This window comes from Martes martes (genome assembly GCF_963455335.1).
Source record: "Martes martes genome assembly, chromosome: 10".
Taxonomy (NCBI): domain Eukaryota; kingdom Metazoa; phylum Chordata; class Mammalia; order Carnivora; family Mustelidae; genus Martes; species Martes martes.
Window position 1 is genome coordinate 7297659 of NC_137898.1, and position 121896 is coordinate 7419554.

Consider the following 121896-nt stretch of genomic DNA (forward strand, 5'->3'; position numbering starts at 1 on the left):
CTTTGCCCAAGGTCACAAAGCTAGGACCACAGACCTCCCAGCCTGAATCAGGGGGACACCAGCTCCAGCCTCCCCCAACCGCAGTTCCCCGGGTGCTAGTGTCCTGAACTCTGAGGGTCTCCAGGCCAGAATGAGTGTGGAGAGGTCATGTTTTATAGAAAGGGTGTGCTCCGTTTGAGGATTTGGGGGCCTGAATGGTGGAAGACATAAGACTTCTTATAAGAAGTGGCATTTGAACTGGGTCTCAAAATGGATACAATGTCACCTGGGGGGGAGGGTATTGGGTAAAAATTCTTTTTTTAAATCATCATTATTGAGATATCATTCACATACTATACAGTTCACCGATTTTGGCACTGGCATTTAATGAGTACAGAGTTTTGGTTTTTCAAGATGAAAAAGTTCTGGGGGCGCCTGGGTGGCTCAGTGGGTTAAGCCTCTGCCTTCAGCTCAGGTCATGATCCCAGGGTCCTGGGATGGAGCCCCGCATCGCATTGGGCTCTCTGCTCAGCAGGAAGCCTGCATCCCCCTCTCTCTCTGCCTGCCTCTCTGCCTACTTGTGATCTCTCTCTGTCAAATAAATAAATAAAATCTTAAAAAAAAAAAAAAAGAAAAAGAAAAAGTTCTGGATATTGGTTGCACGACAATGTGAACATCCCTAACACTACTGAATTGCACACTTAGAAATGGTTAAGATAGTAGAATTTGTTATGTATATTTCACCACAATTTAGACAAAATACAAAATCTAGGCCTTCCACCACGGACCAAGTCAAAAGCCACAGCCCCCAGACTACCTTCCATGATCCCTTCCATAGCTATCCAGAGGCCACTGAGGGAATTCCCAGAGGGGCTTCTTCTAAGTGGACCATCCCTGGAAAAGGGAGAGCCTCCCCACAAGGCCCTTGAGGTCTCCAGCACCCCGTTCGCCTGTTGAGTTTCTTTCTTTCTTTTTTCTTAAGATTTTTATTTATTTATTTGACAGAGATCACAAGTAGGCAGAGAGGCAGGCAGAGAGAGAGAAGGAAACAGGCTCCCCGCTGAGCAGAGAGCTGGTTGTGGGGCTCGATCCCAGGACCCTGAGATGATGACCTGAGCCGAAGGCAGAGGCTTAACCCACTGAGCCACCCAGGCGCCCCGCCTGTTGAGTTTCTACCTAAACTAATATGGAGACGCACCCAAGGAGCTCCATAAACCCTGACCCTCCCCCCTTTAATCTCTATGGAGAGGAACCATGGCCTGGGTCTTCATCCCAGAAATATCCCTGGGGGGTCCCCACACCACCTTCCCTCCTGAGAACATACCATTCTCTTTACTCTGTATTTTTTATTCTCCCTTTCAGCTCCTACTCCAATGCCCCAGCCAGGTTCTGGAACTACTATGTCTTTGGAGTTGGTCTTCTGTGGATCTCATGGCACACTGGGGGAGGCAGCAGGAAAGATTTTTGTGCCCCTCTGAGTCCTGTTTATCCCTCTGCTGTGGTGCAGACACTGCACTATGTCACAGATGTGGGTACAGCCTCACTGGAGGGAAGCTGGTCCACGCAGCAGCCACCCCAGATCAGGGGCCTGGGCACTGGGAATGGCTCTGTGTTCCCAAGCTTTGTGCATGACGCACCCCATTCTCACAGCAGGGGAATGACCACCTCTCTTAGTCTGGACATCAAGACAACTTTCCCTAGACTCCAGAATATACCCTTCCATCCCCACTGCCTTGGGGAGAAGAGATGTTTGTTCATTCACTTGCTCCATAGGCTCTTAGACGCATGGCCTCAGTTTTCCTCTCCTGTAAAATGGGGATTTTAATAGTACCTCTTTTAATTTTATTTAATTAATAAATTAATAAATTGTATTTATTTATAAATTTATAAACTTAAATTTGTATAATTTATATAAATTTATATTTTATAGAAATATATAAATTTAAATTTATAAATTTATAAATTTATTTATTTATAAAATTTAATTAATTAATTAATTAAATTAGTTAAAATTTAATTTTTTTAAAATTTTATTTATTTATTCGACAGAGAGAAATCACAAGTAGGCAGAGAGGCAGAGGAGGAAGCAGGCTCCCTGCTGAGCAGAGAGCCCAATGCGGGGCTCGATCCCAGGACCCTGAGATCATGACCCAAGCCGAAGGCAGAGGCTTCAACCCACTGAGCCACCCAGGTGCCCTCTCTCCAAGGCACCTCTCCAATAGTACCTCTCCCCAACAGTACCTCTCTCCAAGGTATCTCTCCAATAGTACCTCTCCAAGGGTGTGCTGAAGAGCAAATGAAGTAATGTCTAGAAAGTGACAAGGCCGTGGCCCAGGACATCACACAGGCTCCATTCATGGTGTCTGTCATTTTAATTATTACCAACTTAATACATGTGTTATGAATACAACACTGCCCCTGGCCTGTCATGGGGAAAGGCTGATCTTTTAATTCATTCCACAAGCATTTTCCTGTTAGCCTGCCTCCTTGAATGGAACCTTCCCAGTGCTTCCCCGAATTCTCTTTGAGGTTATTCCTTAGTCCCTTCCAAGAAAATGAGCTATACCACCTACTAACCCAACCCCAGGTGACAAGCGGATCAAACAGGCTCCTGGAGGAACAGTGACTTGCCTAAGGCCACACAGGACTGGAAACCAGGTCCCTGCCCCTCAGGCCAGGGCAGCTGCCCTTGCTTCCGGCTGACTTCCAGCATTAGACTGCAGTAGAGTCCACCTCCCTAGTAAGGCTAAAATAGGATTATAATTACCTGTGAGTATCCTTTAAGTCACCCATGATGTAAGAGGGCTTGGGTGACCAACCCTGTTGAGCAGGAGTTGGCAATCTTTCTGTAAATGGCCAGAAAATAATTATTTGAGGCTTTGCAGCCCGCGCCCCCCCCCCACCTTGTGCCAAGTGCTCAACTCTGCTGCGGGACCCAGACAGTACTTAATCGAGTGTGTGTAGGGGCGTTCCACTGAAACTTTATGGATACTCACATGTGAATTTCAGGATATTTTCAAGTATTATGAAATCCTATTTTTTTAACTACTTAAAAATGTAAAAAAATTTTTTTAAATAAATAAAAATTGTACAAAACCAATAGAACCCTGCTCAAGGGATTTAGAACCCATTCGTTATTAATTTTAGGTTAGAGATAAGAAAAACTATTGTTTTTTTCAGAGGAGCTGGAGGCCTGACCCAATGCAGAGAGAAAGGAGGCTGGGTAAATCTCCAGATCGGCATTCCAGGCGAGGACTGGTGAAAAAAGATTTCCTTGGCGATGAACTCACAGCAACCTTTGTAAACTTGCTTTCTTATCTCTAAGATGGTTTTCTTATCTGTAAAACCGCCACCTTAGAGGATGGTAAGGATTGAATGAAATAAAAGTTGGAAAGCGTTTTGTAAAATGCAAACGCTTACTCACTTAATTGTTTCTAGGACGCGTGCTGGAGGAGTTTTCACACAGACTCATTCCCCCGGGAAGCTTGCTATTAAGTTTGATGAGACACTGTCCCTTTAAATACTCCCCAACTACCTCCAGGAGGTGGACGAGTCGGCACATGCGCACTCCTCTGCGGGGCTGGCACTTCACGTCCCAGCCTTACCAGAGCCCGTAGAACCGAGGCTAAAGGTCCTCCCACACAGAATTTTTACGCAGGCGTAAATCAAGCTTGGGAGCACTATATCATGCAGAGAGCCCAGTCCCTTTTTCGTGCTCGAAGACTCCGCCCCCCACGGCCAATCAGTAGGCCTCGCCCTTTACAATGGCGAATGGCAGTGAGCGTGGGGGGCGTGGCTGAGGGTCCGGGGGCGCGGCCTGGCGCTGAGAGAAGCGGCGGGGACAGCCGGGGGCTCTAGTGAACTGCGAAGCCGGACAGGGTTCGCCGGCGGTCGGCGAGCAGAGGCGGCCTGGGCCCGGCGGTCTCCGAGATGTCACGATGGCTGTGGCCGTGGTCGAACTGTGTGAAAGAGCGGGTATGCCGCTACTTGCTGCACCACTACTTGGGTCACTTCTTCCAGGAGCACCTCAGCCTGGATCAGCTCAGCCTCGACTTGTACAAGGGCAGCGTTGCCTTGCGGGATATCCACCTGGAGATCTGGGTGAGGAACGAGGCCCGAGATCGGGAAGCCGGGGCGGTGCGCAGAGACCTGAGGATCCTGGCCAAAGGGTCAGGCTGGGGGACCGGGCAGAGGGCGTGGAGAGGCCGTGGGAGTCAGGCCCTTTCCAGGCGACTGATCGGCTTCAGAGCCCGAAGCTGGGTGGGAAGGGGGTCCCTGCCTCCACTTCACCGTAGGAGAAAGGGAGGCTGAGGAGGGGGATGTCACTTGTCTGGGGAATGCCAGAATAAGCACATCGAGTTTGGGGCCCGAGTTGAGAACTGTGGTCCTCGGGGGCTGAGGAAGGCGAAGGAACTAGGGGGCTCTGACGGGACGGGGCCAGGGCGGTGACAGAGCTGGGGCCGTGCAGCTAGCCGGTCAGGCAAGGCTGGTGGGGGTCTGGAGTCCTTCTGGGAGCACCTGTAGGAAAGGTGCTCTGACCTCCTGACCCTCGGATCCTGGGCCAAGTGGGTGGCGTTCGCCTCAGGATGTGGATGTCAACAACCTCGTCAGCACCCGTGTTGATCAACACCTCGTGTGACTGCTGCGGGCTGCCTACTTCCTGCTTTGGGGAGAGTGGGATGGACCCAGTGGTGTTTGGGGAGGGGCTTGGGAATCGGCCTCCCTACCTGCGGGCAAGCCCCTGAGGAAGGGTGGAGAGGTTTGTCTTCAGGTGGGGAGGAGGCCTAGGGAGATGCTGAGGAGGCCGGGAGGAAGAAGGTCTGGGTCAGAAGCCTGAGGCTGGGGGCGGTGAGGGGCAGTGACTCACAACTCAGCCAAACTGGGAAGTTGCAAAGGAGCCACCAGTTAGAGGTGTCAGGCCAGGGCTAGCACTGGGTCAACCCCCGCCCTCCAACTCCAGAACAACAGGGGTGGGCATGGGGTCAGGGCTTCTCAGCGAAATTTCTGTCTGGGCAGACAGGGTCCTCCGCCTAAATGCAGTCTGGGACAGGAAGAGCTGAGCTTTAGGGGTAGGCCAGGACTTGCGGAGCAAATGTAGGGGCAGAGGGAGACAGCCAAGCCCAGAGTTGGGGACACCTCCTGATAACCTCTTGTCTGTGAATCCTAGTGAAGGTCTTTTCTGACCTCTGACTTTTAGGCTGGCCTGAAAGAAATGGCGAAGACCTCTAGGCTGCCTCTTTCTAGTTCCAGTTCCAGAAAACGACTCCCACCCTGCCCTGCCCTGCCCAGCCCTCTTGGAGGGGAGTGAAATGGCTCCCAGCTAGGCTGCTTTCTGGGCTGGCCTCCAGGGAGGACTTTCCCCCCTGGTGCAAAGCAGGTCTTTTCATAGCCAGCCCCTCCTCCCAGCCGCTCAGCCTGTAACCCCTGCCAGGAAGACCCCAGACGAACCCCAGTACCTGGGGAGCCTGGGATGGGGTGAGGAGAGAGGCCTGTCTCCTAGTTGCAGTCCTCACAGTACACTGAGTGATTAAACTAGTTCCTTCTCTCCAGGCCTCAGTTCCCATCTGTGGATCTCTGGGTAAGGAGTTTCAACTTGACCTCTATAAGCCTTCTAGTTCTGCCATGTGTTTGTTTATTCTTGGATCCAACAAGTGTTTACTGGGAACTTCTCTGGGTGGTACCATACAGCACCTGGGATCACACGGAGCAGGCAGGTGGCTTCCTGCCTTCCTGGAGCTCCAAATGGTAGTGGTGCTCTGTCCCCACTGGTAACCAAGGGCTCTCAGCCTTGTATCTCAGAGAGGTACACCAAGTGTTTGGAGTTGGGGGGCGGGGGTCACCTCTGGCTCAGTTCAGTCCTCTGCCAGCCTCCCCTTGAACTCCATACTTGCCCAGAGAGAACATGGGTGCTGCACTCTGCTGGGCCTTTGCACATGCTATTCCTATGCCTGGAGCATGCTACCTTCCAGCCTCTCTGCCTGGCTTCCTCCTTTTCATGCTTCAGGTGCCCCTTCCTCTGGCTTAAAGGATGAAACACGTTTGGATGAGCCAAGAGTAGGAACCAGCTAAAGCAGTGGCAGAACTCTGTAGTAGCCCACGGTGGCGGCCGGGAGAACCAGGGAGCTCTCCAGGGTCAGGGCAGACCAACAAGGAGTGTGGCAGCCAAGGAGACAGCCACGTTTGGGGTTTCCCTGAGCCGGCTCTGTCTCTTCCCCGTTCCTAGTCCGTGAACGAAGTGCTGGAGTCCATCGAGTCACCCTTGGAGCTGGTGGAAGGCTTCGTGGGCTCTATCGAGGTGGCCGTGCCCTGGGCTGCGCTGCTCACCGACCACTGCACTGTGCATGTGTCAGGCCTCCAGCTCACCCTGCAGCCCCGCCAGGGCCCTGGTGAGGGCAGGGCAAGGCTGGGGTTGGGGGCGTGGGGAGCCCGGTGGTAGGAGTAGGCCTGCCTTTTCTGATACCCTCTTCCTCCTCGCAGGGCCAGGGGCTGCCGACTCGCAGAGCTGGGCCTCGTGCATGACCACAAGCCTGCAGCTGGCTCAGGAGTGCCTCCGGGATGGGCTCCCCGAGCCCTCTGAGCCACCACAGCCCCTGGAGGGCCTGGAAATGTTTGCCCAGACCATTGAGACTGGTAAGTAGGCCTCTCGTGGGTATCCTGCTGTCTGCTCCTCTGCAGCCCACAAGACCAGACAGTAGGATGGCCACACCGCCGCCCCAGCCGGGAAACTCTGCCTACCTCTTGCTGTCCCAACTGGCCTGAGACCCCTTTCCACCCCTCAGTGCTGCGCAGGATCAAGGTGACCTTCCTGGACACTGTGGTGAGGGTTGAGCACTCGCCGGGTGATGGGGAACACGGCGTGGCAGTAGAAGTCCACGTACAGAGGTAGGGGTGTGCCCCGAGGGGGTGGGCTGGGGTGCAGATGAGGGGCAGTGAGGGACTGTTAAATAGTATGGGCCCTGCCCCTGCCCCTCTCCCCAGCTTGGGCTCCGGGGAAGCAGCAGGGCAAAGCTTGGGTGGGACTGGGTGGTGGCCATGGTGGGAGGGAAACAATATTGCAAGCCTGGAGTGGTGTCCAGGGGCCAAGGGGTACCGGCGGTCCAGGGTGGCCGGGGCCCCCGAGGATCAGGTTACACACGGAGGGTCTGAAGAGCCAGGGCTGGCCCTGGAGGTCCAGTATGGTCTAGCTGTGATGGGCCAGCTCTGTCGGCCAGCCTCTCTGGCCGCAGACCCCTAGAACAGAATACTGCGTGGGGAGAGGGGCTCCAGCCTGCGGTGGCTGGGGCGAGGGCTGATCCTACACTCGCCAGACTGGAGTACTGTGATGAGGCAGTGCGGGACCCAAGCCAGGCACCGCCAGTGGACGTGCACCAGCCTCCCGCCTTCCTGCACAAGCTGCTGCAGCTGGCAGGGGTCCGCCTGCACTTCGAGGAGCTCCCCGCGCAGGTGGGCTGACTCGGATCCCCACCACTTTCTTTCTCCTCATCCCCACCTTCTCTCCTGTCTGCCTGCCCCGCTGGGCCCCATCCCTTCTGAGCATGTCTGACCTCATCTTCTCGACCCCTTCCCTCCTATACCCTTTTGCCTCCAGGAAGATCCCCCGAAACCCCCCTTGCAGATCGGCAGCTGCTCAGGGTATATGGAATTGACAGTGAAATTGAAGCAGAATGAGGCCTTCCCAGGCCCCAAGGTGGGTCCCCGGCCCCCCTGGAGGAGGGAGCGGGCCCCATCTCAGAATACTCCTCGGCAGTGCCGATCTTCCCCCACGCGCCGAACACAGCAGGCTCTTTAAGTGGGGGAAGTTACTGCCTTCTTGGCAGTAGGGAAACAGGCTCAGTGGTCAGGTTGTGGCCAGGGTCACACAGCTACTTGGTGATGGCACTCAGCCTGGCAGCTGGCATCCTCCCTCCTCTGGGTGAGGGCAGGTGGGCGGCGGCTCTCAGAGGGCCGAGGTGGCCGGTGTAGGCTCCATGGTGGGCCCCTCTGGCTCCTTCTGTCCCCAGCTGGAGGTGGCTGGACAGCTGGGCTCCTTGCACCTGCTCCTGACCCCTCAGCAGCTCCAGCAGCTTCAAGAACTGCTCAGTGCCATGAGCCTCGCAGGTGAGGCCTCCGTGCTCTGCAGAGGTTGGGATGGCTGAGGAGGGGCCAGCTGGGCTGGACTGACACAAGGGCATGTCCTCCTCCGTAGACCCCGGGGGCCTGGTTGACAAGCTGAACAAGAGCCGCCCGCTAGGTGCTGAAGACCTGTGGTTGATCGAGCAAGACCTGAACCAGCAGCTGCAGGCAGGGGCTGTGGCCGAGTCCCTCAGCCCAGAACCCCTCAGCAACCCTCTTGTCAACCTGGACAACACTGGTGGGTGTGGGGCCCGACCTGGCGGTTGTCGGGGCAGCAGGCCCGGGTGCCGGACTCACGGGGGCCAAGTGTGGCCTTTCCTGACCTCCCCTGCCCTCGCCCGCAGACCTCTTCTTCTCCATGGCGGGCCTCACGAGCAGCGTGGCCTCAGCGCTCTCCGAGCTCTCCCTCTCGGATGTAGACCTGGGATCCTCCATGCACAGCGACGTGGCCTCCCGCCGGCTCTCTGCCCACGCCCACCCAACTGGTGAGTGCTCCCAGGGCAAGAGGAGCCGGAGGAGGCCTCAGTGCCCAAGTGATGTCATGTGCCCGCAGGAGGCCCCCACCGATGCTAGCGGTCCACTGTGGGTGACTTGTTTCCCTGGGGATGCTCGGCAGGGTGGGGCTGGTACCATAGTGGACAGAGACCAGGTTTCAAAGTCAGTGATCTGGGACCAGGCACTTAAATTCTTGGAGACTCAGTTTCCCTTTCCATAAAAAGGTTCTAGTAAGATCTGGCCTTGCCGGGCTATGGGGTTTGGCCAATGTTTATGGAGAGATTGCGTCTGACAGGTGCTTTATCCCCCTGTTCCTCCAGCTCCTTGAGAGGGTTGGACTGAGCCTAGGTCGGTATCTGGCTAAGGAGGCTCTGGGTTAGCCCTGCCCCGCCAAGCCCCGCGTGGCAGAGTCACAGTCCGTCAGGGCCGGGGCTTCTTGTAGCCCCCAGCCCGGTGTCTGACCAGCCCTCTACCTGGGGTACCCATGAGCTCTGGGAAGTCCCTGGTGACACCTCTGTCCTCTCAGGCAAGACGGCCCCCACACCCCTCCCGGACACCCTGCGCCCGGACTCGCTGGTGAAGATGACCTTGGGGGGCATGACCCTGACCTTGCTGCAGACGTCTGCCCCATCTTCCGGACCACCAGACCTCACCACCCACTTTTTTTCGGAGTTTGATGCCACCAAAGATGGGCCCTTCGGCTCCCGTGACTTCCACCATCTCCGGCCGCGCTTCCAGAGGGCCTGTCCCCGTAGCCATGTCCGGTACAAGCCCAAGGCAGGGGCCCAAGGAGAGACTCCCTCCACCCCCATCAGCCCAACCTCTGATGCCCCGCTGCTTCCTCGCAGGCTAACGGGGACAGCTGTGCAGCTGTCCTGGGAGCTGCGGACGGGCAGGGGCCGGCGGACTACCAGCACGCAAGTGCACTTCGGGCAGCTCGAGGTGCTGGAGTGCCTGTGGCCCAGGGACACGTCGGAGCCCGAGTACACGGAGGTGAGGACTGAGAGCCGGTGTGCGTGGCAGAGCCTGCAGCTTCGGTGGGTGCGGAAGCCCGGCCTGACTTTGGCCTCCGTGTCCCGTCCCAGGTCCTCACCTTCCCCAGCGGCCTCGGCTCCCAGGCCTCGGCTCGGCCCTGTGCCCACCTGCGTCATACACAGACTCTCCGCCGGGTGTCCAGGGTAACCCACCCCACCCCCTGGCTGTTTGCCAGCTCTCAGCCTCCGTTAGTGCCTCCCTGCTCCCACCCTCCACCGCCTTTGCCCGGGCTCAGCCAGAGTATGCCTCCCCATCTGGGAGCCCTCGGGGGCTGGGCCCTGCACAAGGCATCCTCTGTGCCCGGTTGCCCCTTCCCTGGCTCATCTTGGCAAACCCCGGTGGGTCTCCAAATATGGGGTGGCTTTTATTAAACAAACATGGTCATCTTTGTCAGGCAACATGTTGAGGCTCTCCAGGTCCGCTGCCCGAGCTTTCCTTCCCACCACCCAGGAGGGCTCTGTGTTTCGTTTCTGCTCAGGGGGGTCCCTTCCCATCCTGCCCTCAACTGCCCCACAGCCCTCGCTGACCTGAACATCCTCGCCCTCAGAGCCGACCCCGGCGCCCCGCTGCCTGCCATTGCCACTCAGAGCTGGCCCTGGACCTGGCTGACTTCCAGGCGGATGTGGAGCTGGGGGCCCTGGACCGGCTGGCTGCCGTGCTGCGCCTGGCCACCGTACCCCCTCCCGAGCCACCTGCTGGCCTCCTGGTAAGAGACCCGACTGGGCCAGGGAGCTGGCGTGGACCCTCTGGCTCGGAGCCACAGTGGCAGGGCCCCCGGAAGTGGCTCTGATTCCCCACCGCCCACCCCCCGCCGTCCTCCCGCAGACAGAACCCCCACCAGCTGCTGAGCAGCAGACGGTGGTGCGGCTGTCGGCACCCCGGGCCACGCTGCAGCTGCGCTTCCCCATCGCCGACCTGCGGCCCGAGCGGGACCCCTGGGCAGGCCGGGCCGTGCGGGCCGAGCAGCTGCGGCTGGAGCTGAGTGAGCCCCAGTTCCGGTCAGAGCTGAACAGCGGTCCTGGTCCCCCGATCCCCACCCGCCTGGAACTTACCTGCTCCGACCTGCATGGTGAGAGCCCCCGGGGGGACAGTCCCCAGGGCAGGGCCTCACGCCCCTGGGAGAGGTGGGGAAGGGACTGAGGCACAGTTGGGACAGACTCTGGCCCAAGCCTCACCAGCTCCGTGAGGCACCAGCATTGCCTGTTTCTAGGCTTGCCTGAGAGCAGGCAGAGCGGGCCCTCTGTCGCTGGTCTGCAACAGATTGTGGGTGTGAGGAAGGGCACGGGCCTGTAAACCATAAAGGACAGTCACCGTGGTGGAGGTTCCAGGCCCCCCCAACCTTACCTCCCACGGGGGAAGAAAAGGGGAGAGGCAGCCGTGACAACGCCCACTCCTCCTCATCCTTCCAGGCACTTACGAAGATGGAGAGAAGCCGCCCGTCCCCTGCCTGCGGGTCTCCAAGGCTCTGGATCCCAAGAGCCCTGGGCGCAAATACTTCCTGCCCCAGTAAGTGGGGGGGCTCTGGAAGGCACGGGCGGGAGAGGAGCGCTTGGCTCCTGAGCTGGGATCTGGGGCTCAGGCGGCCTGGCAGGTCAGTGACAGGCCCGTGCCCTGGCAGGGTAGCGGTGACACTGCACCCCCAGCTGAGCAGCGCCCAGTGGGAAGCGGCCCCCGAGAAGGGAGAGGAGCTGGAGCGGTCAGCCGAGAGTCCGTGTGAGCTGCGGGAGCCTGAGCCCTCACCCTTCTCCTCCAAGAGGACCATGTATGAGACGGAGGAGGTAAGGCCCCGAACCCAGGGGAGCCACTTGGTGGCTGTGGGACACGAGGACAGAACCGCCTGAGGCACCAGGGGATGTGACCTGGCACCAGCAAGAACGTCATCTCTTCCATCATCTTAGACCAGTGGGGAATCAGATCCCCCCGGCTCATGGGGCCTGGGCGTGAGGACACTGGTGAGGGCAGGCCCCAGACGGCACAGGTCGTTGACCGGGAAGGTCAGAACCATGTCTGTGGACAATGTATGTTTGGACCTCACGATCCTCTTCTCTGGGGGTGCTGAGACGTGAGTGAGAGACAATAAAGGGCCTGGTGTCTGAGCCCCGTGGTCTGGGTTTGAATCTAGGCTCTTCCATTCAATGGCCTCGTCCTCTTGGAACTGGTGTAATCTCAGAGTTACACACAGATGAGTTTCCTCGTCTTGAAAGTGGATACGGTGACCTGTGTCACAGGCTTATCATCACAAGGAGAAAGGAGTTGACTTACGTGAGGTCCTCCCTCATCGCAGGGTTGGCACACGGTCGGCGTTCGCACGAGCTGGCTGGCATCCGTCCCAGCAGAGAGGGGCTCCTATGAATGAATGAGAGTAAACGAATGAACGATAGGAAGTCAAGGTGCAGCCTGGAGTCAGGTTCCCAAGCCAGCCCAGTCTCTCAGATGCCTCTCCCCGCTCGCCCGTCTAGATGGTGATTCCTGGAGACCCTGAGGAGATGAGGACCTTCCAGAGCCGGGCCCTGGCACTGTCCCGCTGCAGCCTAGAAGTGCTCCTGCCCAGCGCCCACATCTTCCTGCCCAGCAAGGAGGTCTACGAGAGCCTGTACAATAGGTCCAAACTCAGGCAGGTTGGGGGGAGTGTGGGGAGGGGTGGGGCTGGGCCACCCTCACCGCCACTGTCCCTCCACCTGCCCCAGGATCAACAACGACCTGCTCATGTGGGAACCCGCAGACCTGCTTCCCGCCCCTGCCCCCGCCACTCACCCCCCTGGCTTCCCGGGCCCCTCGGGCTTCTGGCACGACAACTTCAAGATGTGCAAGTCAGCCTTCAAGTTGGGTAAGAGGGACACCCCAGCTGGGGTCCTGAGCTCCCCACCACCCAGAGCTGGGCAGGGCTGGGACCGCCCTCCCAGGTCTCCTTCCCACTTAGCTCCTTGATCTCACCCCAGACTCAGACTCCGACGAAGAGGATGCCCACTTCTTCTCAGTAGGGGCATCGGGCGCTCCCCAGCCCCCTGCCCCTGAGTCCCCAAGTCCTCGCTCCCAGAGCACCTTCTCGACGCTGGTGACTGTGCTGCAGGGTCGGATCACAGCCCTCTGTGAGACTAAGGTGAGGGCAGCCCCAGGGAGGTGAGCCCCGCTGACTCCGGTGCCCCCACCCACCGTTGGCAGGAGAGGAAGACCAGTGTGAGCAGCTCCAGTTTGGGAATCTAGGAAAAGAAAGCCCAGTGTGGCTGAGAGTGGTGTGTCCGGCCAACAGCACCCACCCATGCCTCCCCAACCATCCCAACACACCCCGTTGGCCCCTGTTGTACGGAAGGTGCCATGGCAGAGGTCCCGGGTTGGGGGGGGCAATGTCTCTCGCCAGATGGCAGGTAGGGCAGGGATGACTCCCCTTCTGGCAAAAGACACAAGTGATGGGGTGCGGGGGTGGCTCAGCCTGCTAAGGGTCTGATTCTTAATCATCTCAAGAGCCCTGTATCAGGCTCGACACTGGGCATAGAGCCTGCTTAAGATCCCCCCCAGCCCGCCAAAAAAAAAGATTCTCTCTACCTTTCCCTCTGCCCCTTCCCACTCTCTTTCTAAAAAGAAAAAAAAAAAAAAGCATTGCTCTGGGATGTCAGCGAATCTGGGTGGAGCCAGAGCGGGTCCTATGTAGGCTGAGGCTGTGGGAGGCCACGCCCCTGGGGGAGGGCCCTGGTGAGGCCACGCCCCATGCTGTCTGCAGGACGAGGTTGGACGGCGGCTGGAGACCTCACACGGGGAGCTGGTGTTGGATGTGGAGCAAGGTACCATCTTCAGCGTCTCCCAGTACCGAGGCCAGCCGGGACTTGGCTACTTCTGCCTGGAAGCGGAGAAGGCAAAGCTCTACCACCGAGGTGTGAAGGGAGGGGACTTGCGGGAAGGCCAAGGGCCCTGGTGTGGGGGGGGGGCTGCCGGTCAGCCGGCGTGGCAGGGGGCTCACCAGCTGCTTCCCCAGCGACTGTGGATGACTCCCGGCTGCCCAGTCGCCTGGATCTGCCCAGCTTTGCCCCCCCGGCCCAGCTGGCCCCAACCATCTACCCGTCGGAGGAAGGGGTGACTGAACGGGGAGCCTCGGGCCCCAGGGGCCAGGGCCGGGGTCCCCACATGCTGTCCACGGCTGTGCGCATCCATCTGGACCCCCACAAGAATGTCAAGGTACAACAGTGCCTGCTTCTGGTCTACCCGCTTGGCTGGGGCTACTGCCTCCTGGTGCCTGATGGGCTGGGCACCCCGGGCTGACTGTGTCCCACCTCCAGGAGTTCCTGGTGACATTGCGGCTGCACAGGGCCACCCTGCGCCACTTCATGGCTCTTCCAGAACAGAGTTGGCACTCCCAGGTGAGCAAAAGTGGTGTGGGCAGGCGGGTCTCTGGGCTTGGAGAGGTGGAGGCCAGTGTGAGGGGCCTGGGCTGGGCCAGAGCTGACTTCCAAGCAAAGGCAAGGGGTATGGTAGCAGGGATGGGCAGCACGTGGGGAGCCATCCTGGGGCGGGAGGGTGTGGAGGAGAAGCGGTTAGAGGAAGGAAGAGGTTCCTGATCCTTGCCACCTCTCCTGTCCTGGCCCCCAAAGCTGTTGGAGTTCTTAGATGTGCTTGATGACCCAGTGCTGGGCTACCTGCCCCCAACTGTCATCACTGTCCTACACACTCACCTGTTCTCCTGCGCCGTGGACTACAGGTACCCAGGCTGGGTGGGCCAAGAGCCAGGGGCCGGGGGTAGGCTCTCGGTAAGGAGCCCACCCCAGCGCATGTGTTACCCACCTCTCCAGGCCCCTCTACCTCCCCGTGCGTGTCCTTGTTACCGCTGAGACCTTCACCCTCTCCAGCAACATCATCATGGACACCTCGACCTTCCTGCTCAGGTACGCACCACCTCCACCCAGCTCACGCCACCCCCACCCAGCTCACACCACCCCCCCAAAACTGGGCTGCAGCTTCTACTCCCCCAGGGTCCTGCCTACCTGCCATGTGTCCTCAGGCCCGTCCCTGAGCCTTTCTGTACATTTGGGTGATGACTCCTTGCTCAGGAATGAGAATTGATTCCACCTTCCTGGATGACAGTTGCGCTCCTTGTCAGAGCCTTAAAAGCATTTGTGCTCTCTAACCTGATCATTTCACTGACGTGCTTGTTCTAAGGATACAAGGATGACAGAGGCGGAATGCAATGCCTTTGTCGTATAATTTAAAACTTGTAAACAATCTAAATGCCCCCAAATGACAACTTGAGTCAGTAAATGTGGCTTACCTGACCCTTAAAGTCAGGTTGAAGAATGACATTGAAGAACACGAGAGCCGTCGTAATGCAGTATGTACTGAAAACCCGAGCTAGAAATCTCTGTGTGGTGGTGGTGTTTTTTAAGATTTATGAAGGTTTATTTGTATACTCTGTGGCTTCACAGAGCAGATAAAAGAAAATGCATAGGGCGCTTTTCTCAGAATTGGGGATTAGAGAATATGATTAGAGATGATTTCTTAGTCCTGTGTTTTAGAACATCTTAAAGGAGCTTGTGTCATGTTGCCATTAAAATAAGGACTGACTTTGGGGCGCCTGGGTGACTCAGTGGGTTAAAGCCTCTGCCTTCGGCTCAGGTCATGATCCTGGGGTCCTGGGATCGAGTCCCGCATCGGGCTCTCTGCTTGGCAGGGAGCCTGCTTCCTCCTCTCTCTCTCTGCCTACCTCTCTCCCTACTTGTGATCTCTGCCTGTCAAATAAATAAATAAAATCTTAAAAAAATAAAAAATTTTAAAAAATTAAAAAAAAGAAAGGACTGATTTTGAAAGAACAGTGAATGCTGTGGGAGAGTCGGTTGGGGAGCGGGGCACTTTCCTCCTGTGGCCGCCCTGAGGCCCAGATGAGGTGGAGAAGCGGGAGAAACTGGGAGAGCGCTGTCTGCCCTCTGACCGAGGCCAGCTTGCACTATTTCGGGGCCTGCGGACCAGGAGACAGGCCCAGTGTACAGAGAGGAACACTGAGGCCAGAGGGGACCCAGCGCTAGTTGCTTGTGGGTTTGGGACCCCCTGTGGATTGCCCCTCTGCCTGTCTCTGGGGGCCCCGCCCTGTGGCTCCCATGGGGCTGCACCTGCAGCGGATCCTGGGCCCTTCTCAGCCCTGTTCCCCACCAGGTTCATCCTCGATGACTCAGCCTTATACCTGTCCGACAAGTGTGAGGTGGAGACCCCGGACCTGCAGCGAGGTGGGCAGAGCCTGGGTGGGGCCCCCTCCCCTCTGAGGGCTCACAGCCCCAGGCCACACCCGGAGCAGCCAGCGGGTCCTCACCCAGCTGCTGGCCGGGTTCTCAGCACCCGCGCACGTGCGCACGCCCGTCCTCGAGGGCTGCGCTTAGATCAACGCTCGCTTCTCCACTCGGGTGCTGGGCCAGGGGCTCAGCGTGAAGAAGCGACTGGAACTTCTCTCGCTTTCTTCTGCAGATTATGTCTGTGTCTTGGATGTTGACCTGCTGGAGCTTGTGATTAAAACCTGGAAGGGGAGCACCGAGGGCAAGCTGGTGAGTGTTACCCAGAGTCCCCCAGAGCCAGAGACGTTGCAAGGCTGGGAGGCAAAGCCTCCAGGCGGTCACCTTTTCCTCTTGGGCTGTCTCCTCCCTTCTGCTCCCTGGGCCTGGGCTCAGGTTCCAGTCACTGCCTGCCTTTCCATGCTGGGCTCTGGGCCGGTCCCCCTGCCAGCAGGGCGGCCCATAATGTGAACCCCACCAGCAGGGGGCAGCTGCGGCCAGGGCCGAAGCAGGGTCTCGGGAGTCAGCCGGCCTTTGTGGGGCCTGTGTCCTCCCCGGTCAGATGGAGGTAATGGGCTACATGTAGCCAGGCTGAGGGGAGCGACAGAGGACCGGGCCCTGGAACACTGTCACGTAGAGAGGGCACTCCTGCTTCTTTGCATGGCCCCAAGGGAAGCCCACTCACTCTCGGGGCTCCATATGCTCCTTCCTTCAGCGGAGGTGTTGGGCAGCAGGCTGCCCAGCCCAGGGAAGACCAGGCCGAGCCCCATCTGTGTGTGGCGGGGATGAAGCCCCGCCTGATGGCCCTCCGCACCCCGCACCCCTCCCCAGAGCCAGCCGCTGTTCGAGCTGCGTTGCTCCAACAACGTGGTGCGCGTGCACAGCTGCGCGGACTCCTGCGCCCTGCTGGTCAACCTGCTGCAGTACGTGATGAGTGAGGGCGACCTGCACCCCCCGCCCCGGCCCCCCAGCCCCACAGAGATCGCCGGCCAGAAGGTACAGGTGAGGCCTGGCCCTGCGGGCTCCGGCTCCGGGAACTCCCCCAGAGCCCTGGCATTGGAGGAGGAGGCGCCCCTCCTTCCCGTCACTCATTCACCCTCCCCCTCCCCCGCCTGGCCCAGCTTTCCGAGAGCCCTGCCTCCCTGCCCTCCTGTCCCCCAGTGGAGACAGCCCTCATCAACCAGCGGGACCTGGCCGATGCCCTCTTGGACACTGAGCGCAGCTTACGGGAGCTGACCCAGCCTTCAGGTGCGGTGCGGGGGTGCTCTGGGGCCCGAGGACAATCAGGCACCCAAATCAGCCATCCCTTCCAAAACTGGCATCTCGCTCCACAGGTGGCCCCCTCCCTCAGGCCTCGCCCGTGTCAGTCTACCTCTTCCCAGGTGAACGGAGCGGGGCCCAGCCCCACTCGCCCCCTGTCGTGGCCCCTGCCAGCAGCTTGGGGTCCCGCTCAGAGGCCAAGGAAGATGAGAAGGAAGACGGAGATGGAGACACTCTGGACAGTGATGAGTTCTGCATCCTTGACGCTCCCGGCCTCGGCATCCCGGTGTGTGGGGGGCGGGCTGGGCAGGGCCAGGAAGTGGTAGGAGAGGGTGGCTTCCTTCACCCTTCTAGAGCCCCTGCTGCTCAAGGGGTAGGATGTGGTCTCAGCCACTGGGGAGGTGGGTCTAGGTCCCTGACGGTCCCTCTGTACTCCGGGCCTTGAAGGAGCAAGTAGATTTCCAGAGGAAGAGACAAAGAATGACACCTGCGGCCGGGGGACAGGACATCAAGGGAAGGGAGGAGGAGGAGCTGGGTGCTTAGCAGGAGGGGGAGGACCATCTGACTGGTGGGCTACTGACCGGCTGGTCCCCTGGAGCCAATAGGAATGTCATGTGCAAGTGAGACCAAGGCCCAGGGAGACAGGGTTGGCAAGAGCACGGGGTACTTGGGTCCCCCCGCCCCCCGCACCGGCCCCCAGGACAGAGCACTCTGACGCATCTTCTGGGGATGGTGACCCAGGAGAGTCATCTTTTGTCCAAAACGGGGGGAGGTATGAGGATGGGGAGGAAGTTGGGAGAGGGTGGCCTGGACTGGGGAACGTGTCTGTGCACATACGTTGACTCACCCCCCTCTCTACAGCCCCGAGACGGGGAGCCCGTGGTGACACAGCTGCATCCCGGCCCCATCATCGTGCAGGACGGGTACTTCTCCCGGCCCCTGGGCAGCACGGACCTGCTGCGGGCGCCTGCCCACTTCCCCGTGCCCAGCAGCCGCGTGGTGCTCCGGGAGGTCTCACTCGTCTGGCACCTCTATGGCGGCCGGGACTTTGGCCCCCACCCTGGCCACAGGTGAGAAGGACGGGTGTAGGTGGCGGCTAGGGCCATGGGGCCCACCCGGCCAGGAGATGGGGCCTGGGCTGGAGGCCAGCTCTGACCTTCAGCAGCTGATAATCTTGAGCCGTGTCCTTGACTCAGTGGCCTCCGTTCTTTCTCCTTCCTTGCCCCCCCCACCCCCACCCCGGGGGCTGCGGTCAAAGAGGGCTTCCTGCCCCGGGCTGAAGGGCCCGCTCTGATGGGAAGGGGGTCCCTCCGAGTCAGCTTGTCCCCTGTCCCTCTTCCAGGGCAAGAGGCAGCTTCATGGGCCCCAGGGGCTCCCCTTCCCGCTGCTCCGGCCCCAACCGGCCCCAGAACTCCTGGCGCACGCAGGGGGGCAGTGGGAGGCAGCACCACGTCCTCATGGAGATCCAGCTCAGCAAGGTGAGCTGGGGGCTCAGGACAGAAAGCCACCTGGGTGGGGGACAGGCCCGCCATGCCATCCCTGGCACCCAGCCAGCCCTCCCCCACGGCCACTTAGCTCCGGGTCCCCGGTCAGGAACCATGTCCCCAAGTGTTTGCAGGGCGTAGCCATGCCACCCCCCAGGTGCTGTTCTAGACGTTGGAGGGAGCAGTGAGCACGGCAGAAAGAAGCCCCACTTCCCTGTCACATGTGTGGTAGTGGAGGGAGCCACGGATCTGTACGGTGTGGAAGGAGATAAATGTTTGGGGAAGGCGAGCCAGGGTGGGGCACAGGGAGCACAGGGAGGAGCAGCGCGTCTTCTTGAGAAGGTGTCGTTGGCACAGAGACCTTCGGGAGGGGGTGGGTTGAGGGTGTCAGCATGAGGGCAGCGGGCTGGGAGTGTCTCCGCTATGTGTGGAGGCATGTGGCCCACGGGACCGCAGCTGGGCCAGGGAGGGTGGCCGTGGGGACCGTGGGTCTGACCAGGAGCCAGGCGGCCTATGGCCCCGCAGACCGCAGGACGGTTTTGGATTTTACCAGAATGAGATGCAGGCAGCAGGAGATGGTGGCCGCGCAGGGGCAGCCACAGATCGGGGGACAGCAGTCCGTTTCTGGAGATATTTGGACGGGGAGGAACTACAGGCTGGGTGGGCTGCCAGGCCGACCTGAGGTGGTGTGAGCGGAGGTCCTGCTCCCCGAGGGCAAGGCCGTGCGGGCCTTCTCCCCCAGCACTTGGGGCTGTCGTGCCGGGAAAACTCAGGGGCTCCCTGCAGCCTGTGGGGCTGGGGAGCCAGCACTGGGTGTGGGGGAGAGGGAAGGCCAGGGCCACGTTCCAAAGACGAGAAAGGCCTTGAGCTGTTCGAGGTGCGAAAGAGCGGCCGGTGGGGCTGGCGTGTCCAGTGCAAGGCGGAGGCTGGGCCCCTCCAGGCCCCATGGGGGTGTTTGCAGGGCACAAGGTGGGTGGGCGGGTGCTGGACGAAGATCCCTCTGGGTGAGTGGAGAAGGGGCCGAGGGGCCCAGGCGGGAGGCTGTCCTGGGCCGAGGGGGCAGCGGCCCCCAGGCCAGGTGGCAGGAGTGAAGACCGACGCAGGTGCGAGGAGATTGGAGAGATGTGCGGAGGAGCCAAGCTGTGGCTAGTGACGGAGCGGCCGGAGAGTGGTGCTGGCGCTTGGTGACACGCACACGGGGGCCTCTTAGGTGATAGGAAGGGAATGGGAGCAAGTAGATTCAGGGGGGAGCTTCAGGTCAAGAGCTCAGTGTGCCAAGTGGAGTTTGAAATGCGGAACAGCCATGGGGAGGCAGCCCGGCAGGGGGCTGAGGTGGGGCTGGGGGCCAGAAGGGTGGCTGGGAGAGGCCGAGCGCTGCCTCCCTGACTCAGGCCTCCGTCGGCCTCGCAGGTCAGCTTCCAGCACGAGGTGTACCCGGCGGAGCCCGCCACGGGCCCTGCAGCCCCCAGCCAGGAGCCAGAGGAGCGGCCACTGTCCCGCCAGGTGTTCATTGTGCAGGAGCTGGAGGTCCGAGACCGGCTGGCCTCCTCCCAGATCAACAAGTTCTTGTACCTGCACACGAGCGAGCGGATGCCCCGTCGCGCCCACTCCAACATGGTACCGGCCGCCCCTGCTGGCCACCCTGGGCAGAGCCTGGGGGTTTGGGGGCCTTGGAGAATGCTGGGGCTCAGGCAGGCCCAGCCAGGGGCGCAGCGTGTGCAGATGCAGCCACAGCTGAGCACGGGGTGGGGGCCGGGGCCCAGGGCCCGGCAGGTACCCAGAGCTTGCCCTCTGCCCCCCAGCTCACCATCAAAGCGCTGCACGTGGCCCCCGCCACCCACCCGGGTGGACCCGAGTGCTGTCTCCGAGTCTCACTGATGCCCCTGCGGCTCAACGTGGACCAGGTGAGCAGCCAGGCAGGGGCAGGTCCTGCGGTGAGCCCCACAGCCGCTGGGCCTCCCTGACCCACACTTTCCCCGGCAGGATGCCCTGTTCTTCCTCAAGGACTTCTTCACCAGCTTGGCGGCTGGCATCAACCCTGTGGTCTCGGCAGAGACGTCCGCTGAGGGTGAGAGGCTGAGCTGGGAGGGGAGGGCCCAGGCCCCCCACCTCCCGCCTCCCAGCCAGCCCTGCGTCCATCCCCCATCCGTGTCCCCCACCCTAGCTCGCCCCGAGACCCGAGTCCAGCCCAGCAGTGTCCAGGAAGGCCTGCCTGAGGACGCAGAAATGACCGGCTCCCGGGAGGCGGCGGGCGGTGGGCACAGCTCCTCGGCCGAGCAGCAGCCCATCTACTTCAGGTAGTGCGGAGGGCTGGGGGTCCTCGCCCAGGCTGCGGGGGGCGGGGGCGGGAACCAAGCCCTCTCTCCCTGCACCCCCCAGGGAGTTCCGCTTCACATCCGAGGTGCCCATCTGGTTGGATTACCACGGCAAGCACGTCACCATGGACCAGGTGGTAAGTGGGGCTGTCCCGTGGAGTGGCCGTGTGGGCCATCCCTCTCGGGGGTCCCCATTCTGCCTGGGTGTGGCCGGGGCCTGCATCCGAGCTATACTGGCAGCCGAGTCGGTCCCCAGGGCCTCCGATGGGCTGGGTGGCGCCCTGTACTGAACCGCGTCCCCTCGAATCCCTTCTCTTTCCCCAGGGCACGTTCGCCGGCCTCCTCATCGGCCTGGCCCAGCTCAACTGCTCCGAGCTGAAGCTGAAGCGGCTCTGTTGCCGACATGGGTGAGCCCCCCCATCCCCTCCAGCACCCCCAGCTTCCCTTCAGGGTCCCCCGTCTTCCCCTGCCACATCCTGACAGGTTACGTGGCCGTGGCCGAGTCATTACTCCTCTGGCGTCTCAGTTGCACTCTGTAAAGTGGGCACAGTCATCCTTTGCACTGGGCTGGGCGGCTGCTGGGGAGAGTGGGGGGGTACCTCAGGCCCTGGTACCTCAAGCCCTGGCCCTCCGTGTGGGGCTGTGCCTCCAGACCCTCCTCTCCTCTCCCCTTCCCAGACTGCTGGGCGTGGACAAGGTGCTGGGCTACGCTCTCAACGAGTGGCTGCAGGACATCCGCAAGAACCAGCTGCCCGGCCTGCTGGGGGGTGTGGGCCCCATGCACTCGGTGGTCCAGCTCTGTGAGTGGCGGCTGTGGGGGCCGTGGGAACGGCTCTGACTCTGGGGCAGCCTAGACGCTGCCCTGGGAGGAGAGGGAGGAGGTCCTAAACCAGGGTCGGCATGGGCTGCACGGCCTCGGGCATGTCTGACCGACCCCGTGCCTGCAGTCCAAGGGTTCCGGGACCTGCTTTGGCTGCCCATCGAGCAGTACAGAAAGGATGGGCGCCTCATGCGGGGGCTGCAGCGGGGGGCCGCCTCCTTTGGCTCATCCACGGCCTCGGCCGCCCTGGAACTCAGCAACCGGCTGGTGCAGGCTATCCAGGTGAGTGGGCTCGTGCTTCCAGGCTGGGTAGGGCAGAGCAGATCTGCCCCACGGCGCCCGACCAGTCCCCAAAGCGCTACTGGGGATGGCAGGTCTGGGGGCGCAGTCTCATTCTCTGAGACACAGTCGTGGACGGGAGAGGCCCAGTGACTCCCACAGCAAGCCCTCAGAGGGTGGGTGCCCTGCAGCCACCCGTGTCTGCTCCTGGCCAGCTCCTGGAGAGGAGGGAAGGGGCTGTGGCTCTGTTTACAGACAGGAAAACTGAGGCACAGACTGGCCCTCACTCATTGAAGCCCCCCGCATGTTGCCAGGCCCAGAGACAGACCCCCAGGGGAGGCGCGGAAGTCCTGCGAGCAGCTCTAGTTCAATGCCCTGAACCCCAGTAGGAGGGCGAGGAGGGAGGGGCAGGCCTCTGCACGGCGGCGTATGGCAGTGAGCGCACAGATGATGGGGAGCTCGGTGCTTTCTGGGATCTGCACGCCCAGCCCGCTGTAGGCCGGGGCGCGATCTCCAGCCCGGAGGCTGGAAGGAGAAGCAGGCCCCAGAGAGGCCCCCAAAGGCACAGCTGGGTGAGGAGGCGGGGTGAGAAGTGAGGGGGCAAGAGGCACAGAGGGGCCAGCATCAGAAGGTAGATCAGAGCCGGTGGGGGTGAGCACGGGGACCCCAGCCCTCGCCCAGAGCTGGCAGGGCCGGACAGGGGGCAGGGGAGGGGAGACAGTGCTCTGGGTCTCGAGACAGCTGCACGTGCGGCTCCTGACAGATGGGGCAAGGGTCCACGTGTGGCAGTCCACCCGAGGAGGGCTGGGGGTCCAGAGGACTTGAGGAGGATCCCCTCAGGAGGCATGCCCTCCACCTGAAGCCCCCCTGACCTGGGTGCTGGAAGCATCGGCAGGACCCCCAGGAACATAAAGTAGGGCCAAGGGGCAGGTGGAAGTGTGATGCTCACCCCCATCCCCCACCCCAGGCTGGCCAGGGGTTCCACACGCTCCTCTGGGGCTGGCCCGGGGGTCTCAGGGCTGGGGGTGTGTGCCTGGGCTGGGTCCTCATCCGGTGCCCTCTGTGTTCCCTCAGGCCACAGCTGAGACCGTGTATGACATCCTGTCCCCAGCCGCGCCCATCCCCCGCTCCCTGCAGGACAAGCGCTCAGTGCGGAGGCTGCGAAAGGGCCACCAGCCCGCTGACCTCCGCGAGGGTGTGGCAAAGGCCTATGACACCGTTCGAGAGGTGACGAGACCCTGCCCTCCTCCCAGTCCCATACCTACCTCCTCACCCCCCACCCCCCAGCGCTGACTTCCCGACTTCCACAGGGCATCCTGGACACGGCTCAGACCATCTGTGATGTGGCCTCCCGGGGACACGAGCAGAAGGGGCTGACAGGCGCCGTGGGGGGCGTGATCCGCCAGCTGCCCCCCACTGTGGTGAAGCCCCTCATTCTTGCCACGGAGGCCACGTCCAGTCTACTTGGGGGCATGCGAAACCAGATCCTTCCCGACGCACACAAGGACCACGCTTTCAAGTGGCGCTCGGATGAAGGCCAAGACTGAGCACTGGGCGCCCAGGACCCCGGGCGCTGCTGCCCTCCTAGCCCAGCCAGCCCCAGGGCCATCGTGGCTCCCGTGCCTCCCCAGAACTTTCGGTCCACAGCTGGGCAAGCCCTCAGGGGAAGGCTCTGGAAGGACCCTGCCCGGCCCACCTGCCAATCGCTGTGAGAATGAGGCCTCCCTGCCTGGGGCCTCAGCCCCGTCTCTGCACTTTTCCTCTGGGGAGAAAGGACACTGCCTCCACCACTACCTGGGCCCACACTGCCGCCTTGTCCCAGGACGGAGGCCTTTGGACCCTCAGACCCCAACCCCACTCAGCCAAGTGTCTTTCTGTGTCTGGGGGGAGGTAGGGGACAGACACTGTGTGGTTCAATGTATTTTTAAGCTCCTTGAGCGTGTGGGTCCGTGTCTGCATGACGTGGAATAAACTGCACCCACCGCCAGCCCCCTTGTCCTGTGCGCCTGCGCTGCCCCAGCCTCAGCCTTGACCTTGGCCCGTACCCAGATCCCCACCTCTGCCCCCAGGACCTCCCCGGTTACCACCAGGGGTCACCACACCTCCCCAGCAGGTTCAAACTGGCCCCAGCTGCCTGTCCGCCCCCACAGCCCTTCCCCTGGCTGTCCCTGCCCTGTGCTCCTCGCCATTCCCGGCCCAGCTTCTGTGTGGCTGGAGCCCATGTTTCTTGCTTCCAGCCCTGCAAGAGCCCAGGATCTAGCCTTGCCTAGGGCTCAGGTGAGGGAACAGCTGGGAGGACACTGAGCCGGAGCAAAGGGTCAGGCTGTGGGGTGCCCCAAGAATGTTCAAGCCCTGACCATGTATTCTGAGGCTGCGCCCTTGGTGTCTTGAGTTTCGGGTCCCTCCTGGTAATCCCTACCCGGCAACCGGTAGGGTCAGTCAAGGCCATTCCTAGAAGGCTGCGCCCTCTAGAGGCTGCTCCGGCCATCCCTAGCCGATGGCTTTCTTGGTGACCCGAGCCCCTGCCCTGGGGTCCCAGCTCCAGGGCAGTAGAGGGGAGGGACGCGGGGGCAGCACGAGCTGGCAGGGCTCCTGACGGACCTTTGCACAGAGACTTACGTGGGGTAGGGAAAATGCCCATCGTAAATCCCCCGCGCCCCCTGCACACACATACCTTGTTGCTTCAGAAAAAGAAGGAGCTAATCTGATCATACCCCACTGAGGCTCCCCATGAGCACTGCATGGAAGCAGGTGGGCCTGTGGGGAAACTGAGGCTCAGATTAAGAGGCACAGACTTAGAGAACCCTCACTTGTTATCTGCAGACCTCTCGGGTGAGCAAAGTTCCCCCCCAGTCCCCTCTGGGTCCTTGCTGTCCCCTTTGTGTCTGGGCACCAAATGAACAGAGCAGTTCTGTCCATGGTCACTGGGGCCAGTAAGCCAAACAGAGCAGGTGGGAGGGGAAGAAGACAGGGTGTGGGTGGCAGGGGTCTGATGCCACCAGAGGGAGGGATTGGGGCCCGGCCTGATGCTTCCTAGAAGTGCCCCACCCTGCCTGGGCACAGTCCAGGCTTCCATGCCCTTCGAACCACACTTGCCATCCGTATTGACAGGCAGCAGGATAATCATTAACCACCGCCAGGGGCTGGGCCAACGGCTCAAAAGGCACAGGGCCCAGGGCGTCCCCACTTCCTCCTTGCGCCCCGAGGGCCAGCCAGGCACCCAGGTAAGAGCCTGCCCGAGGCGGTCAGACCCCTACAGCCCCTCGGCCCCAGGGCTCTCCTGAGCCCAGCCACTGCTGCAGGGGGCCCAGTCCTGAGGAAAACGGAAGGGCCAAGGCAGCTGCTGGGTGACCCAAGCAAGTCCCTTCCAGCCCTGGGCCTCCATTTCCACCTGTGAGATGAGGGGGCCAGGACTCCTGCTTGGGGGGCCACCGCTACTGCCTCCACCAAGCCTGGCACTTGGCCTTGCCTGGGTGTCTTCGGGAAGCCCTTCTGGGCTTTGGCGGGTGGGCAGTGTCACCTGCTATGGTGTCTTCCTTCACAGGCCTGTCCTCCCAGGCAACGGACTACTGCCCGGGGACCTCCCATCCTACCTTGACTGCATCCCAAGAGGAAGGAGGCCACTTCGGCGAAGTTGCCAGATGGGACGGACCTCAGGGCCCGGCTCCGTGACCTTGGCAGCTTCCTTTGCCTCTTTGGGTGTCTCCACTGCCGGGAGAGGAGGGCCTGGCCCAAGTCCACTCTCAAGGCTCAGAGTCTCAGGTCCCCCTCCTCTCTAGAAGTTTTGGGTTCTCTCCAAGATGTCCCCTAGGTGGGGAGGACTGGCATTGGAGCCTGTCCCTGAAACCTCTCGGGCCAGATCCTGTCTTGGGGGGCGGGAGGGTGGGTGAGAACACACCTTGCAGGAGAAAAGTCTGCTCTCCTGGGGGTCCTGGTCTGGCTCAGGGACCACAGCAAGCAGCCCCTTCCACTCCCCACAGCAGGGATGGACCCAGAGCTTGATGGGAGGGTGGCCTTGGGAGGGTGGCTTCCACCAGTCGAGGCCAGAGGGCAGGATGACAAGGCCTGATTTGCATGTGAGGAAACAGCAGCGGCTCTGAGAGGTTAAGCCACGTGCTCAAGGTTACTCAGCTCCCAGACCCCTGCTGGCTCTCGGGCCACTGAGGTGCTAAGCGTTCGAGTTCTTCTAGACGGTAATTGCTGACAGCCCTGTTCTTAGCATTCTGCCAGCAGGGTTAGCATCTTTTCACGTTCCCTGTTCTCCCCCTCCCTACCCCCTCGCCTTTCTCAGTCCCTTTTTGCTCTGTTCTTTTCTAGTTCCCTCCTGTTCCACACTTGCCTCTCTCTTGGCCTCTTGGCCTCATTCTCCTACTTTCTGTCTCCCCCTCCCTGCACCCCCGCCCCTCTCAATCTTGCCTCCAGCTTCTCATCTGGGGCCATCCCCAGGAATCTGGGAGTCGGCGGTCCCTGGAGACTGACAGATGCCCAGGCGTCCCTCACTGTCCCTCCACCCTGTGGCCGTGGCAGGAAGGGTGGGCAAAGGGCAGAGGGTGGAGGCTGCCGTAGCCCAACCTGGAACTGAGGCCCGGCGCTGGCTGGGAAAGAAAGGAGGAAACAAGGAACTTGGGGACAGAGGGCGTGGGGGTGGCCCAGTGGGCAAAGGCTGCCCAGGAGCTGTAAATCGGAGCCACTCCCGGCTTTATGAGCCCAGCCGGGGCTGAGCCTGGACTTCGCCCGGAGAAGGAGGGCTGGTGTGGGGCCTCCAGGTGTGGGCCCAGATGATAAGGAGCCTCAATAAAAAGACATGGGCCTGCGGTCATGAGGACCCGGGCAGCCCTGGCAGGTGGGCATAAGATCCTCCCCCAGACTTCTGCCTGGGCGGGGAGGCAGGCGGGGCCCCGGCCTCCCGTCGGCTCCCACCCCCTGTAACAGCAACTCCATGTGGAAGTGCCCACTGGTTCCAGTGGGGCTGCTGTTATCGGGGACGGGGGCCAGTACCCACGGAGGAGGGGAGCCGGCTGCTGCCCAGCAGACCACCAGGGACCTCCCTGGCCACGCTCCCAGGCCCAGGATGGCCAAGGGCGCTGGGCCGTCCGCTGGCTGCCGAGACCGAGTGCACAGGGCTCTGACCTATGAATTGACAGCCAGTGCTCTCATCTCCCCTCTGGCTGCCAATTCCATAGGTCACAGGTATGTTCGCCTCAATGCCAGCCGCCAGGACCTGCGTGGGAAGGGATGGGGCTAGGGGTACCCTAGGGCAATGAGGACATGCTACCCTAATGCAGCACTCAGGCCAAACTCCCTCCTGTCCTTTTCCTACCTTTCCATTTCCTCTCCTGGGAGCCTCACTGCTTTAGGTCCCCACTTACATATGGACTGTTTGTGGCGAGCCTCTGTGCCTTACCCATGCTGTTCCCTCTGCCTGGAACACCCTTCCGGCTTTTTTTTTTTTTTTTTTTTTTGGCCAGGTTCACCCTTACTAACTGTTCCAAGCTCTGCCCAAGCGTTTGCTGCCTCCAGGAAGCCTTCCTGAACCCCACTTGATCCCAACTCCCCTAGCACCCTGCACTTCCCTAGAGGACTGAACTCCCCCAGGGTTTCTATCCTCCCCATCACCTGGGAGCTCAGCTCCCAGCCCAGGCCAGGCCCAGGTGTGTGCTCAATAAATGTCTGAACAGATCCTAAGCCTTCGTCGGGCACCCCAAGGAAGCACCACCCATGTCCCGTGTGGCCAAGAGGGGCCAAGGACCCTGGGCCCCGGTCTGTGTTGGAGCTCCCCCCAGGACAAAGACCCAGAGCGGCCTCCCTCCTCTCTCTCGGATCCCCAACCCCACAGGCTCCCCCCCCCGGGCCCAGCCACCAGCTGTGGTGTGTACCCTAGTGGGGCCAGACCCGCTAGGATTCAGACCCCGTCCCTCCACCAGCTTACCCCAGCCCCTGCGCCAGCTTCCCACATAGCCTCACTCCTGCCTGGCTTTGATACGAGGCAGCTCTGGAGACATTCTCATTTGAATAAAAAGGCTTCTGCTGCTAAAAGATACACTTTTCAAAACTGGAAACACACACCTAAGAATAAAGTTCGAGTTGCATAATAACAGGAGCCGTTTCTCGTGCCTCTCCGTGCGCTGAGCGCTTGCGCGGGTCAGCCACCTGGGGTCAGCTCGGCGACCTTGCAAATCTGCTGTCATGAGGCTGTTCCAGAGGCGAAGACGCAGACTCAGAGCGGGCACATCTTGCTGAAGCCACACAGCAGGGGCGCCTGGGGGGCTCAGTCGGTTAACATCTGCCTTCGGCTCAGGTCATGATCCCAGAGTCCTGGGATAGAGTTCCGCACCGGCCCCCCCCCCCCCGCTCAGTGGGGAGTCTGCTTCTCCCTCTCCCTCTGCTGCTCCCCCTACTTGTGCTCTCTCTCTCTCTCTCTCCCTATCAAATAAATAAATACGATTTTTATTTTATTTTTTTAAAGATTTTATTTATTTATTTGACAGACAGAGAACACAAGCAGGCAGAGAGGCAGGCAGAGAGAGAGAGGGGGAAGCAGGCTCCCCGCTGAGCAGAGAGCCCGATGCGGGGCTCGATCCCAGGACCCTGAGATCATGACCTGAGCCAAAGGCAGAGGCTTTAACCCACTGAGCCACCCAGGTGCCCCATAAATAAGATTTTTTTAAAAAATAATATGGGCACAGAGTAGTTGAACCTTCTCTCTCCACGGACTAGGCAGCAGACAAGCATCTAGGCACCCTCTCTTCGCACTTACAACGGTCACTTTTCCCAAGGTGGCTTTGCTCGCGGTGCCCTATCTGCTTCGGCTCCCTGGGCCTCCATCTCTACCGAGCTCAGAGGTCCCTCCAGTGACTGCGGGAGCTGCTCCCCTCTATGGCACCTGGGGCTCTGTGGGCCTCTCCCACCAGCCCCTTGTCTTACTCCCGCGGGGTTGAGAGCTCTGTGCACTTATCTTACCCCAGCGCTGGTCTGAGACTCCTTGAGGGCAAAGTCCATGATTCACTTCTCCAGCCTGCCCCGTCCCTCCACCCAGCGTGGTAAGTGTTCCAGATCCACCAGCCAAATGGCAAGGAGCTGAACTCAGGCCCCAGGCCCCAAGTACTGGCTTAGAGGGGAAGGTGGTGACATGTAGCAGCCCCTGCCTTAGGTGTCCAAGTCCACTGGCCTCGACAGAGCCTCTGCGGGCTCCCACAGATCATATCCCAATTCCCGAGCAAGGCAGACCCAGCTGCCGTGGACCGGCTCCTCTCTCTTCACTGGCCTGTGCCCATCTCACCTCGCCTGGATCCTGCTCTCACTTCCTCCTGAACCCTCCGGGCCCCCTGCTGCTCGTTGTCCCATTCATGTTCTGGGAGCTCCCTTACGGTCCCCATCACAGCCACCACCAATGCGTAGCTATTTCCCGCCCAACTCGGGAACCCCGGGCAGCATCAGCCACTGACTTTTGGTTTCCTGTAACCTCAGACAGGCACAGAGTAGTATCTTCGTAAACGCAAGCTGTGGGACCCATGGTGGAGGGAGATGCCTGGGGGGAGGCAGGCATCCGACCCTGGAGCCATGGTCATGGTCAGCCAGCGCGGGCAGCGGGGAGGCCCTCGGTAAGGGCCAGTCGTTGGTTTTGTCACCATCACCACACATTTGGGAAAGGACTGGCAAGCGGAGAGGATATGCAAATTCACTGTTCTGACAGTCAAGAGAGGCCAATGGGGGAAGCAAAGGTCAGAGTACAGCGCCTTTGCCTGCGGAAGTGTCCCTGAGAGGGGAGTTCGAGTCCAGCTTCTGCTGAGGGGAATCCTAGGAATAGGTGGTGAGCCCTGGAGGAGGAGGCACTAACAGGGGAAAGGGGGCAGAGAGAAGGAGGCAGGGGGCGGAGGGTAACGGTGGAGGGGAGCCGGCTCTTCCGCAAGCCTCACTCCCCGAAGGCACCACCAGGGGGAGCACTGCGCCGCGGCCCTCCCTAGCCGGGCGGGGCTCGGCGCTCCCACCCTCCTCCCCACCGCGGGGAGTCCTCCCCGGCCTTTCCAGGAGCGGGCGGCCAGAGGTCCGTCAGTGTCCTCAACACAGTGGCGGGTCCCAGGCACTAAGGGCGCACCTGGCACAAAGTGGGGGGGGTTCCTAGCTGGGATCTTTACAGCTGCTATTCATGTATAAAACATAAGTGTATGGTGTATATTTATATAATTATAAAGTAAGTCCCTGTGTAACTACCACTCAAAAAAGAAAATCTCTGGGGCGCCTGGGTGGCGCAGTCGGTTAAGCTTCTGACTCTTGGGGCGCCTGGGTGGCTCAGTGGGTTAAAGCCTCTGCCTTGGCTCAGGTCATGATTCCAGGGTCCTGGGATCGAGCCCCGCATCGGGCTCTCTGCTCAGCGGGGAGCCTGCTTCCTCCTCTCTCTCTCTGCCTGCCTTTCTGCCTACTTGAGATCTCTGTCTGTCAAATAAATAAATAAAATCTTAAAAAAAAAAAAAAAAAAGCTTCTGACTCTTCATCTCCGCGCAGGTCACGATCTCAGGCTCCTGGGATCAACGCGGGGAGGGTGGCGGGGGAGGAGAAGGGCGGGGGGGGGGGGGGTTCTCGCTCAGCCGGGAGTCTGCTTAAAATTCTCTCCCTCTCCTTCTGCTCCTCCCCCCACGCTCGTACACTCGCTCTCTCAAATAAATAAATACATTTCAAAAAAATTTTAAGAAAATCTCTGTGCGGGAGCACCTGGGTGGCTCAGTGGGTTAAAGCCTCTGCCTTCGGCTCAGGTCATGATCCCAGGGTCCTGGGATCGAGCCCCGCATCGGGTTCTCTGCTCAGCAGGGAGCCTGCTTCCTCCTCTCTCTCTGCCTGCCTCTCTGCCTACTTGTGATCTCTCTCTCTCTCTCTCTGTCAAATAAATAAATAAATAAATCTTAAAAAAAAAAATCTCTGTGCTGCAGAGCCTACCCCCCCTACAAGTGTCCTTCCAGGTGACCCCTCCCCAGGTAAGCACAATGCTGCCCCTTACAATCATCGCTTCATTGCCCTTCCCTGTTCATCCCCCCCCCACCATGTATGCAGCCTAAGACAATATGTGTTCGTTTTGCCTGCATTTGTCGCTGTTGTCGTGTTCTTATTATCCAAGTGGAACCCTGCCGACGGTCCGGCCGGCCCCGGAAGTCGCTAGCGTGCATTCAGGGCGGTGCGGCACTCCCTCGCACCAACGGAAAATAGTGGGTTTCTCCCTTTTACTATAAATGGACTTCGGCGCGCCTGTGTCCGGCAGGGGGCAGCAAATTCTCACTGGCCCAGTCCTCAGGGGGCGGGAAGGAGGAGCACCTAGTTACCGGCCCGATTTTGTTTTTGCCAAAACAAAAAAGTTGCAAGAAAACTACAATGAGCAAAAGTTACCAACGAACCCTTCGCCTGGATTCACCAATAAGAGTAACATTTTGCAACAATTGGTTTCTCTTTCTCTTTCTCACACCCTTCAAATTTCCTCGGACCCATCTGAGAGGTTACATAGGTTATGACCCTTCACCCTTAAATATTTCAACATGTACTCCCCTCCCCCCCCACAACATGACATCTCTTACACAACCGAGTTATGGTTCCCAAATTTAGGCCCGGCGACAGTGAAGCAATCCTGTGTTGTGATCGAACATGCCATCCACTTTCTTTTTTTGTTGCTTTTTAAAAAAAAAGATTTTATTTATTCATTTACTTGAGAGAGAAAGAGAGCGGTTGTGAGCAGGGGGAGGGGCCGACACAGAGGGAGAGAGAGAATCCCAAGCAGACTCTGTGCCCAGCTAGAGCCTGGCCTGGGGCTCTATCCCACCACCCTGCGATCATGACCTGCGCTGAAATCAAGAGTCGGTCACTTAACCGCCTGGCCCACCAGGCACCCCTGCCATCCCCTTTCCAATGTCACCAGCTGTCCCAATAAACGGAGATCACACCTCACAGGTGGCGGCCAGCTCCCTTCAGCCTTCTTTAGTCTGGAATTGTCCTCAGCCTTGCTTTGTTTTTCAAGATCTCAACTTTTTTTTTTTTTTTTTAAAGTACAGGCCAGGGCGCCTGGTTGGCTCAGTGGGTTAAGCCTCTGCCTTCGGCTCAAGTCATGGATCGAGTCCCACATCGGGCTCTCTGCTCAGCAGGGGGCCTGCTTCTCTGTCTGTCTCTCTGACTACTTGTGATCTCTCTCTGTCAAATAAATAAATAAAATCTTTTTAAAAAATAAAAAATAAATAAAGTACAGGCCAGTTGTTTTGTCCCTCAGCTTTCCCTCTCCCCTCAATTAAGAAAATCAAATATGTCCATTATATCAAGTTTGGGCAATATAGAAAAGTCAACAAAAATTGCCGCAGCTCCTATGATGCAAGCGTAGCAGTGTAGACATTTCCTGTGATCGCTCAAGTTAGCTGACTTTGTTTTTCTGTGCACGCTGCTCAGTAACTCCTTTACCCCTAAGACGTAGGTGCTTTCCTGACAGCTGGTCTCAGAGACCTCAAGTCTTGCTAAAGATCACGCAGTGGGTAGAACTGGAACCTAACCTTCCACTTGGCCCTTAGGCTACACTGCCTCTTGACAGTGGCTGGGTACAAGTGGGGGGTGGGGGTGTCTCAACCTTCTGTGGGCATTTGGGGCTGGGTAATTCTCTGTTGGGGGCTGTCCTGTGTGTTGTAGGATGGTAAGCAACATTTTTTTTAAAGATTTGTTTCTTTCTTTATTGATTTATCTATTTGACAGAGAGAGAAAGAGAGAGAGAGATCACAAGTAGGCAGAGAGGCAGGCAAAGAGAGAGGAGAAAGCAGGCTCCCCGCTGAGCAGAGAGCCCGATGCGGGGCTCGATCCCAGGACCCTGGGATCATGACCAGAGCCGAAGGCAGAGGCTTTAACTCACTGAGCCGCCCGGGTGCCCTGGTAAGCAACATTCTTGACTCCAGCCTGCCAGATGCCAGCAATGATCCCCAAGTTGTGACCACCAAGAATGTCTCCAGATGTTGCCATATGTTTCCTGGGGAGGGAAATCTTCTCTGTTAGGAACCTAGTGTGTGTCTTTGTGTGTGTGTGTGTGAGTGTGTGTATCAAGCCAGGCAGCACCCTGTTCAGTCTTGCAATCTGCTTTATCAGTTACTGACTCCACAATCCCTGTGACTTTCCTTTTCTCTTTGTCACCGATTGGCTGCCAGGTGTTGCCAATTGAAGAAATCATCCATTGACCAAAAGACACACCCACCACGGCAGTAGTCTTCCCACCACAAACTTAGTGGCTTAAAACAACCATTTATGGGGCGCCTGGGTGGCTCAGTCGTTAAACTCCTGCCTTGGGCTCAGGCCATGATCCCAGGGTCCTGGGATCAAGCCCCGCATTGGGAAGCCTGCTTCTCCCTCTCCCATTCCCCCGCCTGTGCTTTCTCTCTTGCTATGTCTCTCTGTGTCAAATAATAAATAAAATCTTTTTAAAATTTTTAAAAAATAGTGTTTAACAAAAAACCAAAAACGTTTATTAGCTCCTGGTTCTGCAGGTCAGAAGTCCCGAGTCTCAGATGCTGATGTTGATGCTGATGCTGATGCTGGTGCTACCCTGGCTGAGTTCTCAGCAGGAGGCTCGGGGGCGGAGGGAGTCTCCCTCCGTGCCCGTTCTTGTTATCCCTTAGCAGGGACTGGGCTTCCTTGCCACTTGTCCGCCCCGGCTCCTAGAGGCCACCACATTCCTTCCAGATGGCCACCCTCCATCTTTAAGTCAACACTGGCACCTTGACTCCTTTTTGTGCTTTGCATTTCTGACTTCTTTCCTCCGCCACCAGCTGCAGAAAACTCTGCTTTTCAAGAGCTCCTGTGATTAGGTCCGGCCCCTGGGAGACTCTCCTATCTAAAGCCAACTGCAGGGATGCCTGGGTGGCTCAGTTGGTTGAGGGTCTGCCTTTGGCTCAGGTCACGATTGCTGGATCATGGGATCGAGCCCCGAGTCTGGCTCCCTGCTCAGCAGGGAGTCTGCCTTTCCCTCTCCTTCTGTCCCTCCTCCCTTCTTGTGCACACAAGCTCTCTCTCTCTCTCAAATAAATAAATAAAATCTTTAAAATAAATCCATAAATGAATAAGGTCAACTGTGCCATTGAACATGACCTATCACAGAGTGAACCCATCATAGTCACAACCGCAGGCTCTATACCCAGTGCGTACACCAGAGTGGGAAACGTTGGGTACAGCTCAGAATTCTGCCTATCATGACTAGCAGACAGTGATGGGGCATCTCAGGACGAGGTCTTGGAACCCAAGGGGCCAGAGGCCAGGCTAGCCGAATAGGAAATAGGGGTTCGATGCCAGCTCTGGGAAGGGTCCTGCTGTGTCCCTGCCCTTGGATGAGTCCCAGCATGTGTCTCTGCAGGCCTGGGTCCTCTCATCTCCCCAGATCCCAGTCCCTTTTCAGATGGTCCATTTTCGTTGCCTGTACTTAGGGCAGGATGAAGAAGACACAGGTCAGAGGAATGTTCCAGTTGGGCCAAAAGGGAAGTGAGAGACCGCGTCTCGGCGGAGTAGGTCACCTGGGGCAGCTGCACGGACCACCCAGCTCAGTGGGACTTTCAGGGAGACCGAGTGGAGGAAGGAGGAGGGAGCTGTAGGTCAGCAGACAGGCCCGGAGGGTGGCTTTGGGCACAGTGTCTGGCCCCCGCAGAGGTGTGGGTGGTGGGAGGCAGGGCTAGAGCCCAGAGGAGCTGGCTTGTGCCTGGGTAGACATGTGTGACACCCTGTTGGGCACAGAATTGCTGTCCAGCCCCCAGCCTGTGGGGCCCATGGGGAGGCTCAGGGAACCCCCCACCCCACCGCCATGGGGGAACAGGGGCTCAAGGCTATAGTGAGGGAGAGTCGGTTGGAGCAGAAAAGCGTGCCTGGAGGGGACGCGAGGTGGGGCAGTGGCCTGTACTCACACGGGAGGGGCTACCCCTGTGGTCGCTCAGGCAGCAACATCTGAGCCCCTCAGGTGTCCCCTCCGACTGCTGAGACCGAACCTCCCAATCTTTCCCACCAGCCCTGGCAGCTTCCTAAGTGGCCGATGGCCTCCTCACGTCCTCCGTGGCTCCCACTGATCTCAGCCTCTTCCCTCCTGGGGGGGTTAGAGTTAACATAGCGCTCTGGGCTCAGCTGCAGCTCCTGGCTTGGGGGTCCCCGCGGGATGGGGGTGCTGGGAAGCCCAGCAGTGGGTGGAGTGTCTACCACAAGCGCTCAGAGGTTTCTGGGGCTCGGCTCCGCAAAGCACTACCGGGTTCTGTACCCACAGCACCCTGCTCAACCTGCAGGCTGGGGCCCCAGGGTTGCAGAGCTCACAGGCGGAGTTCACCCCAGCCTGCACTTGAATAGAAGCTTCTGGAAACCCTCTCCCACTGCGTGGCCCCTGGCCCGACCCTGACCTTGCAACTTCAAGATGTGAGCATGGAGAGGGCCATGTTAAGATTCCAAAGGCCCAGCTTCTTATTCGGCCTGAGTGACTCCAGGCCGGGCACTCACCATCCCTGGGCCTTGGGCTCTTGTCACTGAGATCAGAAAGCAGAGATCCTGAGCAGCCCTGACATTCTGTGTCACCTCTAAGCTGGGCCTGTCCCAGCCGCTGGATACCTTCAGAGGTCCATGGAGCGCAGCAGCTTGTTGCTGGGACCCTAGCACCATGGCCGCATGCACTGCTGTACCCCTTCGAGAGGATTCGCGGGGTACAGAGGATGCCCTCATGACCGGTGCTGGACACCCCAGACTGCAGAGGAACAGACCTCCCCCATTCTTTACCTTGATTTGACAAAACTCACCCGTTGGCCAAATCTGTTCCTCCTGACTCCAAGAAAAGCTATTTCTACAGAGACTCTCTCAGCAGGAAGAATGAACCACTCTTCCAGGAACAAACCTATGTGTTTTTGGTTTCTTCTCCCCAGGCCTGACTCTTCTGCCATATTTGGACAAAAGTCTACTTTTCTTTTCTCTTTTTTTAAGTTGTTTTTAGGGGCCTTGTACATAGAATCTTCGGCAGACCAGGCCATTATGGCACGGAGCAGATCACCTCCAGGTGAAGCAGATAAGCCTTTTCTCTGGGGAGACCTAGAGAACAGGGCCTGGTAGGGCAGGTGTGTGTTTGTGAATTTGAAAGAAGGAAACCCTGGGAGTGAGGGATGGGCCTCATTTCCACGAAAAAAGAAAATAGTTGAACTCTTCCTTAGTCTTTTGTCACAGCCCTGGGCAAAGACAGACAGAAAGTGAAACAGAGAAACTAAAAGTGAAATGTTTCACTTAATGATTTACAAAACCCCCACCGAATAGAATCCACCGGGCTCTGACTACAAAGAGAGAGTTAGGACGTTTTCACAATCTGGGAATTACTAGCTCAGGAAGCTGCCTAGGATCCAAGTGCCAACTCCATGAATTTCGGGAAACTAATTTCTGCCCCCCTTGAGCCCCGCTGAGGGAGAGACCCCTTCTTCCAGTCCCTTGTGTTCCTTGGAGAAAGTCAAGGGCCGTATAGAACAAACAGGGGGCTGGAGTTTCGTGTATAAATAACCCAGGAACATTTTGTTGTTTTCACTTTTATTGGGCTGGCTATTCTCAGCATAGAGGACTCTGGGGAGATGTGAGGACCCTGGCGGGTCAGTGTGAACGCTGCCGAGAGGGGCCTTCTTGGAGCCTCATTCAGGCCATTGAACAACCGCCTCTTTCAGGAGCCTCAGCCCCGAGCCCTTCCCTGGAACAGTCCAGAAACTGCATCTCCGGGGTGGACCCATCAATGCGCCATGGAGGAGGCAAGTCCTTTGGCTTCTAAGGCTGGCCCAGGAAGTCTGGACTGGGCCCACCCAAGGTTCCCGATCACCAGCTGGCACTGGGGACAGCCCTGCTTAGGAGTTCTCAATATGTTCTTTTGAGCAGGCCACCAAGAAAAGAGTCTTGTGGCTTCTGGTTTACTGGTACTGATGAAAAGAATGTTAATGAAACCCCCAAATAAAAGCAAATAAAAGTCACGGGCTTGAGAGTGCGGACAGGGCTCTCCAATGGTTAGGGAGGCAAAGGAGGGGAGGGGAAGGCAATGGAGGGAACGTTTTCTTTCTTCAGAAGACACTGAGGCCTTCCCTCTCCTCCACTTTTGTCCTCTCTGGCTCCCACTTGACCCCCAGCCTGCTTAAGAACTCCGCTCGTTCTCAGATTTGAGTTCCTGCCTCCACTCCACACCTCCCAGAAGCCAGAAGGTTGGGCATGAGGTCTTCAAGCTCTTGCACGCATTTCAGATCTACCTAGGAGCCCCCCACCCCCACCTCCCGGCTGTGCCACCCCCCACCCCCCCACCCCCGCCTCCAGTTCGGTGTCGGGATACCTAACAATCACAATCCCCAAAGCTCTGACATCACCCGCTGAAGATTCTCACCAGCCTGGCCAGCCAAGGGGGCCGATGTGTGGCCGGGAATGATGGCGGGGGAATGAGCCTAATGGAACAGCCAGGAACTGGTAAGGGGGGGGGGGCACGGGTCAGAGGGAAAAGAGGGTAACTGCTGGTGACCCTGAGAGGAAAGCAGAAGTATTTGGGTTTTTTTAATTTCCCCTAAGTTTCCCACAAGATTTCATTGTTGCCCCACATTTCCCCTCCTCCCCACATAGGGAATTTCCGATTTCACTTCCTCCTCAAAACTCGGGCCAGTGGGCCTCAACTTCCTTTGTACCCCCACCCCTCCTCCCGCAGAAGCAGCCTCTTCAGAGAGGCCATCTCGTCCCCCCCCCCCCCATGTCCTATGTCCTTTGTGTCCTCCACGCCGCGGCCCTCTTCCAAGCCCCAGCGCCACCGGCCTGCGGGGAGCTCAGGCGTCTTGCCGCCGGTCGGGTCTTCCCCAGGGACCTCTGACTCCCTCCCCATTCTTCTTTCCCCCGTCACCAGCCGGCCTTGAATGTCCTACTCCCTCAGCCTCCTCTACCGCCTCTATCTCTCCCTCCCCCAAAGCAGATCAAGAAGGGTGCGAAGTAGTATCAGGGAAGCAGGGGCGGGCAGGCGGCGGGGAAGGGCGGCTCCGACGCGAGGCGCGAGCCCCCCCTCCCCGGGGGGTCCGCCGATACTTCCGGGGATTCCGAGCCAGCGGGGGAGGGAGGACCGTTCGTGGGGGAACTGCGGGTGGGCCGCGCAGCCGGGGAGCTGGGTGTCTGAGCGTCTCGCGGACGTTCAAAGGCCCGTAGGCTCCGGGACCTCCTCGCGCCCGACTCTCGCTTCCCGCCGTCCCAACCGCAGCTCTGGCGCGCGCGGCCCCACCGAGGCAGGGGCGAAAACAGGTGCGGTTGCCACGGCAGCCGGGCCAGGGGCGGGGAGCAGAGCGAGCGGCGCTCGCGATATTTGGAATCGGCCAATGGGAGGCGGGGGAGGGGAGGACGTGGCGCGGAGTTCACGGGCGGGGCTCCTTCCTCCCCTGCCCTTTTCCCCGCGGCTCCGCGCTGCGGCGGCGGCGGCGGCTGTGGCGGCGCGCGCGCCCGAACACGGGGCCCGGCCCTATAAAGGCGGCTCGGCGAGGCGCGCGCTCCACTCCGCAGAGGGCGCTCCGCGGGCCGTGCCGTGCGCCTGCGCAGTGCGGGCCGCTCCCCGCCCCCTGCCCCGCCGCCCCTCCGCCGGCCGGCCGGGCCCCGCCTCGGCTCCGCGCCTTCGCCCCGCTCTTAGCCGCCCCTCTGCCCCGCAGCAGCCAGCCCCGTCCCCGCCAGCATGTTTAGCTGGGTCAGCAAAGATGCCCGCCGCAAGAAGGAGCCGGAGCTCTTCCAGACGGTGGCCGAGGGGCTGCGGCAGCTGTACGCGCAGAAGCTGCTGCCCCTGGAGGAGCACTACCGCTTCCACGAGTTCCACTCGCCCGCGCTGGAGGACGCTGACTTCGACAACAAGCCTATGGTGCTCCTCGTGGGCCAGTACAGCACGGGCAAGACCACCTTCATCCGGCATCTGATCGAGCAGGACTTCCCGGGAATGCGCATCGGGCCCGAGCCCACCACCGACTCCTTTATCGCGGTCATGCACGGCCCCACCGAGGGCGTGGTGCCGGGCAACGCGCTGGTTGTCGACCCGCGGCGTCCCTTCCGCAAGCTCAACGCCTTCGGCAACGCCTTCCTCAACAGGTACCCGCCCCTGGCGCCTGGGAGATGGGGGCGGTGGGGGACCCCCGGGGGGGGGCCCCGCACTCGGGTCCCGGCCGTACTGTGGTCGTGGCCCGCCCCCACCCCATCGTCCTTTGTCTCCGAGGCCCCAGCGAGCCCCTCTGCGACCGCTCCCTGGGACAGGGGCCCCTGCCGCTTCGCACCAGAAACCCACCCGCAGGTCTGGCGGTGGGTATCGCCGCCCCCTCCCCCGTTTCGGTCACCCCAGAATTTTCCAGGTTATCAGTTTAACTCCCGCACCGTCCCGCAGATCCCAGCCCCACTTTCCTCAGAACCGGGGTCGGGTTGGGAAGGTGAGAGATTCTTGTCTCCACCTCCTCCCAGTGTAGTTAGTCCCAGGCTGGATGCACCGAATTCATTCAAACCAGTCCCTGTCCTCCTCCCTTCCTTCAAGTGGCTGCTGCCTAAGTGTCCTGGAAAAATATGTGAAACTTTTAGTCATTCCCTTTGCTGCTGTGCTGTGCTGTGCTTCCCTGGGGACCGCTGGTTTTGTGTGGGAGGGACAAGGAGGATCTGCTGTGGCCTGCTGAGTTTGGGGGCCGCCCACGAGGTAGCAGACAGATGGAGTGTGAACACTCCTCCTCGGGGGCAGCTCGATCGGGCCTGTGCTCTCTTAGGGGTTTCAGGAAGCAGCCTGTCTATAGCACTGGGAGCCCGGGAATGAGATCTGGGCCCTAACTCCCTCACTAGGAGGTACCTTAACCTGTTTGGGCCTCAGTTTCCCCAGTTAGACGGGGGAAATCTTGCTTCTTCGTGATGCAGATCCTCCTCCAAGGGTCTAACCCTCATGCTGCTGGGAATGAAACACATTGATGTTTCTGTGGTGTCCCAACAGCCAAGTTCACTCTTCTCTAAAGGAACTCAAAGGCGCTTGTCAGTGGTTCTAACATCCCCATCCCCACCCCTGCCCCCAGGGACATACCAAAGGACATCGCAGATCTGCCTTTCCTGCCACCCCCCATTCAAGGAGTGACTGCACATGCCTTTCGAAGTCTGTGTCAGGGAAGAGCCTAGGAAAGAATCCTTGACTCTTGCCTTCCAGGTCTCCACCCTGTATGATCACATTCCTTTCCAGACACTGTCCAGCCGCACAGGGTGAACCAGCTTGCTCCCGATCCAGGCCAGTGGCCAGCCTACCTCTCTGCACAGAGCTGACTTTGAGAAGACAGGCAGACTCGTATTACGTTGTTTTGGCCCTTTCGGGCATTTAAGCCCGGCCTCCTGTTTTATGGCTGATGGCATTTGTGTGTCACGGCGGGAGCTGTGTAGAGCCCTTCGAGTGAGAGGCACGGCCCTCTTCACCTTGAGCCTTCCTCCGGAGAATCCCTGTGTCCCGGAATTACTGTGCCGGTGGACCCGCGGTTGGCCTGGACTGTTAGCTGGTGGGCACCAGACGGCGTTGTGCGTAGTTTGGCTGCTGTGCTGGGAATTCCAAGCATTATTAGGTCTTGACTTTCACACACAACTATGGGAAGCTAGAAGGAGGGGTGGTGCACCTTCTGTCCTTGGGCTGCTGCTTCTGATTGTGAGAGCAGACAGATTTTGAAAGGAGAAACGGAGTATGCGCTGTGTTTCTGAAGTTGGAGACCTAAACTTTCGGTCAGACAGGATCGTGGACTCATCTGGGCACACCCCCTCACCCCCAGTCTCGGTGCCCGCTCAGAGGGCTCTCCTGATTTGCTGAGCTCACCAGGGCAGCTTACTGTAGGGCCTACTGGCTGACTGGCCTTCATGTGTCGGGTCACCGCCTACTGCTGCTTCTGCCTGGGAAAAAAAGCACAGGTCAGGGATGCTGGGTCCAGGACAGACACTCTGATGATGTTGGTGCCTCAGGATTCAAGAACCACACTTTGATTTCCTTTTTTTTTTTTTTAAAGGCTCCACACCTAATATGGGGTTGAACCCTTGCCCCTGCGACCGAGTTTCAGGCTCTGCTGACGGAGCCAGCCAGGCGCCCCTTATTTCCCTCTTGCCACTTCATCTCCAGAGGGTTCTTGATCACTAAGTGGCCTTATCAGCCCAGGGGTGGGGAGGGGGTGGGGCACGGGTTTGCCCTGGAGCAGAGGCCCCAAGCTGTGTCAGCCTGTGGAGTGCACGGAGTGCCGGAGTGCCGGAGTGCCGGCCTGCGGGCCAGCCAGGGCATACAAAAGGGGCTCTTCTCTGGCTGACACAGCCTCTCCCAGCAGCTTAAAGAGACCTATTGAGTCATGAACTTGACTTTCTGCCCTTTTCACTGTTAAGTGTCTGCGCTAAGACTAAAATCCAACGGAGCAGACCAAAGCAGGCTGCAGGCAAGGTGTCCTAAGAGCAGCCTCTGAAAACTCACTGTGTGGCTGCCACCAGCCACTTGTGGGGTGAGAAGCAGTTGGTGTGTCCTTGCTGGTGGGAGATGAAGCCGCTGTGTCTGTACTGCTTGCTCCCTTTCTTGTTTCCCGCCAGGCTCCCAGGGCTCCCTCGGGGCATCTCACTTCTGGGTCTTACCCATTCCCTTACTCACAGGTCTCCTTTACAAGGCAGTCCTGTGTATTGTCACTACTCCAGCCAGTTCTACTCTAGGTTCTTTTAATTGGGGCTTCTCTCCTTGACCGTTCCCCAGCAGGAGCCCCAGGGCTGGCGCACCGATAATCAGAGTGTGCGCTGCTGCTGGCCGGGGGAATCACCGGGTCCAAGGTCTGAGGGTCAGCTGGTTCTCCCCCACTGTGCCTGCAGACACCACCCCTCGCCCTGGCCGTCTGCCCCAGGCCTGGCCACTGGTCACTTGGGGGTGGGGGTGGGGGGGCGAAACCGAGAACCTTATCAGCTCGGATTCCTCCCCACAGTTGGAAAGGCAGCTTTAAGCCTGCATCCTACAGACAAAGGGTCAGTATTTTCTTTGCTCACAATGTCTTTTTCAGAGGTTTTTAAAGGAGCCTTTTCTGTGGCCAGTAAAGAATCTCTGCTATCAGTTGGGACAGCCCCTTGCTGTTCTGGGCTGTTCTACACTTAGTGGGAACTTGGGCACACACGATTAAGCCCTGGCCCAGGAGTTACCAACCTCTCTGTGGCTTAAATTTGTTCCTCCTCCAGCCTGCTCCGGCTTTCAGAGAATGGGATCCAGACTCCCTGCCCCCCCAACCAGCCCACGCATCCCCCAGCTTTTACTGGCCACCCCCTGCCATCCCTTCATCCAAGCAGCTGGGTGGAGGGGGTAGGCTGGTCCCAGCAAGCAGTAGGGAAGCCCCTCCCCACCTTTGGGGTGTGAGGAAATTTACTAACTCCCACTGTCACGTTTATGTTTCTCTTCTGGAGTGGAATGGTGACTTAGGCTCGTGCAGTTTGCACTAACACATCAGCAACTTGAAAGCTGAACTCTTGAACGCTGGGGGAAAAGCTAATGTGAGGGAAATGCTGAGGCAGGCCAGTTTGAGCTGCTGGTTGGGTTCTCAGTTAAGACACTTCGGAGTTCAGGGGCGCCTGGGTGACTCAGTCAGTTAAGCTCAGGGTCATGATCTCAGGGTCCTGGGATCAGGCCCTGCATGGGGCTCCCCGCCCAGCGGGGAGTCTGGTTCTCTCTCTCCCTCTCCCTCTGCTCCTCCCCCCCCCCCCCGGCTCGTGCGCTTTCACTCGCATTCTCTAAAATAAAATAAAATCTTTTTAAAAAAAGACAATACAGAGGGGCACCTGGGTGGCTCAGATGGTTAGGCAGCAGCCTTCGGCTCAGGTCATGATCCCAGGGTTCTGGGATCAAGCCCCACATCGGGCTCTCTGCACAGCAGTGAGTCTGCTTCTCCCTCTCCCTCCATAATCTCTCTCACTTTCACTCTCTCTCAAATAAATAAATAAAATCTTAAAAAAAAAAAAAAGACAATACAGAGTTCAGTGGCCACCCCGGAAACACTAGAAACTCCTTTAAACTCCTTGGTTCAGGAAAAGAAGGCAGAGGTGGAGAGGAGGGTGCACAGAAAGCCCCCTGTCACTTTTAGGGCAGCGAGAGCTGAGTCTTGACATGTCCCCTCGGGCTCTTGCTCCCCTGCAGGTTCATGTGTGCCCAGCTGCCCAACCCGGTCCTGGATAGCATCAGCATCATCGACACTCCCGGGATCCTGTCTGGAGAGAAACAGCGCATCAGCAGAGGTAAACAGGCTCTGACACAGCCCAGGGAGCCTTCCATCTGGGGTCTGGGACACGGACCAGATGCTGCCCCTGAGGTCCCTCCCAGCCCAAGTGAAAACCCGTCTGACATCAGCTGGGTGTCCGCCCGGCGTGCTGAAACCTGAGGGGGCAGGCGTTGCTCTCTCCTTTGGCTCCCTGGGCCGAGGTTACAGAGAGCTGTCCGGGCGCAAGCACAACCAATCTCGCCTGGCTCTCGTGCTTTCCAGCCCCCAGGGCATGCTGGGAGACCGGCAGGCGGGTGAGATGGCACCTCGGGCTGGCTGTGAGGTCACGGGAAGTCACTCTGTGTCCGGGCTCCAGGTCCCCCAGACGGCATCGCTGCTCCCCTGGGGCTCCCTCACCTTAGTTGGGGTGTAAAGGCTTCACCTCCCGACGCCGCCATCTGAATTCCTGGCAAGCCCAGCAGGTCTGTGAGCGAGCACTTGACTCCAGTAGGCCGGCCAACAGGAGAAGCTGCAGGGGTTTGGGGGCTCCTGGAAAGGGGTTTAGTTGGCTCCGGGGTTGGCAGTCAGCGGCCTTCCCCGGGGGCTGTGCACGCTGGAAGGTTTTTGGGCTGAGTGCTGGTGCACTGGGGGCACTCCCGGCCCCCGCTTGTGTTGGCTCCTGTCTCGACTTTGCCACGCTTTCCTGAAGATCGGGTTCAGGATGAGCCTGAGCTGGCCTGTGTTTCTGCTGCTGCTCCTTTTTGTGGAGGGGCGGGGAGCCTCGGGGCCTGAATGCGTTCTGCCAGGAGCAGGGCCCACAGCTGCAGATGGGGAAAGGAAAGATCAGGCTCAGACCAGGGGTGGGGGAGAAGAAACCAGATTTGTGTATCATTTACTTGCAAATCGTTTCCAGTGGCCCTTCCCCTCTGAGCCGCCCAGCTTTGGCGAGCTTTGCATTTGAAGCCAGCAACCTGGTGTTTGGGGGATATTTATGTCTGCTGTGGCTCCCAGGGGGTGGGGGGCCCTGTTCTGGTGCTGAGAAGCCTTGCTTCTCTTTTCATCCGGGCTGTGGGCCCCTGCCAGTAAGGGCTTACCTCAGAGCTCCCTAAAACTGCTCTCTCAGTCTGGTTTAAGCTCTTAGCTTCTACACCCCAGTGAGAAAGACAGTCCTGGGAGTTCAGGGGAGCAACTTTGGGACCCCTTCTGAAAAGGCGAGGGCTAGGGGCTCCTGGCTGGCTCAGTCGGAGGGGCACTTTTGATCTCAAGGTTGTGAGTTCAAGTCCTACGTTGGGTGTGGAGATTACTTAAATAAATAATACGGGGCACCTGGGTGGCTCAGTGAGTTAAGTGTCTGCCTTTGGCTCAGGTCAAACCGCCCCCCCATCCCAGGATTGAGTCCTGCTTCAGGCTCCCTGCTCAGCGGGGAGTCTGCTGCTCCCTCTGCCCTCCCCCACCTTTGTGCCCTCGCACTCGCTCTTGCTCTCTCGCTCTCTCAAATAAATAAGTAAAATCTTAAAAAAAAAAAAAAAAGCTTTAAAAATAAAAGGGTAAGCCTGTTTTTCCTTTCCCACTGCTCTTGTTCCAAGCTGGTTTTAAGAAAATGCCTGGTAAGCATTAAAGAGAAAGACCCACAAGGGGGGATTTATCCTCTGTTTACTTCCAGCTTGAGTTATCCTAGAGGGACCTCGTTGGAGGCTCCGTAGTGGTATCTTCAGAATGATCTGGAAGAGTAGGCGGAGGGGCTGCTTGTAACTGGGGCCATCGGGTAGAGAACTAAGCCGCCTCTGGGCTGCGCACAACGCTCCCAGCCCAGGGGTCAGTCCATGCGTACAGGTCTTCGGATAGGGGCTGGGATAGGGACCGTAGCTCATAAAAAGAGGCTTATCATCTCAGGCCGTGTTCACTGTGACCTTCAGAGCTGGGAGTTAAGGCATTTGCAGGAAAGGGCACAGGGTTCCTGTGAACCTTATGATCCCCGTGAGCACTGTTTTCCCCCAAGTGCTATGGTGTGCGCTGCTGGGGGGCGTGTCTTTGACATCAGCCTGGGTCCAGGGAGCCCAGCAGGCTCATGGGTTGGGAGTGTAGGTCTTGCTGCTTTGGGCACCCTGGCCCTCTCTGCTGGGATGCTCCTCCTGTCCCTGGCCTCCTTTCCTGGTTGGCAAATGGTGGGCAGCGGTGTCCAGACCTCTCTCTGGGATGGGCACCACTGCGGCGCCTCCCTGGGCTGTCGGGGGGTGGGTCTGTGGACATAGGGTCCATGAAATGGGGGAGGTGTTTGGGGGGACATGCGGTGTGCAGGGCAGTCCCCACCCTCAAGTTGTCTGTGCAGGTGGCAGATTCTCGGTGGAGGAGGCCAGCAGGTGACGCCAGGGCTCTCCCCTGCTTGCCTGTGGCCCGTCTCTTTCCTGGGGCAGCTGCTCCCCCACCCCATGGTGGGCAGGAAGGTGGAGTGGGGTTTAATCTGATTGGGGGAGGGCTTCCTTCTGTGAAATAGTGAGAGCAAACTGATTTTACTAGACGGTTTCTTTCCCTCCAGGACCCAAGGTGTCTTGGTTTATTTTACTAAAAGTTACTAAGTTGGGGTTTGCTGTGCAATATGTTTGGTGTGAGTGTTTTATCAGCCAGAGAGAGACCATCGCTCATTACCTCTCCGCGGTGCTGGCTGTGGTCTTCGAGGGAGGTGGCCGCTAGCTGGACAGGGAAAGGAGTGGCCGTCCGCTCGGAGGCCCCACCCACCAGTCTTTGCAAACGTCCCGTGTTGCCCTGTCCAGCAGAGGAAGTCAGAGGAAGGCAGTGCGTTCCAGGCTCCGCGGCCAGCTCGCCTTTCTGCTCCCTTTGCTGACAGCATGGAAAGCAGGTGTTTCCCTCTCAGCAAGATAGGGCCAGCAGAAAACACGGGTCCTGGGCAGGCAGCGTGCATTTCTGTGGTCTGCCGATCTTGTTCCCTGGAAACGGAAGGTTCTTTTGCATTAGAGTTGTTAATTACATTTATGTCCATTTCCCACCCTATCTGCCAGGCCCCTCCTGGCTTCTTCCCCTTTTTCCCGTGGTCCACTAATGTGTGCAGGAAATACCTTCTGGAAAGATAACGCAGGGGCTGTGTGGGCCCAGAGCAATCAGGATATAGGCCAGGCTCTGCAAGAGACCCCCGAGAATTACTCCAGGAAGAAGGGGTCTCCGTGGGGGTCTCAGGCTGCACTTCCCTGGTGTGCTAATTGGAAGGACATTTTTTTTTTAAAAAGATTTTATTTATTTATTTGAGAGAGAGAGAGAAAGAGAGCATGAGAAGAGAGGGTCAGAGTGAGAAGCAGACCCCCCGCCGAGCAGGGAGCCTGATGCAGGACTCCATACCCAGACTCCAGGATCATGACCTGAGCTGAAGGCAGTGCTTTAACTAACTGAGCCATCCAGGTGCACATAATCTGAGTGACTTTAAAGATAAAACATTCTCCTGTGTCAGCAGAGAAAGGTGATTTGTGGGGACAGCATTCGTTCTTGAGTGCCATGTGACCGATAAAGGGGATTCCAAAGGGCATCCGGGGCCTGGTGGGGCGGGCGCCCTTCGCTCCCAGGCTACCGCCTGTGCCTGTGCAATCACGAGCCGGAGCAGGGATTTCCCACAGCGGGTCCCGGGATTGTGGGGGGCAGGCACACTCAGGCGGAGGCCCGAGCCTGGGGGTCAGGGGCCTGGCCAGGGCACTCCCTGCCATCGTGACCGTGTGGCTCTGAGCTGGCCATCGTCACTTTTGTGTCTTGATTTCCCCCACGCGAGTTGTGTCCTCAGGGAAGCATTCCTTGGGTTTGGAGGCTGACACCCGGCCGGCCTCGGGTGTTCCGTTCTGCACGCCGTCTGCACCAATGCCTCATGAGCCGGCACCCCTTAGCTGTCACACAGCTACACGAGGGAAGCCCTGCTGCCTTCCAGACAAAGAGGCTGAGGCTTGGGAAGGTTAAGTTGTTCGCACAAGGCTGCATGGGCAGGCGTGTGTCTGCTGGCCCAGCAGGCGCAGTGCTGCTGCCACCCAGCCGCCCGCCACCCCGTTACGGAGAGGGCACACTCCAGCCCGGCCCACAGGAGCACTGAGAGCCCAGATCGGGCATGTCTTTGACCCTGTTGGGTGGTGACATTGCGGGGCTTCTGAGCTCTCCTGATGGTTCTCTCCCAGCCTGAAGTCAGACTCTGAGTTCACAAATGGACCCGAGGTCCAGGGCTTGGAACAACCATGCGGGTGTCTTCTTCCTTTTCCCTGTTCTCTGCCTCTAGTCAGGACCACCTCCCCACCCCAGACCCTCTGTGGATGGGTGTAGGACCCCTGGCCAGGGCTGGCTTCTCACTGGTCCTTCTGCTGACTGTCCCTGGTTCCCAGGCTCCCTCCAAGCCTGGAAACCGCCCCAGTAGGCGGGTAGGGCCTTCTAGGTGCAGACCCGAAGTCCTCTGACTCTGAGGGGGGCCCGTGCTGTGGGCAGCCCCCCGTTCCTGCTGACCCTTGAGACTGCCTCCCGAGCTGCCCCGCCCCTGAAGGCCCTCCATCCAGGTCAGGGTTCTCTGCAGCCCATAGAATGCTCCATGAGATGGCCTGCAAGCCTCTGGCTAGGCCACGCGCCGCACCCCTCTTGGACTCCCCGGGCGCACCGTGCGGATGAGGATGGAAGGTTCGGGCCCCAGCTCCGTACTTGGAGCCGGGGACCCTGGGGAGTTCCTGCAGCCCGTGTGCTGACCCCTTGCCCTAGTACCTCATGCTCGGTGACATGTTTAGCCAGCGTCAGCTAATTACAAACAGATGTCCAAAATCCCAGGAATTCCCAGACTTTGATTAGAAAGACCTTTCTCTGACTAACACCCCGAGGAGGCCAGAGGCTAGGGAAGCACTGACTCAGCCGGAGTTTCCCTTCCTGGCCCCCTGGCCTCCTCCAAGCCTCCCTCTCGCCCCCGCCCCACCCCCACTCTGGTCCCCGGACAGCTTTTGGCCCAGCCTTTGGCGGGAATGCAGCAGCTCTGCCGAGGGGCGTGGGCCGCCGCCTGCGGAGGAGTGGGACCAGCCGGCGCCCAGCACCTGCTGGCTCCGGGGGCTGTGAGCCGGCAGCTGGCCCCGGGCGCCTGCGAACGTTCCGTTTATATTCGGTGGTACGGGGCATTCTTGGAGCATGAGAGGTGGTCGTCGCCCACGTGGCCCTCTGAGTCTGCACTCCTTGAGCCCGAAATACAGTTCCCGCGTGTAAATGAGAACAAACATTTACCAGCGCTTACCGGCCGCCAGGCACCACCTCGGTGCCCACAGCAGCCCCGTGCGTTAGAGACGGGACGTCCTCGGGTCACAGACGGAGAAACGGGCTCCGAGCGGGGCCTCGGCCTGCTGGGGTCACGAAGCTGGTTGCGGAGTAGAGGGCTCCAGATTCAAGTGCCCGCCTGATTCCAAAGGCCATCGGTCCTTCCACCGCCCTTTGCCCATTTCCCAGTCACAGCTACAGAGGTCTTCGCCCTTGTTAGGCGCGCAGCTCAAGGAAGCATTTGCGTAACCATCGCCATGATCAGCGTCTGGTCTTTCCATCAGCCTGGAAAGTTCCCTGCTCCCCCTTGTAGTCCCCTCCGGTCCCTGGCAACCCACGGACCTGATACTTATCCCTGAGGTTTTGCCTTCACTAGAATGCCCAGTACAAGTCTTCCGTGCTTGGGGGCGTTCGTCATGTTCGAGAACATCGATCCATCATTCCTCCCATGTACCTCATGCCTGATGCATTCACCTGCCGAAGAGCCTTGGGGTTTCCAATTTGGGGCCGTTTTTGAATAAAGCTCCTACAGACATTTGCATAGTACAGTGTGGAGTTCAGTTTCTTTCTTTCTTTTTTTTTTTTTTTAGATTTTATTTATGTATTTATTTGACAGAGAGATCACAAGTAGGCAGACAGGCAGGCAGAGAGAGAGGAGGAAGCAGGCTCCCCACTGAGCAGAGAGCCCGACGTGGGGCTCGATCCCAGAGTCCTGGGATCATGACCTGAGCCGAAGGCAGAGGCTTTAACCCACTGAGCCCCCTAGGCGCCCCATGGAGTTCAGTTTCTTAATTTCTCCTGGGTAAATACCTAGGAGTGGGGAGGCCCCTTTCTCCTTGCCGCTGAGCGACACCAGGAAAGTCCTTCCCGGAAGAGTGTGCCCGCCAGAGGAAGCTCGCCACCACGTCGGTCCTCTCTCAGCTCCTTCATTGTCGCCTTGCTGTCCTGCGCCCCCTCTCCCGGGCCCAGCACCGGTTGGAAACGTGTGTGGTGGGAGCCACGGCAAGAAATACCAAGGCCCACGCAGCTTGAATGGCAGGAAACAAAAGTCGTTTGCAGACAAGCCCTCTATTGTTGATGTTCTAGAAACTTGGAATGTATGAAGCAGCTTTTCCCCCAGCTGCTGGAACTACCTGTATTTGGAGGGCGCCAGGAGAGGGCGAGGACCTGTCACAACTTCCTTTCTTTCACCTCTGTGCCCGTGGCGGGGAGCGGGACACTTGTCAGGATGGCAGACCTAGTGAGGAGCCCGAGGGGCCCGGACGAGGCTGGGTGAGGACAGAGCGGAGACAGGCGGCATGTGTGGACGTCCTGTCCACGTGGCCCTGTGTGCTTGCTTCCCGAGGCCGAGCCCAGCCCTCAGCCGGGTTGCCCTGAGTGCACAAGCGACTCTTCTTTGTCCCTTCTTCCTCGGTCCCCACGTCTGTGCCTGTGCGCTGAGACTGACCGCGGTAATAACCCTTCTCAGTGCACGGTTCCGTGGCATCAAGTATGTTCGTGGTGGTGTGTGACCGACCCCACCGACTGCCTTTCAGACTTTTCCATCTTCCAGACAGAAACCGTATCCCCATTAACCACTCGTTCTCCGTTTCCCCCTCCCCACAGCCCCCGGCCCCCTCTGCTCTCCTTTCTGTGTCTGCAGACTTGGGATGCGTGGAATCTCGCAGCGTTGGTCCCTTTGTGCCCGGCTTATTTTAAAATTTTTCCAAAGTCCCAGAACTTTCTGTGCGAGGGCTTGCCCCTTATCAGAGACGGCACCGGCTTTTCCTCACACTGTGGTTTCAGGGGCCAAATGCGGCCTGGGGCCGAGGCTGACCCCTCGTGTGTCCTGAAGCCTGGAGGCTCACCGCCTCGGGTGATGCCTAGGGTGGGGGCACTGGCCTCGACCGAGGCTTCGGTGCTGCTGCTGCTGCTGTGGGTCCGGCCCTGGAGACACCATCCATCAGGCCAGAGCGAGGGTTTGGTGGACAGATGGGTGCCGGGTGGGCGTGGCAGTGGCTGCAGCCACGTGGTTTGTGCGCGGTCATACAGCTGTGATGACGTCACACGTGCCCAAGTGCCGTGACCCTTTTCGTGACCCGTGGACGTACTTGGCCAGGCACCGTGTCTCCTGCCCTGAAAGTGAGAGCATTTTTCATAATAAACAGGAAATTTCATTCACCTGCACAAAAAAAATGGACTTAGCTCTGTTGGCTCCAGCTTCAGGTGTTGGCGGATAATGGGGTTTGTGGGGGGGGGGCAGGAGGGAGCACTTGGGGTTCTTGGCTCTTCCCGTGGTGACTCGGGCGCCACGATTCAGAGATGGCTGCTCCCCCTCCTCCTCTCTGTCATTCCTGGAGTCTTTCTGGGCCCCTACTAGCAGGGGACATTGGGTGGAGGCCGGGGGCTGAGCTCAGCTCCCTCTGCGCTGTCCTGACTCCTGGGCCAAAACGAACTTGGCCTGGAGCCCAGCCCATCAGGGAACCCCTGTTTCCAGCACCTCGCCTCTGGCGTCGCTGCCTCCCCAGCCGTGCAAATCTGGGCTCGTTCAGCTTGTGGAGGTCTGAGGACAGGCAGGGTGGCGAGGGCAGGAGTTGGGCCTCGTTTTTGCTGAGCGGGAGGCGTCGTTCAGTCCTGAGTCAGTGCTTTTCCAGCACTGACCTGCCCCTCCCGGCGGCAGCTGTGCCCGCCTCCCTCGCCTGCTGCTCTGCCCTCCCTCCGTGGCTTCTGCTGGGGCCTTCTCTCCGAGCCAACTGCGTGGTGTCCGGGGCCGTGGGGGCCGCGGGGGCCGCGGGGGCCGCGTCCTCTGCCCCCGGCGGCCTGTGGTGCTGGCTCCAGGCCTCCTCACACCCTCTGGGCACGGACAGTCGGGTGGTCCGGTTGTTTGCGACCCTCAGCATGGGCCTCGGGTAGGCCGATGGCTGCCCTGCCGGGGCTCGAGTTCAGATTCTCGGAGGCCTTACTGCCCTCCCCTGCCCCCTCCGCCCCGGTCCACCTCCCCTCCCACCGCCCCCCTTTAGAAACTCCAGCCGGTCAAGGGGCCGCTTCTGATCGAGGTGCCCTGTCTCCCTGGCACACTGGGCAGGGGCACGGATTGCCCATTGGAGCTGTGGCGAGGCTGCGTGCTAAGTCAACGGAAATAGTGCATTTGAGGTTTTCCTGAGGGTTCAGACTCACCCCGAGGATGAAAGCTGGCCTCTGGCCCCAGGACCAGGCTGAACTTTGGCGACTCTCAGTTCTGACTGGTAGTGCTGGCCCAGGCCCCTTGGCTTCTCCTGCCTGGGAGTGTGTGTGTGTGTGTGTGTGTGTGTGTGTGTGACACCTGATCTCATCTGCTCTACGGTCAGAGGAGGAGGAATTGTTTCTGGAATTCCACAGATCGAGAAATCGTAACTCAGGAGTGAGGGACAGCGGGTCGCAGTCAGCGCCCGGCGCTGGGAGTCAAATCCAGGGCTGTCTTGGTTAAGAGTCCACGTTCTTTATGAGTGCTTAAGTGCGGGGCGAGGCTTGGAACGCTGTGGCTTCGGGCATACTGCTCTGCAGCGCACTTAAACCTGGGGGACCTGGTGGCCAGAATGTTTATCGTTCACCCCTTGGCATGCCCCACCGTTAACTGTATATCTTAAAGCCCTGGCAGTGGGGGCCCCAGTTCTGGCCTGAGTAGAGGTGGTCTCTTGGGGAGCCCGGCTGGGGACCTGCATTCAGTCCGGGAGCCTTGGCAGGACCCGGAGCAGCTGAATACCTCCCTGCTGACCTACTGAGCAGGTTCCCCTGGGGCCGGGGAGGGCTGCCCTCCCTCCTCATGGCATCGTCAGTCACTCTGTCCTTTTTCTCTGTTCTCTCTCTCTACCTGGGACTTTTCTGTAACCTGTAGTCCACACAGTGCATGGCGACATCCCAGTGTGTTCAGGGGTGGTGAGCATGTTGTGCAGGCAATGCTAGCCTGGGGCAGGCTGTCAGGACCGGGAGGGTGGTGGGCCCGTAGCTGCCCGGGGTCTCAGGCTCTTCTGTAGGGAAGCAGCTTCTCCAGCTTACTTTCAGGAGCTCGACTGTGCTCTGGGGTATGTTTGCTGCTGCTTAAGAGGCCCGGCCTGTGTTGGACCCGGCCTGTGGGGAGTAGGTGAAGAACCAGGAGCCCAGGGACAAGGAGGCTCGCCCAGAATCACCCAGAGAGGAAATGGTAGCTCAGGGGCTTTGAGCCAAGCTTCCCAAAGACTCTTAGGCCATTGTCGTCACGTGGTCTTCCTACATCTCCTCATCTTTACTCCTAAAAGTTGAGAAATAGGGGCGCCTAGGTGGCTCAGTCGATAAGTGTCTGCCTTCAGCTTGGTTCAGGATCCCAGGGTCCGGGGATCGAGCCCCATGCTGGGCTCCCTGCTCAGCGGGGAGTCTGCTTCTCCCTCTGGCTTGTGCACTCTCTTTCTCTCTCTCTCTCTCAAAGAAATAAATAAAATATTACAAGTAAAAAAATACAAGATAAGAAATAGAACCTTCCCTCCTTCTGGGAGCAGTGGAAGAAGTGGAAACATTTCAAAGAGACGTGACCGTGGAATAGAGTACAGGTTAAAGTGCTGTTGCAGAGACCCAAAAATCCTTTGGCTTAAATCAGATATCAGCTAGTTTACGTGGAAAGTAACAGTCCAAGGCCATCCTGAATGTTCAGCTTTCATCTCCGAACTCAAGGTGGTTGCTCCTGCTCCTGCTATCACATCTGCATTCCATTCCTTAGGAAGGGAAAAGAGGACAAAGGTCTTAGAGACCTTGTTCATTTCTGCTGCAGGAGAGGCTAGGAGATGCGGTCTTAAACTGGCGGGCCCGGAAGTCAGCTAGAACTGGTCCATTCTGTCATTCAAGGGAGAGCTCCGATGAGCAGTTTCTGCTGCAGATGGCCACGTCCACCGGGAGGCTTCCACTGAATGGTGGGAGACTTGGAGTTGAGAGCTAGATTTGATGTAGTCCAGCTACCTCATTTTAGAGAATCGTTTAAAACCTGGGGTGCGGGGGGGCGCCTGGGTGGCTCAGTGGGTTGAAGCCTCTGCCTTCGGCTTGGGTCGTGATTCCGGGGTCCTGGGATCGAGCCCCGCATCGGGCTCTCCGCTCCGCGGGGAGCCTGCTTCCTCCTCTCTCTCTGCCTGCCTCTCTGCCTACTTGTGATCTCTCTCTCTCTCACTCTCACTCTCTCAAAAAAAAAAAAAAAAAAAAAAAAGAATAAAACCTGGGGTGCGGGGGGTGTGTGGTGTGTAGCATTGCATAGGCTTATCTGGGCGGCAGAGATGGGCTAGAGTTAATGGTTTGGGTCGTAGGCCTGTGGTCTCCGTCCTACAACTGAACTCTGCTGCTTTAGACACGGGCAGCCACAGACGGTCCAGAGGAATGTGGCCATATCTCAGTGAAACTCCGACATACGGAGCAGGTGATGGGCCAGCTGCTGTTGGCCAGCCCCTGCAGTGGAGAATTAATGAAGTTCCTAGAGGAGGGGGTGCCGGCACGGGTGCCCCGCGAGTAGCAGCTACAGGTGTCACGGCTGTTCCTTACTGTTCTTGTCGTACAAGAGCATCTCGCCGGCAGGCTGCAGCCCGGGTCTCTGTTCTTCTCGCCATACCGTGCTGAGCTGCCCTCCTTGTCCTTGCCGCCTTAGGGCTCAGACTTTGTGACTTCTTTTCTTTCTTTTAAGATTTATATATTTATTTGACAGAGAGCGAGAGTGAGGATGAGCGGGACGGTGTGGGGGGGTAGTGGGAGGGGGAGAAGCAGACTGCCTGCCGAGCAGGGAGCCCAACGCGGGGCTGGATCCCAGGACCTGAGCCACCAGCGGACGCTTAACGCGCTGAGCCACCCAGCACCCCTGGGTTTTGTGACTTCTTCTGCGTTATTTATCTGTGGCGCACCTCTCCCTGCCAGGTGCTCTGTGGGCGAGGGTACACCGGGTGGACACTGATATAGGGGGACCCAACGCCCCTGCGCTCAGGGTGCTGTGCTGGCCCTGTGCAGACACGGTGGGGATTTAAATGAGCCCAGGCTGGGCAGTCCCAGGTCAAGTCGGGGAGGAGAGCCTCAGAGCAGCCTGGCCCCTGGTGCCCCCGAGCTCAGCCCGCTCTTTCCGCAGGTTACGACTTCGCCGCCGTGCTGGAGTGGTTCGCCGAGCGGGTGGACCGCATCATCCTGCTCTTCGACGCCCACAAGCTGGACATCTCGGACGAGTTCTCCGAGGTCATCAAGGCCCTCAAGAACCACGAGGACAAGATCCGCGTGGTGCTGAACAAGGCGGACCAGATCGAGACCCAGCAGCTGATGCGGGTCTACGGGGCCCTCATGTGGTCCCTGGGCAAGATCATCAACACTCCCGAGGTGGTCAGGGTCTACATCGGCTCCTTCTGGTCCCACCCGCTGCTCATCCCTGACAATCGCAAGCTCTTTGAGGCGGAGGAGCAGGACCTCTTCAAAGACATCCAGTCTCTGCCCCGCAACGCTGCCCTCCGGAAGCTCAATGACCTCATCAAGCGGGCGCGGCTGGCCAAGGTAGACTTGGTGGGGGGGCTGCTGGGGGGGCCCCAGGATCGAGCTGCCATGGCTCTTGGGGTGCCCGAGATCTGTCCCCGTTACCCACAGCCACACCGCTGCCCTGTGTCTAAACGGGTCCTCTCTGCACCTGTGGGTGCGGCCCTTTCTCAACTGAGTCCTCCTGGTGCATGCAGACGTTAAGCGGGAGGGGAGCGCTGGGCCAGGGGCAGCCTGGGAAGTGGGGAGGAGGCGAGGGCAGGTCTTACCAGCTTCCCCTCCCAGGCCTGTCGAGCATTCCGCACGGGCGGGCTGCTGGGGACACAGTGGGGACTGACACGTGCGCCCTTCCAGCGCACCCCAGTTGTACCAGGAAAGCAGAACGAGTAGAGGAAAGTCAGGCCCAGTTGTTGGTCCTGTCGTAGGATGCCGCAGAAGGCGGTGACCGGGAGGCCGCGGGTGGGCACGGACGCATACGCCGGGACAGGAGGGAGCTAGCCGAGAGATGGGGGGCAAGCCGGTCAGCCGAGGGAGAGCCCTGGGTGGCCTTGGTCCCCAGCGGTCTCGTGAGCCATCCCGCCCCCCTGGGGAGGCACAGGGCCCGCTGGCCCCTGCTGGGGGCAGGGGCATCTGGATTGCCCAAAAGCCTGGAATCTCGACACCTGCCTATAGACTTCAGGGAGACCCCGGCGTGGCTGGGGCTGGGAATGAAGGCCGATGCCGCCAGCAGGCCCTTTGGTCACAGAGGGGCAGAACATATCCTGCAATGTAGCCCAGCCACCTCTGTGCACGTGCGTGGATCCTGGATCTGTGGGGCTCCGAGCTCGGCTTCAGCGGGGACTCCGAGCATCACCGCTTCTCTGACGACTTGGCTGTGGAGGGCAGGGGTGTTCATACCCGCCTCGGGGCTCTGGAGGTGCAGGGAGGGGTTCCGTGGGGGTTAGGGCTTTGTCAAAGGCAATCCTGTGGCTGGTGAGACAGTCACCCCAGGCTCCCCAGTAAAGGACTGAGGAGGGGCACCGCCTCTCCAGTGGCAGTCCCCCTCCGGCGAGAACCAAGAGGAGCCCTGTGGCCCGGGCTCCTGGCTCTGGGAACCCACCACATGTGCGCAGCTCTGGCTTTTGAGCGAGCGCCACGGGCCCCACACGGTGGCTCAGGCTGCGCCACACCATCGTGAGGTCTGAAATCAGGTGGCATTTTGGCGCTCACTGTCTTGAGTCAAAAGAACTCAACACTTGCCTATCACCAGCCCGTGTCTCCACGCTGGTTACCCAGAGGGCTCATGGATCCCACCGGAATGTGCTAGAAGAAGGACAAGCTTTCGGGCCCCACCCCGCACCGCTGAACCATCTGGGGATCTGTCTGCACAGTGAGGTCGCAGGATCTGCTCTGGGGGATCCAGGGACACTCAGTTTTCCACAGGTCTCACTTCTGGAAGCTTCCCAGTGAGGGGGGCTGGTTCTGGGAAGGGAACCCATGAGAAAACCTGCATCACTGGCTCCTGGCCTCGCATTTCCAGGCTGCAGGGAAGGACAGAGCTCCTCCCTCTTTGTCCAGTGCACCCCCCCCAGCATCCCGCACCAGAGGGGCCACCTGTGCCCTTGTGCAGCCTTCTTCAGGGAGAGAACGAAGGGCGGGCTCTCCATTCACCGACAAGTGGTGTGTAATCGCCTGGCCTGCGGGCACCCTGAGTCACCTTCCCCGGAAAACCCCAAGGCTTCCCGATCTTGTCCCGCACCTGTGGGTTCCAGACGACTTCCTTTTCCTGGAGCGAGTGGCTCTTCGTGCCAAGCTGCACGGGCCGGTGATGGGCAGAATGGTGGCTGCCCTGCTGCGGTGGCTGCTTCCCTAGGGCCCTTCTCAGCCGGTGGGGCTCCCCGCCTGGGGCACCCAGGGTCCAGCCTGTGGAGGGGCTTTGAGGGGGTAGAGTTGGCAGGGCTGGGAGTAGGAGGGTGAGGCTGGCTGCCTGCAGCCCTTCACGCCTGGACGTTCCTTGGCAAGGCAGTGGGATCCGAGAGCCCGTGGCCTTGGAGGGCGGCCAACGCTACCAGCCCACTGAGGGGAAGTGAAGGGTGTGCCACCCTTCGTTGGCAGACGTCAAAGTAAGGTACCGAGCTTAGAGGAACTTCAAAACATCTGGGCGAAGGCTTATGTGCTTTTCCTAACACTTACTCATTCTGAGCTGTCCGGGTGATAAACTGAGCGGAGCTCGGGCTGCATTGGGGTTTTGTGACCTTGACGTCAGCGGCCCCCAGTGTGCACGTGTGGATGGCGGGACAGCAGGCCCCGTATCTCTGCTGCGGGATGGGGAGCTGGGGGTGTGCCCGGCGCCACAGAGAGCACGGGCCCTGGGCGGCTGCGGGCGGTCCCTGGCGACCTCAGCCTCCTGGGGCAGCCCATCTCCGGCCCCTCCCGACACGGTGTCCCTTCCTGTTTTCCAGGTCCACGCCTACATCATCAGCTCCCTCAAGAAGGAGATGCCCAATGTGTTTGGGAAAGAGAGCAAAAAGAAGGAGCTGGTGAACAACTTGGGAGAGATCTATCAGAAGATCGAGCGGGAGCATCAGATCTCCCCCGGGGACTTCCCGAGCCTCCGCAAGATGCAGGTATGGCTGCCCCACTTGGCCTCCCACACAGGGGCCCCCCGAGTTCAGTGGCAGCACCCCACCGCGGGCCGTGACACCGCAGAGGGGAATGTAGTGACTCACCCTGAGCGGTGGGGGGAAGGGCGGGGCTCCAAGCCTTCCAGCACCGTCAGGGCTCAGCCCTCGCACCCCCACCCCAGCCCTCAAGGGAAGGTGCTGTTGCCACTTTGACCTTACAAGCTCCAGAGCCAAGGCCGAGGGGCGAGCCAGGGTGGGGTCGTGACCTGGGCCCAGCTCTGGCCTGGCCTGGCGACTGCGGGGACCTGACCCGGCCTTCCCCCCCCTCCCCTGCCCACCACAGGAGCTCCTGCAGACTCAGGACTTCAGCAAGTTCCAGGCCTTGAAGCCCAAGCTGCTGGACACGGTGGACGACATGCTGGCCAACGACATCGCCCGGCTCATGGTGATGGTGCGACAGGAGGAGTCCCTGATGCCCTCCCAGGCCGTGAAGGGCGGCGCCTTCGACGGCACCATGAACGGGCCCTTCGGGCACGGCTACGGCGAGGGCGCCGGCGAGGGCATCGACGACGTGGAGTGGGTGGTGGGCAAGGACAAGCCCACCTACGACGAGATCTTCTACACCCTGTCGCCCGTCAACGGCAAGATCACGGGCGCCAACGCCAAGAAGGAGATGGTCAAGTCCAAGCTGCCCAACACGGTGCTGGGAAAGATCTGGAAGCTGGCCGATGTGGACAAGGACGGGCTGCTGGACGACGAGGAGTTTGCCCTGGCCAACCACCTCATCAAAGTCAAGCTGGAGGGCCACGAGCTGCCCGCTGACCTGCCTCCACACCTCATCCCACCCTCCAAGCGGAGGCACGAGTGACCGCCCTGAGTGACCGCCCGCGCGGCCCCCTGGGGGGGGGAGGGGCCATAAAGACTGAGCCGCGCTTCCTCGGCTCTTGCGAAGGAAAAACCACCATTTTTCTTTTCAGGCTCTTCCCGGGCCCAGCAGGGAGGCGGGCGGTACTTGTATGTGAATGATGGAATTTTGTGCACAAGAACTATGGATATTTTTAATATATAACGTTAGAGGCAGCGTTCTTTCTTGCCTCCTCCGTCTGACAGCCCCATGCACGTGAGCCTCTGTCCTCCCCGCCTCCGGCTCTGCTGTACAGCACGTGCCCCCCGCCCCCCCCCGCCCAGCAGCTGTGGGGACCCCGGGGCCGTGTGTAGACAGGAACCCCAGCATTCCCGCTGGTTTCTAAGCTGAGTGCTGCTTCGCTGAGCCCGCGGCTCCTTCCCTGTCCAGCTCTGCCCCCTCCCCGCGCTCCCGGAATAAGCTGGTCTGGTGCCTTCCCCCTTGCCCTCCCGGGAAGCCCCGTGCACGGGCCCTGCTCTTCGCTCTCACAACCCCCCTACCCCAGCTTGAAAGTCACAGAAACAAGCCCAACTCCCATTTTTATGAGCTCCAGGGAATGAGGAGGGATGTGAGAACGTCCCTCGGAAAAACATAAGCTACTTTTGTTCTGTGAAGTGGACACCTTTCCTACTTGACCGAATTTTCCAGTAACTTCCCAACTAGGGGCAGCTCCACCCAGGAACCGTAGGACGTGGAGAGCACACCCTGTCGGGGACCCCAGGGTTTCCTGCTTCTCCCTTTCACTCTCCTGGAACATTCTGGTGTCCCTCCTCCCCTACCTCGGATGGGTGGTGGCCTCCATGAGTCTGGCCTGGCTTGGTGCTCCAGCCCTGGGCCCCGCGTCCAGACATCAGAGACCAGGGACAACCGGCCCCTTCCTGTTCCTCCATTCATTCCCTGCCGAAGCTCTCTCCTCCCTTCTCCCCTCGAGCAAAGAAGGGCAGCGGATGTCTTGGACGCCCTGAGAATCACATCCCTCCAGACTGAGGGATGGGACTGGAGGCAGTGAGCAGAGCAGCCGGGGCAGGCCACCTCTCAGCTTTGCCTTGGCTGGGCTCTCCCAGCACAGCCTGGGGGGTGGGAGGCCCAGGACACACTCCATTCACTGGCTTCCTGCTAGAGCCACGGCAGGGGAGCACACGCCCCACCAGGCACCCCCCCCCCAGGCCAGGTCTCAGGGACTCCTCCATTGGACCTCTTCTGCACCCCCTGACCCCAGCCCCCCAGTGCTGCTCCCTGGGCTCCCGCAGGGTCTGAGTTACCTGCACTGGCTTCGGCCCATCAGTGTGTGCAGTATCAGCTGAGGCCGAGGCAGCCTCCTGGTTGGGAAGTCACCGTGAGGGGCCCTGGTTCATCCCCACCTGCCTATGGCAAGGAAAAGCAACGGAAGATGGCTTTTTTTTTTTTTCCTTGCATTAAAAAACAAGTTGACTTGCACTGAAGCTGGGTTTTGGTGCTGAGTTGTCTCTCCCTGGGGCCTGCCCCGCACAGCACCTGCTGGGATGCCAGCCAAGCGTCAGGAGGGCGCAGGCGCCCGCAGAGGCCACTGGGCAAGCCTGCCGGGGTGCGGTGAGGGTCCCCTCCCTGGGATGCTCAGCTCGGCAGCATAGAGTGAGGCCTGCCATGCGGCTGACGGCCCCTGGTCCTTGTGCTGGTGCGGGCTGAGTGGTAGTATTTTTGTTTTTTTTGTTTTTTTTAAGATTTTATTTATGTATTTGACAGAGATCACAAGTAGGCAGAGAGGCAGGCAGAGAGAGAGAGGAAGAGAAGCAGGCCTCCTGCTAAGCAGAGAGCCCGATGCAGGGCTCGATCCCAGGACCCTGGGATCATGACCCGAGCCGAAAGCAGAGGGTTTAACCCACTGAGCCACCCAGGTGCCCCTTGTTTTGTTTTTTTAAAAGATCTTATTTATTTATTTGACAGAGATCACAATTAAGCAGAGAGAGAGAGAGGAGGAAGCAGGCTCCCTGCTGAGCAGAGAGCCCGATATGGGGCTTGATCCCAGGACTCTGGGATCATGACCTGAGCCGAAGGCAGAGGCTTTAACCCACTGAGCCACCCAGGCGCCCCTGAGTGGGAGTAGTTTATTGGGAAGGGGAGGATGGGGTGAAGAAGCGGAACTTCCAGTGACTGAGAGCCGGCTGGCCCCGGGGGCTGGGGGAGAAGGTACCCATCCTTGCCGCCTTCCCAGCTTCACCTCCAACCCGGGCCCCTCCCTAGCCTCGGGCAGTTGGGGGTGCCACTGGCCACTCGGCCCCAGGAGGGATCATATAGACAAGGGTTTACTGGGCCACATGCCCAGTGGCTTGGAGACCCTGAGGCCTGGCAGGCACACCAGCGACAAAAACACAATTAGGAAGGGTTGGTTCCAGAAGAAACGGTGGCCAGTTGAAGCTAATGGGCCCTGGAAGGTAGAACGCTCGAGGTGCGGTTGGGGTGGACACCGGTCAAGCCGGGGCAAAAATCAGGTCACAGAGCGGTGCCCATGGCTTCTGAGGGCCAGGCTGTGGGCCGCAGCCCACGTGGCAGGTGTCCGGTCTGATGGCCAGTGGCCGAGCTATCGGGGGCTCGCCAGCCCTCCCGGTGCCACTCGGAAGGTTTGCCTTGAACACCAAGACCCAGGAAATCGCTTTTTCCCATTTCACCACCAGGAAGCGCCGGAGACTGGGGAGAGCTGGGAGACTCCAACCCAGTCGCCGGACTGCAGAGCACTAGCTCTCGAAAGCAGCCTTTAAAAAAGAAACGCTCGTGGGGCGCCTGGGGGGCTTAGACGGCTGAGCGTCTGCCATCAGCTCAGGTCAGAATCCCGGGGTCCTGGGATCGAGCCTCACCTCTGGCTCCCTGTTCAGTGGGAAGTCTGCTTCAACCTCTGCCTGCCCTCTCCCCCTGCTTGGGTTCTCTCTCTGACAAACAAAATCTTAGAAAAGAAAAGGAAAGCTCGCTCTGCTCCCAAAGTCTGCGTGAAAGACTCGGGTTTGAGACCCCCACGCTGAAGGTCCATTGCGGTCACTCCAGCCCAGGGCCTTGAAGGCTCAGGACAGCCCTCAATTTCCAGGGGTCACCCAAGAGGTAGAGCGTGCTGTTCGAGCTGTTAGAGAAAGAAAACACAACTTCCAAGTTCTTAGGGAAAGTGGGTGAGAGGTGCTGCTGGCGGGCTCGGCCTCCTCCAGCCACGGCCCACACAGCACAGGGGTGCTGCCCATCTGAGGCTTGAAGGAGAGGCCCTCGGCAGCTGTCGCTCCCCTGCTGCTTCAGCGCCTGTGTCCCCCAGTCTGTGTTTTATAGCTGGGGGGAATGGGGAGTCTTCTCCCAGCCTGAAATTCAAGTGCTGCCACCCACCCCCCGAGGGCCGGCCCCCCATCCCTTCCTCCTTCCCACCCCACAGCTGGCCAGAATTCTGGGCAAAAGAGCCCTCTTCAGAGCCTAGTCTGGGGCACAGGACGCTGCTTGCACCCGGCCCCCAGAGCTCCTGGAATGAGGGGCACCTCAGTCCAGCACCCAGGGAGCCATGGGTGCCACCCCTGTCTAAGACGCACTCTGCAGCTCTGTTTTCTTAAAATATTTTTTTAAAAATATTTTATTTATTTGCTGGAAAGAGCGACGGAGTGTGAGAGTACAAGCAGGGGGAGCGGCAGGCAGAGGGAGAAGCAGACTCACCGCTGAGTGAGGAGCCTGATGTGGGACTTGATCCCAGAACACTGGGATCATGACCCGAGCCAAAGGCAGACAGACGGCCAGCCTACTGAGCCGCCCAGGGGCCCCTTTTTAAAATAACTTATTATTTTTTTAAGATTTTATTTATTTATTTGCCAGACAGAGAGCACAAGTAGGCAGAGAGGCAGGCAGAGAGAGAGAGGGGGAAGCAGGCTCCCGGCTGAGCAGAGAGCCCGATGCGGGGCTCCATCCCAGGATCCCGGGATCATGACCTGAGGTGAAGGCGGAGGCTTTAACTCACTGAGCCACCCAAGCGCCCCTTAAAATATCTTATTTATTTGAGAGAGAGAGAGAGCACGCACGCGCTCGAGGATGGGGGTGGGGGGGATGTGTGCAGGGGCAGAGGGAGCTCTGCTGAGCAGGGAGCTGGCTCGATCCCAGGACCCTGATCCCAAGACCCTGATCACGACCCGAGCCGAAGGCAGATGCCCAGCCAGCTGAGCCACCCAGGTGCCCCCGTGGCAGCTCTGTTTTACACATCCACACTCCACGTGAGAACACACCAGAACGAGCGTTTCTTCTATTCTTCTACTGTGGGGCTCAGGCCAGGCAGGCAGGAGTTAGAATCCCGGCTCCGCCACTTGGCAGAACTCAGCCTCTCCCTTCCCGAGACTGTTTTCTTTCGGCGCCAAATGCAGGGACCCCAGCGTCACCGAGGCCAGCTCCCTGGGGTGCCCTGCTCCAGCCACCCGCCGTGGTTGGTGCGGGGGTTGGGGGTTAAGGGTTGGTGCGGGGAAGCCCAGCACCCCACCCAAGTCCCAGAACAAAGCAGGCAGGGTCCACCCTTCCCTGAAGCGGCTCACAGACTGGGTGGCGCCCGTGGGCCAGAGGGGTGGTGGCCGAGGGGCTCCCGGGCCTGGCTTCCTGTGCACCCAGAGGGATCGGTAATTATAAAACCACGTGGGGCTGCGGCGGCTGTGGAGCGTGGGAGCCCCTATAGCGTGTTGGAGCAGCGCAGAGAAGGTTTTTGGAAGAAAAACCAGGATGATGAAATCACCATATGTCCACCCATTTGGAGCTTTGGACTTTTCAAAGGACACACCCCCGGTGTGCTGGGGAGGGCAGGGGAGTGGGCATGCTGGGCTGCCAAGACTAGCTTGGGGGGTGGGGGGGGGCCCAACCGCACCATCTCCATCAGCCTTTCCCTGAAAAGCCACCCCAATAGACAGTGCCACTAACCCCGAGTGCCTGAGCAGCGGGACACCGTGACCACCCTGCCCCCCCCCCCCCGCCTTCCGCCAACCACACACTCTTCCTGGACAGACAAGCTCCAGCAGCCATTGGTGGTCGGTCCTCTTTTATGTCTCTGGCCCGAGCTGTGCAGTTCTCCCTAGTGCACAGAGACAGCGGCCCAAAAAGAGAGGGGAAATGCCTTGCCCCAGGCCACATGCCCGGTCAGCAGTAGGGAGGGCTGTATGAGGCCACAGCCAGCCTCTCAGTTTTCCCCGGCCCTCTAGGGCAGGAGTGGGTCACTGCTTCTGGGGCAGCCAAGGGCAAGTGCAGTCTGGCACTCTAGTCAGCCCCGCGGGACCATCTGCTAGAGCAGCTTCCCGAGCAGGGCTGGGAAGGGTTCAGCCTCAGCCACAGGGCTGCCTCCCTCTCGACTTTGGGGGAAAGGGGAGCCACAGACCAGGCTGGGGAGGCCTATGATGGGGCTGTGGATGCGAGAGACCCTGGAGCCTGTCTTGCTTCTTGCAGTCCCAGAGGGCTATGCTCCAGGGGCAGGAGAAGCGGGGTTCCCTGTCCCTTATTTGGGCCCCCTTATCTGGGCCGGCCTCTCTCCCCCACTAGGCCCAGGTCGCACCGTCTAAGGCCCTTGGCAGAAGGTCTATGTCAAGTCCACTGTCATTTGGCCTTTCCTCACTCCTGTCCCCAGCATATAGGCACAACACACTGCCCTCCTGCTCCCCGGCACTGGCGGAGACCTGCGGCCTGGGTCAGGAGGCAAGCTGACACTGCCCCCCTCTTCCCATCCCAGCCTCAAGGTATTAATTTATTACAGGAGGGAAATAATAACCCCCTCCTCGTGAAGATAACAGATCTGCAGTCCCTTTGAGATGCTCAGAAACACAGCAGGAATGGAATGTAAGGTGTAATCCGGAGATCTGCTCTCCGCGGGACTGGGTGAGAGAGGGGGGAAGAGGTTATGAGGGCAGGTGCCGCACCTGGGTGGGCCTCACACAAGCAGTGAACGAGATGGCAGTAGGGAAGAGGGAGGTAGTGGGGGGGTCTTCTGCTCAGACTCACCCGCTGAGCACCCACCGGGCTGGCCCACAACAGGGCTGCCTGGGGCAAGGACCTAAGCTTGGAGAACAGATGTACTGAGACAAAGCAGCGCTGGGTTCAAGAACTTTCTGGGGTCAGGGCTGGAGGACAGGTGCTTGTGGAGGAGTTCAGGCACTGACTGAGTCCTGAGGGGCTTTCCGACCTTGGAGCCCCGCGGGAGTGGGCAGAGCACTCAACCCCCTTTTACAGATAAGGAAACTGAGACTTGGAACAAGGATGTGACAGAAATGAACACAGAACCAAACAGAACCAAGTACCAGATAGGCGGGGAGTGCCGAGCCCTGGTCCCAGTTCGGCCCGAGCAGACCTCGGCAGGACTCCCGTTTTTGTGGGCTGTGACTCAGTTTCCCCTCTGTTGTCGAATGCGGGCATGGAATCTTCTTTTCTTTTTAAGATTTTTAATTTTCATTTTTTAAAAAATCTTTTATTTATTTGAGAGAGACAGGAAAGCACGAGAAGGGGAAGGGGCAAAGGGAGAAGCAGGCTCCTCGCTAAGCAGGACCCTGGGATCATGACCTGAGACGAAGGCAGAAGCTTAATGACTGAGCCACCCAGGCGCCCCAGATTTTTAATTTTCTTAAGTAATCTCTACACCCTGGGGCTTGAACTTACAACCCTAAGATTTCAAGAGTCCCAGGCTCTAGGGACTGATCTAGTCAGGTTCCCCTATTGTGATGTTTTTTACAGGGACCCCCCAGTAAAAGGCAGGAATTCCAGGCATTCAGGTCCCTGTAAGGTGGGCTGAGTCAGCCAAGAACCTCTGTGGGGATGGAGACTTCTGGGCAAGAGGATAGCCTTGTCTGAGAACAGCATTCAGAGGCTAGGGACTTGCCAGAGGTCGCACTTGGGAGTGATCCAGGACCCAGAGGCCTCACTGGTTGGCCCGTGACTGCTGACCCCTGGGGGCTGGGGGCAGGGAATCAGGGTGTCCAAGAGGGGCAGGGGGAATGGCCCATCTTCCCACCCAGGACACTTTGCCTACCCTCTAGTTCCTTAGGAGATGGGCACTTTGACTTGGCCTGAGCACCTGGCCCTCCTCTGGTCTCTGGCGCCCTCCTGTGGTCTGTAGAGGGGGGGACTCTTCCTGTGGGCCCCGCCCCAGCCCTGCCCCATGGAGGAGGACCCAGAATGCTTCAGGTGCGAGCACCCCAGAACTCCTGCCCCCACTCCCTGCCAGGAGTGAGTGAGACAGCCTGACTCCATTTCCCCAATTCGCTGACGGTGGGCACAGGGAAGCCGCAGAGCAAGTCTCAGAGGACAGCCAATGGGACACCTGAGAGAAAGTCCCCTGTGTCCTGCCAGGGAGGCTCAGTTCAACTCCGCGGACATTCACAGAGTGCCTCCTCCACCAACGCTGGCAATGACCCTGTCTGGACTCTAGGAGGACCCCATCTGAGGGGGCAGGCAAATCCCCAAAGAGATCTTCTAATGGAAGAATTTGTTGTCTAAAGCCATTAAAATGCCCCACCCTTTGTTCTCTCCTCTTGGACAGACCCACAGTCCCCTGGCGTCCGATCCAGCCCAGCTGGAGACAGCTGGGCAGAAATCAGAAATGTCACTGGACAGAATCAGTCCCTCCCCCTCCCACCTCCTTCTGCCCAGCTTCCACCTCTCCTTGGCCCTCACGTTCCAGGCCGGCCACAGGCCTTGCTCCCGCCGAGGCTTGAAAAGCCTGTGGTGGAGTTGCCAGCCCAGATCCACTCCAGGGTCTAGCTGTGGGGCCTCCTCACCCTCAGCCTCTCCATTCACTTCCGTCCTTCTCAAGCCTCAGTGTGTCCATCTGCCAAATGGGTGTAACCATCCCTGCCTCACCTACCTGTCTCCCGGGTCGGCCGAAACGATACAAATAAAATGAAATCAGAAACTAGCGAGGTTCCTACCCCTGCCCCGCTCTTGGGGGTAGGGGGGTGTGTCAAGCGCGGCGGGCATCCCGGGGAGAGAGGGGACTACAACTCCCATCCGGCTCCGGGGCCGCGGGCCTCTCCAGCCCCCTCTCCCTGAGCTAAGGGAGAGGCAGTCGCTGTCCCAAGGAGGCGAGGGAAGCTGGACTGTCCCGGGCATCCCCTACCTAGGTTAGGGGCCGGCGAAGGGCCCGGTAGGGCTGGGCCTGGGGCCGCGCAGAGATCTAGGCAGCCTTCCCCGCCCGCACGGGACTACCCCCCTGTCCAGCCCAGCCAGGAGTTTACTCTTCGGGGCCCGCCCCCCCACTTCCTGGCCGAGGGTTGGCCCCGCCCCCGCGCGCCTCCGCCCTCCCACCTTCACCTCCAGTCGCGTCTCCCATTGGCCGGAGCTCACCTGCCCGTCCGTCGAGGGGCGGGGCAGAGGGCGGGGCGCGGCGCCCAGGTGTGGGCGCGCAGGCGGCAGCGGAGGAAGGTGACAGCGGGGAGGGCGGGAGGGGTGGGGGGAGGACTCTCGGACGACCCGCGGACCGACAGACGGACGGGCCGACGGGCCGGCATGCGGGCGGCCCGGCTCTAGCCCGGGCGCGGGGCTCCGGCCGCAGCCATGGAGCGGCGGCTGCGCGCGCTGGAGCGGCTGGCGCGGGGCGAGGCCGGCGGTGGCCCCGGGCTCGACGGCCTCCTGGATCTGCTGCTGGGGCTGCACCACGAGCTCAGCAGCGCCCCCCTCCGGCGGGAGCGCAACGTGGCGCAGTTCCTGAGCTGGGGTGAGTGACTCGGGCGGGACCGAGGTGGGGCGGCCCGAGGGACACGGCGCCGAGACCCTCTCCCTCCCGCGCCCTGCGCCCACAGACCCTCCCGCAGGGAGTGGCACCCGCACGAGCTGCCCGCATAGAGCCCGCACACTGGCCCTGACACGTGCCACCGGACCCCTTGGGCCCTCTCAGCTGCACACCTTACTCTCCCTCAGACACACACACACTCCTTCCCACGCACAGAAGCTGGCGCGTGTTCACAATACACAGCTTACGCAGACACACACAAGCTTGGTCCCAAGTGTAGACCTCAGACTCGTGTCCACAATATATGCGCTACAGAATCAGGTCAGGGACTCCTCACTCATCCATCATACTTCATGACCCTGGAGAGCAAACAGGCACACTCGCAGACCCGTGTGTCTCACGCACTGATACACACGCTTTCTCAGTCTCCCACATACCACACGGACATGCTGAGATCCTCACAGCTCAAGGAGAGACCTAGGGAGCCCCACACTTCGCCCTGAACGCCACCCCAGCCTCACTGGCTGTTACACACTTGCCTACTTCTACTCACAGATCCACGGGGATTGCACACTTGCACATTCCTACGTGCGCGCGCGCACACACACACACACACACACACACTTCTATCTCTTGGCATACAGGGCCACCCCAAACTGGACACAGGAACCAACCTGAGCCCCTTTCCCTGTGCAGGTCGCTGGCCAGGCTTCCTGAGGTCTATTCCCCGGGGGGTGAGGGGGAGATGAGGGGGGCCCGGCTGGAGGTGGGTCTGCACCCCTTCCTAGTTGACTCCTCTGAGTCACTGGAAGTGGGTGACCCAGAGCAGCGGTCAACCCAGTGTGGGCACCAGCCTGGCACCAGCCCTGGGCCTCCCTGGTTATGCCTGGCCAGGCCGTGGTGGGGGGAGGGCATGGGGCCTGGCCGGGAGGGTGGGGTGAGGCCAGTGTTTGCCCAGTGGGTGACTAGTGTTCCCGGCACTCCTTAGCTCTGGGTAGGCACAAGGCCTGGCCTGGTCGGGGGCCCACAAGACAGTCCAGTGAGCTGGCCCCAAGCCCAGCCCTTTCCTCCAGGGTGAGGGCAGCCAGGAAGCCCCTGCCTCTGGTGCCTGCCACTCTCCCTGGGACTTTTGCGCCTTACTCCTGTGTATCTGACCGCATTGTCACCACCTGTTGTGACACCCACGCACGTGTGTGTGTGTATTTGCACACACATGTGCTCCTCCCTGCTAGCCTCTAGCGTCTCTGCCCAGGACCCCAGCATGGGGGCCTGTCTGTTGACATCTCCCGAGGTAACCCAGCAGGGCGGTGACTCACTCTGCTCCTGCTCCAACTTGTCCCTGCTCCTGCCCAGAGCCCCCATCCCCTGTGGCAAGGCAAGAGGACTGGGCAGCTTGTCCTGGGGACCTTGATCCTCCCGACTGTGGGCCCTGGGTTTTGGCTCTTGTCTGCTGACAGGTAGCCACCCTGGCCTCAGTTCCCCCACTGGATGCCTGTGGCTGCTTCTTCCCAGCTGCACACACAGACCTGGGAAAGAGACAATTAATTTCTGTAATGAGGTTTGCACACCACCCCTGCTGCGGGGGTTCTGCCTGATAAACCTGTGGAGCAGCTCTCTGTCCCACCCACAGACCCGCCCAGCTGGCAGGGAGTTTACCTGCTGGCAGGGGGAAACTGAGGCAGGGAGCCAGACTGCAGCTGCCCCCAACCCCACCAGCCATTCTTGCCTCCCTGAGTTTCCAGGCTCCAATCCCCTCCTTAGGCCTGTGGCTTCTCCGGGCCTAGAAAGGGCCTGGGAGTGGCTGGAGATGCCCCTCCAGGGAGTATCGGGGACTGGGAGAAGAGGGGGTTCTTGCCCGGGGAAAAGCCGAGTCCAGAGAGGGAGGCAGGGCCTAGAGTTGTAGGGCTGGTCAGGCCTGGAGGAGATCTCGAGGGTTCACTCCCTCAGGTGCCAGCGTCAGGCGCCAGGGAAAGGTTTTTTGGCTCTGTTTTTAAGTCTTGTGAGAATGTGGGCAGACCTATTTATGCCTCCAGACTGAGAAGGCCCCACATGGGGCACACAAAGCCCGTCCTCCCAGAGCCCTGCAGGACCACCGTGTGACCTGTCCTCTGGGGCTGCCCCAGGCCTCCCTCCCAGCCAGGTACCTCCGTACCTGTAGGGTCCCAAGACCAGGGCTCCCAGCTCCCAGTGGCAGGGAAGCCTCTCTGGGGACAAGGAATGTCGTCTGTCCAGTTTCCCAAGACAGGCCCGGGCCTGGTCCTGCCAGGTGCCAAGAACTGTGAGCTGAGGGTGGGAACGGTATCCCCTTCCTCCCCAGGGTGACCTGGTCAGCCAGGGTCAGCCCCAGACTGGGAAGGACTACAAGTTCCATCAGCCCCTGGGACCAAGACTGCCGAGAGTCAGGGAACCCTGGATTTCAGGAGGTTTGGGGACCAGGTGGTCAGCAAAGCCCACCTTCAGTGCTTCCTACTGCACGACTGAGGGGGGGTGGTGCAGCCCCTCTCAGCAACTTGGCCAGAGACTCCCCTGTCCCCGGGGAGGCCATCCCTGCCCTGGCCTCAAGGTGGGGTCGCAGCTCCTGCTTTCCCCAGGCAAGAGACGGAGCCGGGGCCCTCCCTGTGGGGTCCCTGAGCTCTGCTCTGTGTCCCCTCAGCCAGCCCCTTCGTAGCGAAGGTAAAAGAGCTGAGGCTACAGAGAGATGACTTCGAGATCTTGAAGGTGATCGGCCGAGGAGCCTTCGGGGAGGTGAGCGCAAGGCATGGGATAGGTGGGGAGAGGGGGTTTGCACCCGGGCAGAGCTGACCCTGGTGTTCCCTGTGGCCTCAGGTCGCCGTGGTGAGGCAGAGGGACAACGGGCAGATTTTTGCCATGAAAATGCTGCACAAGTGGGAGATGCTGAAGAGGGCTGAGGTCGGTTTGGGCTCTGATGGGACTCGGGCATCCTACCAACGGGCAAGGGGTGGGGATGGGTGTGCTGCCCCTGGGGTGTACAGGGCATACCGGGGAAGGGACAGGCAATGCTGCTGAGCATGCCTCCCCCATTGCTTCCCCACGATAAGCCTTTCTTAGAAGCTAACATAGTTCCCATTTTCCTTATGATAACACTGAGGCCCAGAGCCATAGAGCACAGGCCCCGGCTCACACAGGCAACCCCATTCTGAGCTCCCAGACTTACTGATTCTTCCTCCATCCCCTGAGCGGGTGAGGAGGGTTTCCTGGGCCCTGATTCCACTGTTACCCCCCTGCCCCGCTCCCCAAAACTGCTGCAGACTGCCTGTTTCCGGGAGGAGCGGGATGTTCTGGTGAAGGGGGACAGCCGCTGGGTGACCGCTCTGCATTACGCCTTCCAAGATGATGAGTACCTGGTGAGGGGACTCAGCCAGGTTGGGGGGTGTTGCCTGGGGACGAAGGAGATGCTGGGTCCGAGGAGAGGGAGCCCCCTCCCGTGGGAACCATGAGGCTTCCACTCCCTACCACCTGCTGGGCCTGGAGCCCCTGCCTATGCTCTGGCTGGAAGCTGGCGACCCCAGAGCTGCTGGGAGACGCTCTCGCCTTCCCAGAACCCCTCAGGACCTTGGGGAGGTGGGCAAGAGCCAGGGCCCCAGGACAGGTACCGCCCCCCCCCACCATCTGATTCTTGGCCACACCCCTTCCGCCACCATCCAGTACCTGGTGATGGACTACTATGCTGGGGGGGACCTCCTCACTCTGTTGAGCCGCTTTGAAGACCGCCTCCCGCCCGAGCTGGCCCAGTTCTACCTGGCTGAGATGGTGCTGGCCATCCACTCTTTGCACCAGCTGGGATACGTCCACAGGTAGGGCCCCCAGCCCAATCGCTGACTGCCCTGGGGATGGCTGCCAGTGGCTGAGTGCTCAGCAAGTGCCAAGCCCTATGCTGGCTGCTTCATACACACGATGCCTTTGAGTCCTCCCACCAAAACCCTGTGTGATGGGGGGCTGCCCTTGTCCCCAGGTGAGAAAGTCAGGGCTTAGCTTGGGTTTAGCTAGTGGTCTGCACTGGGGCAGTCTGACTCCCGCATCCCCCACGGTGGGCCCTGCTCCCTCCAAGGATCATCTTTACGGGTCCTTCTTCCCAGTCTAACCAGCTTCTCCCTTCTTGGGAGTCAGGAGGCCTCGCCACCAGCCTCCACCAACCCCCGACCCTCTGTACGCATGCACACACACTGTTCCTGTGTGCTCGTGGACATACGTGTGAGTAGATACACGCCAGCATGCGTGTGCCCATGTAATCCCATCCAGGCATGTGCCTGCACACACCCCTGCACACATGGCTCAAGCCCTTCCCTTCCCCTGCGCTCCCTCAGGGATGTCAAGCCGGACAATGTCCTGCTGGACATGAACGGTCACATCCGCTTGGCTGACTTCGGCTCGTGTCTCCGGCTCAACAACAGCGGCATGGTAAGGCCCCAGGGTGAGGCCAGGGGCCCCCGGCGCGCAGAGCTCCCCGGGGCAGGAAGGACTGGGTCGAGGCCACAGGTGGGGTCACTGGGCCAGTGGGAGTGTCAGGGCCAGACCCGGGGGCTCTGGTGAGGAGCCATCAGGCCTAGCCAAGCCCAAGGCTGTCCTCATGGTGTCGTCACTCCTCCACCCACCCCCCCAACACACACACAGGTGGATTCGTCAGTGGCGGTGGGGACACCGGACTACATCTCCCCTGAGATCCTGCAGGCCATGGAGGAGGGCAAGGGCCACTACGGCCCACAGTGTGACTGGTGGTCTCTGGGTGTCTGTGCCTACGAGCTGCTCTTCGGGGAGACGCCGTTCTATGCTGAATCCCTCGTGGAAACCTACGGCAAGATCATGAACCACGAGGTCTGGCTGCCGGGAGGGCGGCAGGAGTCCTAAGCTCCCCCGGCTGGGATGTCCGTGGGCGGGGGTGGGATCCGGGACACCCACCTGCACCCTCCCTCCCCCTGGCCTACAGGATCACCTGCAGTTTCCCTCGGACACGCCCGACGTGCCCGCTGCTGCCCGGGACCTGATCCGCCAGCTGCTGTGCCGCCAAGAAGACCGGCTGGGCCGTGGGGGGCTGGATGACTTCCGGAACCACCCCTTCTTTGAGGGCGTGGACTGGGAGCGCCTGGCAACCAGCACGGCCCCCTACATCCCTGAGCTTCGTGGGCCCGTGGACACCTCCAACTTCGACGTGGATGACGACACCCTCAACCATCCGGTGAGTAGTGGGTCCCGCTGCTGGACCTTGCAGGCTGTGGGAACCCCCCAGAAGTTCTCCAGAGGTTCACGGGCATTACGGTTCACCTGTGCTGCGCTGGGTTGTAACGAGTGAAGGTCTTCGGACCTCAAATGTCATCCTGTTAACTGGAGGTCTTGTGAGGAAGAACTCTCAGTGGCACCTGGGAGGCCATGACCGTGAGGACTGGTGGGTGTCGTGGTCTGCTTAGGTGGGGACCACGTCACCCTCCTTGGTTCCATCTGAGCAGGAGGAGGTCGGCATTCCCGGTCCCAGAGCAGTCTCCGGGTCTTGAGCCTCAGCCTGGAGAGGGGCCTGTGGAGTGTGACACTCCTTCCCCTCCCTCTGCAGGGGACCCTCCCGCCACCCTCCCATGGGGCCTTCTCTGGCCACCACCTGCCATTCGTGGGCTTCACCTACACCTCGGGAAGGTGAGTCTAGACCTCACATACCTAGTGGGAGACCTGGCCTGGAGGACATTGGGCATGTGGGCCACTAGGACCCCGGGAAAGAGGTTGAATGGCCTATCCGGTGCCTGTCCGTGACTGGAATCCGGGAGCGTACTCTGAGCCCTCGGGGAGACAAGTCCTATGTGCTCAAATTCTGGTGGAGCCATGCCGATGCCCCGTCTGGGTCCTATCCCAGCGTCTGGCCCTTAAAGGACCCTCCACGCAGGCTGAGAGGGTCCCGGACTCAGAACCAGAGACCTAGATTGGAAGGGCCCCTCCCAGTCCCTGAGCCGCACCTTATGCCTCTTGATTCTCATTCTACACTGGGCCGGGTGACCTAGATCATTTGAGGGGCTGGCCCGAGATGACGGCGGCGGTGAAGAGGCGCTCGGAGGTGCCAGCAAACAGATCCAACCCGCACCCTGAGCGCCACCGTGTGCCGGGGATGGGGCCAGTTGGCCCCAATCACCGTGTCCTCCTGTCGGTCCCTGGAAGAGGGCCTTGAGGAAACTGAGGCTCAGATATGTTAGGTGACTAGTCAAGTTCAAGCGGCTTCTTAGGTCCAGGGCTGGGGCTTGAACCTGGGTCTGGGGGATCTTGGGGTGCAGCCCTGCCCACTGGGATCCCAGGGGCGGGGTCTGGTCTGGTCTGTTTCTGCCGGCACAGAGCCCAGGGCTGGGTCCGGAGCTGGCGAGCAGAGGGTGTTTCTTGGATAAATGGATGAGTGGACGTGGGAAGGTGGAGGGGCCCTGCGTGCGGTGGGGTTTCTGCCACCACATGTCGTCCTGCTCTCCCCAGTCCGGACCCTGAGAGCAGCTCCGAGAAGTGGGCTGGCCTCGAGCGGCAGCTCCGTTGTCTGGAGCAGGAGAAGACGGAGCTGAGCCGGAAGCTCCAAGGTACTGGGGATCCAGCCGGGCCGGGGTTGGGGGGGTCTGACCCGGAAGCTCCTGTTAGACTAGCTGCTCACCGATGGGCGTCCACCCCCTGCCCCACAGAGGCCCTGCAGTTCTCCTCAGACCACCGGGAGCTGGAGAGGCTACGGAAGGAAGTGCAGACCCTACAGGGCCGGCTGTCAGGTATCCTGCGCCCCCACCCCCCTGCCCCCCATCTCTTCCCCTCATCCTCACCCGGGAGGCCGAGCGGCGTAACCGGCACACCTGGGTCCAGCCTGGACACGACTCTGGACACGAGGTGTGGTCTTAGGGAAATATCTTAAACTCTCTGAGCCTACACATAGGAAATGGGCCAAGAAGACCCACTTTCTCGGGCTGGGGTGAGGGTTTTGGGAGATGCTGCACGTGGAGTGGCTGAGGCCATCAGTATGCATGGGCCTCAGTGACCATTCCTGGCAGAGACGCCGAGGGACAGCAAGGCCCAGACAGACGGTGGGAGCCCGGGCCAGGACGGCGAGCTACGGCAGGAGCGAGACCGGCTCGTCCGGGTGAGGGCCTGGTGCAGTGGGGGAGCGGCCCCAGGGTCTGTGCTCAGGAGGTCCGTGCCCTGACTCCAGGCCTTGCCCTCCCCACCCGCTCTCTGGGCCCCCAGGAGCTGGCCGAGGCTCAGGCAGGGCTGCAGGCGCAGGCGCAGGCGCTACGCGGAGCCCAGGAGCGGCAGGAGGAGCTGCTCCAGAGGCTGCGGGAGGCCCAGGAGAGAGAGGCGGCCACAGCCAGCCAGACCCAGACCCTGAGCTCCCAGCTGGAGGAAGCCCAGGAGAACAGCAGAAAGGTGTGTGATGGGGGCAGGTGGGACTGCCGCCGTGACACACACACACACACACACACACATCCCGGGGCTGGAGGAAGCTCTGGGAGCTTGGGGCTTGGGGCTGGCAACACCGCACGCCTTTGCACCCCCACTGTGGATGCCCGAGGCCCGAGCGAGGGGATGCATTGGTGGGGGGGTCCCGGCTGGAGGGTCACTGCCTGCATTCCTGCCATGGCTGGCCGGGCCCAGAGAGTGTAGCAAGGCGGGGGAGCGGCTTGGGGTGGACATGGTCAGCAGCGGCTGTCCCCATGCCTCCTCATCGCAGTTGCAGGCCCAGGTGGCTACCCTCTGCAGGGAGGTGACACAGCTCCAGAGACAGAGGGAGCGAAGTCTTGAGAAGGACTCTTTCCGGGTCAAGGTAGTGAGGTCTAACCTCTTCCAAGGGGCACTTCCGCCTGGGTCCCTGGGGCACGGTGGGCCATAGCTCCTCAGGCCCCTGCCCTGACCTGTCTCCGTGTCCCCAAGACCATCCACACTGCCTCCGAGACCAATGGCACGGGGCTGCCGGAGGCTGGGCCTCAGGAAGCGCAGCTGAGGAAGGAGGTGGCGGCCCTGCGCGTGCAGCTAGAGCAGGCCCGTGGCCACGCGTGAGTTGGGCCGCCGGGGTGGGGGCGCCGAGGGGGCCTGCGCTTGGGAGTCATCGGGCCATCCTCGCTTCCCCAGGCTGAGTGGGAAGGAGGAGGCTCTGTGCCGGCTACAGGAAGAGAACCGGAGGCTGAGCCTCGAGCAGGAGCGGGTGAGCATGGCGGACGGAGGGTGGACAGACCGACGGGCAGCGGGACGGAGGTGGGGAGCTGGCCGGGGGGATGGTCCGAGCTGCCAGGGTCCCAGAGCAGGCGATCTCCCCAGCCCGGTAGCACCCACAGCTGGCAGGCGAGCTATGGTGGGTAAACTAGGGTAGACATGGGTGGGGCTCGAGGGTGCTGGGACCCCCGGGGACTGACCCTTTTCCTGCCTGGTCCCCAGCTGGTGGAAGAGCTGGAACGGGAGCAGCAGAGCAAGCAGCAGCTAGAGGGCGAACGGCGGGAGACGGAGAGCAACTGGGAGGCCCAGATCGCTGACATCCTTAGCTGGTGGGAGCCAAGGGGATAGTGGGGAGGAGCTGGGCCCAGGTGGGGCTGAGGGTCCAGGCCATGGCCCTGAACACCCTTTGCAATCAGGGTGAACGACGAGAAGGTCTCAAGGGGCTACCTGCAGGCCCTGGCCACCAAGATGGCCGAGGAGCTGGAGTCCTTGCGGAACGTGGGCACCCAGACGCTCCCTGCCCGGCCGCTGGTGAGCGCCTGCGAACGCCCCGGGGGGCGGGCGTCCCAGGAGCCTCCCTGGGCAGGCAAGGACATTGAGCTCATGGAAGATCGGTGACTTGCCTGCGCTCACAGCACGCCCGTGGCCAGTCTAGGGCTTTGAGTCTGGCCAGGTGGCGTGGACGGCAGTGCGCTCAGGTGGGAGGGGCGTCTGAGGCAGCCAGACCCCGGGGGAGGCATCTTACGCCGGCGCCCCCTGGCCCCCAGGACCACCAGTGGAAGGCACGGCGGCTGCAGAAGATGGAGGCGTCGGCCAGGCTGGAGCTGCAGTCGGCGCTGGAGGCCGAGATCCGGGCCAAGCAGAGCCTGCAGGAGCGGCTGACGCAGATGCGGGAGGCCCAGCTGCAGGCCGAGAGGTGAGAGCACGGGCAGGCCCCGCCAAGGGGGCTCGGGACCTCTGCGGAGGCCTCTGACGAGCCCTCTGCCGGCTGTCTCCCAGCCGCCTGCAGGAGGCCCACAAGCAGAACCAGGGCCTGCAGCAGGAGCTGGCTGCGCTGCGAGAGGAGCTGGCGGCCCGCGGCCCCGGAGGTGAGCGCTCCCGTGGCCCGGGGGAGCAGTTGCCCCCACAGCCCAGCGGTGGGGTGGGTGAGTGCTCCCGCAGCCCAGAGGTGGGTGCTCCCGCACCCGTGAGTGCTTGTCTGCCTGCCTGTCCTGGAGGGAGGCCTCCGGCTCCAGCCTTGTGGGGACCAAGGGAGGGTCCACGACGGCCTTGCAGGACTGTGGAGACAAGTCCAGACTCTGCTGCTTACCCCACTGTTACCCGGCACTTACGGAACGCCTGCTGTATGCGTACCCACCACAGCCCGCCGTCCTTGCTCCATTTCACTGAGGTGGAAACTGAGGCACTGTCTGGCTCCCGGTTCCTCAGGAACAAGGGTTAGGGCTGGGCCAGGGCCCCACCCCCAGTGACCTGTGCTCTCTGTTTGCAGACACGAAGCCTTCAAACTCCCTGATTCCCTTCCTGTCCCTCCGGAGCTCAGAGGTAAGAACAGTGTGCGGCGGGGCTGGTTGGAGGGAGTCCTGGGGAGAAGCACAGGGGCCTTGACTTCCCCCCTCACCTCACTGCCCAGAAGGAGTCCACCAAGGACGCTGGCCTCTCAGGAGAGGCCCCGAGGCCTGGTGCGGAGCCAGAGCTGAGGCCAGAGGGCCGCCGCAGCCTGCGCCTGGGGGTGAGGACAGGCGTGAGTCCCGCGTTTCGGGGGCTGGGCCCCACCGGCTGCCTGTGCCCTCCTCACCCATCCCCTTGCCTCCCCCGCAGGCCGTGTTCCCCAAAGCGCCTGCTGCTCCCACCGCCCCTGCAGAAGGTCCTCTAGCAAAGGTCAGCCCCCGGAGGGGTGGAGTGGGGTGGGGGCACCAAGCCATTCTGCCAGGTCCCTCCCCAGGCGTCACGGCTGGCAGACTCCACAGGGGATGGGGGCAGAGAGTTTGAGCGCCGTGACGGGCTCACTGGGGCTGGGGTCACACCACCAAGGCTCGTTCCCTGGTTCCACCGGACGCCTCAGGGTGGCTTCGGGGATGGGACACAGGGTCCTGGGACGCCACGGTCAGGTGTGGGTAATGGGCGTGTCCCACTCCCCCAGCCTGGTTCACATGCGCTGCGGCCCCGGACCTTTCCGTCCCCTACCAAGTGTCTCCGCTGCACCTCGCTGATGCTGGGCCTGGGCCGCCAGGGCCTGGGCTGTGATGGTGAGACCCCACCCCACTCCACCTGCACACCCGGCTCCTGTCCCTGGGTGGAGGGAATGAGACGGCCCTGATCCGGACACACCCCAGTTTTCTTGCCGTTCCATTTCGCGCGCTCTTTTTTTTTTCTCACGTGTTGGGGGAATTGGTGACAGTTCAGAGTCCTGGTTCCAGGCTGTCCCCATCCAGCCTCACACCACCGGCTTCTGCTTTCCCCACAGCCTGCGGCTACTTCTGTCACTCGGCATGTGCCCCCCAAGCCCCGCCCTGCCCCGTGCCCCCTGACCTCCTCCGCGCGGCCCTGGGAGTGCACCCCGAAACGGGCACGGGCACAGCCTACGAGGGCTTCCTGTCGGTGAGCTGGGTCTGGCCAGGGAGGGGGAGGCCAGCGCGGGCCGGCTGAGAGCCCGGCGGGCCCTCCCATGCCTGCCGTTCCCCCCTCCCCTGCAGGTGCCGCGGCCCTCGGGCGTCCGGCGCGGCTGGCAGCGCGTGTTTGCTGCCCTCAGCGACTCCCGCCTGCTCCTGTTTGACGCCCCTGACCCACGGCTCAGCCCGGCCAGCGGGGCCCTCATGCAGGCCCTGGATCTGAGGTGGGTACCAGGCAGGGGTGGTGGGAGCGAAGGGCTGAAGGGGTGGAGGGGAGGCAGCCAGGGGCCCTGTGACTTCTGACCAGCTCCATGGACCTCCCCAGGGACCCCCAGTTCTCAGCCACCCCGGTCCTGGCCTCTGATGTCATCCACGCCCAGTCCAGGGACCTGCCGTGCATTTTCAGGGTGAGTGCCAGGCGGGCTGGGCCGGGCCGCCGTCCGCCTCTGTGTGGCCCTGCTCCAGCCACGCTTCTCTGTGTCCTTCTCCGTGGCCGCCCCCTTCACTGCCCCCTGCCCCCACCACCCCATCACCTCTACAGGGAGGGCTACCATAGCCTCCATCCCACAGTGCAGCATGCTTTCTGTTTGTGAAGCTGGCTGTGTCCTGCTCCTTTCGGACCCTTCTGTGGCTTCCTATCACCCTCAGGGTGCTCCTAGGTGTGGCTCCCATTTCTGACCCTGCAGGCCTCCCCGGCCTCCCTCTGGAGCCTCTCTCTGCTCTGAACACGGCTTGCTTTCTCCAGTTCCAGAAGTGCCCTGTAACCACGGACCCTTCCCATCCCGTTTCCTCTGCTGGGCCCAGGCTACCCTTGAGCCTCTCCCCAGCCTGGGCCATTCCCGGTTACTCCACTCACCCTCTGGGCTCCAGCGGAAATGTCTCTTCCCCAAGGAGGTCATCCTTCCTTCTTGGCCTGGCCCGGGGCCCTGCTGGATGTTCCCACAATGCCCCGTCCCTCCCCACCATGGCACTGGCTCAGGGCTCTGGCCTTGGTGTGCCGGTCTCAGTGTCCTGTCTGGCAAATTACCTGCCGGAAGACAGCTTCCAGCCGGGCGCCTGACTGCTCCCGATGGTGCTAAGAGGCATCAACCCGGGGAGGGAGGGGATGGCCGACTGTCGGTCCACAGCCCTCCAGCCTGGGCCCCTGCCCGCAGGTGACGGCCTCCCAGCTGACCGTGCCCCCCGCTGTGTGCACCGTGCTGCTGCTGGCCGAGAGCGAGGCTGAGAGGGAGCGCTGGCTGCAGGTGCTGGGCGAGCTGCAGCGGTTGCTGCTGGACACACGGCCAAGGCCAAGGCCTGTGTACACGCTGAAGGAAGCCTATGACAACGGGCTGCCGCTGCTGCCCCACGCGCTCTGCGCCGCCATCATCGGTGAGCCGAATGGCTCTGGGGAGGAGCCTGGGCCTGTCGGGAGGGTTCCTGCCTTGTCACTGCCTGGTCCCTGCCAGGTCCCTATAGCCACAGGCTGCGGACTCTCCGCATTATGTCCGTGACCCTTCCCCAGGCATGGCTGTGTGGGCAGCCCGGAGCCGGGGGCCAGGGGCTTGGCTTCTGCCACTCCATGTCTCTGTGCCTCAGAGTTTCTGCTTTTTCTCAAAGCATCTTAAGTGAGTGAAAAGAGCAAAGGCTTTAGCAAGAGACGAATGAGGGCTCCCGTCCTGGCTTTCTTACCGGCAGCAGGGAGACCGCGGGGGAGCCTCACACTGCCCTCCGTGGGGCCACTGTGTTTGTCCAGGAGCCTGGGGCTCAGCGGGACCTCCATGAAGAAGTGAGGGAGCGGTGCCTCCTGGCTTCCCTGGGCAGCTGGCCTTGGCCCTAAGCCAGCCCCTGCCCTGGAGAGCTGGGGCCTCCCCCTGCACTCAGAGTGGGCACCCTGGGAGAGACTGTGCGGCTCCTCCAGGGCCCCCGTGTCCGTCGGTCACTGGGGGGACAAGGGCACTGGCTGAGCAGGGACTGCTGTGAGCGGGGCACTCATGGGCAGCTCTGGGAGAAAGGACCCCTTGTCCCCACTTCAGGAGAGACAAGCCTCTGAGAGGTGACAGGACTTACCCCAAATTCCACAACTTGGGGTGGGGGTCTCTCACTCTGCCCCTGGCCCTTGTGGGCCTTCCCCTGGCCCCCCGTTGAGCCAGCCCAGACTTTTGAGAGAGAAGGGTCCGGTGACTCAGGGACAGCTGTCCCCATGTCCTCAGGAGAAGCTGAGACTTAGCAAGGACGGGCAGGCTGCCTCGTCTGCAGCTGCCGATGGGCTCCCTGAGTCCCGATTCTCTCCCTCCCGCTACCAGACCAGGACCGGCTCGCTCTGGGCACCGAGGAGGGCCTCTTTGTAATCCACCTGCACAGCAACGGTACGTGCCAGGCGGGGTGGGGGCAGGCCTGGGTGGGGGTCAGCCCCAGGGGCCGGGGGAGGATGGGCACAACTGCTGACACTCTCCTCTGCCAACCCCGAAGACATCTTCCAGGTGGGCGAGTGCCGGCGGGTGCAGCGGCTGGCTGTGAGCCCCGCGGCGGGCCTTCTGGTCGTGCTGTGCGGCCGCGGCCCCAGCGTGCGCCTCTTCGCCCTGGCCAAGCTGGAGAGCGCAGAGGTGGTGGGTGCCAAGATCCCCGAGTCTCGAGGCTGCCAGGCGCTGGCAGCCGGGCGCATCCTGCAGGCCCGAACCCCCGTGCTCTGTGTAGCCGTCAAGCGCCAGGTGCTCTGCTACCAGCTGGGCCCGGGCCCAGGGCCCTGGCAGCGGCGCATCCGGGAGCTGCAGGCACCAGCACCTGTGCAGAGCCTGGGGCTGCTGGGCGACCGGCTGTGCGTGGGAGCTGCCGGTGCCTTTGCCCTCTACCCGCTGCTCAACGAGGCTGCGCCCTTAGCGCTAGGGGCTGGTCTGGTGCCTGAGGAACTGCCACCGTCTCGAGGGGGCCTGGGCGAGGCGCTAGGCGCTGTGGAGCTCAGCCTCAGTGAGTTCCTGCTGCTCTTCACCACCGCGGGGGTCTACGTGGACAGCGCCGGCCGCAAGTCTCGCATCCACGAGCTGCTGTGGCCAGCAGTGCCCACGGGCTGGGGTAAGGCCTGCTGAGGGCCAGGCTGCGGAGGTTCCTCCTGCCTGACCACCCCCTGCTTTGCCCTCAGTGGACCGCACCAGATCTTCCTCTCCTGGGCCTCTCTGCTCGTGCTCTTCCCCTCGCCTAAACTGTTTTTCTGGTACCTGGCAAACTCTTAACAACCAAGTCCAGCCCCGATGCTGGCTCAGGGCCTGGAGCTGGTAGGCTCTCCGTAAATGACCACCACGACTTCTGTCATTGTCATTACTGCTCTCGTGCTCCCCTCCCTGCCTTCCCCCATTTCTGGTCCTTTGTTCCTTTTTGCTCCCCTACTTCTGTGTGCAGACCTCAGCCCTACTGCTCTTTGTAGCTTCGTGTAATAACTGGTTTGGTACAGTGGGGGTCTTGTGGAATGGGCTGGGGCTGGTTTCTTCATCACATCCTGCACCCAGTCCAGGGAAGCACATCCTCGGGGCTATGAATGTTTGGAGGAATTAATGAGTGAGTGAATGAATGAATGAATGAATGGGGCAGTGGAGGAGTCCAACACATGCACAGGTAACTGTGAGATGGCATTGGGCTAGAAGACAGGGACACAGCTCCCTTCATAAGCAGAGGCTGTTCTGGGGTTGGGCCTGTGGGTTGGGTGTAGCACAGACATCGTCTGTAGGAGTTAGAATCAGGCTGCCCAGGGCTAATTCCCAGCTCTCACTCACCACTGGGTGACCTTGGCCACTACTCAGCTCTGGGGTTCCATTGCGTCATCTGTAAGTTAGGGATGATAACGCGACCTGCCCAGAGTTGTTTAAGAAATGAAGGAGAAAATGTCTGCCAAGTGGTGGGAACTATGCCTGGCATGCCACTTAGTGAGTGCTCCAAGACTGTAATCTGATTTCTTCTGGATGTTGGGTGGGGCAAGCTGGAGTCTTCAGAAGGACCTTCGGTGGGGCGTGGAAGTTACTGCGTGGTGGCAGGGCCCGGGGGGTGCTCCCCGGGCCACGGCGAAGGAGAGGAGGCCACAGAGGTGCCTGGCTTACGGGGGCTGCACAGCACGTCTCCTGCCCCGCAGGCTATGCAGCCCCCTACCTGACAGTGTTCAGCGAGAACTCCATCGATGTGTTTGATGTAAGGAAAGCAGAATGGGTCCAGACGGTGCCACTCAAGAAGGTGAGGGCCTGCGCAGACCCCTGGCCCTGGACTGGGGTGCAATCGGGGAGCGCGGCTGACCTCTGTGCCTGCTGCCTCAGGTGCGACCCCTAAACCCGGAGGGCTCCCTGTTCCTCTTTGGCACGGAGAAGGTCCGCCTGACCTACCTCAGGAACCGGCTGGCAGGTGAGAAGTGCGTGTGCAAGACAGTCCGGAGTGTGTGCGTTCACGTGTGGATGTGTGATGCTGGGCTCCAGCGGACGGGGGCCCAGGGCACTTGGGAGCACCGTCCGGCCCTCTGCTCCTCCCACAGAGAAGGACGAGTTCGACATTCCCGACCTCACTGACAACAGCCGGCGCCAGCTGTTCCGCACCAAGAGCAAGCGCCACTTCTTCTTCCGCGTGTCGGAAGAGCAGCGGCAGCAGCGGCGCAGGTGCGCCTGCGCGATGCGGCAGCTGGGCGGGGCCTCCTGAGCTTGGGGGCGGGGCGAAGCCCAGGCCCGTCCCGGGGGCGGGTCCGTTTGGGGAGAGGGCCGGGGTTGGGGGGCTCCCCTGCGCCGCCCCTTCATCCCATATCCCTCCACCCGCAGGGAGATGCTGAAGGACCCCTTTGTACGCTCCAAGCTCATCTCGCCGCCCACCAACTTCAACCACCTGGTGCACGTGGGCCCCACGGACGGGAAGCCCAGCGCCAGGGACCTGCCCCGGGTGAGTTCTCCGGAGCCAATCACAAGCCGCCCTGCTGAGGCTCAGCCAATCACCGGCTTTCCCGGCGCGCTTGCGCCTCTGCTTACCTGGGACCCGAGACCTTAGCTTGTCGGGGGGCGGGGGAGGCACTCCTGCTGCTTCGCCGCCGGGTTCCAGCCCTTCTGCACTGTCCCCCAACAGGCTCCAGAAGGGAAGGGCCGAGGCACGCGCAGCTCCGGCCCGCAGCGTCCCCATAGCTTCTCGGAGGCTTCGCGGCGCCCAGCCTCCGTGGGCAGTGACGGGCTTGCTGGAGACGCCGACGCCAGTAAGGACAACCCCGCCGCTTCTACTGCCTTCATTCACTCCCCAAAGTTTCCACCCCGATTGGACCCTCGTATTTGACCTTGGATTTCTGTGTCCCTCCCCACCCCCACCCAAACCATCCTGCTCCTGGAGCAGTGAAGAGGAAGCCTTGGACATCTCTGTCCAGCGAGTCCGTGTCCTGCCCCCAGGGATCTCTGAGCCCCGCAGACTCCCTGATACAGGTGAGCTGGTGGGGTTTTCTCCTCCCCTGTAAAAGCACAGGTAGTTCTGTTCTGTGCTGGGACCTGAAGCCAGAGAACAAGCTGGGCCCATCCCTGCCCTGGATACTAAGAGAGGCCGACTCCCCCACAGTGGGCCTCAACAGAGGCTTGGAGGCAGGTCGCCCTAGGTGGGAATCTTGGCCCTCACTGTCCCAGGAGTGTGGCCTGGGCGAGATATCCAGCCTCCCTTTCACCTATAAAATGAAGTTATTGTGAGATTATTCTAGAAGTGATAGCTGTACGAGGCGATGATGACTTCCTCAGGGTGCCTGACACATGGGGAGAAGTCACAGAAGGGGAACGCTTCAGATGCCCAACCTGGGGTGGAAGGATCAGAGGAGAGTCCACTCTGGCTGGGCACAGGGGAAGGCATAAGAGCTGGGAAGGCTCCCATTCACCCTCTGGTCACTTCTTCACTGCCCCCCCCCCCACTGGAGCCACGCCAGGCCACTCAGAACCCTGGGACTTGCCATATTCTTTCACACCTTCAGGCTCTTGCCCCTGACGTCCCCCGGCTGTGAATGCCCTCTCGTTAACGTCCAGGCCACTCTCAAGGCTCTCCACTAATATCGCTGCCTGGCAGCCACCAGCCTCTCTAGGACCTGGGCTCTGCTCCGCATCCCTCCTTGTCAGTCCTTCTGTGCTATGGTTTTCCTCCGATGCCCGTCCTCCTCCCTCAACTGTGGGCTCCCCGATAGTGAGGGTCAAGTTTGGCTTCTGCCTAGAGAAAAGCGTGTTTGCTGACTGATGAAGAATTGAGGAAATGAACAAAGGGGCTTTGATTTGGGATCCAGGTTAAGTAGGAGTTACCCAGGGCTTTTTCTCCTATAGTCCTATTCCCACCTCACATCTGGCCTCCTCCAAGGGCCCTGATGCAGCAGATGATGGGTCTTGGGAAGGCCTTTGGGGGGCACTGGTCTGGTGAGGAAAGAGTCTTTCCTTCTGTTTCCCCTCCAGGTGTCAGAACGGCCCCGGAGCCTCCCCCCAGCCCCTGAATCAGAAGGCTCCCCTTGACACCCTCTGGCAGGGCCCACCCCGATCCCAGGACCAAGAGACAGAAACGAGCAAAGAGCTTGAGGAATGCCATGTTCCGGCTGGCCCGGGATGTGTGGAAATTCGGACTCAGGGAGGGCCTGGGCCGGAGAGCGACTCAGAAGCTGGTCTGGGTACCCAGGACCTGGGGGGCCTGACTCCCAGCCCTTATCCTGCCTTTCCCCTCTGCTCCCAGCCCCTGTCTGTGCTAGCTATGGGAAGAGAATGGCCCCCTTTCTGCCCTGGAGTCCTGGGGCAATTGTGCCAAAGCTCTCCTTTTCAGTGCCAAGCCTTAGAAAGCCTGCAAGCAAGAGTCAGGATGAGGGATAGAGAAGGACTGGGCCCTGGGAGCAATGGTGGGGTCTTGGCTGCGGACTGTCTAGACTGTAGGTGAGGCCAAGTTGGGGTGTATCGCAGTATCTGCTCGGGGTCGACGTAGGAAAGACAGAGTCTGATCCAAAGGAAAGGAGAATGGGGCACCTGGCTGGCTCAGTCAGTAGAGCATACGACTCTTGATCTCAGGGTTGTGAGTTCAAGCCCCATGTTGGGTGTAGAGATTACTTAAAAATTAAAAAAAAAAAATTTTTTTTTTCAAAGGGACGGAGAATAGACAGGAACAGAGAGAATGTAGGTGAAGGAGGATGTAGGTGAAAGAAGTAGGAGAAGGTAGGGGAAGGAAAGGAAGTGAAAGAGGCAGTGTTAGTGACTGGCAGGAGGGGGGAGGCACCCAGAGGAGGAGAGGGATAAAGGAGGAGCAGTAAAGAGCAGCAGAGAGCCGAGGGGGGCCGGGAGGAGAGCTCTACTAATAGGGGCCTTTCTCTCTGGGGAGGAGCTCTGCACGGTTGGAAACAGAGAGGGGCCCTGTGAACCAACTGACCTTGTATCTAATCCGCCCAGGGGGAGATCACTCCTAGACAGGGACAGGATGGGGAGGGTATTTATAAAGGCTACTTGGTGGGAGATGGCACCTGATGGGGGCCGCTGGAGGGTCTCCAGGCACACTCGGGCCCCTCCCAGAAAGGGGGGGTGGTCCTTTCTCTCAAAGCTTCAACCACCTGTGTATTAGGGGATCACAGGAGGCATTTTATTATTGATCATAGTCATTATTATTGTTATTATATTACTATTTTTATTAAACTTCCCTCTACTGACAAGTCGGGGGCAAAATAAGTATTTATCTCTTCAAACGCCATATTCCCGGGAGGGACTGACCCTGATGCTCTGTGAGGCAGTTGGAAACCAATAAAGATGACTTTTTAAGCTGCTGGCCTCCCTGCCTGGATCTGTCCTCCTGGGGCTCAGAAATTGGGGTGGGGGGAGGGATCAAAGATGGAGGGCGGAACGGGGATGTCAGGGACAGTTAAAGACTTGAGTTGTCTCCCCCGTACTTCCAGGAATCAGATGACACATGCCAACGGGGGTGAGGACAGTTCAACAGCAAAGGGACGGTTTAAGAAATGTGGGCAGTGTTCATGGAACCTGCCAAGGAGAGGTGGGGCTCCTGAGCGCTAGCCGCGTGGGAAGCTGTTAGCACCCGCAGGCAGGAAGAGACGGAGGTGTCACCTGATAGGAGCTGTGGCTCTCAGTCGAACTTGGCTGTGGCTGAGCAGAAAGGCAGCCAGCCCAGGAGTACATTCCTCATACCGCCCTCCACCTCCTGCCTCCCTCTGTCCAAACACAAGCAGCAGCCAGAGAACCGGAGAGCTTGCTCCCCGCAGCTCGCAGAACAGCGCAGCCTTGGGGGCACTGAGCTGGGTGGGGCGAGGTGGGACGGGATCTGCCGGGCACACCTTCGGCGCCAGCGCCCTGTTGCCCCACCCAGGCTGGTAGGCGTGGGAGGGCTCTCATTGTTCTCAGCTCAAGGGTCCCTGACTGAGCAGGACCCAGGCCTGAGGTGCCCGGGGAGTGAGGGTACGGCCTGTGCCCCTGGGATCAGGAAAGGCCTGGGGAGCTGAGGACTATGCCCTGAGACGCAGGGCCAGCCCTAAACTGGGGACGGTACCAAGAAGGGGCTGGGAATGGGAGCTGGAGCGTGCCCTGGGAATTCCAGCCTTGAGAGTCAGACAACCTGAATTCTAGCCTAGCGGTGCAGTCATGGACAAGTTACCTGACCTCTCTAAGCTTCTGTTTTCCCATCCGTAAATGGGGGATCCTAAGACCCACTTCATAGGACGTTCTGGCGAGACATCGGTGCAATGAATGTAAAATGCCTTCAGCCCTCTATGGAAATGTTTGCTTCCACCCACTGAGATGCAGAACCCCGGAGAGGGGGCAGGGACCCCGAGGCCTCTCGCAAGCTAAGGCCCACAACCATCCTCCCCAAACTGGGGAAATGGCTGCTTCCCAGACACCCAGCAATGATTCAGCCAAAAGATTTTCACATTTTTTAAAAATTTATTTTCGGGGTGCCTGGGTGGCTCAGTGGGTTAAAAAGCCTCTGCCTTCAGCTCAGGTCATGATCCCAAGGTCCTGGGATGGAGCCTGGCATTGGGCTCTCTGCTCAGCAGGGAGCCTGCTTCCCTTCCTCTCTCTCTGCCTGCCTCTCTGCCTACTTGTGATCTCTGTCAAATAAATAAATAAAATCTTTAAAAAAATTTTTTCTCCCAGGGCACCTGGTTGGCTCAGTCAGTGGAGTGTGTGACTCTTGATCTTGGGATCGTGAGTTCAAGCCCCACATTGGGCATAATGGTTACTTAAAAATAAAATCTTTTTTTTTTTTTTTTAGTTTATTTATTTGACAGAGATCACAGAGAGAGAGGAGGAAGCAGGCTCCCCACCGAGCAGAGAGCCCGATGCGGGGCTCGATCCCAGGACCCTGGGATCACGACCCGAGCTGAAGGCAGAGGCTCAACCCACTGAGCCACCCAGGTGCCCCTTAAAAATGAAATCTTAAAGGGGCGTCTGGGTGGCTCAGTGGGTTAAGCCTCTGCCTTCGGCTCAGGTCATGATCCCAGGGTCCTGGGATTGAGCCCCACATCGGGCTCCCTACTCGGCGGGGAGCCTGCTTCCCCCTCTCTCTCTCTGCCTGCCTTTCTGCCTACTTGTGATCTCTCTGTCTTGCAAATAAATCAATAAAATCTTTAAAAAATAAAGTCTTAAAGATAAATAAATTGAATTAATTTTCTTCCGAAGCGGACAAATTTCAAACCTATGGAAAGATCGAGAAAATAAGCATTCCTTGTACTCTCCACCTCTACTCACCAACTGCTCACATTTTGCTGCCTCGGCTTCCCCTCCGTATCTATCCATATCTGCATTTGTGTATAGCACATATCCTGCTATCATTTGAAAGGAAGCTGCAGACGTCTTACACTGAGCACCTCAATATTTCACAGGCATCCCTTAAGAACAAGGCATGACCATGTGGCGCCTGGGTGGCTCAGTTCGTTGTGTCCAACTCTTTAATTTCGGCTGGGGTCATGGTCTCGGGGTCATGGGCTTGAGCATAGTGTCCAGCTCCATGCTCAGTACGGGGTGTCTGCTTGAAATTCTCTCTCTCCCTTTGTTCCCCCCAGCTCGCTATCTAAAATATATAAATAGATCTTAAAAAGAAGAAGAAGAAGAAAAAGAAGGGGTGCCTGGGTGGCTCAGTCGGTGAAGCATCTGCCTTCAGCCCAGGTCATGATCCCAGGTCCTGGGATCAAGCCCCGTGTCAGGCTCCCTGCTCAGTAGGGAGCCTGCTTCTCCCACTGCCTGCCGCTCCCCCTCCTTGTGCCCTCTTACTCTCTCTCTCTGGGAAATAAATAAAAAAAAATTTTTGAGATTTTATTTATATGCCAGAGAGAGACAGAGAGAGAGAGAACACAAGCAGAGGGAGTGGGAGAGGGAGAAGCAGGCTTTCCGCTGAGCCGGGATCCCGATGCGGGACTCGATCCCAGGACTCTGGGATTATGGCCTGAGCCGAAGGCAGACACTCAATGACTGAGCTACCCAGGAGCCCACATAAATAAAATCTTAAAAAAAAACAACAGCAAAGAATAAGGAGCCACGAGAAGTCACTGTAATAGTCTCAAGAGATTTAACACTGATATAACAATATCATCTAATGATAATCTGTTATGGGGTGTACTGTGACCCCCCTAAATTGATCTGTTGAAGTCCTAACCCCAAATACCTCAGTACATGACCTTACTGAGAAAGAGAACCATTGCAGACATAGTTAAAATGAGTTCATTAACATGGGCCCTGATCCAATATGACCGGTTACTTTTTTTTTTTTTTAAGATTTTATTCATTTATTAGACAGAGAGAGATCACAAGTAGGCAGAGAGGCAGGCAGAGAGAGAGAGGGAAGCAGGCTCCCTGCTGAGCAGAGAGCCCAATGCCGGAATCGATCCCAGGACCCTGAGATCACAACCTGAGCTGAAGGCAGAGGCTTTAACCCACTGAGCCACCCAGGTGCCCCATGACCGGTTACTTTAAGAAAAGGGAAACCTGGGGGGACCCGGCTGGCTCAGTCAGTAGAACGTGCGATTCTTGATCTTGGGGTTGTGAGTTTGTGCCCCACGGTGTTAGAGTTTGCTTTTAAAAAGTTTTTTTTACCTTTTTTTTCTTTAAGATTTTATTTATTTGAGAGACAGAGTACAAACAGGGAGGGGCAGAAGGAGAAGCAGACTCCATGCTGAGCTCAGAGCCTGACTCTGGGCTCGATCCCAGGACCCTGAGATCGGGGTCTAAGCCGAAGTCAGACCCTTAACTGACTGAGCCACCCAGGCGCCCCCCCACCATTATTTTTTTACTTTAAAAGGGGGAAACTTGAACACAAAGACACACAGGGAGAAGGCCATATGAAGCTGCAGGCAAAGATTGGGGGGATGCTTCTATAAGCCACGGACCACCAAAGATTGTCAGCAAACCCCCAGCAGCTGGGGAGAGGTCTAGACCAGATTCTTCCTCGTGGCCTCAGAGGGAATCAGCCTGGCGGATATCCTGACCTCAGCCTTCCAAATTCCAGATGGGGAGACAAGACGTTTCTGTGTTTTTCAAGCCACCCAATTCATGGTACAACTGTGTCCAAAATGTTCTTTTTTTCTTTTTAATCTTTTTTTTAATTTTTACTTTTTATTTTTTATTTTTTTAAAGATTTTATTTATTTATTTGACAGAGATCACAAGTAGGCAGAGAGGCAGGCAGAGAGAGAGGGGGAAGCAGGCTCCCTACTGAGCAGGGAACCCGATAGGGGTCTCGATCCCAGGACTCTGAGATCATGACCTGAGCCGAAGGCAGAGGCTTAACCCACTGAGCCACGCAGGTGCCCCCAAAATGTCCTTTATAGCATTTTTTAAAAAATCAGAGATCTGGGGGCGCCTGGGTGGCTCAGTGGGTTAAAGCCTCTGCCTTCGGCTCGGGTCATGATCTCAGGGTCCTGGGATCGAGCCCCGCATCGGGCTCTCTGCTCCGTGGAGAGCCTGCTTCCTCCTCGCTCTCTGCCTGCCTCTCTGCCCACTTGTGATCTCTGTCTGTCAAATAAATAAATAAAATCTTAAAAAAAAAAAATCAGAGATCTGATTCTAGATCAAAGGTTGCATTTGGTGGTCCAGGCTCTCTAGTCTCCATTAACCTAGAACAATTCTATTGGCCTCCATTTTTGTTGCCTCCATGATATTAACATTTTTTTAAGGGTCCAGGCCTGTTGTTTTGTAGAATGGCCTGCAATTTACACTTTTCTGATGGTTTCCCCATTAAATTCACATTTAACTTTTTTGTCAAAAATATTACATAGCCGGGGCACCTGGGTGGCTCAGTCGGTAAGTATCTGCCTTGGGCTCAGGTCATGATCTCAGGGTCCCGGGATCAAGCCCCCATCAGGCTCCATGCTCAGCGGGGAGCCTGCTTCCCCCTCTCCCTCTGTACCCTCCACTCCCACTCACAGGTGTGTGCTCTCTCTCTCTCTCTCTCTCAAATAAATAAATAAAATCTTTTGGGGGGAGGGTATCTTTTTTTTTTTGAGAGTGAGAATGAGAGAGAGAGCAGAGTGAGAGAGAACTCAAGTGGGGGGGAGGCAGAGGGAGAGAGAGAAGCAGACTCCCCACTGAATAGGGAGCCCGAAGTAGGGCTCGAGCCCAGGACCCTGGGATCATGCCCTAAGCCAAAGGCAGACATTTAACCAGCCGAGCCACCCAGGCGCCCCAATAAATAAATTTTTAAAAAAAGAATATTACATAGTTGATGCTATTTTAAATTAATTTTGGGGGTGCTTGGGTGGCTCAGTCATTGGGCATCTGCCTTTGACTCAGGTCATGATCCCAGAGTCCTGGGATCGAGCCCCACATCAGGTTCCCTGCTCGGCGAGAGGCCTGCTTCTCCCTCTCCCGCTCCCCCGGCTTGTGTTCCCTCTCTTGCTGTGTCTCTGTCAAATAAATAAATAAAATCTTTTTTAAAAATTTATTAATTTTAATTATGATACCTTTTGTTTTGTAAATTAGAGAGTGAATTCCGCTGTGACTCTCTCCCCTCCCCCCATGAGGTGAATTTACGTCTCTGTGTTGTCATATATGCCCGTATATATACATACACCGGCAGACATCAAGAGGGGCTACCCTTCCCCAGTCACCTTGCTTCCATCAGCAGAAAGCAAGTCAGAGCTTCAGGGCCCTTCCTACTGTTGGCAGGAAGCCCAGCCCTCGGTACTCTCACCCTCACACCGGCCCCCCACCTCACTCCTGCCTCAGGACCATCAAAACTAGTCCTGCCCCTTATCCCTGTTGCTCAGCGTCCCTGCAAGGGACTCGGGCCTCCTAGGTTCTCCATGCTCTGGCTGTCCCCTTTTCTGACCTCATCTCCATGCACAGTTCCTACTAGCCATCCACGGTGCCCTCCAGGCTCATGGCCCATCTCCAGCAAAATCCCCCATGGCCTCATCCCCGTCTGTAAATGGTCCTTCACCCCCCGCTCTAGCAGGAACCCGAGGTCACCACTGCACCTCCTTCTATCACTGGGGCTGGAGGTGGGGTAGGTGCTCTCCATGATTCTCATTGCCGCTCGCGGACACCCTCCTCCCTCCTTTGGGACACTCAGGTTGGCATGCATTCTAGCTTCTGACTTGCTGTCACTCTCTCCTTCCTACTCCAGTTTTAATTCTTAGAGACTCTGATAGAACATATGGATGACCCAGCGTTGGGTCTCCCTGTTTCTTGAACCCTCCTCTCCCCTGACCTTGTCTTCTTCCACCCTGCCCAAGCCACACGCTCCCATAGCCATCTTGGAAAGCTGCTCCAGCCTGCACGACAGCCACCAAATACATGGGCTCTGGAGCCCTTGACAAAGGACTAGCTTGAGATGAGATGTGCTGTGCATATAAAATAGGGCGGATTTCAAAAACTTAGTGTCAATATATATATAAACTATCATTAATAATTTTTATATCGACTACAACTTGAAATAACATTTTGGACATAATTAAAATGAATTTTGCTTAAGTCTTTTACTTTTTTTAATGTAGCTACTAGGAATTTTAAAGTTATATATATAGTTGATGTTACATTTCTACTGGAGGCACCGTGCTAGGTCTTTTCATTGCCAATAATGACAGCTCTCTCCCTGTAACTTCAATCCCAAGCATCCCTATCTCAAGCATCTCTAACCAACACCCCTATCTTTCCAGCTCCCTCTATCACCCCAACTCCAGTAAACCTTTGACCCCACTGGAACCTACAATCCACTGATTTTGCCACACTTGGGCTGTCGCTCATCCCTGATGTGTCTTACGTCCCTCCTCACACAGCATAAATTCCTGGTCAATCATTACAGTTACTCTCTGGCAGAATTCATCTATTTATTCAGCAAATCTTTGCTGAAGACCAATTATATGCCAGACTCTATTCTGGGCACATGGGACCCGTCAATGAACAAAACAGACAATATCCTGGGGCGCCTGGGTGGCTCAGTGGGTTAAATCCTCTGCCTTCGGCTCAGGTCATGATCCCAGGGTCCTGGGATCGAGCCCCACGTCGGGCTCTCTGCTCAGCGGGGAGCCTGCTTCCTCCTCTCTCTCTCTGCCTGCCTCTCTGCCTACTTGTGGTCTCTGTCTGTCAAATAAATAAATAAATAAATAAATCTTTAAAAAAAAAAAAAAAAAAAAAAACAGACAATATCCTGTCCTCGTGGAGCTTATATTTTGGTGGGACGAGACAAACAATAAACAAATAAGTTATATAAGATGCTAGTATGGTGGTTCTCGATTGGGGGTAATCTTGCCCCCCCCCAGAGGACACTTGGCCATGTCTGCAGACATTATCAGCTGTCACAACAGGGGAAGACGGGCTACTGGCATCTAGTTGATAGAAGCAAGCGATGCTGCTAAACATCCCAGAGCACCGAGGGCTGTGTCCAACCACAAAGAATTTTCTAGGCTCAAATGTCAATAGGGCCATGGTTGAGAAACTCTGTTCTAGGAAGTGTTACTAATTTGGGGGGGGGGCAGGAGTAGAGCAGGGTGGAGGGATTGAAAGAGAAATTTGTGTTGGAGAGTATGATCTTTTTTTTTTAAAGACTGTATTTGAGAGGGGTGCCTGGGTGGCTCAGTGGGTTAGAGCCTCTGCCTTTGGCTCAGGTCATGATCTCAGGGTCCTGGGATCGAGCCCCGAGTTGGGCTCTCTGCTCAGCAGGGAGCCTGCTTCCTCCTCTCTCTCTGTCTGCCTCTCTGCCTCCTTGTGATCTCTGTCTAATAAATAAATAAATAAATCTTTAAAAGGCTGTATTTGAGAGAGAGCACGTGCACACATGGGGGGAGGGGCAGAGTGACAAGCAGACTCCCTCCTGAGCGCAGAGCCCAAGGTGGGGGGGGTGCTCTACCCCAGGACCGTGAGATCATGACCTGAGCTGTAATCAAGAGTCTGATGTATCCAGGAGCCTCAGAGAGTGTGATCTCAAGTAGGCTGGTCAGGTCTGGGTCAGCCTCATTGAGAAGGTGACATCTGAGCAAAGGTGTAGAGGGAAAGAGACCACCAACTGGGTTTCCTGTTTCACCAAGAAAATTAAAGTCCCCAAGTACATGTGCCCATATAGTCTGCCTTCTCTCCAATTATTGCAGGGAAACTGTTCATGCTCCTAGCAAAGGCCAAACATGCCACTCAGGAACTCTCATACCCTCCGCGCATTGGAGGCTCTATTTTTTTTTTTTTTTAGATTTTATTTATTTACTTGACAGACAGAGATCATGAGTAGGCAGAGAGGCAGGCAGAGAGGGAGGGGGGGAAGCAGGCTCCCTGCTGAGCAGAGAGCCCGATGCGGGGCTCGATCCCATCACCCTGAGATCATGATCCGAGCAGAAGGCACAGGCTTTAACCCACTGAGCCACCCAGGCTCCCCTTTTGGGGGCTCTATTAACCACCACCACCTCAACCTCCTTTGACCCTCTTCCCCCCAACCCCTGCCCCGCCCACCAGCTGCCATCTTGTTTTTCTTCCAGCTTTGCCGCAAAACTCCCCGAAAGAGTTGAGTGTTAGCACTGTCACCAATTTCTCTCCTCTCATTTTTCTTGAGCCAAGGAACTTCAGGTTTTTGCTCCCAAGCTGCTCTTAACGTGGTCACCAGGCATTGCCTCTGAACCAAATCCAGTCGGCCTTCCATGCTTAGTTTGCTAACCTATGAACAGCATCTGATACTATCGGTCACACCTCTGTCTTCTTTTGCACAAAGGCTCATCTGATTTTCTTCCTATCTCTCTGGCCAGTCTTCTTTGCTTGTTCCTCCTGGTCTCCTAGTCTCTATGCGAAGAAGTACCCCAGAACTTGGTCATTGGTGATCTCGTCCCCGTATACACTCTGCCCAGCTTCCCCTAATGTTAACATCTGACATCATCAGGATACATTTATCAAATCTAAGTGATGAAAAATATGGACGAAGGTACAGACTTTATTTGAATTTCACGAGGGTTCCTAGGTACCCTGACTGGTTTGGTTTTAAGACTAAAATCCCGGGGCGCCTGGGTGGCTCGGTGGGTTAAGGCCTCTGCCTTCAGCTCAAGTAGTCATCCCACGGTCCTGAGATCAAGCCCCGCATCCGCATCCGGCTCTCTGCTCAGCAGGGGGCCTGCTTCCTCCTTTCTCTGCCTGCCTCTCTGCCTACTTGTGATCTCTGTCTGTGAAATAAATAAATAAAATCTTAAAAAAAAAAAAAAGACTAAAATCCCATACTCCTGGGGCACCTGGGTGGCTCAGTGGTTGGGTTTGGCTAAAGCCCTAATCCCAAGGCCCTAAGCCCAGGCCTGCACTGGGCTCCCTGCTCAGCGGGAGTCCTGCTTCTCCCTCTCCCACTCCCCCTGCTTGTGTTCCCTCACCTGCTGTGTCTCTGTCAAAACAAAACAAAAAAAAATCTTAAAAAAAAAAACTCTATTAAAAAAAACAAAAGTCCCATACTCTTAAAGTCCCCTTAGTCCTAAGCAAACTACAAAGGTCAGCCACCCTGTTGACCATTTTTTTCCCTTAATGTCCTTGTTCTGTCCCAGGCTTCAACCCAAAATACCATGTTGCATTTAGTTGTCCTATCTTACTCTGTTCTAATCTGCAACAGTTTTTGTCTTTCCTCATCTTTTCTGACCTTGACACTTTCGAAGAGTCAGATGTTAACATTAGGGGAAGCTGGGCACAGAGTATACGGGGACAAGATCACCAATGGTCAAGTGTTTTGTAGAATGTTCCTCAGTTTGGGCTTGCCAGATGTTTTCTCATAATTAGACCAGGCTTATGGATGTGGGGGGAAAACACCCATGGAGGTGAAAAAGGGCAGAAATTTGATGTTTTCCTCACTGCTATATATCCAGTGCCCAGGGCTGAGTGCCTGGCCCACAAGCATCAAAAATCTGTTTGTTGAATGAATAAGGAAGGTGAATGGATGATTCTGTAGAAATTATTTAGTATTGTTTTGAAATGTTCCTAATAAGGACGCCTTGTGGCTCAGTCGGTTACGCGCCTGCCTTTGGCTCAGGTCATGATCCTGGGGTCCTGGGATTGAGCCCCACACGAAACTCCCCACTGAGCTTCTCCCTCTGCCTGCCACTCCCCTGCCTGTATGCTCGCTCTCTCTCTCTCTCTGGCAAATAAATAAATAAATAAATAAAATCTTTTTTTAAAATGCCTCCTGGGCACCTGGGTGGCTCAGTGTGTTAAAGCCTCTCCCTTCGGCTTGGGTCATGGTCTCAGGGTCCTGGGATCGAGGCTTCCATCCGGCTCTCTGCTCAGCAGGGGGCCTGCCTCCCCCCCCCCCCGCCTGCTTGTGCTCTCTGTCTCTCTGTCAAATAAATAAATAAAATCTTAGAAAAAAAAAAAAGCCACTTAAAATTTTTTCTGAATGTAGATAATATCTTTTTTTCCCTGAATGTAGATAATATCTTATCATAAATATCGTTCTGAAGCCTTTTTCCCCTCAATAATATGCTCTTACCCTATTACAAGTAACTATAATGATTCTTTAAATGTTCCTCTTTGCACATATACTAAACTTCCCGAAGAACAGAACTAGGGAAGAACTGCTAGATACAGTAGACACATTTACATGTTAATGGATACGGATAAATACCCAACTCAAGGGTTTGAAGGCACTTACGGAACCCTGCCGTGTTTGAAAGTACCCGTGTTCCTCACATCTTGACGACATGTGACAGCCGAAGCCAGAAGCAGCCTGAAGAACGCCTGGGTCAGTCCCTGGACTACATCTCCCAGAATCTACCGCGCTTCCACGGCCTACCTGGAGGGCGTGAAATGGAGTGACCAATCCCGGAGGATCTCAGGAAGGTGGCGCAGCCTCCACTCCTCACCTACGGCTCGGGAGCCCAGAGCTGCGGGACTACCACTCCCATCAGCCACCGCGGATTGTCGGGCCGGCCACCATTTCAAGACGCAGCAGGGACAGGAGAGGGCCCAGGACTGCACTTCCCGGCAGGCGGTGCGGCCCAAGGGGCGGAACTCCATTTCCCAGCAGGCTCCAGGCGGCGGGCGCCGTGGTGCCTTGTGTGGGATGTAAGCGCGGAGGTGGGCGCGGGGGACCCAGGCCAGGACTCTCCTTGGGATTTGGGGGGCTTGGCCTAAGGGCGTGTTCCGGACGGACTCTAGGTGCCCGGGGGTACGGTCGTAGAGAGGGGGCGGGGCGGCCAGGGAGGGTTCCCCAGCGGGGTCCTAGGGGCGCACCCCCGTCGGGGCCGCGGCTCCTGGGGTTGTGGGGGACGAGGAGGCCCTTACAGCCCCGGCTGAGGGGTCTTCTACGGAAGAGGGAGAACAGACGAGCGGAGGGCCGGGGGGCAACAAAGCAAAAGAATGTAGGCAATGGGGGGTAGAACCTTAGCTGAGCCTGGGAGGGGGCTCCCCGGTCGTACCCGCCCGACCCTCCCTCCTCCGGCTCGCCCGCAGGCCGAGGCCCGCCGCCATGGGGCTGAAGGCCGCCCAGAAGACGCTGTTCCCGCTGCGCTCCATCGACGACGTGGTGCGGCTGTTCGCTGCCGAGTTGGGCCGAGAGGAACCGGACCTGGTACTCCTGTCCTTGGTACTGGGCTTCGTGGAGCATTTCCTTGCTGTCAACCGCGTCATCCCCACCAATGTGCCCGAGCTCACCTTCCAGCCCAGCCCCGCGCCCGACCCACCTGGCGGGCTTACCTACTTCCCTGTGGCTGACCTGTCCATCATCGCTGCGCTGTATGCCCGCTTCACCGCCCAGATCCGTGGCGCCGTCGACCTGTCTCTCTACCCTCGAGAGGGGGGTGTCTCCAGCCGAGAACTGGTGAAGAAAGTCTCCGATGTCATCTGGAACAGCCTCAGCCGCTCCTACTTCAAGGATCGGGCCCACATCCAGTCCCTCTTCAGCTTCATCACAGGTTGGAGCCTGACAGGTGGCAAAGGGCGAGAATCCCGTCTCACCTGGGAACCTTGGTCCACCTCCTCACAACCCTGTCTGGTTTGCAGAGCCCATTAAGACCTGTAAGCCTTGTGAAGTGGGGCAAGTGTTACAACCCGCTTTGCAGCAGGGGAAACTGAAGCCCAGAGAAGGGAAGTTATAATGCCTAAGGCACAGAATGGCCTGCACCCCACTCACTTGACTCTGCCTCCTCAGTACCCCCATCCCCGCCATTGAGCAGCTACAGGAGTCCCTCAGCCCAGTATGAGGCATTGAAGGCAGGAGCAGATTTGGGGAGTGAGGAGCCATAAACCGGCTACATTTGAGACACTTACATGAAAGTAAATAGCGGAGGGAGGGACTTCACGCCAAAGAGCTTAAGACTCAGGGCTTGCAAAGAACTTTCTTCTTTGCTCCAAGCCCAGTAGACTGGCAAGCCGGTCCTGGAGTGCCACATTGAGAAGGAATCTGAGGCCGCTTCTGCGCCTAGCAGAAAAAGAGTACAGAGAGAAATTAGGAGTATCTACTAGTGGGAGTATGAAGGAGTGTTGGCCAGAGGGTCCCATTTTTGCCGTCCCAGTTATAACCTAACAGGCACAATAAAGCAGTTATAGTGTGGTTGCAGAGAAAGAGAAGGGACAGGGTCAAAGGCTGGGTGGAGCTGCAGGAAAGCTGAGAAAGTCTGCCGCAGCACATCAAAGGGGAGGGAGAGGCTTCGAACACAAAGGAGGAAAGAGATTGAGAACTGATGGGCGGGAGCGTCTAAGGTTTGGGCACAGGCTTGGAGGTGAGCATGGGAGGAAGCATGGCCCATCGTGACCTGGCCCCTTCCCCTAGGTCAGAGCTCAGAGGACCCTCTTGCATTCCCTTCCCTTCCACAGGCACCAAACTGGACAGCTCTGGTGTGGCCTTTGCCGTGGTGGGGGCCTGCCAGGCTCTGGGTCTCCGCGATGTCCACCTGGCCCTGTCCGAGGACCACGCCTGGGTAGTGTTTGGGCCCAACGGAGAACAGACAGCTGAGGTCACTTGGCATGGCAAGGGCAACGAAGATCGCAGGGGCCAGACAGTCAACGCGGGTGTGGCTGAGCGGGTACTGCCCCTCCCCCCACTTGGTGCACTTGGTACTCTTCTCTCCTAGCCCAAGCCACCTCCCCTCTTCCTGGCATCACCTCCATATGCCAAGAAGAGGGGGAGTCCCCTTTTCCTGGCGGTCATTTTCTGGAGCAGGCCCAGGTGGGCCATCCTGAGACATCTGGTCTTGTCCTTTCCCAAGAGCTGGCTGTACCTGAAAGGCTCATACTTGCGCTGTGACCGCAAGATGGAGGTGGCGTTCATGGTGTGTGCCATCAACCCTTCCATCGACCTGCACACCGACTCCCTGGAGCTGCTGCAGCTCCAGCAGGTGAGGGGTGCCTGGGGGACCCCGAGGGGGCACTTTCCCTTTCCGAGCTGCAGCTTGCCCTTCCAGAACACAGGTTGATCATTCTCCACCTGGCCTTTCCCAGGGCTTTTGGGAAAAGTAGAACTGGGATGTGAAAGGGCTTGGACTCCCAGAAGAGGCTGGTTCCTCAATTCTGGCCCCACCCACCTGGTGGGAGGTCCCTGAACTCCCATCTGCCTGGGAGACTGAGACCCTCCTTCCCTCCCCCCAGCTCATGCCTCTCTCTCTCTCTCTCTTCTTCGCCCCCCACCCCCAGAAGCTGCTCTGGTTGCTCTATGACCTGGGACATCTGGAAAGGTCAGTAGGGGAAAGTGGCCAGGCTGGGCCTCTGAGCGGGTGGCTGGGAGGCAGCCTGGACTCATGACCCTTTCCCAGGTACCCCATGGCACTGGGGAACCTGGCAGATCTGGAGGAACTGGAGCCCACCCCCGGCCGGCCAGACCCACTCACCCTCTACCACAAGGTGGGGACATTTCAGGAGGGTACAGAAGGGAGGCCCAACAGTGGCTGGGGTCCCATTCTGTTTGGGGACTGGGAAGGGGCAGGTGAGGAGAGAGGAACTTGATGGGTATCGAGGGGTATCACCCATCTGTGTCCCATTTAGTATTTGCCCCGCGTGTATTCAGGGCACAGAGGGCTGTCTGAGGGGTGTTCTGTGTTCCCCAGCGTGGGAGGGCTGGGGCCTGAATTTGTCCCCTCAGCCCTGCTTTTTCTGCTGCCTGTTATTGTCCTAGAGTATAACAGAGGTCACCTGTGGTGGGAGCCCTGGGAAGGGGTTGTTAACTCTGTGGGGTTGGAGGAGTAGGAGGGACATTGGGCCAGGCTTAAAAGCCTTTGGTGTTTGTGTAGGAGTGTGTCCGAAAGCCCGGGAAATGGATGTGTCCCGAGCTTGGAGAATGGGTCCCTTCTCTTTCCTAGCCCTTGTTCTCTGGGGGTCTCTGCCCCCTGCAGTGTGGTCCAGGCCTCAGCAGGTAGCCCCCTGCAGAGCCTGGGCAGAAGCACTTGGCCAGAGAGGATACAGGGGTGGTGGAGCGAGATCGGAGGTGGTACTCTGGGATCTGCCCACTGTGCCTCATGGGTGTGACCGAGTGGGATTTTTGCCATCCAGGGCCACTGGGGCTGCGCCCTGAGGTTCCTCCGCTCTGTCCCCAGGGCATTGCCTCAGCCAAGACCTACTACCGGGATGAGCACATCTACCCCTACATGTACCTGGCTGGCTACCACTGTCGCAACCGCAACGTGCGCGAAGCCCTCCAGGCCTGGGCTGACACGGCCACTGTCATCCAGGAGTGAGGATCCCCCTGCCAGGGCCTCAGGCCGGCTGACCTTCCCCTTCTACCTAATTTCCAACCACCCTCATCCAGGCGTGAGGGTCCCCAGCCCTACCCCTTCTCCCTCCAGTCCCTAGGCAGCCAAAGCCACCATCACCCAAGAGGCTGGGACCCCTTGATGAGGGCCTCACACCTTTCCCTGGCTCCCCTGGCCCCCCAGTTTACAACCACTGCCATCCAGCGGGAGAACTTGTACCCCCTGCCCCATGCTCCCCCTACCCCTTACTCAGACCCAGGATTTCCAAGAGAAGACCCCATCTGCTCACCAGGTCCCTGGGGGTCCCTGCCACGGCCCAGACCCCACAGTGCCCTACTGCTCTCACAGCTACAACTACTGTCGTGAAGACGAGGAGATCTACAAGGAGTTCTTTGAAGTAGCCAATGATGTCATCCCCAACTTGCTGAAGGAGGCAGCCAGCCTGCTGGAGGCCGGCGAGGAGCGGCCAGGGGAGCAGACCCAGGTGAACAGCTGGAGAGGCAGCCTGTGTTCACCTTGCGGCCTCCCCGCCCCCCAGCAGGGCTCCCCGTCCCTGGCCACAGGGACTGCTGTGGGGGACTGGGGCCTGCTGGGGGAAGGTAGCCCTGTGTGGAGAGCTACATTCTGTCTGCTTTAGGGGGTCCCTGGCCTGGCTTTGAAGGAGCTGAGGGTATTTTAGGGGTTACTACTCTGTGCCTGCAGGGAAAGGGCGTGGAAGCCCATCTCTCATGGTCAGTGTCCCTCATTCAGTTGGGGGGGTGGGGTGTAGGTAAGAGATGGCTTCTGCCTTCCCCCAAGTCCTGGCTAAGGACTGGTTTTATAAAAGGAAGGAGGTTCTGAAAGATCTAAGACATCTTTTCCACTTGCCCAGGGTGCCCAGAGCCAGGGTTCTGCCCTCCAGGACCCGGAGTGCTTCGCCCACCTGCTGCGGTTCTATGACGGCATCTGCAAGTGGGAAGAGGGCAGCCCCACGCCGGTGCTGCACGTGGGCTGGGCCACCTTCCTCGTGCAGTCCCTAGGCCGGTTCGAGGGACAGGTGAGGCGCAGCTCCGCAGGGCAGTGGGGGAGGTCAGGGGGTGATGGCGGCTGCCCAAGCAGAACCTTTGTGGTCCTGAAGAGGGTTGGCTTGTCCCCTTTGGGTGCAGATAGGACTGAGGCCCTGGGACGCCCGGCCCGTGGCTGGTCCTGGGCTTCCAGCCACCGGCCTGCAGCCTGGCCTCCACTTTCCCTCCCCGGCCAGGTGCGGCAGAAGGTGCGCATCGTGAGTCGGGAGGCCGAGGCGGCCGAGGCGGAGGAGCTTTGGGGCGAGGAAGCCCGGGAAGGACGGCGGCGAGGCCCGCGGCGTGAGTCCAAGCCCGAGGAGCCGCCGCCGCCTAAGAAGCCGGCGCTGGACAAGGTCCCGGGCGGAGGCCAGGGGGCGATGTCGGGACCCCCTCGGAAGCCCCCAGGGACGGTCCCCGGCACCGCCCGAGGCCTGGAAGGAGGCAGCGCGGCTCCGGCGCCAGCGCCTGCGGCGTCGCCACCGCCCGAGGGCCCGGTGCTCACTTTCCAGAGCGAGAAGATGAAGGGCATGAAGGAGCTGCTGGTGGCCACCAAGATCAACTCGAGCGCCATCAAGCTGCAGCTCACGGCGCAGTCGCAAGTGCAGATGAAGAAGCAGAAGGTGTCTACACCCAGCGACTACACGCTTTCCTTCCTCAAGCGCCAGCGCAAGGGCCTCTGAACTACCTGCCGGCCCTTGCCGTGGGGGGACAAGGGCACTCGGTCCCGATGGAGGGGCCACCCCCGTCACCCCCACCCGGCCCTCGAGCCCAAGCCCCGCCCCCGGGCCAAGGGGGCCTGAGCCCCTCCTCCAGGCCCCACCCCCACCCGGAACCCTTGCTGCAAGTTGCGGTAGGGCAGACCACTCCCCGGCTCTGCCGGTCTTTGGAATGTAGATCGCATCCCCCGGAATCCCAGCCGGCCGATGGAAACCTCACTTGGAGCTCCATCATTAATCTTTAAAGGTCCAAGCACTGGAAACAGGCCCCACCTCAGAACCGAGGCTCTAACCCTGGGCCAGACCGGGGCTGCTCACGGTTGCTCCCGGCCTGTGGGGCCGAGGTTCCGCCCTACACCCCAGAAGCACAGGTCCCGCCTCCAACTCGGGAACCTGGGACTCCGCTCGGCCCCTAGGAGTACATTTCCGCACTTCAGAATTCCATCCCTTGGGAATCCAAGCCCCCGACCCCAAAGAACTTAAACTTTCAGAGTTTGGAAATCCTAGCTTCTTCCCTTCTCTGCCCTGCGAGTCTGGGACAGAAACGCAGTCTCCGGCCTGTGAATCCTGAGCCCCGCCCCCTTCCTGACCAAACTGGCCCCAGATCAGAGCAGACCTCTTTCCGACCCTCTGGGAACCTCCCCGAGGTCCAGCCCGTCTCAGGGGACTCCGGAGGAAATCTGCAGGGGTTTGCGAGTGGGTGAGGGGAGCCTGATCTCTTCCTGTTTTGTACATAGATTTATTTTTCAGTTCCAAGGAAGATGAATACATTTTGTAAAAAAAAAAAAAAAGTACACGTCCGTGTTTCATCGGGGAAATTGCGGGAGGGGCGGGCGGGACAAGGAAGGGGTGTCCCCTCTTCCCTCTGCCTTCTGGCCTTCGGGCTCCCCACCTGTACGGCGCAGGGAACCGGTAGCCGGCCGAAGGGCCTCTGCCGGGTCTGCTCCGCCGGACCTCGGGGCTTCCCCTCGCCGATAGGGCCTGTCCCGCGGGCGCCTCCTCCCGGCCGGGCGGCGGGGCATTCCCCCCACCCCGCCCGCTTCTGGCCCCGCCCCGGGCCCCGGCCCCGCCTCCGCGGCCTCGGAGACACCCGCGCCCGCCCCGGCGGTCCTGCCCCGCCCCACCCCGCCCCGCGCCGCCCCGCGCCGGCTCCGCGGCTCCGCAGCTCACGACTGCCCGCCCGCCGGCCCGCCCGGCGCCGGGCAATGGCGCTGCTGCGGGACGTGTCGCTGCAGGATCCACGGGACCGCTTCGAGCTGCTGCAGCGCGTGGGGGCCGGGACCTATGGCGACGTCTACAAGGTGCGCCAGGCGGCCGGACGCGCGGGAGAGCGGCGGGGAGGGTGCCGGCTCTGCGCCCTACAGCGCATCCAGCCCCCAGCCCCGCCCCCTCCTCATCCCGCTTCACCTCCTCCGCCCCTGCAGGCCCGCGACACGGTCACGTCCGAACTGGCCGCGGTCAAGATAGTCAAGCTAGACCCAGGTGAGGGCCCGGGGCCAGGGCCTCTGCGCTGGAGGGAGGGCGGAGCGCCGGGCGGGCGCTGAGAGTTGACCCCCTGAGAGGCAGGCCCCAGGAGGTACTGTCACTTGGGATCTTTCTGGCCCGGATGTGCCCATTTTGCAGATGGGGGCACTGAGTTAGAGCAATCCCTAGGCGCCCCCTCCCCATGATGCCCTGTTCTCCCCAGGGGACGACACCAGCTCCCTCCAGCAGGAAATCACCATCCTGCGTGAGTGCCGTCACCCCAACGTGGTGGCCTATATTGGCAGCTACCTCAGGTGAGGCTGCTTTATCCCCTTGCCTACCCCCAGGCAGCCCCCATGTGGCTCTGCTGTGTGCCCACCCCAGTTCTGTACCCCCCCGCCCCCCAGGAATGACCGCTTGTGGATCTGCATGGAGTTCTGCGGAGGGGGGTCCCTGCAGGAGATTTATCATGGTGAGGACCGGGACTCCAGGCCCCAGAGGGCCACAGCCTTTTCCCAGCCCGCCCTTCCCCAGCATGGGGCAGGAGAGGAGAGCTGGGGTCCCGGACTTGGGTCCTTCTCCACTCCTCACTGGCTGTGTGACCTTGAGAGAAACGGTGTCCTTCTCTGGGCTCTGTATCCCAGGCTGTGCAGGGAGGGAATGTGGGCAACATCTATTTCACCTGGCAGTGCCTGCTGCTTACCCCCACAAGGGGTGGCCTGGGAAGGTCAGCCCATTCTCCAGACCTCCATGCCAGCCTTCACCCATTCCATTCCAGCCACCGGGCCCTTGGAGGAACGGCAGATTGCCTATGTCTGCCGAGAGGCACTGAAGGTAACTGGGCCCCTAAGGCTGTTCACACTCCCAGTCCCCAGGAGCTGTGGCCTGGCCTGTGTGTGTGCGTGTGTGTGTGTGTGTGTGTGTTGGGGGTTGAGTGGAGTGGCTCAGGCAGAGCTGGCCTGAGGGGCTGTGGGTCCTGGCGGGGAAGGGGCCCCAGCCCTGTTGCCGGAAACAGCACATTTCCCTCTTGGCTCAGTCACTTCCTGTTTGGGGAGAGGGGAGGAGGAAGCTGCTTGGGTGGGGGGCCCCAGTGGAGAGAGGGGGCTCAGGAAAGGGGGGATAGTCCTGGGTGGCTGCTCTCAGGAGCTTCTCTTTGTCCCCAGGGGCTGCACCACTTGCATTCTCAGGGGAAGATCCACAGAGACATCAAGGTAGGGGACCGGCCAAGGGCATCCTGGGAGGGCGGGGGAGGCTCTCGGGGGCACCAGACGGGATTCTCTCTCCTCCATTCCCACAGGGAGCCAATCTTCTCCTCACCCTCCAGGGAGATGTCAAGCTGGGTCAGTACCCCGGGGACACAATCAGGGTGAGGGTTCTCTGGAAGCCTGTGGAGTCTTAAGGTCTGCGTTGGAGGGTTGGATGTCCTTGAGCAAGTCACTTCACCGCTTAACCCTCGGCTTCCCCGCTGAGAACATGGACCCGCCCTCCTTCCCTGCTAGCGGTTGGATGTGGTTGGGTCTGTATGGAGTCTAACCTTCGACTCCACACTTGGTCAGGGATAGAAGGTGGTTGACCCCTCCTGGAGGGGGCCCTGGCCTCGACTTGGACGTGTGGCAGTTGCGGCTGAACCTGGGCCGCCTGCTCTCTGAACCCTTCAGGTGCATCCTGAGCCTCGGCCCTGGAGGTGGGTGGGGAGCAGTAGCCAGAGGGCGGGTGGGAACAGCTCTTTGTCCCTGCAGCCGACTTTGGGGTGTCAGGCGAGCTGACGGCGTCCGTGGCTAAGAGGAGGTCTTTCATCGGGACTCCATACTGGTGAGGCTGTGCCTTCGGCTGAGGGGGTGGTGGGGGCACAGATCGGGCACTTGGCCATCCCATCTGTGACCTCCTCTCTAGGATGGCCCCAGAGGTGGCCGCCGTGGAACGCAAAGGAGGCTACAATGAGCTCTGTGACGTCTGGGCCCTGGGCATCACCGCCATCGAGCTGGGCGAGCTGCAGCCCCCTCTTTTCCATCTACACCCCATGAGGTCTGCTGAACACTGACCTGCCCCCTTGCCTGACCTCCAGGGCCCTGCAGACCTTGTCCCCTGACCTCGTGCTCTCCACAGGGCCCTGATGCTTATGTCGAAGAGTAGCTTCCAGCCGCCCAGGCTGAGAGACAAGACGCGCTGGTGAGGGCCCACATCCCCTGCCAGGGCCTCCTTTCCAGCAGTCTCCACGGGGGCGGAGAACCTTCTGCCAACTCCCAGGGTGCAACCTGGGGAGCTCTGTGCTCTCAGCCTTTGTGGACTGTCTGTGGGCGGGGCCTGCCCCTGCCCCTGGGCGATGGGACCCGGTGTGGGCAGGGAGGGAGGGCACATGGTTAATGACCAAGGAGCCACCTGGTCACAACAGTGGTATCACTCAGGCCAACTGCCCTTGGCCTCAGTCTGGCTCCTTCCTGGAGCAGACTCCCTGCTTTGGAGCTGGCAGGATGCCCCACATGAGGGCTAACCTGGGTCTGGGGGTGGGGGGCGGCTCTTGTGCCCACTAGGACCCAGAATTTCCACCACTTCCTCAAGCTGGCCTTGACCAAGAACCCCAAGAAGAGGCCAACAGCAGAGAAGCTTCTGCAGGTGGGAGATGGGGGCAGGGCAGGGGCCGAGGGGTTGGCAAGCAGGGGCCTAGAGGCCAGGAACCAACCTGTGCCCCCCCCGCCCCCACCTTCCAGCACCCGTTCACAACCCAGCACCTCCCTCGGGCTCTCCTCACACAGCTGTTGGACAAAGCCAATGACCCCCACCTGGGAACCCCTTCCCCAGAGGACTGTGACCTAGAGGTAAGTGAGGGGAGCTGAGGAATGGCCCTTGGCCTGGCCAGATGAGAAGCAATGCAAAAGCCGTCTGGATCGGGTTCCTTTAACTTGAGTATTTCCAGCACCGGGAGCCTTCCTCCAGGAGCACCCAGCCATTAGAAATCTGCCCTGGGCTTATCTTGCCCCCCAGGACCCCCCACTTGATAAATTCCTGCCCTTGGCTCAGGCTGACCTGACCCTGGCTAAGCCCTCTTTTGGTCTCTGTGTGATCTTTAGCCAGTTACTTGCTTCTCTGTGCTGGTTTTCTCATCCTGAATCTTAGGATAATCTCAGAGGGTTGTTGCGAAAACCAAATGCGGGTAAAGCACTTCGAGTGAGTGCCAGGTGTGTGTCAACTGTCTGTGTTCTTTCCTAGACTTATGACATGTTTCCAGACACCATTCACTCCCGGGGGCAGCACGGCCAGGCTGAGAGGACCCCCTCGGAGATCCAGTGTGAGTCTGCTCAGGAGGTTACGTGTGGGGGTGGGGGAGGTTAGTGGGGCTGTGTGTGAGGATCTGGTGGGGGGCTGTGTGGGGGATCCAGTGAGGGGGCTTATGTGGATCCGGGGGGGCTGTGTGTATCTGGTGGGGGCTGATGGATCTAGTGGGGGGCTGTGTAGATGGACTTCATTGGGGGACTTTGGGGGGATCTGGTGGGGGACACATGTGGGGGTTTGGTGGGGGGAGTTGGGGGTTTTGGTGGGGGCTGTGTATATGGACTTCGTGGGGGGGTGCTGTGTGTGTGGATGTGGATTTGGTGGGCGCTTATGTGTTTGGATATAGTTGGGGGCGTGTGGACTTGATGGGGTACTGACTGTGGATTTGGGGAGAGGCTGTATGTAGATTGGGGGGCCGTGTGTGGATTTAGTAAGAGGACTGGGATTTGGATTTGCTGGGGGGTTGAGTGTGGATTTGGTAGGGTAGCTGTGTGGACTTGGGGGCTATGTTTGGATTTGGGGGGCTGTGTGTGGATCTGGTGGGAGGTTGTGGGGGGATCTGGTGGGGGGACTGTGTGGGTAGATCTGGTTGGGGGACTGTGGTAGTGGACCGGTGGGAGGCTGTGTTGGGGGGATCCAGTGGGAGGACTGTACGTATGGATTCAGTAGAGAAGTGTGTGTGTGGATTTGGTGGGGGACTGTGGGATCTGGTGGGGGAGCCGTGTGTATAGACCTGGTGGGGGGTGCTGTGGTAGGGGATCTGGTGGGGGGCTGTGTGTGGGCATTTGGTGTGAGTGAGTATGAGAGTCATTCGGGAGACTACCTTGCTAACTCGCATACCCTGGGCCCCCCAGTTCACCAAGTGAAATTTGGTGCCCCACGAAGGAAGGAAACAGACCCACTAAACGAGCCGGTGAGGGGGGCCGGTGGTGAGGGAGGGGCGGTGAGCCAGGGCTGCGTGGGAGGAGCTGGGCTAGAGGTTGAGCACCTCAGATCCCTGAGGCCTGGGGAAAGCCGTGACTCTGAAGGGGGTTGGGGGGGGGGCTCCTTCTGGGCACCGTGATCACACCTTTCTAAAAAACGGGCCTATCACAGACACAAGCCCCCACTGCACCCGCTCGGCACGGTTCTCTTTGCTGTTCTGTATCTGCACCCCGTTATCTGACCCACCACCTCTGGGTCCCCTTCTCTGGTCCCTTTTTCTGCGGGTTCTCTCTCCCCTTCTCTTGCCTTTTGTTTGTCTCCTCTTTCATTGTTTCTTTAACCCCTCCTTGTCTCTCGGTCACAGCTCTCTTGCCTGTACCGTGTCATTTTCCATCTGTTTGTCTGTCCTCTCTCTCCCGCAGTCTCTCGATCACTCTCTCATGTTGCTTCTCCTCTCTCTGCTTCCCTTTTGGCCTTTCTGACTTGGTTTCCCCGCAGTGGGAGGAGGAGTGGACGCTGCTGGGAAAGGAAGAGCTGAGTGGGTGAGTGGGGGAGAGGGAAGCTACAGGGGAGGGGTGGGGGCAGCCGAAGAGGTTGACCTCTGACCTCATCCCCTCCTGCCCAGGAGCCTGCTACAGTCTGTCGAGGAGGCCCTAGAGGAAAGGTGACGGACTGGGCCGGAAGGTGGGGGGCGGGCAGCTGGATCTGGGGCCCGGTGACATCTCACACTTCATGTCCCCCTGGTGTGTCCCCCGCAGGAGCCTGACCATCCGGCCAGCCTCAGAACTCCAGGTATAGCGTGAAGGGGAGTTGGAGCTTGGGGTGGGGGAGGGGGCTGCAAAGGGTGCAGGTGGGGTGAGACCAGGTTACGGGGGACCTGCTGACAGCCAGGCTCGGTCCCCTGACTCTCCTCCCAGGAGCTGGACTCCCCAGACGATACCACAGGAACCATCAAGCGGGCCCCGTTCTTGGGGCCGACCCCCGCTGAGCCTCCAGCCGAAGAAGACCCTCTCTCCAGCCCCCTGGGTGAGTCCAGTCTTGGGGGACCAGGAGGCCAGCTCGGGTGGGGCTGGAGCTGGAATTCACAGCCGGTCTGTGCCTGCAGGGACCCCACCTCCGCCGCCCCCAGGCCCTAACAGCCCCCCGCTGCTCCCCACTGCCTGGGCCACCATGAAGCACAGGGAGGGTCCTGAGGTGAGATGGCGCTCCAGAGGGGCCGGGAAGGTGGGAGGCTGGGGTGCCCCCTCGGCCCTGACTTGGTCCCTCCCTTCCAGAGATCATCATGCCACGGGCTCCCCCCAACCCCCAAGGTGCACGTAAGTGTCCTACAGCCCTGCCTGCCCGCTACCCACCCCCCCGCCCACCTCCTGCCTCCCCCACCTGTCTTCTTCACCAGCCTCTTGCCTTCTCTCCAGATGGGCGCCTGCTTCTCCAAGGTCTTCAATGGCTGCCCCCTGCGGATCCACGCTGCTGTCACCTGGGTTCATCCTGTCACCCGGGGTAGGCCAGGGCCGGGAGGAAGCGGGAGCCCAGGAATCCCCCAGCCTGGGCCAAGGGTGGGGGACGGACCCCTGACCCCAGACCCCCTCCCCACCCCGCAGACCAGTTCCTGGTGGTGGGGGCCGAGGAAGGCATCTACACCCTCAACCTGCATGAACTGCATGAGGACACGCTGGAGAAGGTGAGGCCCGGCTGGCTTTGGAATGGGGAGGGCCCTGGGAGGCTGGGGTGCCGACTCCCCGTCCACCCATCGCTCTGTGGCCTCCAGCTGATTTCGCAGCGCTGCACCTGGCTCTACTGTGTGAATAACGTGCTGCTGTCGCTCTCAGGTACAGGCTGGGGCCGCCAGGGGCTGGGGCCTGCCCCCCCCACAACCCGCGCTCTCTGAGCCCCTCTCTCCCTCTCTCCGGCAGGGAAATCCACGCACATCTGGGCCCATGATCTCCCAGGCCTGTTTGAGCAGCGAAGACTCCAGCAACAGGTTCCCCTCTCCATCCCCACCAACCGCCTCACTCAGCGCATCATCCCCAGGTCAGGACCCCCCGAGGAGCCTGGATGATGCAGTGGGGCGGAAAAGTGGGGAGGTGGAGGGGCAGAGCCCGGGTTGGACTATGGCCTTGCATGGGACTGGGCTTGTGATCTCACAGATCTCTCTGCCTGTCTGAGCCTAGTTGCCTCCTCTGTCGAGTCTTGGTAGCCCCCATCCCGGGCCCCTGGGTCCCCAGGCCTGTTTGGAAGCAGGGAGACCCTGGTGAGGCAGCTGTGGTCGTTAGGGTACCAGGAAATGCTTAGCAAGCACTTGCTTTAGATCTGTGCCTAAGCTGGGCTTAGAGACAGCAAATCACATGCGTCCTTAACGTTCAGTACCTGGCCGGGCAGGGAACCAGAGGGAGAGCTGGGAGGGACGCAAAGGCCTCTGGGAGGCCAGCCACCCGAGGCCGCTGGGTTGGCAGATGCACAGCAGGCTTCTGTGCAGATGAATTTGAGAATGGCGTTCCAGGCAGGGGAAGAGCACCAGAGAATTCTTGTGGGTGATCTGGGGAGTCGTTTGGCCAGAGGGAGGAGGGCAGAGCAGCCTGAGGGGAAGATACATGGGTGTCAGAGCCCTTCCTTTGAGGCCAGGCCCAGGATCTGGGTTTTGTTCAACTGGCAGCAGCAGGCGGAGCGTTTTAGAAGGATCCCTCGGTATGTCAGTCGGGACTCTCCCTGTTGCCGGCGATGCGAGTCATTGACATAAGCAGAAAAGGGGATTTAGTGGCCCATGTAACTGCAAGGTCAGGAGTAGAGTTAGCTTCAGGCCCAGCTGGATCCAGGCTTAAACGGCTTCATCAGGAATCTGCCTGCATCTCTTGGCTCTGCTTTCCTCTATCCCCTTCCTCCTCAGGTAGGCTTTCCTGTCCAGGGAGGCAGGCCCGCCGCTCCAGACCAGCATTGCCTTAGCTAACAGCCCTTTGGTACTAGAACCTTGGCTTCCAAGTGATTCCTACAAAGTCCATGGGTCTAGCTTAGGTCGCTGCCCACTCTGAGCCTGTCACTGTGGCCACGACATGAGGAGCTCGGGGTCGGGGGTGGGGGCAGGCCTGGGTCACGTGCCCTGTCCTAGAGCTGGGGGTCAAGAGAGACAGATGAAGACTAGAGGCATCTGCTGGCTGGCTGTGCTGAGAGTGGTCATGGCTTGAGCCATGTTCAGGAAGCAGGGTTCACCGGATCTGGGGCCTGACTGGAGTGAGCAAGAGGGAGAAGGGAGGGACTGGGGGACCTCGGGGGTGCAGATGGTGCCATGTGTTTTGTGAGGTGTCCGGGGGGATGTCCAAGGTAGAGTCCCCTGTTCGGTCATTCAGAGATGACCTCCTCAGTACCTAGTATGTGTCTGGGGGCCTCTGTCAACTAGAGTTCCTCGTATTCTCTGGACTTTCTTGTCAGGAGAGACAGACAACAAACAATTAACATAAAAAGGGTATTCTGTGATGATGTGCAGAGGGGGAAATGGTACGTAAAGCATGGGGAGAAGGAGAAATAGGAGGGGTGGGGCCTGGATTGTGTTTTAAACAAGGTGGTCAGGAAGGACCTGGCTGACATGTGCTGTTTGAGTAAAGACTTAGAGCAAGCCTTGTTGATATCTGGGCGGCGGAGGGGCGGGGAGCATTCCAGGGGGCAAGGACGGCCAGTGCAAAGGATCTGGGGCAGGAACAGGCTTGGCCTATTTGAGGAACAGCAAGGAGACTGGTGTAGCCAGATGGACGGAGTGCAGGGAAGGTGATCTGGGAGGGCCCTGTAGCCACAGTGAGGCCTTTGACTTTGACTCAGAGCAGCCCGAGGGCCACTGCAGAAGAGTGACGTGGACTGAGGTTTTCTGAGCTTCATGGACCAGGGATCCCTGTAGCCGCCGTGTTGAGAATAGACTGACGGGGTGAAGGGAAAGCAGGGAAACCGGTCAAGAGGTTCTTGGAATCATCAGGTGGGAGGCGATGGTGGCATGGGTCAGGGTAGCAGTGAAGGAGATAAAAAGCGGCTGAATTCTGGTTTTCTTTTGCACGGTGAATCAGCAGGATTTCCTGACGGTGGGTGGGAGAGAAAGAGTCTAGGATGACTCCGGGGTTTTTGGCCTGGGCCACGGGAAGGATAGAGCTGTCATCAGATGGCAGTGGATCAGAATCGAGTCTGAGATGTGCAAGCAGGACCTCCGGCTGCTGTGTGCCGGCTGCGCCTGGGTTCGAGGAGGGGTCTGCGCTGTGAGCTTGGATGTTGCCCTGCCCAGGGGGGATGGTGGGAGCTGGTAGGGGCGGCAGGAGAGGTCAGGCTGGTGGCTACCCCTGTTGGGGAGCTGTGGGCCCGGGCCCTTCCTGCAGCGGCCTCACTCACGTACCATATCTGGAGCCCTGTGGCCCTGGGGCGTCCTGAGCTCAGTCCCCGAGCAAACCTCTGCTTTGTCCCAGGACCTGCAGGAAACGGGCCCATCAGAGCCCCAGCTTGGGTGTGTGTTTGGAAAGTCACAGAGTCGTGGTGTCCCCTTTGTACATTGAAATCAGAGAGCCAGAATTGTTTGGAGGAAAAAAAAAAAAACAGATACAAAAAATATATGCCTCTGTCCCGTCCAGAGGCCAGTTGGGACAGAGAGCGGCTGGAGCAAAGGGAGAGAGGAGACAGAGGGGGCAGATGGCCTGGGTCACTGGGAGGACGAGGCAGGCCTCCGGACGTGTAACCCTGTTCCTCAGAGAAGGAATCGGACTCTGGAGGTCCCCTGAGGGCTTGGGGGGCAGCCAATAACCAAAACAAGGACGATACCCACTCTCCCCCTGCTGAGGCTTCCAAGGTAGTTGAGCCACCCACCGGCCCCCTGTGGCATCCCTTCAGCCAAGGCCGTTTGTTTGTGGTTTTCTTGCAAGTCTTAATCCCCTTGGGCCCCAGCCTGCCCTGCTGTGACGTGTGACATGTGGCAGGCGGAGGAGGGGGGGGTGCTCTGACGGGCCTCATCCGCTCCTGCCCTCTCCCTGCCCCTGTTTCTCCATTCACGGCCGCTTTTAGATCTTGCCTTCGCCTCAGAAGGATTTTCGGTGACTGACAGTGGGCAGGAAAGTAATTATTCGGACTGGGAAATGCTCGCTCTGCTTGAGTGCACGCAGCGCACTGGGCTCGCTGAAAGCCCTTCTCCTCCCTGCGAGGTCGGTGCCACAGTGACCCCCGTTCTCCAGATGAGGAAGTTGAGGCAGGGGCAGGTTAAGCAAGCTGCCCAAAGTGGCACAGGTGAAGGGACTTCTGTGCCCACACCCCTGGGCTGCAGGTTGTGGAGGTGGGTGCCGGAGCCTCAGTCTCTCCCCACCTCCCCATCAGGCAGGGAAGGGGATAGTGCCCATCTCAAGGCTCAGGGGGGCCTTGACCTTGGATGGCACCCGTGACCCACGCCCTGCTCGTCACCCCCTGCAGGCGCTTTGCCCTGTCCGCCAAGATTCCAGACACCAAAGGCTGCCTGCAGTGTCGTGTGGGTAAGAGCCAGGCTTTGGGGGGCTGGGGGGAGCCAAGGTCACAGGCACGTCCTGGGCCCCATCGCTGGCCTCTCTTGCAGTGCGGAACCCCTACACAGGCAGCACCTTCCTGCTGGCCGCCCTGCCCGCCAACCTGCTTCTGCTGCAGTGGTATGAGCCGCTGCAGAAGTTCCTGCTGCTGAAGGTACGCGACGGGGGTGGCGGTAGGGAGGGCTGTGGCCGGGAGAGGGGGGACCCTGGGCGGCAGCAGTGGGCCGGGGAGGGGGGGGTGGGAATGGAGACCTGAGCACCGTTGCTGCCCCCAGAACTTTTCCAGCCCCCTGCCCAGCCCAGCAGGGATGCTGGAACCCCTGGTGCTGGACGGGAAGGAGCTGCCGCAGGTGTGTGTAGGGGCAGAGGGCCCGGAGGGGCCTGGCTGCCGAGTCCTCTTCCACGTCCTGCCCCTGGAGGCTGGTCTGACTCCTGATGTCCTCATACCCCCTGGTAAGCCGGAGGGCCGTGTGTGTGTGTGTGTGTGTGTGTGTGTGTGTGTGTGTGTGTGTGTGTTGGGGGGGGCAGTGGAGGGTTAGGCGTTGGCTTCACAGCAGCTTAGGGTCCCACGGAGAGCCTGGAGGCTCAGAGCTCCCAGCACCCCTCTAGCTGGGCTTCTTTAAAAGGTTTCATGAGGGGCGCCTGGGTGGCTCAGTGGGTTAAAGCCTCCGCCTTCGGCTCAGGTCATGATCCAAGGGTCCTGGGATCGAGCCCCGCATCAGGTTCTCTGCTCAGCGAGGAGCCTGCTTCCCCCTCTCTCCCTGGCCTGCCTCTCTGCCTATTTGTGATCTCTGTCTGTCAAATAAATAAATAAAATCTTGGTTTAAAAAAAAATAAAAAAATAAAAGGTTTCATGAGACCTCAGGCTTGGCAGCTGAGAAAAGCCTGACCAAGACCGGTGTAGGGGTCGCGGGGACAGAACCAGACTGGGCAAGGCGGGCACCAGAGGCCTTCGTTCTGAGCAGGGGAAGCAGGACACTGGGTTGGGACGGCTCAGGGGAGCAGAGGGGGTGGCCGTGGGTCAGGAAGGACAGGAGCACTGAACCGAGGCCTAGTTGTGCCCCCAGCCAGGGGCCTCCCACACCGGCCTTCATTCTTAATCCTCGTGATGGCCCCGCAAGGTCGCCATCGCCCTGCCTGTGTTTCGCACGAGGGAGCTGAGAATGTGAGTGTGACTGCTCAGAGACACGCGGTCACTCACACAGCGGCAGAGTCGCACACGGTGCTTCTCCTGACTCCAGAAACCCTGCCCTCCCCGGCTTCCTGGGACGCACCTCTGCCTCCCTCCGTGCCCGCAGGCGGGTCACTCAGCCACTCTGAATCTCAGTTCCCCACACAGGCCCGTGCGGGCGTCTGTCAGACTGCTGTGGGGTTGGAATGTGCTTGTGGGGACAGCTGGCCGTCTGGCGGGCCCCGCGAGAGGCTGGCGGCTCAGCCGGGCGTGTCTCCCTTGTCTGCCTGCAGAGGGCCTCCCGGGCACCGCCCAGCAGGTGATCCAGGTGGACAGGGACACAGTGCTAGTCTGCTTTGACCGTGAGTGCCCCCGAGGTCAGGGCTGGGGGCAGTGGAGGGGCTGAGGGGAGGCTGAGGGAAGCCACATGAATAAGGGTCCGCCTCCCCAGCAGGGGACCACCCCATTCGCACCCACCAACCCTCTCCCTGTACAGGCTGCGTGAGGATTGTCGACCTGCTGGGTGAGCCCACCGCCACACTGGCGCCTGTGCTGACCTTTGACTTCCCCATCGAGACTGTGGGTGAGTGAGCCGGATGCGGGTGGGGCCGGGAAGGTCCCTAGCCTGGAGCACGGACTGTGGCCCCTTGGGGGCTGGGGGTGGGCAGTTGGATGAGGGGGCAGGCCCCAACCCCTCTCAAGAGCCACACGGCTCACCTGCCACCTGCGAGAACCTCTGTGGCCCAGACCTGGGCCCAGGGTGTGGCTGGGGGGGGGCATCCTCAGAGCTGGTGCAGGCCTGAGGCAGCCCGATGCCTCCTAGTGTGTCTGCAAGACAGCGTGCTGGCCTTCTGGAGTCATGGGATGCAAGGCCGTAGCCTGGACACCAACGAGGTGAGTGTAACTCAGGACCCTGGCGCCCCCACCCCCCACCCCCAGCCCCACGCCCTGTTGGCCCCGCCCCTTAAGAGAGGACCTGCTGGGGTGGCCTCAGTGCCTCTTTTATTCCCAGGTGACCCAGGAGATCACAGACGAGACAAGGATCTTCCGGGTGCTCGGGGCCCACAGGTAGGACACGGTGCCCTGACCTCCCCTTCGGATGCGCCTGCGGCCGGATGGACGTGCCCACAGGTCTTCCCTGCCTTGCTCACGTGCGGTTCTCTCGCCTCCAGAGATATCATCCTCGAGAGCATTCCCACCGACAACCCAGGGGCTCACAGCAACCTCTACATCCTCACCGGCCATCAGAGCAGTTACTGAGGGGGCGGGTCTGGCCTTGCCACCCCCCACCCTGCCCCCAGGCCTTAGCTGCAGTCCGTCTAGGCAGAGGGCCCTCTCCCCGGTCAGAGGAGCCCAGGCTGTGCTGGCCTGAAGGGCAGAAATAATCCTGAGAAGAGTTTTGGGACTACGGAGGGGAGTGGAGGGGAGCCCATCCCAGGCCCCCCCCCCAAAACTGGACCAGAGGAAGCTGCTGTCCCCTCCCCCTCCCCTGTGCGCAGCTGGGGCCCTGCGGCAAGGGCCCCCGGGCAGGGTGGGGGCAGGCCTAGGCGACCCATTCCATTTTGTTCCACTTTCCTTTCCATTCTTCCTGCCAAGAGCCTGCCTCCTGCACCCTGTCCTGGGGAACATGGTATTTAAAAGAGAGACTATATTGGTATTAAAGCTGGTTTGATTTTATTCCACTGATCCCTCTTTGTCGGGGGGATTGGGGGGGGAGCTGAGCCCATGGTCTCATCTCCCTCCTCCTCCCCTCCCTCCCTCCAGCTCATCTCTGTGGCACCAGAAAAGGGGGGCCACCCATGGGGGAGCCAGGCAGAGCTGATGGTGAGACCAGTGTCCCCAAAAGGCATCTCAGGGGTACTGTCTTCCCAGACTCCCCTGCTCAGCATGAGCCCTCGGCTTTGAAGTGTGAGGCCTCTTTTGCGGCCCAGGATCATGCAAGTGGGGTGAGGCCCCGGAACAAAGGGATTCTCAGCCAGGGCACCCCTGCCCCACCCGGGATCTCACCGGGCAGCCAGGGCCTGGGAAGGGCCAGCCACTGACTGCTCTATAGACACAGCCTGCTATGAGCTGTGTCCCCTGCCCACGCCTGGGGCTACCTCCCTGCCCCCAGCTGTTGCCCAGGTATCAGTGTGTTCCATCAGGCCGACTGCAGAGTACGGGCACTGTCAGCAGGCTAGACTCTGGGAAGATCAGCCTGTGTCCGTTTCACAAGTACTCCCAGACGGCCTCCTGAGTGCCAGACCCTGGGCTCACAGAGGGTCGGTACCAAGATGTGGACCAGCTCCCAGTGAAGGCAGCAATCCTTGCCGGAGCCTGCATCTCAAGGGTACGTCTGTCTGCCCGTGGCTGACCTTGGGCTTTGCATTGTCATTCTCGCACTTTTTCCTCTTAGAGGGCTCCGTATCCTCAGGCCGGGGTGCCCCACCCCGCCATTGCACTGACCAGGCTGCTCTTGACCGGAGCCTCTGGGCAGATGAGGCCAAAGAGGCAGGATGGCCGCTAGCCTTGAAGGAGAGGTCAGGTGCCCACACAGAACCCTGGCTGCCTAGGGTAGGAAGGCCCTGGGTTTGGGGAAGAGCTTGAGCAAAGGCCCAGGGGTCAGGTCTCCAATGTGGCCCAGTTATCTTCTGATATTCCAGGCAAGTGTTTGAAATAAGAATTTCTCTCCACCCGGTGGGTTGCTGGTATTTGATAAATGGATGCATGTGGGTGGGGGGTAGATGGCAGCTTACGTGAAGAGCCTGCAGTGGCCCAGTCCCTACTGCCCCTGCTAGGGGCCCCGGGCCATCCCAGGTTGTCCTATCGTCCCCTTGTCCACCCTCCTGCAGAGCCCCGACTGCTCTGACTCCTAGGGTTTTTTGGCTGAAATAGACTGTCAGACCGGGAGGGAGACAGAGCTGTACATTGGCAAGCACGCCTGCCCTCTCCCTGAGACCCAAAGGAGGGTAACAGGCACCTCCCAAGTTCTGACGGTCTGCGCCTGCCTGGAGGATGTCTGATGGACCAAATGGTGGAGGGACGTGATAGATAGGTCCCTACCTTCCCATTTTCCAGATTTCTTGGTGGAGGTGTGGGACCGAGTTGAGGAGTACCGGGGGTGGAGAGGTGAGCTCCCACTCAGCAGAGGCACCTGAGCCAGGTGCCTCTCCAGAGCGGAGAGGATGGACCCTCCCCCGCCCCCCCACACAAAGCAGCAGCCAGCAAAGGGCGCCACCTTGTGGCAGGTTGCCCCAGCCTGTGGCTGCCACCAGGGTCTGCAAAGGGGGTTTGGGGAAGTCGTGAATGTAACGTGCCAAAAAGTGGGAGGTCGGGGCTGGGGGAGGCAGGGGGGGAACCAAGGGCTTCTGATAAAGTAGTCACTGGCAGCACAGGCTGGCCACAAGCCAAAGAAAGGCCAGGAGGCTAGGAATTTGCACTGAAAAGACTAAAAGTGTTATTTTATTTATGTATTTTTTAAGTAGGTAGCCCTTGTCCATGGCACACTATTTAAAAAAAAAAAAATAGACACAATGAAGTAGGCCTCAGTTACTTCGGAATGCTTGTGGAAGTATTTAAGCAGTTCCGTATGATTTACTCTTCTCCCCCTTCTATACGTGCAGTAACATTATTCCACACGCTGTTCTGCTCTTACCCTTTTAAAGTCTGTCCTGGAGAGCTTTCCATCAGCGGTGCCGCCCACCTTTGTCGTTTTCACGGCCACGGCCAGGGGCGCTCCGCCGTGTAGCTCTGCCACGACTCCTGTTCACTAATTGCAATTAGATCCCTGCCGATGTAACTGTGTTGCTACGACTCTGAGATTACGAGGGACACTGCAATAAATATCTTTGTGCAATAAATGCCATGTCCATGCCACCCTGCACCTTTGAGCGTCCTGTAAGGTGACTTTCCGGAAGTGGCGTGGCTGGGTCAGGGCGGCGGTGTCTGTTCTTGCGAGAACAAGAGGATGAGCGAAGCCTCGGAGATGGGGCAGCTCAGCCTCTTGGAGCCATTCTGTGGACAAGTGGAAGACGCACCCCGGGAACTGGCTCATAGCCAAGTGAGGGTCAGAGGTCAAGGTGACCGCCCAAATGTGCACTTCAGAATGGGGAGGGCCTGGCCGTCCTCCCGCGGCATCGGAGTGAAGGGTCAGGCGGGAGGTGGTTCTGGGCTGGGTCGGCTTGCTGATCTGTGTTTTCCCTATAGAGCAAATGCTAACTAAGTCGGCCTGCAGGGCCACAGGGAGGATTGAAAATACCATAAAATACACAGAATGCCACAACACAGAGGAGCCTCTGAGATCGAATAGCAAACTCAAACAACTAATTGCATGAAACTCCACACAGTATGGTCGCATTTTCAAAAGCTCAAAAAACCAGCAAAAGGAAACCATTTCTTGTCGGGTGAGACAGGCACATGAGCTACAACTCTATTCGATCAGGGAAAGAAAAAGTGCAAAATTCAAGATGATGGTCTCAGACGAGTAGAAGCACGATGGAGGAAGGACCCCAGGAGTTTGCAAGGGTTTGGGTCCAATCTTGGTTCTCAGGTTGGGGGATGGGTTGGTGGGCATTCGATGTATGTCGGTTGCTAGCTCAGACAAGGTGCCAAACGTCCTTTTGTATGTATCGAATAACTATATAATAAAATGTAAGTTTAAATATAATCACTCAAGAGGTGCCTGGGTGGCTCAGTGGGTTGGGCCTCTGCTTTCAGCTCAGGTCGTGATCTCGGGGTACTGGGATCGAGGCTCTCTGCTCAGTGGGTAGCCTGCTTCCCCTCCCCCTCTGCCTGCCTCTCTGCCTACTTGTGATCTCTCTCTGTCAAATAAATAAATAAAATCTTAAAAATATATATAGTCACTCAAGAAATAATAAAAATATAAAACCTTGTAATGGGTTAAAAAACAAAGACAAAAAGCCAAGATAATCCTTTCCTGGATTATAATAATCAGTGTTGTGAGTAGAAGTATGGGCAGATCGCTCTCTCTCTTCAGTTTCCTCTATTGTTTCTTAAAAACAGCTTTATTGAGGGGCGCCTGGCTGACTCAGTCACAAGAGCATGCAACTCTTGATTTCACGGTTGTGAGTTTGAGCCCCATGTTGGGTGTAGAGATTAAATAAAAAAGCGACGCCTGGGTGGCTCAGTTAGTGAAGCGGCTGCCTTCGGCTCAGGTCGTAGGCCCAGAGTCATGGGATCGAGCCCCGCATCAGGCTCTTTGCTCAGCGGGGAGCCTGCTTCTCCCTCTACCTGCTGCTCCCCCTACTTGTGTGCTCCCCCCTCCTTTGGAAAATCTTAAAATCTTAAAAATCTTTTAAAAATCTTAAAAAAAAATGACATTTTTAAAAAAAGATCTTAAAGGGGCACTTGGATGCCGCAGTTGGTTAAGCGTTTGACTTTTGGTTTTGGCTCAGGTTGTGATCTCAGGTCTGTGCGATTGAATCCTGAGTCCGGTCAGGCTCAGCACTCAGCTAGGAATCTGCTTGAGCTTCTCTCTCTCTACTCCTCACCTCTGTGCACATGCACACTCTCTCTCTTTCACAGAAATAAAGCTTTCAAAAAAAATAAAATCTTAAAAGCCAGCTTTATTGAGGGAAAATTGGTATCCGATATACCACATGAATTGAAAAAGTACTATCTGATGAGGACACATGTATACACCTGGGAAACCACCACCACCCCGTTTCCCCCACACCTTTGGAACCCTGCCCTCCTGCTCATCGTATCCACTGAACTGCTTTCCATCACTATAGATGAATTTGCGTTTTTCAGAATGTATATAAATACGATCGTACAGTATACACTTTTTTCTCTGCCTCTTTCACTAAGCAAATGATCAGATTCACCCGTGTTGTTCGCCTATGTCGTTGCATTCCTAACCGTTCTTTTCCATTTCCAAGTATAAGTCTATTTCAAAGATGTGCCATAGTCTGTTTGGCTAGTCACCTGCTGGACGCTTAGGCTATTTCTGGTTTGGGACCATTACAAATAAAACTGCTATGAGCATTCACGTATGTGTCTGTGTCCTGTGCGTGGACGTATCCTTTCATTTCTCTTGGGGTAAATACTTTGGAGTACAAGGGGCTGGATCATGCGGTGAAATGTGGTTGAATTTTTTAAGCAACTGCGAAACTGTTCCAGAGCGGTTGTACCATTTTCATTTGGCATTCCCGCCAGCAAGGCAGGAGAGTTCTAACCTCGCCACTTGCTCGGCAACACTCAGTATGGTCGGTCTTGGTTCATTTTAGCCACTCGAACAGGTGTGTAGTGGAACCTCACGGTGGTTTGCATTTGCTTTTCCTTCATGACTGATGAGCACTTCCCCGCACGTCTTTACCATCTATACAACTTTGGAAAAGAGTGTTCTGGGCGCCTGTCTGGCTTGGTCAGTGGAGTGTCTGACTCTTGATCTCAGGGTTGTGAGTCTGAGCCCCACATTGGGTTTTTTAAGTAATTGAGGTTACTTAAAAGATTACTTAAAAGAAGAAAGAAGGGGCGCCTGAGTGGCGCCTTCAGCTCAGGTCATGATCCAGGGTCCTGGGATGAGCCCTGCATCAGGTTCCCTGCTCTGGAAAGTCCTTCATCAGATACGTGATTTGCACGTACCTATTATCCTGTTATTTCTAATCTGTGTACCTAAGTCACAAATTCCACTGCTTCTCTCTACGTGGTTCAAATTACCTTTAATAGGAAGTAGTAAATAAATATATGTCTCCAAGAAAAACAAAATTAGGAAAAGTTCTTAGTGCACAGTGGATCCTTCACTCCACGGTAGACGCTATTCCTAATTCATGTAATGGAAGCACGGGTGGGGCTCTCCAAAGTGTGGACACGGAGGCAAACAGCCACAGACTGGCTCCTTCTGTAGTGTCAGCTAGCACATGATACTACCCATCAGTCTTGCCAGCGGCTGGGGGTTCTGAACTATCAGAGGTAGAGTTAAAAGACCAAAAATGCCAAAGATCAGTAGGAAGGGCTGGGACTTTGTACCTTTTACATTCCAACGCCAATTCTCTGACACCAGTCGGATGTCCTACAATTCGATTCAATTCTGACAATTCTGAGTTGGTGAAGACCCCACAGGTGAAGGAATTCAGCCTTAAGTCCTGGGTCTCCAGGGTCCTCCACACTTCTGTCCAACCTGGCTGCAAATTCAGGGTTCCCACAACCGCCCTTCAGGCTCAGAAAGTTGCCAGGATGACACACACAACTCGGGGAAGCACTGCATTTATGATCGCTGTTTTATGATAGAGAACACAAATGACTAGCGAGAGGAAGAAATGCAGTGAGGTCTGGAAGGGTCCTGAATCCACAAGCTTATTCCAGAAGCTCTCCAAACATCATTGTTCAGAGTTTTATTTTATTAAAAAAAAAAGATTTATTTATTTAGACGAAAGAAAACAGAGAGCATGAGCGGGGGTAAGAGGCAGAGGGAAGGGGAGAAGCAGACTCTCCTCCTGAGCAGGGAGCCCGATGCAGGGGCTCCCTGGACCCTGCGATCCTGAAGCTATCCCAGGGCTCTCAGAGATGGCAATGAGTTACCTGTTAGCTTAAACTCAGTCATGGTCCAAAGGGGCTTGTTATGAATAAGGAAGGACGGTCTTATCACTCAGGAAATCCTAAGGGTTTTTTAAGCTCTGTGCCAGAATCTTGGGACAAAGACAAGATATATTGTTTTTTTATTGTACTGCAGCCTTCTAGAAAATCAGGAGGCATCTGTGTGGGAAATCTGCATGTAGTTCTTGCCCCTAGCTCAAGAAGTACCCTAGACAAAGCAAGAGTGCTCTCTGATCTCACTGAATCAGCACAGTACCCTGTAGAGGCAGCGTCCATGT

At 59.0% G+C, this 121896-nt stretch overlaps 5 protein-coding genes across 10 annotated transcripts; all 5 read left to right on the forward strand.

The window, feature by feature from the left end:
* The first annotated feature begins 3829 nt into the window (after positions 1 to 3829).
* On the forward strand, positions 3830 to 24012 carry ATG2A (autophagy related 2A). 2 transcript variants are annotated; one of them, XM_080817157.1, is made up of 41 exons: positions 3830 to 4080; positions 6203 to 6365; positions 6457 to 6609; positions 6759 to 6861; positions 7287 to 7422; positions 7568 to 7666; positions 7980 to 8076; positions 8165 to 8329; positions 8436 to 8576; positions 9113 to 9350; positions 9435 to 9579; positions 9672 to 9764; positions 10169 to 10327; positions 10447 to 10690; positions 11031 to 11127; positions 11240 to 11399; positions 12081 to 12223; positions 12309 to 12448; positions 12561 to 12721; positions 13340 to 13490; positions 13592 to 13791; positions 13893 to 13973; positions 14205 to 14311; positions 14403 to 14495; positions 15757 to 15827; positions 16063 to 16139; positions 16698 to 16868; positions 16988 to 17114; positions 17201 to 17412; positions 17988 to 18196; positions 18469 to 18604; positions 20021 to 20227; positions 20413 to 20514; positions 20594 to 20678; positions 20775 to 20907; positions 20990 to 21062; positions 21250 to 21332; positions 21604 to 21725; positions 21873 to 22027; positions 23099 to 23251; positions 23335 to 24012. In XM_080817157.1, the coding sequence occupies exons 1-41, from the start codon at positions 3910 to 3912 to the stop codon at positions 23569 to 23571; spliced, it is 5793 nt and encodes a 1930-aa protein (XP_080673283.1). In that variant the 5' UTR covers positions 3830 to 3909; the 3' UTR covers positions 23572 to 24012. The 2 variants fall into 2 exon arrangements, with proteins under 2 accessions (XP_080673283.1, XP_080673284.1); XM_080817158.1 differs by having other exon boundaries at positions 16698 to 16862.
* Positions 24013 to 38390: 14378 nt separating this feature from the next.
* On the forward strand, positions 38391 to 58646 carry EHD1 (EH domain containing 1). The gene is made up of 5 exons (XM_080817243.1): positions 38391 to 39103; positions 43158 to 43255; positions 54572 to 54984; positions 57405 to 57569; positions 57910 to 58646. The coding sequence occupies exons 1-5, from the start codon at positions 38700 to 38702 to the stop codon at positions 58432 to 58434; spliced, it is 1605 nt and encodes a 534-aa protein (XP_080673369.1). The 5' UTR covers positions 38391 to 38699; the 3' UTR covers positions 58435 to 58646.
* Positions 58647 to 66975: 8329 nt separating this feature from the next.
* On the forward strand, positions 66976 to 85670 carry CDC42BPG (CDC42 binding protein kinase gamma; the record flags this gene model as incomplete). 2 transcript variants are annotated; one of them, XM_080817175.1, is made up of 37 exons in its annotated part: positions 66976 to 67135; positions 69804 to 69895; positions 69977 to 70060; positions 70420 to 70515; positions 70817 to 70965; positions 71476 to 71569; positions 71783 to 71983; positions 72096 to 72344; positions 72714 to 72793; positions 73610 to 73707; positions 73807 to 73887; positions 74164 to 74252; positions 74357 to 74536; positions 74841 to 74933; positions 75041 to 75162; positions 75239 to 75311; positions 75542 to 75648; positions 75736 to 75850; positions 76087 to 76235; positions 76319 to 76407; positions 76809 to 76861; positions 76950 to 77048; positions 77138 to 77197; positions 77460 to 77565; positions 77784 to 77917; positions 78013 to 78152; positions 78254 to 78335; positions 79083 to 79299; positions 80214 to 80276; positions 80380 to 80979; positions 82028 to 82125; positions 82206 to 82290; positions 82418 to 82538; positions 82695 to 82812; positions 82993 to 83116; positions 83251 to 83336; positions 84333 to 85670. In XM_080817175.1, 37 exons carry the CDS (start codon positions 66976 to 66978, stop codon positions 84387 to 84389), a joined length of 4644 nt encoding a protein of 1547 aa, XP_080673301.1. In that variant the 3' UTR covers positions 84390 to 85670. The 2 variants fall into 2 exon arrangements, with proteins under 2 accessions (XP_080673301.1, XP_080673302.1); XM_080817176.1 differs by having other exon boundaries at positions 76953 to 77048.
* A 10593-nt stretch (positions 85671 to 96263) lies between these two features.
* MEN1 (menin 1) lies at positions 96264 to 102517 on the forward strand. Of its 3 annotated transcripts, none has more exons than XM_080817226.1 (10): positions 96264 to 96376; positions 96752 to 97212; positions 98114 to 98322; positions 98506 to 98634; positions 98930 to 98970; positions 99049 to 99136; positions 99826 to 99962; positions 100330 to 100465; positions 100853 to 101017; positions 101222 to 102517. In XM_080817226.1, exons 2-10 carry the CDS (start codon positions 96768 to 96770, stop codon positions 101702 to 101704), a joined length of 1833 nt encoding a protein of 610 aa, XP_080673352.1. In that variant the 5' UTR covers positions 96264 to 96376; positions 96752 to 96767; the 3' UTR covers positions 101705 to 102517. The 3 variants fall into 3 exon arrangements, with proteins under 3 accessions (XP_080673352.1, XP_080673351.1, XP_080673353.1); XM_080817225.1 differs by having other exon boundaries at positions 96270 to 96364; XM_080817227.1 differs by lacking the exon at positions 96264 to 96376 and adding an exon at positions 96395 to 96467.
* Positions 102518 to 102881: 364 nt separating this feature from the next.
* Positions 102882 to 115760, forward strand: MAP4K2 (mitogen-activated protein kinase kinase kinase kinase 2). Of its 2 annotated transcripts, none has more exons than XM_080817182.1 (32): positions 102882 to 103041; positions 103165 to 103222; positions 103428 to 103518; positions 103612 to 103676; positions 103983 to 104038; positions 104368 to 104415; positions 104502 to 104544; positions 104944 to 105016; positions 105098 to 105229; positions 105311 to 105373; positions 105736 to 105817; positions 105913 to 106020; positions 106412 to 106490; positions 107329 to 107387; positions 107897 to 107940; positions 108024 to 108062; positions 108157 to 108190; positions 108316 to 108424; positions 108504 to 108592; positions 108673 to 108714; positions 108814 to 108898; positions 109000 to 109079; positions 109167 to 109227; positions 109312 to 109429; positions 112823 to 112881; positions 112962 to 113065; positions 113187 to 113364; positions 114376 to 114444; positions 114579 to 114665; positions 114906 to 114976; positions 115095 to 115150; positions 115255 to 115760. In XM_080817182.1, exons 1-32 carry the CDS (start codon positions 102946 to 102948, stop codon positions 115340 to 115342), a joined length of 2466 nt encoding a protein of 821 aa, XP_080673308.1. In that variant the 5' UTR covers positions 102882 to 102945; the 3' UTR covers positions 115343 to 115760. The 2 variants fall into 2 exon arrangements, with proteins under 2 accessions (XP_080673308.1, XP_080673309.1); XM_080817183.1 differs by having other exon boundaries at positions 104529 to 104544.
* Positions 115761 to 121896: the final 6136 nt, after the last annotated feature.

Excerpts from the sequence above, each read along its gene's own strand:
- EHD1 (XM_080817243.1), top strand. The coding sequence starts at position 38,700 with ATGTTTAGCTGGGTCAGCAAAGATGCCCGCCGCAAGAAGGAGCCGGAG. Across the intron at positions 39,104-43,157 it reads GGCAACGCCTTCCTCAACAG|GTTCATGTGTGCCCAGCTGC; the intron begins GTACCCGCCCCT and ends GCTCCCCTGCAG. Across the intron at positions 57,570-57,909 it reads CGAGCCTCCGCAAGATGCAG|GAGCTCCTGCAGACTCAGGA; the intron begins GTATGGCTGCCC and ends TGCCCACCACAG.
- MEN1 (XM_080817225.1), top strand. Across the intron at positions 97,213-98,113 it reads CCTCTTCAGCTTCATCACAG|GCACCAAACTGGACAGCTCT; the intron begins GTTGGAGCCTGA and ends TCCCTTCCACAG. Across the intron at positions 99,137-99,825 it reads CACTCACCCTCTACCACAAG|GGCATTGCCTCAGCCAAGAC; the intron begins GTGGGGACATTT and ends CTCTGTCCCCAG.
- ATG2A (XM_080817157.1), top strand. The coding sequence starts at position 3,910 with ATGTCACGATGGCTGTGGCCGTGGTCGAACTGTGTGAAAGAGCGGGTA. Across the intron at positions 9,580-9,671 it reads CGGAGCCCGAGTACACGGAG|GTCCTCACCTTCCCCAGCGG; the intron begins GTGAGGACTGAG and ends GTCCCGTCCCAG. Across the intron at positions 17,413-17,987 it reads CTCCCGGCCTCGGCATCCCG|CCCCGAGACGGGGAGCCCGT; the intron begins GTGTGTGGGGGG and ends CCCTCTCTACAG.
- MAP4K2 (XM_080817182.1), top strand. The coding sequence starts at position 102,946 with ATGGCGCTGCTGCGGGACGTGTCGCTGCAGGATCCACGGGACCGCTTC. Across the intron at positions 103,677-103,982 it reads CCTGCAGGAGATTTATCATG|CCACCGGGCCCTTGGAGGAA; the intron begins GTGAGGACCGGG and ends ATTCCATTCCAG. Across the intron at positions 108,063-108,156 it reads GAGGAGGCCCTAGAGGAAAG|GAGCCTGACCATCCGGCCAG; the intron begins GTGACGGACTGG and ends TGTCCCCCGCAG.